Raw genomic sequence first — 134,586 nt, forward strand, 5'->3', positions numbered from 1 at the left:
GGTTCTGACAGCCCCACAGCAAATTGTTCTGAATCTGACAAAGAATCACCAAAACAGGTATAACACTCTTGGTCTACAATATTACAAAGACAAGGTAAAAATATATATATTGAAAACAAATATTGGTTGTAAACAATCTAATGATGCTACATTATCAGTTATATTCATAGTTATAGTTGATAATAAGAATGTAATTGAATTATGGGTGTCACAGATTCACTGACTTTATTATGTCTGTAAATTAATAAACTTAGAATTGAGACATACTGTGGTCTTTAATAACACATTTCTGTAACAAAATCACAGCCTTACTGATAATGTATTCCACTTAACACAATATAAGAATAGTTTGGGGATAAACTTGTTTTTTATTTACCATTGTCTTTTAGGTGGAAATATTCCCAGGCACTGGAGTTTACATTGACAAACTGTCCTGGATCCTTGCAGAGAGGTGCAGCACGAATACGTCATATGCAAGAACCCTGACGGTTGCTGTCTTTGACTTTCCAACATTACTAAAGAGCAATCTTCGTGGTGGTGGCAGCAAGAGAGATCCAACTTCGGAGACATTAAGATCCTCATTGATGTTATTGAGGATCATATACAGCTGCCTTCGGAAGGACACGACGTGTTTCAGTTGCGGGGCTTTGCAGCCCAGCGGGACCCTCTTAATGCCGGACATCAGCTGCCCGAGCCGGTGCGGATGAACGGAGGGACGTTAGACAGCGTTACCTTCCGGGCAGGAGCAGCGAGCGGCAACACCGGGGTGAAAGTGTCGTCTAACACTGTGCCATTAGCCACTAGCTGATTGAGCAGATCAGTGGTTTTTAAGAAGATAACAATGGCAGCAGACTTGATATTTTCACACCCTGCTACCTCCCCAACCGCTAACACACACTGCTCTAGGGGGCAGAACTGCACCGGAGCGATCTTGACTCCATGGCGTCGGGTCAGTTTTTCTTATCAAAGACGCATTCAGGGGGTCCGACCCCCCGACCCGGGAAGAACTACCGGTACTCCCCCCTCCCCTCCCCTGTTCCCCCACAATAAGAAAAGCACTGAAAACAGAAGACAAAATAATGTCAGTAAAACTTTATTTTAGCAATTATGGAGGGGAAGAACTGCAAATAGCGGGTCCCCACTAATTATCTAACTTACCAACAACGTTTAAAATTAGGTCTTGCGAAGCTGCCAAATAATGCTGTATAATCGTATGTGTCTTCATACACCGGCTGCTATAGTCTGATAGCTTTGATTATATATACATATTTTCTCGTGAACCACAAATGCTATTTGCTTGATTTTTACAGAGTATGTTATAAATACCATTGTTATGAAGCCTGACAAATTGTATGCTGTAATTATGAATATTTTCAAATCATTTGTTTGTTTTTCCTAACATGTTACAAATGTTCCCTATGTGAAAGATGCATTATATCTTAATAACGTCTAAACAATTAAAGATATACAGATTATTATTTTCGGTAAAGTTATAACACATTGCTATTAACTATGTGTGTCAGTAAAAGTTTAAAAAATCCTAATAATTTTTTATTGATCCTGCAAAATAGGTGTTTAGGGAACATTTGTAACATTAGGGTTACGATTTGCCATGGACGCGGAATGAGTTTGATTGCGATGTTAAATGGGGTTTAAAGACGCAGTCGCCTCGGTGCTGATTACTATTGCTGTGTTTCTCCACTTCTACTCCATGCTTGGGAACGCCCACATCCAGTGACGTCAAAACCGGTGGAAAAGCGGGCCGGTTCAAAAAAGATCAGCTGGATCCCAGGCCGAGCAGCAGCTCCGGCTCCAGCACCGGCACCATGTCGCTGGAAAAGCGCTAAGTGAGCTCACAGTGAGCTCAGTGTAATGTCTGCTCTGGTGAGCTCACAGTGTGACCTAGTCGTGAGTTCACGTCTTCACTGGGTAGTCCTTGACAACTTAATTGACTCAAATCTTGGGCTTAATTGGTCAAAATGACCATTGGTTGAAGGTACTCAGGGACTGATGTGTAGAGAGACTTATTAAACCTGCAGGATTGTGGTTTTCCCAGATCAGAATTAACCAGATCACCACAAAGGAACATGGTAGGTGCTATTGCAACACAGATTACACAAATACATTGAAATCCAAGTTTGCAGTGGTCCTTGGGCCATTGTGTGGTGATCCAGATCACTTCAGCAGGAATTTTGCAGTGGTCTGGACTACAACTCTCTCTCTCTCTCTCTCTCTCTCTCTCTCTCTCTCTCTCTCTCTCTCTCAATTCAGTGCATTTGAATTGTCAAAGCAATTGGACATGCATACATACATACATACATATACACTCACCTAAAGGATTATTAGGAACACCTGTTCAATTTCTCATTAATGCAATTATCTAACCAACCAATCACAGGGCAGTTGCTTCAATGCATTTAGGGTTGTGGTCCTGGTCAAGACAATCTCCTGAACTCCAAACTGAATGTCTGAATGGGAATGAAAGGTGATTTAAGCAATTTTGAGCGTGGCATGGTTGTTGGTGCCAGACGGGCCGGTCTGAGTATTTCACAATCTGCTCAGTTACTGGGATTTTCACGCACAACCATTTCTAGGGTTTACAAAGAATGGTGTGAAAAGGGAAAAACATCCAGTATGCGGCAGTCCTGTGGGCGAAAATGCCTTGTTGATGCTAGAGCTCAGAGGAGAATGGGCCGACTCGATTCAAGCTGATAGAAGAGCAACTTTGACTGAAATAACCACTCGCTACAACCGAGGTATGCAGCAAAGCATTTGTGATGCCACAACACGTACAACCTTGAGGCGGATGGGCTACAACAGCAGAAGACCCCACTGGGTACCACTCATCTCCACTACAAATAGGAAAAAGAGGCTACAATTTGCACAAGCTCACCAAAATTGGACAGTTGAAGACTGGAAAAATGTTGCCTGGTCTGATGAGTCTCGATTTCAGAGTCAGAATTTGGCGTAAACAGAATGAGAACATGGATCCATCATGCCTTGTTACCACTGTGCAGGCTGGTGGTGGTGGTGTAATGGTGTGGGGGATGTTTTCTTGGCACACTTTAGGCCCCTTAGTGCCAATTGGGCATCGTTTAAATGCCACGGCCCGTTGTTTCTGACCATGTCCATCCCTTTATGACCACCATGTACCCATCCTCTGATGGCTACTTCCAGCAGGATAATGCACCATGTCACAAAGGTCGAATCATTTCAAATTGGTTTCTTGAACATGACAATGAGTTCACTGTACTAAACTGGCCCCCACAGTCACCAGATCTCAACCCAATAGAGCATCTTTGGGATGTGGTGTGTAACGTTATGTTGGGTGTATTTGGATAAGAGTATTTGGGCTCTGAGCTGAAGCACGGATCTAAAGAAGACCTCTCCCCCCCAAAGTTATCAGATTTCCTTAGCTCATCAGCTTGGAACTGGTTTGCATCAAAGTGACAGTTTTGGGGAGGATGGCACCGAGAAGAGGCCAAATAGTTTGTTATTCTGCTATGAGATGTCTGGAGAAAGGGGCCTGTGGGTGATAAAAACTCTTTGAAGTGGATGAGAGCCGAAATCCCGACATAGAGCTTCGAACCCAGGCCAACCGGCATTTCCAAAAGATGGCATGGATTGACATCAGTCATAAATCAAGCCCCCCTCCAATAGGACACTGGGGGCTGAAACCGAAATCCAATCTCAAGAACTCAGGAACCAATCACCTATTGATCTGACAGACTATAAAGGACAAACACGGCCTTTCTTTCTCTCTCTCTCTCACCTGAACCAGTAACTCGCTGCCACAGCTCAACCTGTAGCTCTGTTGCCCGAACCGGAACCAGAAACCAACCAAGTCTTTGCCGGCAACAGAAGAGTTAAACTGGGAGAAGGAGATTGAGCCGTACAAAGAATTCTTTTAAAGGACTTTATTAAATAAAGAACTTTACAGACCCACCTGATCAGTGGAGTTTTACAGCTGGACAAATGACTAAGTCGACTGAATACGAAAGTGTCAGTCATTTAAATAGCTATTTGAGTCTTAAGAAACTTGACCCTTGGAACAAACAGGGCCCTGCTTTCCTCAAAGACTTTGTCTTCAAGTAACTACGGTGGAAACCTGCTTACAAAGAAGATTTTGTGCACAACCTTGGAGCCTTCAAACCAGTGGAAAATCTGTTTGGAAACGACTCTACTTTCGCGAAACCCCAACTTCCAGGTGCATCGACTGAGTGGAAGTTCTTGGACAAAGCCGAACCGGACTGCCTTTGTTCCAAACCACACGGACCTCGTGCCGTGTGCTGTTATCTGAGCCCGAAGCCAGAGAGGCCTCTCTGCGACGAAGTTCAGATAAGTTTAACAGTTTGGAGTTCATGATTCATGACATTTGAGAAATCAATTAGAAATGTTAATCTGTGATTCATAACTCTAGAATGTGTAATATCATTTAGTTTTCTTAAATATAAATGTGTGTTGCATTAAACTGTTTTGTTGATAATTTTAGAAATAAAATCTGTCAACGCCGAGAAATATCTTCTCATTCCTGTTTAACTGTTTAGTCTGAAATTGACACAAGTTAATAGACACCAGATTATAGGTGGCCCTGCCTATCCTTAATCATTGAATAATAATCAGTTAAGGGAAATTGTGGTAACAAGTAATGATAGGATCTTTCTCTCCACCTAAACGTTAATGAGACTGATATATATATAACGAGAAGTTACCTGACATAAATACTAACCTGCGTAGTTATTTAATGTCTGACTAATAATACTAACAAGAGACTCACCTTCATCTTACTAACTGGTATTGTAGTCAATGTGTTTATAACCTCTTTTGTTTAACGATTTGTGTTACCATATGCGATCCCATGGTCTTTGATTTGGTCACGGAAGTGATTTGTCTTTGATTTGTTGATCTAGAGTTGAATTTTAATTAGTTTTTCCCTTTTGTATAATTAGTGTAGTGCTACATTTAGTCTTTGTTTTTGAATAAATTTGACAATTTATATCTTTGGAATTGGTGTCTGCGTCCAATTATTCAAGAAATTGAGTTCTACAAGATTCCAGGATTCGTGATAAGGTGATACTATAAATTCACTTCTTTAATTGAATTTTATAAGTGTACCTTACGCTACACCTTTGACCACCACGTCTTCCTCCTCCCACTGCTTGACCTCTATTGTGACCTGGATCACCTGCCGGCTCCATGTTATCGCTGTGTTGTTGAGGTGGATAGCACGCATTTCACTCGATATTCGTACCACAATGTGAAATCAATCATCAATAACCAGTTGGCAGTATTGGAAAAGCAATTACAAGGGCCTGCATACATACAGTAATGTCAAATCTGATGTGGAAGAACAATTCCTTTATCCCTCTGTTCTCCACCAGGGTTGTGCTGATCGCCTCGATTGGCAAGTTTGCAGTGTGAGGAGTGGATCCATGTCGTCGTTCCTAGGCACTTCACAGCTGTGTGGGTGGTCAGGAGCACCTGGTAGGGCCCTGTCCACCTGGGCTGTTGGGAGGACTTTCTCTTGTGTGCTTTGATATACACAGTCACCTTGCTGGAAGGGGTGGTAAACCTGCTGGGATGGTTCAGTCTGGGCGGCTTTCATCTGTGAATGGACAGCTTCGAAAGCACGTGTTAGTCCCATACAAAAAGACAACATAGCATCATCCATCAAGTGGATGTCCATTTCCCTTACAGACAATGGAGGAGTGATGGAGAGTCTCATAAGTCATCCCATAATAATCTCACACGGAGAAAGACCTGTTTTTCTCAATTTGCTGACGATTTCATTGTCATTAGGACTATAGGAAGGGGATCTGGACGTTTGAGTCCTGTTTGTTTGCATATATTAGACAGCTTATTCTTTAATATCCCATTTTGTTTCTCTACTGCTCCAACTGACTGAGCCTGATGGGGCAGTGAAAATGTTGTTTACCTCGCAGGGCTTTGCATAGTTCCTGCACTATTGTCCCAGTGAAGTGAGTGTTCCTATCACTGGAAATTTCCCTGGAATGCGAAATCTACATATAACATCCCTTAACTGTATTTTTGCTACTTTTACTACTTCAGCCTTCCTACGGGATAGGCTTCAACCCATTTAGAACACCTATATATTATTACAAGTATATATTCATATCCACAACATTTAAGCTTTTGAACACAATCTATTTGCATATTGCAGGATTATGAGCTTGACAAATGTGGCAAGTTCTACAATATTGCTAAGCTGTTACTATAAAACCTGGGGCAAACCAATTTAAAAGACTGATGCACACATCCCCCCTTTGCCCGTGTGGCCAACACCATGCGCCACATGGGCAAACCAGGGAAAGAGTGCCTGTGAGGCAACCAATGCATTAGCAAATGTTTGAGCTCTCTTATGGAAGGTGCAGTGGCCAGTTGCAATTTCCTGGAGCTTTTACAGTGCATCTCAAATTAAATTTCATCCAGCCCCAGGTCATAAAAGTCAAACCCTAGTTACGACATACATAACACATACATTTTGTTGCTTCAAAGAGAATACAAAAGTCAGCAAAACATTCTTTTTTACAAATTCAGTTTGTAAACTGTATTGTACATATATTTGTTGCGTTTTGATTTATAAACATTATACATTGTACAAATCTTAAGTGAAGGGCAATGGACTGATTCTGACTTCATGGCTGTCATTCTATTCATTTGAATAATGTGACATCTCCACTAATAGTACATTATAAATTAAACTATCAATAGAAGAATATGTGCTACTGCGGACGTCATCTGAGCAGTTTCACAATATATTGTAGATTCCTATAATCTGGAAAACCTTTAATTATAGTATTTTAACTTATTTCTCCACTGAGTCAAGCATCACTTCAGCGTAGTGGACCTCAGCATTGGTCTGTTCAAGTTGCTGTGAGGCTGTCTTTAAAGCCGCGCCCTCGGCCTACTGTGTCTCAACAAGAACACCAGCATCTTCTCCATATGGGTCAGACATCGGTTCCTTCAGGACACGATTCATAATATGCATATCTGCCATGTGGAATAAATCAGTCTGAAGACACAATGTGTGGTTCACACAACATCAGAGATCGTCCTTATAAAAGGCATCTCTATCACATTAGTTGACATTCGCACAATCTATAAGGTTTCTAGTAAAGGGACAATTCAAAATAATAATAATCTTGATTCCAATTTATCTCATTTATCAAATTATTTCAGTACAGCACTCAGCTGTCGTCAGCAGCATCATATCTCCTGTGTTTATTGAATCAGCTTTACTTCCTAGTGTAGATACTCTTTTTGTGTGGAGTTGTCAAAGTTTCAAAACAATGTGCTTATCTTTGTCCTTTTATCTAACTTAAATACCTGAGAACATTACAATAACGATTACAGCAGCTCCTTCAACACCATAGTTAATAGTAGTTGGGTAAATGATGGCAGTTATTAATCTTTGTTTCTCAATTCATTTTTTACCAATAAACCATAATTTGAAATTATTTCCATACTCCTATTATTCCTATTTTCATTATTATTAGTTTTATGCGGTTGTCATCTAGTATGTGATGTATTCGTCTGTATCAACATCAATATTATTATCATTATTAATACAAGCAGTGTAAATTACCATTCATTACACTCTTGCTCTGTTTGTAATAAGTTATGAACCCTTACACATACTTACAGTCTCTGCCTTGTCTCTGACTTCTCTCTCTCTCTCTCTCTCTCATCTCAGGCTGCTTGTCTGCTCAGGCGAACAGGGGGAGCAGAGGAGCACATACGGCCCTTGCCCCCTGCCCCCCTCTTCCTAATTGATAGGGTATTTCTGTTTGTGACAGGACTATTTCCAAACAGTTTTATAACTTGCCATGACTATGTTTCATTAAATTAGTTATGTTACACCTTTAGTTATACCTGTAGTAACTTCATTATTTTCCCTCATATTCCAGTCAATCACCATCAGAGTCTCTCGTGGCAGTACATTTGTCTCACACAGAACAAACTCTCCTTTCTCAACCGCTTTCAATTTTGGATAACATCGCACTGCATCCCAACAGCTGTTCTTTCTCCTATTCCTAATTTCTTACAAGAAAATGCAAGTTATATTTGATCGATTTGTATTATTACTATTTATATACATTTCACTACATTATTGTAGTTAATGAATGTATTTAATCTTTGGAAAATAAGCCTTTTCATTGATCTCAATAATGATGTCCAGGTACTTCAGGAAAGCACATTTTCAAAAAATGTGTCCAGTCAATGATTTCCCCAACTAAGAACCTGCGTGGGCACTAAGACTGTCCTCCTGCGCGGCTCATGTCTTTATTGTGTCACTTCCTCCTATTGAAGTCCAATCTACACCAGTACAGGTTCAGAAGAGCTGTTCCCGAATCCAGATTGAACTGATCAATAGTTAATTTCTTACCTACACATTGTATTTAGGGATCTATTTCTAGGGATTTAAAAACTCTTCATTGTGGAACTCATAGCTTCCAAATGAGCACATCGTTAATTTCCTGGAGTATCTGGTTATCTATTTATCAATATGTAAGAAACCTTCACCGAATGTTTGTGGTTGCCTCGGATTCCTATTTCTAAATTTGGCTCTAATTCCATTTCTAACATGTTACTTTTAACTTCTGTATTCGTAAGACCTATTTAAATAACTTAATTTTGTATTATTATTTCTGTTTGCAATAGCATTCTGTGTACAGTTAAATGCTGACTTTCTTGTAGGTCTGTTATTACAACATATTTAACTGGCGTTTTTTAGCTATCATTCTGTAACTATTTGTGACTTATGACTCTCTTAGTCATATTCTGGACTATACAGTACATGAAAAAGTCAAAATATGGACATTTACCTTGCGCAAACTGAAAACGTACAAACATACAAAGAGACACATATTAATTTATATCCATAGTAAATTCAGATACCATGGTTTTGGTTGGCATGTTATATTGACCTGCAGTGTCTCAAACTACCCTTATCTAGTAATTTTCCTTCAGTATCTTGAGGACTGTCATTAATACTGAAAAACATATATATATATTTTTAATTTTTCTTCGGGGCATTCAGATTGAATTATGCCTGTTGTCTTTTCTTTCTTTTCTCTAACAAATGTTTTAAGATAGCTAGCTTTGGTTTCTCATTTCTTAATGCTTTGTATTCCTATTTTGCAAAACCGTTTTTAGGTGCTCAAGTCTATCTGAATCAAAAGTCCCATCTTCTGGAAACCTTAATTTTCTGTCACCTATTGTCCAGTCAAACGCACCGCTTCACTCCATAGTTATCATACATGTACCTTACATGTGTACCTTTAAGTGGCGGGTCGCCCGTCTTACTAGAGCTGTTCCCACACAGTAACACGTTTTCCCATTTTCTATGTATCGTTTTGTACACAACAACCAAGGCGTGCAAGCCCGCAAAATAACAATAAACGACAGGGGAGAAAACATAGCAAAAAACAAGAAAACACAAATAATACTAAATCCTATATAGGAATAACAACAAACATGCTTTTCAATGTTTGCATTTATAGAACTTGTATATAACTTAATGACTTTTCTTCATTTACCATAAACACTATAAACTTCTATAAACTATAAACACGTTATTTTATATTATCACCGGCGTATCAAATATTGAACAATTAATTAGCGCTCCTTTTTTTTTTTTTCTAATAGTAGGTCAAACCTACGCTGCAGTTTACAAACACACTTAAGCCTGCGGGAACCCAGACAGGAAAACACAGTCCTGTTCCTTCACAAACAAGAAGACACAGTCAAGTCTATGGTAACCCTAAGAAACCATGCTCCTCGGTTATTGGTGTCAATGGATCTCATTATCCTTCCGTGACCAAATCAAAGACCATGGGATCGCATATGGTAACACAAATCGTTAAACAAAAGAGGTTATAAACACATTGACTACAATACCAGTTAGTAAGATGAAGGTGAGTCTCTTGTTAGTATTATTAGTCAGACATTAAATAACTACGCAGGTTAGTATTTATGTCAGGTAACTTCTCGTTATATATATATCAGTCTCATTAACGTTTAGGTGGAGAGAAAGATCCTATCATTACTTGTTACCACAATTTCCCTTAACTGATTATTATTCAATGATTAAGGATAGGCAGGGCCACCTATAATCTGGTGTCTATTAACTTGTGTCAATTTCAGACTAAACAGTTAAACAGGAATGAGAAGATATTTCTCGGCGTTGACAGATTTTATTTCTAAAATTATCAACAAAACAGTTTAATGCAACACACATTTATATTTAAGAAAACTAAATGATATTACACATTCTAGAGTTATGAATCACAGATTAACATTTCTAATTGATTTCTCAAATGTCATGAATCATGAACTCCAAACTGTTAAACTTATCTGAACTTCATCGCAGAGAGGCCTCTCTGGCTTCGGGCTCAGATAACAGCACACGGCACGAGGTCTGTGTGGTTTGGAACAAAGGCAGTCCGTTTCGGCTTTGTCCAAGAACTTCCACTCAGTCGATGCACCTGGAAGTTGGGGTTTCGCGAAAGTAGAGTCGTTTCCAAACAGATTTTCCACTGGTTTGAAGGCTCCAAGGTTGTGCACAAAATCTTCTTTGTAAGCAGGTTTCCACCGTAGTTACTTGAAGACAAAGTCTTTGAGGAAAGCAGGGCCCTGTTTGTTCCAAGGGTCAAGTTTCTTAAGACTCAAATAGCTATTTAAATGACTGACACTTTCGTATTCAGTCGACTTAGTCATTTGTCCAGCTGTAAAACTCCACTGATCAGGTGGGCACAGGCGGGCAGCGCAGTCTGTAAAGTTCTTTATTTAATAAAGTCCTTTAAAAGAATTCTTTGTACGGCTCAATCTCCTTCTCCCAGTTTAACTCTTCTGTTGCCGGCAAAGACTTGGTTGGTTTCTGGTTCCGGTTCGGGCAACAGAGCTACAGGTTGAGCTGTGGCAGCGAGTTACTGGTTCAGGTGAGAGAGAGAGAGAAAGAAAGGCCGTGTTTGTCCTTTATAGTCTGTCAGATCAATAGGTGATTGGTTCCTGAGTTCTTGAGATTGGATTTCGGTTTCAGCCCCCAGTGTCCTATTGGAGGGGGGCTTGATTTATGACTGATGTCAATCCATGCCATCTTTTGGAAATGCCGGTTGGCCTGGGTTCGTAGCTCTATGTCGGGATTTCGGCTCTCATCCACTTCAAAGAGTTTTTATCACCCACAGGCCCCTTTCTCCAGACATCTCATAGCAGAATAACAAACTATTTGGCCTCTTCTCGGTGCCATCCTCCCCAAAACTGTCACTTTGATGCAAACCAGTTCCAAGCTGATGAGCTAAGGAAATCTGATAACTTTGGGGGGGAGAGGTCTTCTTTAGATCCGTGCTTCAGCTCAGAGCCCAAATACTCTTATCCAAATACACCCAACATAACGCTACACACCCCATCCCAAAGATGCTCTATTGGGTTGAGATCTGGTGACTGTGGGGGCCAGTTTAGTACAGTGAACTCATTGTCATGTTCAAGAAACCAATTTGAAATGATTCGACCTTTGTGACATGGTGCATTATCCTGCTGGAAGTAGCCATCAGAGGATGGGTACATGGTGGTCATAAAGGGATGGACATGGTCAGAAACAACGGGCCGTGGCATTTAAACGATGCCCAATTGGCACTAAGGGGCCTAAAGTGTGCCAAGAAAACATCCCCCACACCATTACACCACCACCACCAGCCTGCACAGTGGTAACAAGGCATGATGGATCCATGTTCTCATTCTGTTTACGCCAAATTCTGACTCTGAAATCGAGACTCATCAGACCAGGCAACATTTTTCCAGTCTTCAACTGTCCAATTTTGGTGAGCTTGTGCAAATTGTAGCCTCTTTTTCCTATTTGTAGTGGAGATGAGTGGTACCCAGTGGGGTCTTCTGCTGTTGTAGCCCATCCGCCTCAAGGTTATACGTGTTGTGGCATCACAAATGCTTTGCTGCATACCTCGGTTGTAGCGAGTGGTTATTTCAGTCAAAGTTGCTCTTCTATCAGCTTGAATCGAGTCGGCCCATTCTCCTCTGAGCTCTAGCATCAACAAGGCATTTTCGCCCACAGGACTGCCGCATACTGGATGTTTTTCCCTTTTCACACCATTCTTTGTAAACCCTAGAAATGGTTGTGCGTGAAAATCCCAGTAACTGAGCAGATTGTGAAATACTCAGACCGGCCCGTCTGGCACCAACAACCATGCCACGCTCAAAATTGCTTAAATCACCTTTCATTCCCATTCAGACATTCAGTTTGGAGTTCAGGAGATTGTCTTGACCAGGACCACACCCCTAAATGCATTGAAGCAACTGCCCTGTGATTGGTTGGTTAGATAATTGCATTAATGAGAAATTGAACAGGTGTTCCTAATAATCCTTTAGGTGAGTGTATATGTATGTATGTATGTATGCATGTCCAATTGCTTTGACAATTCAAATGCACTGAATTGAGAGAGAGAGAGAGAGAGAGAGAGAGAGAGAGAGAGAGAGAGAGAGAGAGAGAGAGAGAGAGTTGTAGTCCAGACCACTGCAAAATTCCTGCTGAAGTGATCTGGATCACCACACAATGGCCCAAGGACCACTGCAAACTTGGATTTCAATGTATTTGTGTAATCTGTGTTGCAATAGCACCTACCATGTTCCTTTGTGGTGATCTGGTTAATTCTGATCTGGGAAAACCACAATCCTGCAGGTTTAATAAGTCTCTCTACACATCAGTCCCTGAGTACCTTCAACCAATGGTCATTTTGACCAATTAAGCCCAAGATTTGAGTCAATTAAGTTGTCAAGGACTACCCAGTGAAGACGTGAACTCACGACTAGGTCACACTGTGAGCTCACCAGAGCAGACATTACACTGAGCTCACTGTGAGCTCACTTAGCGCTTTTCCAGCGACATGGTGCCGGTGCTGGAGCCGGAGCTGCTGCTCGGCCTGGGATCCAGCTGATCTTTTTTGAACCGGCCCGCTTTTCCACCGGTTTTGACGTCACTGGATGTGGGCGTTCCCAAGCATGGAGTAGAAGTGGAGAAACACAGCAATAGTAATCAGCACCGAGGCGACTGCGTCTTTAAACCCCATTTAACATCGCAATCAAACTCATTCCGCGTCCATGGCAAATCGTAACCCTAATGTTACAAATGTTCCCTAAACACCTATTTTGCAGGATCAATAAAAAATTATTAGGATTTTTTAAACTTTTACTGACACACATAGTTAATAGCAATGTGTTATAACTTTACCGAAAATAATAATCTGTATATCTTTAATTGTTTAGACGTTATTAAGATATAATGCATCTTTCACATAGGGAACATTTGTAACATGTTAGGAAAAACAAACAAATGATTTGAAAATATTCATAATTACAGCATACAATTTGTCAGGCTTCATAACAATGGTATTTATAACATACTCTGTAAAAATCAAGCAAATAGCATTTGTGGTTCACGAGAAAATATGTATATATAATCAAAGCTATCAGACTATAGCAGCCGGTGTATGAAGACACATACGATTATACAGCATTATTTGGCAGCTTCGCAAGACCTAATTTTAAACGTTGTTGGTAAGTTAGATAATTAGTGGGGACCCGCTATTTGCAGTTCTTCCCCTCCATAATTGCTAAAATAAAGTTTTACTGACATTTTATTGACCCTACCACTGCATAGGGCACATCTGTAACATGAACGCTACTGAATGGCACATACATTGAAAACTACGGAGAACTGAGACAAATCCACTTTACACTTCATAAATAATCTTAAAACGTTTCCAACCAAGGCAACACCCACTTGAAATACGTTCACTCTCATTTTTGGTAAACAAAAAGAGAGATTGTTACATATGTTCCCTATGATGCATCTACAGAGAGAGAGAGACAGACAGACACTAACTCTCTCTCTCTCTCTCTCTCTCTCTCTCTCAGCTGGGAGTGTGTGGGAGGGGTCTGCAGTGAGCGGGAGTGCTGCTGAGAGCTCTGTCCTTTGGCTGCGTTTTTTTGTTGCTTTACTTTTTTCAGTTTGTTTATTTTGTCTTCTGTTTTCAGTGCTTTTCTTATTGTGGGGGAACAGGGGAGGGGAGGGGGGAGTACCGGTAGTTCTTCCCGGGTCGGGGGGTCGGACCCCCTGAATGCGTCTTTTGAAAAACTGACCCGACGCCATGGAGTCAAGATCGCTCCGGTGCAGTTCTGCCCCCTAGAGCAGTGTGTGTTAGCGGTTGGGGAGGTAGCAGGGTGTGAAAATATCAAGTCTGCTGCCATTGTTATCTTCTTAAAAACCACTGATCTGCTCAATCAGCTAGTGGCTAATGGCACAGTGTTAGACGACACTTTCACCCCGGTGTTGCCGCTCGCTGCTCCTGCCCGGAAGGTAACGCTGTCTAACGTCCCTCCGTTCATCCGCACCGGCTCGGGCAGCTGATGTCCGGCATTAAGAGGGTCCCGCTGGGCTGCAAAGCCCCGCAACTGAAACACGTCGTGTCCTTCCGAAGGCAGCTGTATATGATCCTCAATAACATCAATGAGGATCTTAATGTCTCCGAAGTTGGATCTCTCTTGCTGCCACCACCACGAAGATTGCTCTTTAGTAATGTTGGAAAGTCAAAGACAGCAACCGTCAGGGTTCTTGCATATGACGTATTCGTGCTGCACCTCTCTGCAAGGATCCAGGACAGTTTGTCAATGTAAACTCCAGTGCCTGGGAATATTTCCACCTAAAAGACAATGGTAAATAAAAAACAAGTTTATCCCCAAACTATTCTTATATTGTGTTAAGTGGAATACATTATCAGTAAGGCTGTGATTTTGTTACAGAAATGTGTTATTAAAGACCACAGTATGTCTCAATTCTAAGTTTATTAATTTACAGACATAATAAAGTCAGTGAATCTGTGACACCCATAATTCAATTACATTCTTATTATCAACTATAACTATGAATATAACTGATAATGTAGCATCATTAGATTGTTTACAACCAATATTTGTTTTCAATATATATATTTTTACCTTGTCTTTGTAATATTGTAGACCAAGAGTGTTATACCTGTTTTGGTGATTCTTTGTCAGATTCAGAACAATTTGCTGTGGGGCTGTCAGAACCACTTGATGGTGACACACTTTTGTCTTCATTGCTGATAAATGTGGCTTTTGTTACAATTTTTTTCAGATTGTCCAAAAGGTCTGGAATCTCTGGAGAAAAAAACCTTAGTATTAAATGATAATCATTTCTAGTAATATATTTAATACAAAGTGAAAACAAAACCATCAATGCCTGCAATTATACTTGAGAGACTTGCTCTATGTTATTGGCAAACTGACCTTTTTGTGGGTCATTAACATTAGCTACAAAAAAATAAAAGAGATAAAATACAAGAATTACCAGGTCTAATGTAATGCATATAGTCATTAATGTAGGATTATGAAGTTATGTTGAAAAACTTTATTTAATAATCAGTATTATTAAACTATTAGACAGTGCACATTAAGAGTCTGTATTGTGGTTCTAGATTACTTCAGTATGATCAACTATAATACATTACTCTGGAATCTAAATTACTGAAGAATAACATTTATCAAGGTAAGGAATTATTTGCTATAAATAAAAAAACTTACCATCAACCATACGGTTTCGAAGACATTGGTTTTCATTTTTAAGTCTTGTGTTTTCCTTTTCGAGCTGCTTAACGTTTTGCTGTAGCTCAACTTCACTGGACTCTTTAAATGTCTGTAGAATATGACGGGATCTAATTCTTGAAGCTCCATCGGTTTTCTTTCTTATTTTGTGCTGTATTCAGAGAGGAAAAGAGTTTAAAATGAAAATATATATATATATGAATATGATTAAAAAAAAACAATCCTGCAATACATTTATTTAATATTTGCAGTAATTATCTCACCGGTAACTGTGGTTCATCAAGGTCACTATCATCTGAAATTTGAAGTTTTTTGTTTGGTTTAGGTACTCTCTTCATTTTAGGACAGGGCATTTTTGTTAGGTCATTAAGTTTTCTTCTTAGTTCGCCTTCTTTTCCTAAAATAAAAATAAAATAAATAAAACCCTGCATTATGTCCACAGATATTTGGGGATTATATTTATTTGTCATAAAAATACTGTGCTTTGACCATACAAATTAAGATGAACAGCCAACACTGAATCAAAACTGAAGTTAAATTATATCTGGTTTAATTTATTTTGTGATTTGGGGGATTTTATTGTAAAGCACAACACACAATAAATCGTTCTTACAAATGCCAGTCAAGTATGACGAGTTTTTAGCGCCCTCACCACCACCTACCATGTTATAAGAGTATGTTAGACGTACAACACATTAATAACTTAAACATTCATTTCAAATATACTGTGATTGTATATATCAAATAGCATGTAAAGACTTTAATGTTTTTTTTTTTTAAATAAACATTGTTACCAGTCATAATGATCTGCGCTTCATGGACAGGCCATCCACCTTTTGGAGGTTTGTTCGTGTCTCTCCACTCTGCTCTGAAGTTTCGAGTCGTCTCTTCGTCATCATCAGCAATGCTGAATAAATCAAAATTGCGAAAGCAAGCAGTGGGAATCACGCTGTAAGAGTCTTTGTCGACCCCGCTTTCCCACTTCACCAACGCGTGCATCACCGCCATACTACCTTCACCTTCTCGTCCGTTTTTTCTGCGCCTTTTTCCCCCGACAAGTCACGGCACAAAAAACAGTCCCGCTCTGCATTCTGGTACTTGGCGTTCTTAATAACACCAACAGGGTGTAATCGCATAGACCACTCGAGTATAAAGTACTACATATCCCATCTGTTACAGTTTTTTTTCTTCTGAAACTGCAAGCGCACTACATGAAGTTTGGCAAATGAAGAAATTTGGATGATGAGTTTACAATCTTATAAACAGTATTTAAGTAAACCTAGATATGCAATTCCAAAAAGAACAGCATCGAGATGGAGAAACAGGATACAAAAATAATAATACAATGTTTATACTTTTTGTATTTTAATTACAGTATGTAATTATTGCCTTTTGATTTACATTTACAGAAAAAGAACGGCGGCAAACGTGGACTACCCAACAAGAAGCAACAAAGTTACTAAAATATCAGATTCTCAGGTAAGCTTCATGCAGCCATACATGTATAATTATAAAATCAATCCAAAAAATAGACCTTGTTTACCCTACAACTGATTTGAGTGTTAATTCTATTTAAGATATAAAAAAATATTTTATTTTCTGAACTAATAATCTGTGAACATTCTATTATCTCTATAATTTTAATTAATACATTTACTTTATTATTGGTGGAACATTATATTTTTCAGCTCAGATGATTTCACGTACCATCAATTTTTCTGTTAATAAATGTGCAAAAACAAATCAGATGGATAGGCCCCTACATATGAACATTAAGTTAAAGGCCTAGAGTGAGTGTTCTTCACTTCCAGTCATGGCGGGCCACAATCCAGCTCTTTGTAACTCATCAACAACCAAAGACCTGGGAAAAGGGTTAAATGGCTTCAGTTAAGCCAATTAGGTAATTAAGAGCTCAACTGGAAAAAAAACAGCAGGCATAGGGGTACTTTAGGACCACAGTCACTGATATAACCTACAATGTTGTTGTAATGAAAATCAGCAGACAGTGGGCCTCCTCCAGGACTAAGGTTGAGAAGCACTGGTCTTGAAGATCACAATAACAATCGACCTCAAGGGCTAGGGATATTCGAGGTGATGCTAAACCAGTCCTGAATGTTTAAATATAATGTTATTTTCTTGTAGTGTGCCGTTGCTGTTAATGCAACCAGTTATATTGAGCCATCAAATACAGAAGCTGACGAAAGACATCAACATGTGAATTTAGTTGTAAATTTAAAGTGTGTGTGAAAAGTATTTTGTATATGGAGATTAACCCATAGTTTCACAGATAAATTGTGGACCAGTGATATTCAGGATCTTCAAAACAAGTCCTGAATGCTCAAACTTAACACTTCTTTTTTTAGAGTGTCGTTGCTGTCAATCCAGCCAGTGATGTGGAGCCATCAGATACAGAAGCTGATGAAAAACAACATATAAATTTCCTAAATTAATATGGTGCATCAAAATACTTATTTAGCACTTTCAACTGTTTCTTTGTGATTCCTAAAATTACTTTACAGGCTGGGGCTGGGGGAAGACACTGCGCCCGCCTGGAGAAGCCTGTACAAGCCCCCCTCAATAAGAGAGCTGGCAATCTGCAGTGGAGGGTGTTACACACCATTATTGCTGTCAATTCTTTTATTACTGTTCTTAACCCTGCTGTGTCCGACGCCTGCCCATTCTGTGCTCAGAGAGAGACCGTGTTTCACTGTTTCAGCACTTGCTCTCGGTTGTCACCCATTTTTAGTCTTTTAACTCGTCTTTTTACTGATCTTAACCTGATTTTTAACACAAAGGTTTTTATTTTAGGGGCGCGATACACCAGAAAGACCAAACATGTGGACCAGCTGGTAAACTTCTTGCTGGGCCAGGCTAAAATGGCCGTCTATAAGACTAGGAAGAACAGAGTGTGTGGGGAGGGCAGTGAGGATGCAGTGAGAGTGTTTGCCATGCTGGTCAATGCAGAGTCAGACTAGAGTTTAACTATTACAGGCTGATGAATGATTTGGAGAGTTTTGAACAGGTCTGGTGTATTAATGATGCCCTTTGTGAATTGTATGACGGGGAGTTGGTTTTTATTATGTAATTCATTTATAGGGTTTAGTATTTGATGGTTGTTTTGTTGTGTGTATTGGGTTGCTTTCTTTAAAAGTGTACAGATCAGTGGCGGAGTTAATGCTTGTTGGGGGGAGACAAACAAAGGGGAACACTATTTTTTATTTATTTATTTATTTTCTTTTGTATGAATTATTGCGTGTTGCAAACAGGCAATGATAAAAGTCAAAAAGTCTCTCTCTCTCTCACACACACACACACAGCCAGCAAGACACACAGAGCCAGCCAGCTCAGCGATGACATCACAAACATCTCTCTCAGGTGACTCCTATGACATCACAGAGCACGTACATTCCGTTGCTTGCCGTCTGTCAACCACTCAGTCACTGCCAGCCAGACTGGCTGGCTGACTGGATGGTGGGGCTGCTTGCTGCTGCTGCGTACCTTAGCAAGCTTATTTGCTTGACCGGCCTTCCTCCTCCGCCCACATGCCCACCTATGTCCGATCTGCTGTTCACCTGGATCACAGCTCCGCCCCAACAAGGCAGAGCCTCCCAAGAATGGTACAAACTCACCCACGATCCCCTCCACGGAAAGCTATAGCAAAAGGCAAAAGCATTATACGTAATGAAGAGGAACCCGAGTCCAAGACGCATCCGACCAGCCATACATATTTGTGTGTATTAAAGATCACATTTTATTACATTTAGATTTTCTGTACTTTATTACATCTTTTTGTGATTTTTAAATGTATTGTTTCTTTTCCTTATATATGTATGTATGTATGTATGTATGTGTGTGTGTGTCTGTGTGAAAGTGTATGTGTTTGTGTGTCTCTGTGTGAAAGTGAGTGTGTGTGTGTCTGTCTCTGTGTTTGTGTGTCTGTCTCTGTGTGAAAGTGAGTGTGTGTGCGTGTGTCTGTCTGTGAAAGTGTGTGTGTGTGTGTGGGTGTGACAGTGTGTATGAGTGTCTGTCTGTCATGTAACTCGCACATCTGTGAGGGCACCATTTTTGCAGAAAGAGATGTACACATTTTGGAGCAACATATGCTGCCAACCAGACATCGTCTTTTCCAGGGACATCCCTGCATTTTTCAGCAGGATAACGCCAAACCACATTCTGCCCAGATTACAAGCGCATGGTTGCGTAGGCAGAGAGTGCGGGTGCTAGCATGGCCTGCCTGCAGTCCTGACCTGTCTCCGAATTGAGAATGTGTGGCGCACTATGAAGTGCAAATTAAGACAACGAAGGCCCTGTGCAGTTGCGCAGCTGAGGAAATGCATAATGGATGAATGGGGGGAAATCCCACTTGCTAAACTTAACCAAGTGGTGTCTTCAGTGCCCAAGTGCTTAATAAGTGTTATTAAAAGAAAAGGTGATGTTACATAGTGGTAAACAGTCGACTGTCCCAACTTTCTTGGTTTCTTTTCACTGCTAATGAGATGCTGTAGAGTGAGTTAGTTATATTGCTTTCAGGAGCTCTAATCGTATTGATGAGTTCATGCAGCATTTGTAATTGAATTTCAAAAAGAAATCCTTGCTGTCTGGCCTGTGTGTATGAGATGTACTCTGTCAATCTTTGGCTAACAACTGAAACATTGGTAGAACAGAAATGGCAACATAAAAAAGAAAAGTACATTTTAAAAGAGCACATTAAATAGGATGAATATACAGTTTTTTACAATCACTTTGTCACTAATTTCAGAACCTTGATGTCATTTTTCAAAACTCTAGACACAAAACTCAAAACGGTCATCACTTGTAACACAGGCTGTCCAATGTTCAAAACATTGCATTGTGCATTCATATCTTTAAAGAAACCTTGCACTTGCAGACTTGTTGGTTCAAATAATTCATTTATCATGAAATACCATAGTAACATTTATTTAGATCACCCACACAGAAGATACCGATAGTTTCACTGTGTAGTTGTTCGTACAATCATTAAATATTGTAGTACAAAATATGTGATACATGTTTCATTATGGTACTACACATAAATACATCACTGTAAAAGGACTAGTAGAGAGAATACTACAGACACAGTGGAATCATTGAACAAAATCTGAAATGTATTGATGCAATACAATCAAATCACACCATAGGTTTCTTTGAAGCCATGCAACAATAATTAGCTACAAAAAAGAACAAAACTACAGTAAAATGTCAACTGCAGTGTTCCTCACCTGGCTTAGTGTAAAACAAAGGATTGATTACTGTACTTCTGAATTTCCATCAGCCCTGTGTTCAGGTTCAGGTTCTCACAACCATTTTTCACAAGAGGCATCTTGAAACTGAACATACCTGAACATACTCAGTCATCAGCTGCTTCACTCTGTCTGCATTTCTTTCAAAAGGCACACTATACTCTGTGCTACACATTGGTATGCAGTTTACAGTCATTTGACAATTGAGAGTAGCCTAATGTTTAGTGCATGCTGAAGACTTGCCGCTTCTCAGTACGGAAATTTCTGATGATTGAGGCCACAGTTGATCCTGAGTTGATTCTGAGGTTTGATTGAATCATTGTAGCTGCCTCAGTCATGGTCATGCCATGATTTACAACATGCTCTACAACTATTTCTCGGATTTCACTGGACACTATTTGCTGTTGCTGCCGCTGTCTGGTCCGTGGCCTTGTCCTCTACCACGTTCCCCCAACACCTCTCAAATGAGGCCCATGGCTGCCTCTCTGGTGAGGCCTAAGCCCTCCTCTATGACGAGGCCCACGACCACCTCCAGCAATTACAAGGGCCTGCATACATACAGTAATGTCAAATCTGATGTGGAAGAACAATCATCTTCAACCAGGTTGGAGCGTTAGTTGCAATGCCTTTAATACACGCAGCGTGGAGAGGAACAGTGACTCAAGTAGATCCCAAAGTCGCTCTGCCTTCATTTTAACAGTCAGAGCTTTTATACACAAAAATCAAAGAGCTGGTTATAATCAGAAAGTCATTACTATGTTATCTTAAAAGTTAGCTAAGCAGAATTTATATCATTATAGGACAGAGTTCATAGATCAACACATGGATTAGGGAGCAGGCACTTCAATCATACTGTTTGACATTGTCTCCAAGATTCTCATCGTAAGTAACAAACAGAAATCAAACTACCTTCTGGCCTGACCTTCTAGCTTGACCTTATCTTTCTTAAGTATACAAGAGAGAAAAACAGGTATTAGAGAAAAAATTTCTAACTTTCCTTCCACACTGCAAACATGGTGTGGAAAAGTGCTACATGATGATGAATGATGATGAAATATTACATCCATAGATAATGTAGTCCAACTGGTTCATGCTCCTCGTTTATTGATGTCAATGGATCTCATTATCCTGAAACTTTCATGATCGAAACATGGAATATTGTTTGTCAGTTTCCATAAAATTATGCATTAAGAGTAATGCAACAGTCACTTATCATTTTGAGCAGCTGTATCAATTGATAGTTAGATCTTTGTAATGAAATGAATAGACAGTGATCTCAGATGTAATGTGTGAATTGCATTTTGAAATGGTAATACTTTGATGTTAAGTTGTGTCATTTTAGTTCAATGAACAAATGATCTGAGGTTGATGTGTATTGTATCCAAGCAATTGTAAAAAAGTGTTAGAGTTTTGAAAAATGTGCATTTTGATCATCGGGTGTGAGTTTAGTGTCTAGAGTTTTGAAAAATGACATCAAGGTTCTGAAATGAGTGCCACAGTGATTGTAAAAAAGTGTAATATCAGGGGACAGTGGCTATTAGTGATCTGGCCTTCCGTGGCCTCTGTATTAATGTAACAGGTCACATTGTATGTGTACACTGATACTTGATAGTATAATATAGTACAAGTAAAAAAGATACATAGGTATCATAGAAGTATTTTGCAGAAATGATTATGGATAGTTATCAAAATGGAGAGGAAATGCTAAATCCAGTCTCCCCAGGCTGAGCTTCTATTGCTGCACCTGCTGGCCCCACTATATGGATAGAGCCACACCAAGTACAAGAGTCTCCCCATTGCTATTTATATCTCCCTATCCAGTCTTCTTTTAGTCAGGGTGGGGTGCCTATTCCCCTGCATGCTTTGAAACCTATAGCACCTGGGACGCACACTTGGGATCCGGTTCCTCTGCCCCTCACATACACATGAGGAATCCTAGGTGCTCAACACGTCATACTGTCTCTTTCATCTCATGTGTAAACTATGGACAAATACATGACTAAACGTGTTTAGTTGCTTTTCCCAGAATGCTTTGCGCCACGATATGCAAATAACGGGGACTATGATTGGCTCCCTGACATTACCCACACTGCGACTGATGCTACCCATTTCACTACCCAACAAAGACCCATAATATGCGTGTGTCTGTCTGTCTGTCTGTCAAAGTATGTGTGTGTGTGTCTGTGTGTGTCTGTGTCTGTCTGTCTGTGTGTGAAAGTGTGTGTGTGTCTGTCTGTCTGTCTGTCATGTAACTTGCACATCTGTGAGGGCACCACTAATGCAGAAAGAGATGTACACATATTGTTTATTTTCCATATATATGTATGTATGTATGTATGCATGTCCAATTGCTTTGACAATACAAATGAATTGAATTGAGAGGGAGAGAGAGAGAGTAAGAGAGAGAGAGAGAGAGACAGACAGACAGACAGACAGAGAGACACACACACACACACACACACACAGAGAGCCAGCCAGCCAGCTCAGCGATGACATGACGAGCCTCTCTCAGCTTACTGCTATGACATCACAGAGCACGTACATTCCGTTTAACAAATCGTTAAACAAAAAAGGTTATAAACACATTGACTACAATACCGGTTAGTAAGACGAAGGTGAGTCTCTCGTTAGTATTATTAGTCAGACATTAAATAACTACGCAGGTTAGTATTTATGTCAGGTAACTTCTCGTTATATATATATCAGTCTCATTTACGTTTAGGTGCCGAGAAAGATCCTATTTGTTACCACAATTTCCCTTAACTGATTATTATTCAATGATTAAGGATAGGCAGGGCCACCAATAATCTAATGTCTATTAACTTGTGTCAATTTCAGACTAAACAGTTAAACAGGAATGAGAAGATATTTCTCGGCGTTGACAGATTTTATTTCTAAAATTATCAACAAAACAGTTTAATGCAACTCACATTTATATTTAAGAAAACTAAATGATATTACACATTCTAGAGTTATGAATCACAGATTAACATTTCTAATTGATTTCTCAAATGTCATGAATCACAAACTCCAAACTGTTAAACTTATGTGAACTTCGTCGCAGAGAGGCCTCTCTGGCTTCGGGCTCAGATAACAGCACACGGCACGAGGTCCGTGTGGTTTGGAACAAAGGCAGTCCGGTTCGGCTTTGTCCAAGAACTTCCACTCAGTCGATGCACCTGGAAGTTGGGGTTTCGCGAATGTAGAGTCTTTTCCAAACAGATTTTCCATTGGTTTGAAGGCTCCAAGGTTGTGCACAAAATCTTCTTTGTAAGCATGGTTCCACCGTAGTTACTTGAAGACGAAGTCTTTGAGGAAAGCAGGGCCCTGTTTGTTCCAAGGGTCAAGTTTCTTAAGACTCAAATAGCTATTTAAGTGACTGACACTTTCGTATTCAGTCGACTTAGTCAATTGTCCAGCTGTAAAACTCCACTGATCAGGTGGGTCTGTGAAGTTATTTATTTAATAAAGTCCTTTAAAATAATTCTTCGCTCAATCTCCTTCTCCCAGTTTAACTCTTCTGTTGCCGGCAAAGACTTGGTTGGTTTCTGATTCCGGTTCTGGCAACAGAGCTACAGGTTGAGCTGTGGCAGCGAGTTTCTGGTTCAGGTGAGAGAGAGAGAGAGAGAAAGACTGTCCGCTGTTCCTTATAGTCTGTCAGATCAGTAGGTGATTGGTCCCTGAGTTCTTGAGATTGGATTTCGGTTTCAGCCCCCAGTGTCCTATTGGAGGGAGGCTTTATTTATGACTGATGTCAATCCATGCCATCTTTTGGAAATGCCGGTTGGCCTGGGTTCGTAGCTCTATGTCGGGATTTCGGCTCTCATCCACTTCAAAGAGTTTTTATCACCTACAGGCCCCTTTCTCCAGACATCTCATAGCAGAATTCCAAACTATTTGGCCTCTTCTCGGTGCCATCCTCCCCAAAACTGTCACTTTGATGCAAACCAGTTCCAAGCTGATGAGCTAAGGAAATCTGATAACTTTGGGGGGGGAGAGGTCTTCTTTAGATCAGTGCTTCAGCTCAGAGCCCAAATGCTCTTATCCAAATACACCCAACATAACGCTACATATGTATGTATGTATGTATGTATATATGTGTAGAAGGAAAATTAGAAATTATTTTCTTACACCTGTTTTTCTCTCTTGTATACTTAAGAAAGATACAGTCAAGCTAGAAGGTCAGCCCAGAAGATAGTTTGATTTCTGTTTGTTATTTACGATGAGAACCTTGGAGACATTGTCAAACGGTATGACCTACGTGCCTGTTCCCTAAAACCATGTGTTGACCTATGAACTCTGTTCTATAATGATATATGTTCTGCTTAGTTAGCCTTTAAGATAACATAGTAATGACTTTCTAGCATGTATGGATGTATGTATGTATGTATATATATATATATATATATATATGTATGTATGTATGTCCAATTGCTTTGACAATACAAATGAATTGAATTGAGAGGAAGAGAGAGAGAGAGAGAGAAAGAGAGAGAGAGAGACAGACAGACAGACAGACAGCTCAGCGATGACATCACGAGCCTCTCTCAGCTGACTGCTATGACATCACAGAGCACGTACATTCCGTTGCTTGTCGTCTGTCAACCACTCAGTCACTGCTAGCCAGACTGTCCCTAAGACAAAGTGTACAATACTTCTATTATATCTCCTCCAGACAGAAAGAGAGAATTAAGAGCTACGATAAAGTTACCCAGGAGACGTAAAAAGCTTGCAGCACCTGGTATTTCTAGGAGGTCTCCCATCCAAGTACTGACCAGGCCCTGCCCCGTTTAGCTTCCGAGATCTGACGAGATCTGGCGCATTCAGGACGGTGTGGCCACAAGCCGAGAGGCCTGGCTGCATGATGTCTCTTAAAGGCTGGCAGATATTGACGGAACTTCCAGAAAAAAAAAAAAAAAATGGAGGGAAAAATATCAGTGCAGCAAAGGATGTTGAAAGTAGCCGGGTACGTGTACAATTCTTCAATTATATCTCCTCCAGACTGAATGAGAGTATTAAGAGCTACAATGAAGTTACCCAGGAGACGTAAAAAGCTTGCAGCACCTGGTATTTCCAGGAGGTCACCCATCCAAGTACTGAACAGGCCCTGCTCCGTTTAGCTTCCGGGATCTGATGAGATCGGGCGCGTTCAGGACGGTGTGGCCGCAAGCCAAGAGGCCTGGCTGCATGATGTCTCTTAAAGGCTGGCGGGTATTGACTTAACTTCCAGCAAAAAAAAAAAAAAAAAAAAATAGAAAAATGGAGGGAAGAATATCAGTGCAGGAAAGGGTGTTGAAAGTAGCCGGGTACATGTACAATTCTTCAATTATATCTCCTCCAGACTGAAAGAGAGTATTAAGAGCTACAATGAAGATACCCAGGAGACGTAAAAAGCTTGCAGCACCTGGTATTTCCAGGAGGTCACCCATCCAAGTACTGACCAGGTCCTGCCCCGTTTAGCTTCCAAGATCTGTTGAGATCGGGCGCGTTCAAGACGGTGTGGCCGCAAACCAAGAGGCCTGGCTGCATGATGTATCTTAAAGGCTGGCGGGTATTGACGGAACTTCCAGCAAAAAAAAAAAAAAAAAAAAAATAGAAAAATGGAGGGAAAAATATCAGTGCAGCAACGGGTGTTGACAGTAGCTGGGTATGTGTACAATACTTCAATTATATCTCCTCCAGACAGATAGAGAGTATTAAGAGCTAAGATAAAGTTACCCAGGAGACGTAAAAGCTTGCCGCACCAGGTATTTCCAGGAGGTCTCACATTCAAGTACTGACCAGGTCCTGCCCCGTTTAGCTTCCGAGATCTGACGAGATCGGGCGCGTTCAGGATGGTGTGGCCGCAAACCGAGATGTCTGGCTGCATGATGTCTCTTAAAGGCTTGCGGGTATTGACGGAATTTCCAGCAAAAAAAAAAAAAAAAAAAAAAAGAAAAATAGAGGGAAAAATATCAGTGTAGGAAAGGGTGTTGAAAGTAGCCGGGTACGTGTACAATTCTTCAATTATATCTCCTGCAGACTGAAAGAGAGTATTAAGAGCTACGATGAAGTTACCCAGGAGACGTAAAAAGCTTGCAGCACCTGGTATTTCTAGGAGGTCTCCCATCCAAGTACTGACCAGGCCCTGCCCCGTTTAGTTTCCGAGATCTGACGAGATCGGGCGCGTTAAGGACGGTGTGGCCGCAAGCCAAGAGGCCTGGCTGCATGATGTCTCTTAAAGGTTGGCGGGTATTGACGGAACTTCCAGCAAAAAAAAAAAGAAAAAAGGAAAATGGTGGGAAACATATCAGTGCAGCAAAGTGTGTTGAAAGTAGCCGGGTACGTGTACAATTCTTCAATTATATCTCCTCCAGACTGAAAGAGAGTATTAAGAGCTACGATGAAGTTACCCAGGGGACGTAAAAAGCTTGCAGCACCTGGTATTTCCAGGAGGTCACCCATCCAAGTACTGACCAGGCCCTGCCCCGTTCAGCTTCCGAGATCTGACGAGATCGGGTGCGTTCAGGAATGTGTGTCCGCAAGCCGAGATGCCTGGTTGCATGATGTCTCTTAAAGGCTGGCAGATATTGACGGAACTTCCAGAAAAAAAAAAAAAAAAAAAATAGAAAAATGAAGGGAAAAATATCAGTTCAGGAAAGGGTGTTGAAAGTAGCTGGGTAAATGTACAATACTTCAATTATATCTCCTCCAGACTGAAAGAGAGTATTAAGAGCTACGTTAAAGTTACCCAGCAGACGTAAAAAGCTGGCAGCACCTGGTATTTCCAGGAGATCTCCCATCCAAGTACTGACCAGGTCCTGCCCCGTTTCGTTTCCGAGATCTGACGAGATCGGGCGAGTTCAGGACGGTGTGGCCGCAAGCCAAGAGGCCTGGCTGCATGATGTCTCTTAATGGCTGGCAGGTATTGACGGAACTTACAGCAAAAAAAAAAAAGAAAAAAGAAAAAGAAAAATGGAGGGAAAAATATCAGTACAGCAACGGGTGTTGAAAATAGTCGGGTACGTGTACAATTCTTCAATTATTTCTCCTCCAGACAGAAAGAGAGTATTAAGACCTACGACGAAGTTACCCAGGAGACTTAAAAAGCTTGCAGCACCTTCTAATTCCAGGAGGTCTCCCATCCAAGTACTGACCAGGCCCTGTCCCGTTTAGCTTCCGAGATCTGATGAGATCGGGCACGTTCAGGACTGTATGGCCGCAAACCGTGAAGCCTGGCTGCATGATGTCTCTTAAAGTGTGGCAGGTATTGACAGAACATACAAAAAAAAAAAAAAAAATGGAGGGAAAAATATCAGTGCAGGAAAGGGTGTAGAAAGTAGCCGGGTATGTGTACAATACTTCAATTATATCTCCTCCAGACAGAAAGAGAGTATTAAGAGCTACGATGAAGTTACCCAGGAGACGTAAAAAGCTTGCAGTACCTGGTTTTTTCAGGAGGTCACCAATCCAAATACTGACCAGGCCCTGCCACGTTTTCTTCCAAGATCTGACAAGATCGGGCGCGTTCAGGACGGTGTGGCCGCAAGCCAAAAAGCCTGGCTGCATGATGTCTCTTAAAGGCTGGCGGGTATTAAAGGAACTTCCAACAAAAAAAAAAAAAAAAATGAAGGGAGAAATACCAGTGCAGCAAAGGGTGTTGAAAGAAGCCGGGTATGTGTACAATTCTTCAATTATATCTCCTCCAGACAGAAAGAGAGTATGAAGAGCTACGATAAAGTTACCCAGGAGACGTAAAATGCTTGCAGCACCTGGTAATTCCAGGAGGTCACCCATCCAAGTGTTGACCAGGCCCTGCCCCTTTTAGCTTCCGAGATCTGATGAGATCGGGCGCGTTCAGGACGGTGTGGCCGTAAGCCAAGAGGCCTGGCTGCATGATGTCTCTTAAAGGCTGGCGGGTATTGACGGAACTTCCAGCAAAAAAAAAAAAAAAAAAATAGAAAAATGGAGGGAAAAATATCAGTGCAGCAAAGGGTGTTGAAAGTAGCCGGTTACGTGTACAATACTTCAATTATATGTCCTCCAGACAGAAAGAGAGTTTTAAGAGCTACGATGAAGTTTCCCAGGAGACGTAAAAAGCTTGCAGCACGTGGTATTTCCAGGAGGTCACCTATCCAAGTACTGACCAGGCCCTGCCCCGTTTAGCTTCCGAGATCTGACGAGATCGGGCGCGTTCAGGACGGTGTGGCCGCAAGCCAGTAAGATTTGCTGCATGATGTCTCTTAATGGCTGGCAGGTATTGACGGAACTTACAGCAAAAAAAAAAAAGAAAAAAAAAAATGAAAAATGGAGGGAAAAATATCAGTGCAGCAAAGGGTGTTGAAAAAAGCCGGGTTAGTGCACAATTCTTCAATCATATCTCCTCCAGCCAGAAAGAGAATATTAAGAGCTACGATGAAGTTACCCAGGAGACTTAAAAAGCTGGCAGCACCTGATATTTCCAGGAGATCTACCATCCAAGTACTGACCAGGCCCTGTCCCATTTAGCTTCCGAGATCAGATGAGATCGGACGCGTTCAGGACAATGTGTCCGCATGCCAAGAGGCCTGGCTGCATGATGTCTTTTAAAGGCTGGACGGTATTGACGGAACTTCCAGCAAAAAAAAAAAAAAAATATGGAGGGAAAAATATCAGTGCAGCAAAGGCTGTTGAAAGTAGCCAGGTACGTGTACAATTCTTCAATTATATCTCCTCCAGACTGAAAGAGAGTATTAAGAGCTACGATAAAGTTACCCAGGAGAAGTAAAAAGCTTGCAGCACCTGGTATTTCCAGGAGGTTCTCCCATCTAAGTACTGACCAGGCCCTGCCCCGTTTAGCTTCCGAGATCTGACGAGATCGGGCGCATTCAGGACGGTGTGGCCACAAGCCGAGACGCCTGGCTGCATGACGTCTCTTAAAGGCTGGAGGGTATTGACGGAACTTCCAGCAAAATAAAAAAGAAAAATGGAGGGAAAAATATCTGTGCAGTAAAGGGTGTTGAAAGTAGCCGGGTACGTGTACAATTCTTCAATTAAATCTCCTCCAGACAGAAAGAGAGTATTAAAAGCTACGACGAAGTACCCCAGGTGACGTAAAAAGCTTGCAGCACCTGGTACTTCCAGGAGGTCTCCCATCCAAGTACTGACCAGGTCCTGTCCCGTTTAGTTTCCGAGATCTGACGAGATCGGGCGCGTTCAGGTCTGTGTGTCCGCAAGCCGAGATGCCTGGTTGCATGATGTCTCTTAAAGGCTGGCGGATATTGATGGAACTTCCAGAAAAAATAAAAAAGAAAAAGAAAAATGGCGGGAAAAATATCAGTGCAGCAAAGGGTGTTGAAAGTAGCCGGGTACGTGTACAATTCTTCAATTATATCTCCTCCAGACAGAAAGAGAGTATTAAGAGCTACGATGAAGTTACCCAGGAGACGAAAAAGCTTGCAGCACCTGGTATTTCCAGGAGGTCACCCATCCAAGTACTGACGAGGCCCTGCACCATTTGGCTTCCGAGATCTGATGAGATCGACCGCGTTCAGGACGGTGTGGCCGCAAGCCAAGCAGCCTGGCTGCATGATGTCTCTTAAAGGCTGGAGGGTATTGACGGAACTTCCAGCAAAAAAAAAAAAGAAAAAAGAAAAATGGAGGGAAAAATATCAGTGCAGCAAAGGGTGTTGAAAGTTGCCGGGTACGTGTACAATACTACAATTATATCTCCTCCAGACAGAAAGAGAGTATTAAGAGCTACGATAAAGTTACCCAGGAGAAGTAAAAAGCTTGCAGCACCTGGTATTTCCAGGAGGTTCTCCCATCTAAGTACTGACCAGGCCCTGCCCCGTTTAGCTTCCGAGATCTGACGAGATCGGGCGCATTCAGGACGGTGTGGCCACAAGCCGAGACGCCTGGCTGCATGACGTCTCTTAAAGGCTGGAGGGTATTGACGGAACTTCCAGCAAAATAAAAAAGAAAAAAGAAAAATGGAGGGAAAAATATCTGTGCAGTAAAGGGTGTTGAAAGTAGCCGGGTACGTGTACAATTCTTCAATTAAATCTCCTCCAGACAGAAAGAGAGTATTAAAAGCTACGACGAAGTACCCCAGGTGACGTAAAAAGCTTGCAGCACCTGGTACTTCCAGGAGGTCTCCCATCCAAGTACTGACCAGGTCCTGCCCCGTTTAGTTTCCAAGATCTGACGAGATTGGGTGGCGTTTAGGACGGTGTGGCCGCAAGCCGAGAGGCCTGGCTGCATGATGTCTCTTAAAGGCTGGCGGGTATTGACGGAACTTCTAGCAAAAAAAAAAAAAAAAAAGAAAAAAGAAAAACGGAGGCAAAAATATCAGTGCAGCAAAGGGTGTTGAAAGTAGCCGGGTACGTGTACAATTCTTCAATTATATCTCCTCCAGACTGAAAGAGAGTATTAAGAGCTATGATGAAGTTACCCAGGAGACGTAAAAAGCTTGCAGCACCTGGTATTTCCAGGAGGTCAACAATCCAAGTACTGACCAGGCCCTGGCCCGTTTAGTTTCCCATTTCTGACGAGATCGGGCGCGTTCAGGACTTTGTGTCCGCAAGCCGAGACGCCTGGCTGCATGATGTCTCTTAAAGGTAGGCGGGTATTGACGGAACTTCCAGCAAAAAAAAAAAAAGAAAAATGGATGGAAAAATATCAGTGCAGCAAAGGGTGTTGAAAGTAGCCGGGTACGTGTACAACTCTTCAATTATATCTCCTCCAGACAGAAAGAGAGTATTAAGAGCTACGATAAAGTTACCCAGGAGACGTAAAAAGCTTGCAGCACCTGGTATTTCTAGGAGGTCTCCCATCCAAGTACTGACCAGGCCCTGCCCCGTTTAGCTTCCGAGATCTGACGAGATCTGGCGCATTCAGGACGGTGTGGCCACAAGCCGATAGGCCTGGCTGCATGATGTCTCTTAAAGGCTGGCAGATATTGACGGAACTTCCAGAAAAAAAAAAAAAAAAAAAAAAAATGGAGGGAAAAATATCAGTGCAGCAAATGGTGTTGAAAGTAGCCGGGTACGTGTACAATTCTTCAATTAAATCTCCTCCAGACAGAAAGAGAGTATTAAAAGCTACGACGAAGTACCCCAGGTGACGTAAAAAGCTTGCAGCACCTGGTACTTCCAGGAGGTCTCCCATCCAAGTACTGACCAGGTCCTGCCCCGTTTAGTTTCCGAGATCTGACGAGATTGGGGGCGTTTAGGACGGTGTGGCCGCAAGCCGAGAGGCCTGGCTGCATGATGTCTCTTAAAGGCTGGCGGGTATTGACGGAACTTCTAGCAAAAAAAAAAAAAAAAAAGAAAAAAGAAAAACGGAGGCAAAAATATCAGTGCAGCAAAGGGTGTTGAAAGTAGCCGGGTACGTGTACAATTCTTCAATTATATCTCCTCCAGACTGAAAGAGAGTATTAAGAGCTATGATGAAGTTACCCAAGAGACGTAAAAAGCTTGCAGCACCTGGTATTTCCAGGAGGTCAACAATCCAAGTACTGACCAGGCCCTGGCCCGTTTAGTTTCCCATTTCTGACGAGATCGGGCGCGTTCAGGACTTTGTGTCCGCAAGCCGAGACGCCTGGCTGCATGATGTCTCTTAAAGGTTGGCGGGTATTGACGGAACTTCCAGCAAAAAAAAAAAAAGAAAAATGGATGGAAAAATATCAGTGCAGCAAAGGGTGTTGAAAGTAGCCGGGTACGTGTACAACTCTTCAATTATATCTCCTCCAGACAGAAAGAGAGTATTAAGAGCTACGATAAAGTTACCCAGGAGACGTAAAAAGCTTGCAGCACCTGGTATTTCTAGGAGGTCTCCCATCCAAGTACTGACGAGGCCCTGCCCCGTTTAGCTTCCGAGATCTGACGAGATCGGGCGCGTTCAGGACGGTGTGGCCGCAAGCCAAGAGGCAGGGCTGCCTGATGTCTCTTAAAGGCTGGCGGGTATTGACGGAGCTTCCAGCAAAAAAAAAAAAAAAAAAAAAGAAAAATGGAGGGAAAAATATCTGTGCAGCAAACGTTGTTGAAAGTAGCCGGGTACGTGTACAATACTTCAATTATATCTCCTCCAGACAGAAAGAGAGTATTAAGAGCTACGAGGAAGTTACCCAGGAGACATGAAAACCTTGCAGCACCTGATATTTCCAGGAGGTCACCCATCCAAGTACTGACCAGGCCCTGCACTGTTTAGCTTCCTAGATCTGACGAGATCAGGCGCGTTCAGGACGGTGTGGCCGCAAGTCAAGAGGCCTGGCTGCATGATGTCTCTTAAAGGCTGGAGGGTATTGACGGAACTTCCAGAAAAAACAAAAGAAAAAAGAAAAATGGAGGGAAAAATATCAGTGCAGCAAACGTTGTTGAAAGTAGCCGGGTACGTGTACAATACTTCAATTATATCTCCTCCAGACAGAAAGAGAGTACTAAGAGCTACAATGAAGTTACCTTGGAGACGAAAAAGCTTGCAGCACCTGGTATTTCCAGGAGGTCACCTATCCAAGTACTGACCAGGTCTTGCTCTGTTTAGCTTCCGAGATCAGATGAGATCGGACGCGTTCAGGACAATGTGTCCGCATGCCAAGAGGCCTGGCTGCATGATGTCTTTTAAAGGCTGGACGGTATTGACGGAACTTCCAGCAAAAAAAAAAAAAAAAAAAATATGGAGGGAAAAATATCAGTGCAGCAAAGGCTGTTGACAGTAGCCGGGTACGTGCACAATACTTCAATTATATCTCCTCCAGACAGACAGAGAGTTTTAAGAGCTACGATGAAGTTACCCAGGAGACGAAAAAGCTTGCAGCACCTGGTATTTCCAGGAGATAATCCATCCAAGTAGTGACCAAGCCCTACCCAGTTTAGCTTCCGAGATCTGACGAGATCGGGTGCGTTCAGGACGGTGTGGCCGCATGCCGAGAGTCTTGGTTGCATGATGTCTCTTAAAGGCTGGAGGGGATTGACGGAACTTCCAGCAAAAAAAAAAAGATAAAAGGAAAATGGAGGGACAAATATCAGTGCAGCAAAGGGTGTTGATAGTAGCCGGGTACGTGTACAATTCTTCAATTATATCTCCTCCAGACAGAAAGAGAGAATTAAGAGCTACGATGTAGTTACCCAGGAGACGAAAAAGCTTGCAGCACCTGGTATATCCAGGAGGTCTTCCATCCAAGTACTGACCAGGTCCTGCCCCGTTTAGCTTCCGAGATCTGATGAGATCGGGCGCGTTCAGGACGGTGTGGCCGCAAGCCAGTAAGATTGGCTGCATGATGTCTCTTAATGGCTGGCAGGTATTGACGGAACTTACAGCAAAAAAAAAAAAGAAAAAAAAAAAATGAAAAATGGAGGGAAAAATATCAGTGCAGCAAAGGGTGTTGAAAAAAGCCGGGTAAGTGCACAATTCTTCAATCATATCTCCTCCAGCCAGAAAGAGAATATTAAGAGCTACGATGAAGTTACCCAGGAGACTTAAAAAGCTTGCAGCACCTGATATTTCCAGGAGATCTACCATCCAAGTAGTGACCAGGCCCTGCCCCGTTTAGCTTCCGAGATCTGACGAGATCGGGCGCGTTCAGGACGGTGTGGCCACAAGCCGAGAGTCCTGGCTGCATGATGTCTCTTAAAGTCTGGCGGGTATTGACAGAACATCCAAATTAAAAAATAAAAATAAAAAAAAAAATGGAGGGAAAAATATCACTGCAGCAAAGGGTGTTGAAAGAAGCCGGGTATGTGTACAATACTTCAATTATATATCCTCCAGACAGAAAGAGAGTATTAAGAGCTACGAGGAAGTTACCCAGGAGACATAAAAACCTTGCAGCACCTGATATTTCCTGGAGATCACCCATCCAAGTGGTGACAAGGCCCTGCCCCTTTTAGCTTCCGAGATCTGACGAGACTGGGCGCGTTCAGGACGGTGTGGCCGCAAGCCGAGAGGCCTGGCTGCATGATGTCTCTTAAAGGCTGGCGGGTATTGACGGAACTTCCAGCAAAAAAAAAGAAAAAAAAATAGAAAAATGGAGGGAAAAATATCAGTGCAGCAATAGGTGTTGAAAGTTGCCGGGTACGTGTACATTTCTTCAATTATATCTCCACCAGACAGAAAGAGAGTATTAAGAGCTACGATGAAGTTACCCAGGAGACGAAAAAGCTTGCAGCACCTGGTATTTCCAGGAGGTCACCCATCCAAGTACTGACCAGGCCCTGCCCCGTTTAGAATCCGAGATATGACGAGATCGGGCACATTCAGGACGGTGCGGCCGCAAGCCGAGAGGCCTGGCTGCATGATGTCTCTTAAAGGCTGGAGGGTATTGACGGAACTTTCAGCAAAATAAAAAAGAAAAAAGAAAAATGGAGGGAAAAATATCAGTGCAGCAAAGGTTGTTGAAAGTAGCCGGGTACCTGTACAATTCTTCAATTTTATCTCCTCCAGACAGAAAGAGAGTATTAAGAGCTACGAGGAAGTTACCCAGGAGACATAAAAACCTTGCTGCACCTGATATTTCCAGGAGGTCACCCATCCAAGTACTGACCAGGCCCTGCACCGTTTAGTTTCCGAGATCTGACGATATCGGGCGCGTTCAGGACGGTGTGGCCGCAAGCCAAGAGGCCTGCCTGCATGATGTCTCTTAAAGGCTGGCGGGTATTGACGGAACTTCCAGCAAAAAAAAAAAAAGATAAATGAAGGGAAAAATACCAGTGCAGCAAAGGGTGTTGAAAGAAGCCGGGTATGTTTACAATACTTCAATTATATCTCCTCCAGACAGAAAGAGAGTATTATGAGCTACGATGAATTTACCCAGGAGACGTAAGAAGCTTGCAGCACCTGGTATTTCCAGGAGGTCACCAATCCAAGTAATGACCAGGCCCTGTCCCGTTTAGTTTCCGAGATCTTACGAGATCGGGCGCTTTCAGGACGGAGTGGCCGCAAGCCGAGAGGCCTTACTGCATGTTGTCTCTTAAAGGCTGGTGGGTATTGACGGAACTTCCAGAAAAAAGAAAAAGAAAAAAGAAAAACGGAGGGAAAAATATCAGTGCAGCAAAGGGTTTTGAAAGTTGCCGGGTATGTGTACATTTCTTCAAATGTATCTCTTCCAGACAGAAAGAGAGTATTAAGAGCTACGATGAAGTTACCCAGGAGACGTAAAAAGCTTGCAGTACCTGGTTTTTCCAGGAGGTCACCAATCCAAATACTGACCAGGCCATGCCACGTTTAAATTCCGAGATCTGACGAGATCGGGCCCGTTCAGGACGGTATGGCTGCAAACCGTGAAGCCTGGCTGCATGATGTCTCTTAAAGTCTGGCGGGTATTGACAGAACATCCAAATAAAAAAATAAAAATAAAAAAAAAAATGGAGGGAAAAATATCACTGCAGCAAAGGGTGTTGAAAGAAGCCGGGTATGTGTACAATACTTCAATTATATATCCTCCAGACAGAAAGAGAGTATTAAGAGCTACGAGGAAGTTACCCAGGAGACATAAAAACCTTGCAGCACCTGGTATTTCCAGGAGGTCACCCATCCAAGTACTGACCAGGCCCTGCCCCGTTTAGCTTCCAAGATCTGACGAGATCGGGCGCGTTCAGGACGGTGTAGCCGCAAGCCAAGAGGCCTGGCTGCATGATGTCTCTTAAAGGCTGAAGGGTATTGACGGAACTTCCAACAAAAAAAAAAAGAAAAATGAAGGGAAAAATACCAGTGCAGCAAAGGGTGTTGAAAAAAGCCGGGTATGTGTACAATATTTCAATTATATCTCCTCCAGACAGAAAGAGAGTATTAAGAGCTACGATGATGTTACACAGGAGACGTGAAAAGCTTGCAGCACCTTCTAATTCCAGGAGGTCTCCCATCCAAGTACTGACCAGGCCCTGTCCCGTTTAGCTTCCAAAATCTGATGATATCGGGCGCGTTCAGGACGGTATGGCTGCAAACCGAGAAGCCTGGCTGCATGATGTCTCTAAAAGGCTGGCGGGTATTGACGGACCTTCCAGCAAAAAAAAAAGAAAAAAGAAAAATGGAGGGAAAAATATCAGTGCAGCAAAGGGTGTTGAAAGTAGCCGGGTACGTGTACAATTTTTCAATTATATCTCCTCCAGACAGAAAGACAGTATTAAGAGCTACAATGAAGTTACCCATGAGATGTAAAAAGCTTGCAGCACGTGGTATTTCCTGGAGGTCACCCATCCAAGTACTGACCAGGCCCTGACCCGTTTAGTTTCCGAGATCTGACGAGATCGGGGGCGTTCAGGACGGTGTGGCTGCAAGTCAGAAGGACTGGCTGCATGATGTCTCTTAATGGCTGGCGGGTATTTACGTAACTTCCAGCAAAAAACAAAAGAAAAAAGAAAAATGGAGGGAAAAATATCAGTGCAGCAAAGGGTGTTGAAAGTAGCCGGGTACTTGTACAATTCTTCAATTATATCTCCCCCAGACAGAAAGAGAGTATTAAGAGTTACGATGAACATACCCAGGAGACGTAAGAAGCTTGCAGCACCTGGTATTTCCAGGAGGTCACCTATCCAAGTACTGACCAGGCCCTGACCCGTTTAGCTTCCGAGATCTGACGAGATCGGGCGCGTTCAGGATGGTGTGGCCGCAAGCGAAGAGGCCTGGCTGCATGATGTCTCTTAAAGACTGGTGGGTATTGACGGAACTTCCAACAAAAAAAAAAAAAGAAAAATGATGGGAAAAATACCAGTGCAGCAAAGGGTGTTGAAAGAAGCCGGGTATGTGTACAATACTTCAATTATATCTCCTCCAGACAGAAAGAGATTATTAAGAGCTACGATGAAGTTACCCAGGAGACGTAAAAAGCTTGCAGCACCAGGTATTTCCAGGAGGTCTCCCATCCAAGTACTGACCAGGCCCTGCCCCATTTAGCTTCCGAGATCTGACGAGATCAGGCGCGTTCAGGACGGTGTGGCCGCAAGCAAAGATTCCTGGCTGCATGATGTCTCTTAAAGGGTGGAGGGTATTGACGGAACTTCCAGCAAAAAAAGAAAAAAAAAAAACAATGGAGGTAAAGATATCAGTGCAGCAAAGGTTGTTGAAAGTAGCCGGGTACGTGTACAATTCTTCAATTATATCTCCTCCAGACAGAAAGAGACTATTAAGAGCTTCGATTACGTTACCCAGGAGACGTAAAAAGCTTGCAGCACCAGGTATTTCCAGGAGGTCTCACATTCAAGTACTGACCAGGCCCTGCCCCGTTAAGTCTCCGAGATCTGACGATATCGGGTGCGATCAGGATGGTGTGGCCGCAAGCCAAGCGGCCTGGCTGCATGATGTCTCTTAAAGGCTGGAGGGTATTGACGGAACATCCAGCAAATAAAAATAGAAAAAAGAAAAATGGAGGGAAAAATATCAGTGCAGCAAACGGTGTTGAAAGTAGCCGGGTACGTGTACAATACTTCAATTATATCTCCTCCAGACAGAAAGAGAGTATTAAGAGCTACAAGGAAGTTACCCAGGAGACAAAAAAACCTTGCTGCACCTGATATTTCCAGGAGGTCACCCATCCAAGTACTGACCAGGCCCTGCACCGTTTAGTTTCCGAGATCTGACGATATCGGGCGCGTTAAGGACGGTGTGGCCGCAAGCCGAGAGGCCTGCCAGCATGATGTCTCTTAAAGGCTGGCGGGTATTGACGGAACTTCCAGCAAAAAAAAAAAAAAAAAAAGAAAAACGGAGGGAAAAATATCAGTGCAGCAAACGGTGTTGAAAGTAGCCGGGTACGTGTACAATACTTCAGTTATATCTCCTCCAGACAGAAAGAGAGTATTAAGAGCTACGAGGAAGTTACCCAGGAGACGTAAAAAGCTTGCAGCACCTGGTATTTCCAGGAAGTCATCAATCCAAGTACTGACCAGGCCCTGCCCCGTTTAGCTTCTGAGATCTGACGAGATCGGGCGCGTTCAGGACGGTGTGGCTGCAAGCCAAGAGGCCTGGCTGCATGATGTCTCTTAAAGGCTGGAGGGTATTGACGGTACTTCCAGCAAAATAAAAAAGAAAAAAGAAAAATGGAGGGAAAAATATCAGTGCAGCAAAAGGTTGTTGAAAGTAGCCGGGTACTTGTACAATTCTTCAATTATATCTCCTCCAGACAGAAAGAGAGTATTAAGAGCTACGAGGAAGTTACCCAGGAGACATAAAAACCTTGCTGCACCTGATATTTCCAGGAGGTCACCCATCCAAGTACTGACCAGGCCCTGCACCGTTTAGTTTCCGAGATCTGACGATATCGGGCGTGTTCAGGACGGTGTGGCCGCAAGCCAAGAGGCCTGCCTGCATGATGTCTCTTAAAGGCTGGCGGGTATTGACGGAACTTCCAGCAAAAAAAAAAAAAAAAAAAGAAAAACGGAGGGAAAAATATCAGTGCAGCAAAGGGTGTTGAAAGTAGCCGGGTACGTGTACAATACTTCAATTATATCTCCTCCAGACAGAAAGAGGGTATTAAGAGCTACGATGAAGTTACCCAGGAGACGAAAAAGCTTCCAGCACCTGGTATTTCCAGGAGATCACTCATCCAAGTAGTGACCAGGCCCTGCCCCGTTTAGCTTCCGAGATCTGACGAGGTTGGGCGCGTTCAGGACGGTGTGGCCGCAAGCCGAGAGTCCTGGCTGCATGATGTCTCTTAAAGGCTGGAGGGTATTGACGGAACTTCCAGCAAAAAACAAAAGAAAAAAGAAAAATGGAGGGATAAATATCAGTGCAGCAAAGGTTGTTGAAAGTAGCCAGGTACGTGTACAATTCTTCAATTATATCTCCTCCAGACAGAAAGAGAGTATTAAGAGCTACGAGGAAGTTACCCAGGAGACATAAAAACCTTGCTGCACCTGATATTTCCAGGAGGTCACCCATCCAAGTACTGACCAGGCCCTGCCCCGTTTAGCTTCTGATATCTGACGAGAATTGGGCGCGTTCAGGATGGTGTGGCCGCAAGCCGAGAGTCCTGGCTGCATGATGTCTCTTAAAGGCTGGAGGGTATTGACGGAACTTCCAGCAAAAAACAAAAGAAAAAAGAAAAATGGAGGGATAAATATCAGTGCAGCAAAGGGTGTTGAAAGTAGCCAGGTACGTGTACAATTCTTCAATAATATCTCCTCCAGACTGAAAGAGAGTATTAAGAGCTACGATGAAGTGACCCAGGAGACGAAAAAGCTTGCAGCACCTGGTATTTCCAAGAGCTCACCCATCCAAGTACTGACCAGGCCCTGCTCCGTTTGGCTTCCGAGATCCCACGAGATCGGGCGCGTTCAGGACGGTATGGCCGCAAGCCAAGAGGCCTGGTGCATGATGTCTCTTAAAGGCTGGAGGGTATTGACGGAACTTCCAGCAAAATAAAAAAGAAAAAAGAAAAATGGAGGGAAAAATATCAGTGCAGCAAAGGTTGTTGAAAGTAGCCGGGTACGTGTACAATACTTCTATTATATCTCTTCCAGACAGAAAGAGAGTATTAAGAGCTATGAGAAAGTTACCCAGGAGATATAATAACCTTGCAGCACCTGATATTTCCAGGAGGTCACCCATCCAAGTACTGACCAGGCCCTGCTCCGTTTAGCTTCCAAGATCTGACGAGATAAGGAGCGTTCAGGACGGTGCGGCCGCAAGCCAAGAGGCCTGGCTGCATGATGTCTCTTAAAGGCTGGCGGGTATTGACGGAACTTCCAGCAAAAAACAAAAGAAAAAAGAAAAATGGAGGGAAAAATATCAGTGCAGCAAACGGTGTTGAAAGTAGCCGGGTACGTGTACAATACTTCAATTATATCTCCTCCAGACAGAAAGAGAGTATTAAGAACTACAATGAAGTTACCCAGGAGACGTAAAAAGCTTGCAGCACCTGGTAATTCCAGGAGGTCACCCATCCAAGTGTTGACCAGGCCCTGCCCCGTTTAGTTTCCGAGATCTGATGAGATCGGGCACGTTCAGGACGGTGTGGCCGCAAACCAAGAGGCCTGCCTGCATAATGTCTCTTAAAGGCTGGCGGGTATTGACGGACCTTCCAGCAAAAAAAAAAAGAAAAAAGAAAAATGGTGTGAAAAATATCAGTGCAGCAATGGGTGTTGAAAGTTGCCGGGTACATGTACATTTCTTCAATTGTATCTCCTCCAGAAAGAAAGAGAGTATTAAGAGCTACGATGAAGTTACCCAGGAGACGTAAAAAGCTAGCTGTACCTGGTTTTTCCAGGAGGTCACCAATCCAAATACTGACCAGGCCCTGCCACGTTTTGCATCCAAGATCTGACAAGATCGGGCACGTTCAGAACGGTGTGGCCGCAAGCCAAAAAGCGTGGCTGCATGATGTCTCTTAAAGGCTGGCGGGTATTGACGGAACTTCCAACAAAAAAAAAAAAAGAAAAATGAAGGGAAAAATACCAGTGCAGCAAAGGGTGTTGAAAGTTGCCGGGTACGTGTAAAATTCTTCAATTATATCTCCTCCAGACAGAAAGAGAGTATTAAGAGCTACGATGAAGTTTCCCAGGAGACGTAAAAAGCTTGCTGCACCTGGTATTTCCAGGAGGTCACCTATCCAAGTACTGACCAGGCCCTGCCCCGTTTAGCTTCCGAGATCTGACGAGATCGGGCGCGTTCAGGACGGTGTGGCCGCAAGCCAATAAGATTGGCTGCATGATGTCTCTTAATGGCTGGCGGGTATTGACGGAACTTCCAACATAAAAAAAAAAGAAATATGATGGGAAAAATACCAGTGCAGTAAAGGGTGTTGAAAGAAGCCATGTATGTGTACAATACTTCAATTATATCTCCTCCAGACAGAAAGAGAGTATTAAGAGCTACGATGAAGTTACCCTGGAGATGTAAAAAGCTTGCAGCACCTGGTATTTCCAGGAGGTCACCCATCCAAGTACTGACCAGGCCCTGCCCCGTTTAGCTTCCGAGATCTGACGAGATTGGGCGCGTTCAGGGCGGTGTGGCCGCAAACCAAGAGGCCTGCCTGCATGATGTCTCTTAAAGGCTGGCGGGTATTGACGGAACTTCCAGTATAAAAAAAAAAAAAAAAAGAAAAACGGAGGGAACAATTTCAGTGCAGCAAAGGGTGTTGAAAGTAGCCGGGTACGTGTTCAATACTTCAATTATATCTCCTCCAGACAGAAAGAGAGTATTAAGAGCTACGATGAAGTTACCCAGGAGACGAAAGAGCTTGCAGCACCTGGTATTTCCAGGAGATCACCCATCCAAGTAGTAACCAGGCCCTGCCCCATTCAGCTTCCGAGATCTGACGAGATCGGGCGCGTTCAGGACGGTGTGGCCGCAAGCCGAGAGTCCTGCCTGCATGATGTCTCTTAAAGGCTGAAGGGTATTGACGGAACTTCCAGCAAAAAACAAAAGAAAAAAGAAAGAAAAATGGAGGGATAAATATCAGTGCAGCAAACGGTGTTGAAAGTAGCCGGGTACGTGTACAATACTTCATTTATATCTCCTCCAGACAGAAAGAGAGTATTAAGAGCTACGAGGAAGTTACCCAGGAGACGAAAAAGCTTGCAGCACCTGGTATTTCCAGGAGGTCTTCCATCCAAGTACTGAACAGGGCCTGCCCCGTTCGGCTTCCGAAATCTGATGAGATCGGGCGCGTTCAGGACAATGTGTCGGCATGCCAAGAGGCCTGGCTGCATGATGTCTCTTAAAGGCTGGCGGGTATTGACGGAATTTCTAGCAAAAAAAAATAAATTAAAAAAAATAGAAAAATGAAGGGAAAAATATTAGTTCTGGAAAGGGTGTTGAAAGTAGCCGGGTACGTGTACAATACTTCAATTATATCTTCTCCAGACAGAAAGAGAGTATTAAGAGCTACGATGAAGTTACCCAGGAGACGTAAAAAGCTTGCAGTACCTGGTTTTTCCAGGAGGTCACCAATCTAAATTCTGACCAGGCTCTGCCACTTTTTGCTTCCAAGATCTGACAAGATCGGGCGTGTTCAGGACGGTGTGGCCGCAAGCCAAAAAGCCTGGCTGCATGATGTCTCTTAAAGGCTGGCGGGTATTGACGGAAATTCCAACAAAAAAAAAAAAAGAAAAATGAAGGGAAAAATACCAGTGCAGCAAAGGGTGTTGAAAGAAGCCGGGTATGTGTACAATTCTTCAATTATATCTCCTGCAGACAGAAAGAGAGTATTAAGAGCTACGAGTAAGTTACTCAGGAGACGAAAAAGCTTGCAGCACCTGGTATTTCCAGGAGGTCACCCATCCAAGTACTGACCAGGCCCTGCTCCGTTTAGCTTCTGAGATTTGGTGCATTCAGGACGTTGTGGCTGCAAGCCAAGAGGCCTGGCTGCATGATGTTAATTAAAGGCTGGAGGGTATTGACTGAACTGCCTGCAAAAAAAAAAAGAAAAATGGAGGAAAAAATACCAGTGCAGCAAAGGGTGTTGAAAGTAGCCGGGTACGTGTACAATTCTTCAATTATATCTCCTCCAGACAGAAAGAGAGTATTTAGAGCTACGATAAAGTTACCCAGGAGACGAAAAAGCTTGCAGCACCTGGTATTTCCTGGAGGTCACCCATCCAAGTACTGACAAGGCCCTGCTCCGTTTAGCTTCTGAGATTTGGTGCATTCAGGACGTTGTGGCTGCAAGCCAAGAGGCCTGGCTGCATGATGTTAATTAAAGGCTGGAGGGTATTGACTGAACTGCCTGCAAAAAAAAAAAAGAAAAATGGAGGAAAAAATACCAGTGCAGCAAAGGGTGTTGAAAGTAGCCGGGTACGTGTACAATTCTTCAATTATATCTCCTCCAGACAGAAAGAGAGTATTTAGAGCTACGATAAAGTTACCCAGGAGACGAAAAAGCTTGCAGCACCTGGTATTTCCTGGAGGTCACCCATCCAAGTACTGACAAGGCCCTGCCCCGTATAGCTTCCGAGATCTGACGAGATCGGGTACATTCACGACGGTGTGGCCGCAAGCCGAGAAACCTGTCTGCATGATGTCTCTTAAAGGCTGGAGGGTATTGACGGAACTTCCAGCAAAAAAAAAAAGAAAAAAGAAAAATGGAGGGAGAAATATCAGTGCAGCAAAGGGTGTTGAAAGTAGCCGGGTACGAGTATATTTCTCCAATTATATCTCCTCCAGACAGAAGGAGAGTATTAGGACCTACGATGAAGTTACCCAGGAGACGAAAAAGCTTGCAGCACCTGGTATTTCCTGGAGGTCACCCATCCAAGTACTGACCAGGCCCTGCTCCGTTTAGCTTCTGAGATTTGGTGCATTCAGGACGTTGTGGCTGCAAGCCAAGAGGCCTGGCTGCATGATGTTAATTAAAGGCTGGAGGGTATTGACTGAACTGCCTGCAAAAAAAAAAAGAAAAATGGAGGAAAAAATACCAGTGCAGCAAAGGGTGTTGAAAGTAGCCGGGTACGTGTACAATTCTTCAATTATATCTCCTCCAGACAGAAAGAGAGTATTTAGAGCTACGATAAAGTTACCCAGGAGACGAAAAAGCTTGCAGCACCTGGTATTTCCTGGAGGTCACCCATCCAAGTACTGACAAGGCCCTGCCCCGTATAGCTTCCGAGATCTGACGAGATCGGGTACATTCACGACGGTGTGGCCGCAAGCCGAGAAACCTGTCTGCATGATGTCTCTTAAAGGCTGGAGGGTATTGACGGAACTTCCAGCAAAAAAAAAAAGAAAAAAGAAAAATGGAGGGAGAAATATCAGTGCAGCAAAGGGTGTTGAAAGTAGCCGGGTACGAGTATATTTCTCCAATTATATCTCCTCCAGACAGAAGGAGAGTATTAGGACCTACGATGAAGTTACCCAGGAGACGAAAAAGCTTGCAGCACCTGGTATTTCCTGGAGGTCACCCATCCAAGTAATGACCAGGCCCTGTCCCGTTTAGCTTCCGAGATCTGACGAGATCGGGTACGTTCAGGACGGTGAGGCCGCAAGCCAAGAGGCCTGTCTGCATCATGTCTCTTAAAGGTTGGAGGGTATTGACGGAACTTCCAGCAAAAAATTAAAGAAAAAAGAAAAATAGAGGGAAAAATATCAGTGCAGCAAAGGGTGTTGAAAGTAGCCGGTTACGTGTACAATACTTCAATTATATCTCCTCCAGACAGAAAGAGAGTATTAAGAGCTACGATAAGGTTACCCAGGAGACGAAAAACGCTTGCAGCACCTGGTATTACCAGGAGGTCACCCGTCCAAGTACTAACCAGGCCCTGCCCCATTTAGCTTCCGAGATCTGGCGAGAGTTGGCGCGTTCAGGACGGTGTGGCCGGAAACCAAGAGGCCTGCCTGCTTGATGTCTCTTAAAGGCTGGCGGGTATTGACGGAACTTCCAGCAAAGAAAAAAAAAAAAAAAAGAAAAACGGAGGGAAAAATTTCAGTGCAGCAAAAGGTGTTGAAAGTAGCCGGGTACGTGTTCAATAGTTCAATTATATCTCCTCCAGACAGAAAGAGAGTATTAAGAGCTACGATGAAGTTACCCAGGAGACGAAAAAGCTTGCAGCACCTGGTATTTCCAGGAGATCACCCATCCAAGTAGTAACCAGGCCCTGCCCCGTTTAGCTTCCGAGATCTGACGAGATCAGGCGCGTTCAGGATGGTGTGGCCGCAAGCTGAGAGCCCTGGCTGCATGATGTCTCTTAAAGGCTGGAGGGTATTGACGGAACTTCCAGCTAAAAACAAAAGAAAAAAGAAAAATGGAGGGAAAAATATCAGTGCAGCAAAGGGTGTTAAAAGTAGCCAGGTATGTGTACAATTCTTCAATAAAATCTCCTCCAGACAGAAGGAGAGTACTAAGAGCTACGAGGAAGTTGCCCAGGAGACGAAAAAGCTTGCAGCACCTGGTATTTCCAGGAGGTCAACCATCCAAATACTGACCAGGCCCTACCCCGTTTAGCTTCCGAGATCTGACGAGATCGGGCGCGTTCAGGACGGTGTGGCCGCAAGCCAAAAGGCCTGGCTGCATGATGTCTCTTAAAGGCTGGCGGGTATTGACGGAACTTCCAGCAAAAATAAAAAAAAATAAAAAAAGGAAAATGGAGGGAAAAATATCAGTGCAGCAAACGGTGTTGAAAGTAGCCGGGTACGTGTACAATATTTCAATTATATCTCCTCCAGACAGAAAGAGAGTATTAAGAGCTACGAGGAAGTTACCCAGGAGACATAAAAACCTTGCAGCACCTGATATTTCCAGGAGGTCACCCATCCAAGTACTGACCAGGCCCTGCACCGTTTCGCTTCCGAGATCTGACGAGATCGGGCACGTTCAGGACGGTGTGGCCGCAAACCAAGAGGCCTGCCTGCATGATGTCTCTTAAAGGCTGGCGGGTATTGACGGAACTTCCAGCAAAAAAAAAAAAAGAAAAATGAAGGGAAAAATATCAGTGCAGCAAAGGGTGTTGAAAGTAGCCGGGTACGTGCACAATACTTCAATTATATCTCCTCCAGACAGAAAGAGAGTATTAAGAGCAACGATGAAGTTACCCAGGAGACGAAAAAGCTTGCAGCACCTGGTATTTCTAGGAGGTCACCCATCCAAGTAGTGACCAGGCGCTGCCCTTTTTAGCTTCCGAGATCTGACGAGATCGGGTGCGTTCAGGACGGTGTGGCCACAAGCCGAGAGGCCTGCCTGCATGATGTCTCTTAAAGGCTGGCAGGTTTTGACGGAACTTCCAGCAAAAAAAAAAAAAAAAGAAAAGAAAAACGGAGGGAAAAATATCAGTGCAGCAAAGGGTGTTGAAAGTAGCCGGGTACGTGCACAATACTTCAATTATATCTGCTCCAGACAGAAAGAGAGTATTAAGAGCTACGATGAAGTTACCCAGGAGACAAAAAAGCTTGCAGCACCTGGTATTTCCAGGAGATCACACATGCAAGTACTGACAAGGCCCTGCCGCGTTTAGCTTCCGAGATCTGATGAGATGGGGCGCGTTCAGGACGGTGTGGCCGCAAGCCAAGAGGCCTGGCTGTATGATGTCTCTAAAAGGTTGGAGGGTATTGACGGAACTTCCAGCAAAAAACAAAAGAAAAAAGAAAAATAGAGGGAAAAATTCCAGTGCAGCAAAGGGTGTTGAAAGTAGCCGGGTACGTGTACAATTCTTCAATTATATCTTCTCAGACAGAAAGATAGTATTAAGAGCTACGATGAAGTTCCCCAGGAGACGTAAAAAGCTGGCAGCACCTGGTATTTCCAGGAGGTCACCCATCCAAGTACTGACCAGGCCCTGCCCCATTTAGCTTTCGAGATCTGATGAGATCGGGCGCGTTCAGGACGGTGTGGCGGAAAGCCAAGAGGCCTGGCTGCATGATGTCTCTTAAAGGCTGGCGGGTATTGACGGAACTTCCAGCAAAAAAAGAAAGAAAAAAAAATAGAAAAATGCAGGGAAAAATATCAGTGCAGCAAAGGGTGTTGAAAGTAGCCGGGTACGTGTACAATTCTTCAATTTTATCTCCTCCAGACAGAAAGAGAGAAATAAGAGCTACGATGAAGTTACCGAGGAGACGAAAAAGCTTGCAGCACCTGGTATTTCCAGGAGGTCACCCAACCAAGTACTGACCAGGCCCTGCCCCGTTTAGCTTTCGAGATCTGATGAGATTGGGCGCGTTCAGGACGGTGTGGCCGTAAGCCAATAAGCCTGGCTGCATGATGTCTCTTAAAGGCTGGTGGGTATTGACGGAACTTCCAAAAAAATAAAAAAATAAAAAATAGAAAAATGGAGGGAAAAATATCAGTGCAGGAAAGAGTGTTGAAAGTAGCCGGCTACGTGTACAATTCTTCAATTATATCTTCTCCATACAGAAAGAGAGTATTAAGAGCTACGATGAAGTTTCCCAGGAGATGTAAAAAGCTTGCAGCACCTGGTATTTCCAGGAGGTCACCTATCCAAGTACTGACCAGGCCCTGCCCCGTTTAGCTTCCGAGATCTGACGAGATCGGGCGCGTTCAGGGCGGTGTGGCGCAAGCCAAGAGGCCTGGATGCATGATGTCTCTTAAAGGCTGGAGGGTATTGACGGAACTTCCAGCAAAATAAAAAAGAAATAAGAAAAATGGAGGAAAAAATATCACTGCTGCAAAGTGTGTTGAAAGTAGCCGGGTACGTGTACAATACTTCAATTATATCTCCTCCAGACAGAAAGAGAGTATTAAGAGCTATGATGAAGTTACCCAGGAGACGAAAAAGCTTGCAGCACCTGGTATTTCCAGGAGATCACCCATCCAAGTAGTGACCAGGCCTTGCCCCGTTCAGCTTCCGAGATCTGATGAGATCGGGCGCGTTCAGGACAATGTGTCCGCATGCCGAGAGGCCTGGCTGCATGATGTCTCTTAAAAGCTGGCGGGTATTGACGGAATTTCAAGCAAAAAAAAATAAAATTAAAAAAATTGAAAAATGAAGGGAAAAATATTAGATCAGGAAAGGGTGTTGAAAGTAGGCGGGTACGTGTACAATACTTCAATTATATCTTCTCCAGACAGAAAGAGAGTATTAAGAGCTATGATGAAGTTACCCAGGAGACGAAAAAGCTTGCAGCACCTGGTATTTCCAGGAGATCACCCATCCAAGTAGTGACCAGGCCTTGCCCCGTTCAGCTTCCGAGATCTGACGAGATCGAGCGCGTTCAGGACGGTGTGGCCGCAAGCCAAGAGGCCTGGCTGCATGGTGTCTCTTAAAGGCTGGCGGGTATTGACGGAACTTCTAGCAAAAAAAAAAAAAAAAAAGAAAAAAGAAAAACGGAGGCAAAAATATCAGTGCAGCAAAGGGTGTTGAAAGTAGCCGGGTACGTGTACAATTCTTCAATTATATCTCCTCCAGACTGAAAGAGAGTATTAAGAGCTATGATGAAGTTACCCAAGAGACGTAAAAAGCTTGCAGCACCTGGTATTTCCAGGAGGTCAACAATCCAAGTACTGACCAGGCCCTGGCCCGTTTAGTTTCCCATTTCTGACGAGATCGGGCGCGTTCAGGACTTTGTGTCCGCAAGCCGAGACGCCTGGCTGCATGATGTCTCTTAAAGGTTGGCGGGTATTGAAGGAACTTCCAGCAAAAAAAAAAAAAGAAAAATGGATGGAAAAATATCAGTGCAGCAAAGGGTGTTGAAAGTAGCCGGGTACGTGTACAACTCTTCAATTATATCTCCTCCAGACAGAAAGAGAGTATTAAGAGCTACGATAAAGTTACCCAGGAGACGTAAAAAGCTTGCAGCACCTGGTATTTCTAGGAGGTCTCCCATCCAAGTACTGACCAGGCCCTGCCCCGTTTAGCTTCCGAGATCTGACGAGATCGGGCGCGTTCAGGACGGTGTGGCCGCAAGCCAAGAGGCAGGGCTGCCTGATGTCTCTTAAAGGCTGGCGGGTATTGACGGAGCTTCCAGCAAAAAAAAAAAAAAAAAAAAAGAAAAATGGAGGGAAAAATATCTGTGCAGCAAACGTTGTTGAAAGTAGCCGGGTACGTGTACAATACTTCAATTATATCTCCTCCAGACAGAAAGAGAGTATTAAGAGCTACGAGGAAGTTACCCAGGAGACATGAAAACCTTGCAGCACCTGATATTTCCAGGAGGTCACCCATCCAAGTACTGACCACGCCCTGCACTGTTTAGCTTCCTAGATCTGACGAGATCAGGCGCGTTCAGGACGGTGTGGCCGCAAGTCAAGAGGCCTGGCTGCATGATGTCTCTTAAAGGCTGGAGGGTATTGACGGAACTTCCAGAAAAAACAAAAGAAAAAAGAAAAATGGAGGGAAAAATATCAGTGCAGCAAACGTTGTTGAAAGTAGCCGGGTACGTGTACAATACTTCAATTATATCTCCTCCAGACAGAAAGAGAGTACTAAGAGCTACAATGAAGTTACCTTGGAGACGAAAAAGCTTGCAGCACCTGGTATTTCCAGGAGGTCACCTATCCAAGTACTGACCAGGTCTTGCTCCGTTTAGCTTCCGACATCAGATGAGATCGGACGCGTTCAGGACAATGTGTCCGCATGCCAAGAGGCCTGGCTGCATGATGTCTTTTAAAGGCTGGACGGTATTGACGGAACTTCCAGCAAAAAAAAAAAAAAAAAAAATATGGAGGGAAAAATATCAGTGCAGCAAAGGCTGTTGACAGTAGCCGGGTACGTGTACAATTCTTCAATTATATCTCCTCCAGACAGAAAGAGAGAATGAAGAGCTACGATAAAGTTACCCAGGAGACGTAAAACGCTTGCAGCACCAGGAATTTCCAGGAGGTCTCCCATCCAAGTACTGACCAGGTCCTGCCCCGTATAGCTTCCGAGATCTGACGAGATCGAGCGCGTTCAGGACGGTGTGGCCGCAAGCCGAGAGGCAGGGCTGCATGATATCTCTTAAAGGCTGGCGGGTATTGACGGAACTGCCAGCAAAAAAAAAAAAAAAAAAAGAAAAACAGAGGGAAAAATATCAGTGCAGCAAAGGGTGTTGAAAGTAGCCGGGTACGTGCACAATACTTCAATTATATCTCCTCCAGACAGACAGAGAGTTTTAAGAGCTACGATGAAGTTACCCAGGAGACGAAAAAGCTTGCAGCACCTGGTATTTCCAGGAGATAATCCATCCAAGTAGTGACCAAGCCCTACCCAGTTTAGCTTCCGAGATCTGACGAGATCGGGCGCGTTCAGGACGGTGTGGCCGCAAGCCAGTAAGATTGGCTGCATGATGTCTCTTAATGGCTGGCAGGTATTGACGGAACTTACAGCAAAAAAAAAAAGAAAAAAAAAAAACGAAAAATGGAGGGAAAAATATCAGTGCAGCAAAGGGTGTTGAAAAAAGCCGGGTAAGTGCACAATTCTTCAATCATATCTCCTCCAGCCAGAAAGAGAATATTAAGAGCTACGATGAAGTTACCCAGGAGACTTAAAAAGCTTGCAGCACCTGATATTTCCAGGAGATCTACCATCCAAGTAGTGACCAGGCCCTGCCCCGTTTAGCTTCCGAGATCTGACGAGATCGGACGCGTTCAGGTCAATGTGTCCGCATGCCAAGAGGCCTGCCTGCATGATGTCTTTTAAAGGCTGGACGGTATTGACGGAACTTCCAGCAAAAAAAAAAAAAAAAAAAAAATATAGAGGGAAAAATATCAGTGCAGCAAAGGCTGTTGAAAGTAGCCGGGTACGTGTACAATTCTTCAATTATATCTCCTCCAGACAGAAAGAGAGAATGAAGAGCTACGATAAAGTTACCCAGGAGACGTAAAACGCTTGCAGCACCAGGAATTTCCAGGAGGTCTCCAATCCAAGCACTGACCAGGCCCTGCCCCGTTTAAATTCCGAGATCTGATGAGATCAGGGGCGTTCAGGACGGTGTGGCCGCAAGCCGAGAGGCCTGGCTGCATGATGTCTCTTAAAGGCTGGCGGGTATTGACGGAACTTCCAGCAAAAAAAAAGAAAAAAAAATAGAAAAATGGAGGGAAAAATATCAGTGCAGCAATAGGTGTTGAAAGTTGCCGGGTACGTGTACATTTCTTCAATTATATCTCCACCAGACAGAAAGAGAGTATTAAGAGCTACGATGAAGTTACCCAGGAGACGAAAAAGCTTGCAGCACCTGGTATTTCCAGGAGGTCACCCATCCAAGTACTGACCAGGCCCTGCCCCGTTTAGAATCCGAGATATGACGAGATCGGGCACATTCAGGACGGTGCGGCCGCAAGCCGAGAGGCCTGGCTGCATGATGTCTCTTAAAGGCTGGAGGGTATTGACGGAACTTTCAGCAAAATAAAAAAGAAAAAAGAAAAATGGAGGGAAAAATATCAGTGCATCAAAGGTTGTTGAAAGTAGCCGGGTACCTGTACAATTCTTCAATTTTATCTCCTCCAGACAGAAAGAGAGTATTAAGAGCTACGAGGAAGTTACCCAGGAGACATAAAAACCTTGCTGCACCTGATATTTCCAGGAGGTCACCCATCCAAGTACTGACCAGGCCCTGCACCGTTTAGTTTCCGAGATCTGACGATATCGGGCGCGTTCAGGACGGTGTGGCCGCAAGCCAAGAGGCCTGCCTGCATGATGTCTCTTAAAGGCTGGCGGGTATTGACGGAACTTCCAGCAAAAAAAAAAAAAGATAAATGAAGGGAAAAATACCAGTGCAGCAAAGGGTGTTGAAAGAAGCCGGGTATGTTTACAATACTTCAATTATATCTCCTCCAGACAGAAAGAGAGTATTATGAGCTACGATGAAGTTACCCAGGAGACGTAAGAAGCTTGCAGCACCTGGTATTTCCAGGAGGTCACCAATCCAAGTAATGACCAGGCCCTGTCCCGTTTAGTTTCCGAGATCTTACGAGATCGGGCGCTTTCAGGACGGAGTGGCCGCAAGCCGAGAGGCCTTACTGCATGTTGTCTCTTAAAGGCTGGTGGGTATTGACGGAACTTCCAGAAAAAAGAAAAAGAAAAAAGAAAAACGGAGGGAAAAATATCAGTGCAGCAAAGGGTTTTGAAAGTTGCCGGGTATGTGTACATTTCTTCAAATGTAGCTCTTCCAGACAGAAAGAGAGTATTAAGAGCTACGATGAAGTTACCCAGGAGACGTAAAAAGCTTGCAGTACCTGGTTTTTCCAGGAGGTCACCAATCCAAATACTGACCAGGCCATGCCACGTTTAAATTCCGAGATCTGACGAGATCGGGCACGTTCAGGACGGTATGGCTGCAAACCGTGAAGCCTGGCTGCATGATGTCTCTTAAAGTCTGGCGGGTATTGACAGAACATCCAAATAAAAAAATAAAAATAAAAAAAAAAATGGAGGGAAAAATATCACTGCAGCAAAGGGTGTTGAAAGAAGCCGGGTATGTGTACAATACTTCAATTATATATCCTCCAGACAGAAAGAGAGTATTAAGAGCTACGAGGAAGTTACCCAGGAGACATAAAAACCTTGCAGCACCTGGTATTTCCAGGAGGTCACCCATCCAAGTACTGACCAGGCCCTGCCCCGTTTAGCTTCCAAGATCTGACGAGATCGGGCGCGTTCAGGACGGTGTAGCCGCAAGCCAAGAGGCCTGGCTGCATGATGTCTCTTAAAGGCTGAAGGGTATTGACGGAACTTCCAACAAAAAAAAAAAGAAAAATGAAGGGAAAAATACCAGTGCAGCAAAGGGTGTTGAAAAAAGCCGGGTATGTGTACAATATTTCAATTATATCTCCTCCAGACAGAAAGAGAGTATTAAGAGCTACGATGATGTTACACAGGAGACGTGAAAAGCTTGCAGCACCTTCTAATTCCAGGAGGTCTCCCATCCAAGTACTGACCAGGCCCTGTCCCTTTTAGCTTCCAAAATCTGATGAGATCGGGCGCGTTCAGGACGGTATGGCTGCAAACCGAGAAGCCTGGCTGCATGATGTCTCTAAAAGGCTGGCGGGTATTGACGGACCTTCCAGCAAAAAAAAAAGAAAAAAGAAAAATGGAGGGAAAAATATCTGTGCAGCAAAGGGTGTTGAAAGTAGCCGGGTACGTGTACAATTTTTCAATTATATCTCCTCCAGACAGAAAGACAGTATTAAGAGCTACAATGAAGTTACCCATGAGATGTAAAAAGCTTGCAGCACGTGGTATTTCCTGGAGGTCACCCATCCAAGTACTGACCAGGCCCTGACCCGTTTAGTTTCCGAGATCTGACGAGATCGGGGGCGTTCAGGACGGTGTGGCTGCAAGTCGGAAGGACTCGCTGCATGATGTCTCTTAATGGCTGGCGGGTATTTACGTAACTTCCAGCAAAAAACAAAAGAAAAAAGAAAAATGGAGGGAAAAATATCAGTGCAGCAAAGGGTGTTGAAAGTAGCCGGGTACTTGTACAATTCTTCAATTATATCTCCCCCAGACAGAAAGAGAGTATTAAGAGTTACGATGAACATACCCAGGAGACGTAAGAAGCTTGCAGCACCTGGTATTTCCAGGAGGTCTCACATTCAAGTAATGACCAGGCCCTGACCCGTTTAGTTTCCGAGATCTGACGAGATCGGGGGCGTTCAGGACGGTGTGGCTGCAAGTCGAAAGGCCTGGCTGCATGATGTCTCTTAATGGCAGGCGGGTATTGACGGAACTTCCTGCAAAAAAAAAAAATAAAGAAAAATGGAGGGAAACATAACAGTGCAGCAAAGGGTATTGAAAGTAGCCGGGTACGTGTAAAATTCTTCAATTATATCTCCTCCAAACTGAAAGAGAGTATTAAGAGCTACGAGGAAGTTTCCCAGGAGACGTGAAAAGCTTGCAGCACCTGGTATTTCCAGGAGGTCACCTATCCAAGTACTGACCAGGCCCTGCCCCGTTTAGCTTCCGAGATCTGACGAGATCGGGCGCGTTCAGGATGGTGTGGCCGCAAGCGAAGAGGCCTGGCTGCATGATGTCTCTTAAAGACTGGTGGGTATTGACGGAACTTCCAACAAAAAAAAAAAAAGAAAAATGATGGGAAAAATACCAGTGCAGCAAAGGGTGTTGAAAGAAGCCGGGTATGTGTACAATACTTCAATTATATCTCCTCCAGACAGAAAGAGATTATTAAGAGCTACGATGAAGTTACCCAGGAGACGTAAAAAGCTTGCAGCACCAGGTATTTCCAGGAGGTCTCCCATCCAAGTACTGACCAGGCCCTGCCCCATTTAGCTTCCGAGATCTGACGAGATCAGGCCCGTTCAGGACGGTGTGGCCGCAAGCAAAGATTCCTGGCTGCATGATGTCTCTTAAAGGGTGGAGGGTATTGACGGAACTTCCAGCAAAAAAAGAAAAAAAAAAAACAATGGAGGTAAAGATATCAGTGCAGCAAAGGTTGTTGAAAGTAGCCGGGTACGTGTACAATTCTTCAATTATATCTCCTCCAGACAGAAAGAGACTATTAAGAGCTTCGATTACGTTACCCAGGAGACGTAAAAAGCTTGCAGCACCAGGTATTTCCAGGAGGTCTCACATTCAAGTACTGACCAGGCCCTGCCCCGTTAAGTCTCCGAGATCTGACGATATCGGGTGCGATCAGGATGGTGTGGCCGCAAGCCAAGCGGCCTGGCTGCATGATGTCTCTTAAAGGCTGGAGGGTATTGACGGAACATCCAGCAAATAAAAATAGAAAAAAGAAAAATGGAGGGAAAAATATCAGTGCAGCAAACGGTGTTGAAAGTAGCCGGGTACGTGTACAATACTTCAGTTATATCTCCTCCAGACAGAAAGAGAGTATTAAGAGCTACGAGGAAGTTACCCAGGAGACGTAAAAAGCTTGCAGCACCTGGTATTTCCAGGAAGTCATCAATCCAAGTACTGACCAGGCCCTGCCCCGTTTAGCTTCTGAGATCTGACGAGATCGGGCGCGTTCAGGACGGTGTGGCTGCAAGCCAAGAGGCCTGGCTGCATGATGTCTCTTAAAGGCTGGAGGGTATTGACGGTACTTCCAGCAAAATAAAAAAGAAAAAAGAAAAATGGAGGGAAAAATATCAGTGCAGCAAAAGGTTGTTGAAAGTAGCCGGGTACTTGTACAATTCTTCAATTATATCTCCTCCAGACAGAAAGAGAGTATTAAGAGCTACGAGGAAGTTACCCAGGAGACATAAAAACCTTGCTGCACCTGATATTTCCAGGAGGTCACCCATCCAAGTACTGACCAGGCCCTGCACCGTTTAGTTTCCGAGATCTGACGATATCGGGCGTGTTCAGGACGGTGTGGCCGCAAGCCAAGAGGCCTGCCTGCATGATGTCTCTTAAAGGCTGGCGGGTATTGACGGAACTTCCAGCAAAAAAAAAAAAAAAAAAAGAAAAACGGAGGGAAAAATATCAGTGCAGCAAAGGGTGTTGAAAGTAGCCGGGTACGTGTACAATACTTCAATTATATCTCCTCCAGACAGAAAGAGGGTATTAAGAGCTACGATGAAGTTACCCAGGAGACGAAAAAGCTTCCAGCACCTGGTATTTCCAGGAGATCACTCATCCAAGTAGTGACCAGGCCCTGCCCCGTTTAGCTTCCGAGATCTGACGAGGTTGGGCGCGTTCAGGACGGTGTGGCCGCAAGCCGAGAGTCCTGGCTGCATGATGTCTCTTAAAGGCTGGAGGGTATTGATGGAACTTCCAGCAAAAAACAAAAGAAAAAAGAAAAATGGAGGGATAAATATCAGTGCAGCAGAGGGTGTTGAAAGTAGCCAGGTACGTGTACAATTCTTCAATAATATCTCCTCCAGACTGAAAGAGAGTATTAAGAGCTACGATGAAGTGACCCAGGAGACGAAAAAGCTTGCAGCACCTGGTATTTCCAAGAGCTCACCCATCCAAGTACTGACCAGGCCCTGCTCCGTTTGGCTTCCGAGATCCCACGAGATCGGGCGCGTTCAGGACGGTATGGCCGCAAGCCAAGAGGCCTGGTGCATGATGTCTCTTAAAGGCTGGAGGGTATTGACGGAACTTCCAGCAAAATAAAAAAGAAAAAAGAAAAATGGAGGGAAAAATATCAGTGCAGCAAAGGTTGTTGAAAGTAGGCGGGTACGTGTACAATACTTCTATTATATCTCTTCCAGACAGAAAGAGAGTATTAAGAGCTATGAGAAAGTTACCCAGGAGATATAATAACCTTGCAGCACCTGATATTTCCAGGAGGTCACCCATCCAAGTACTGACCAGGCCCTGCTCTGTTTAGCTTCCAAGATCTGACGAGATAAGGAGCGTTCAGGACGGTGCGGCCGCAAGCCAAGAGGCCTGGCTGCATGATGTCTCTTAAAGGCTGGCGGGTATTGACGGAACTTCCAGCAAAAAACAAAAGAAAAAAGAAAAATGGAGGGAAAAATATCAGTGCAGCAAACGGTGTTGAAAGTAGCCGGGTACGTGTACAATACTTCAATTATATCTCCTCCAGACAGAAAGAGAGTATTAAGAACTACAATGAAGTTACCCAGGAGACGTAAAAAGCTTGCAGCACCTGGTAATTCCAGGAGGTCACCCATCCAAGTGTTGACCAGGCCCTGCCCCGTTTAGTTTCCGAGATCTGATGAGATCGGGCACGTTCAGGACGGTGTGGCCGCAAACCAAGAGGCCTGCCTGCATAATGTCTCTTAAAGGCTGGCGGGTATTGACGGAACTTCCAACAAAAAAAAAAAAAGAAAAATGAAGGGAAAAATACCAGTGCAGCAAAGGGTGTTGAAAGTTGCCGGGTACGTGTAAAATTCTTCAATTATATCTCCTCCAGACAGAAAGAGAGTATTAAGAGCTACGATGAAGTTTCCCAGGAGACGTAAAAAGCTTGCTGCACCTGGTATTTCCAGGAGGTCACCTATCCAAGTACTGACCAGGCCCTGCCCCGTTTAGCTTCCGAGATCTGACGAGATCGGGCGCGTTCAGGACGGTGTGGCCGCAAGCCAATAAGATTGGCTGCATGATGTCTCTTAATGGCTGGCGGGTATTGACGGAACTTCCAACATAAAAAAAAAAGAAATATGATGGGAAAAATACCAGTGCAGTAAAGGGTGTTGAAAGAAGCCATGTATGTGTACAATACTTCAATTATATCTCCTCCAGACAGAAAGAGAGTATTAAGAGCTACGATGAAGTTACCCTGGAGATGTAAAAAGCTTGCAGCACCTGGTATTTCCAGGAGGTCACCCATCCAAGTACTGACCAGGCCCTGCCCCGTTTAGCTGCCGAGATCTGACGAGATTGGGCGCGTTCAGGGCGGTGTGGCCGCAAACCAAGAGGCCTGCCTGCATGATGTCTCTTAAAGGCTGGCGGGTATTGACGGAACTTCCAGTATAAAAAAAAAAAAAAAAAGAAAAACGGAGGGAACAATTTCAGTGCAGCAAAGGGTGTTGAAAGTAGCCGGGTACGTGTTCAATACTTCAATTATATCTCCTCCAGACAGAAAGAGAGTATTAAGAGCTACGATGAAGTTACCCAGGAGACGAAAGAGCTTGCAGCACCTGGTATTTCCAGGAGATCACCCATCCAAGTAGTAACCAGGCCCTGCCCCATTCAGCTTCCGAGATCTGACGAGATCGGGCGCGTTCAGGACGGTGTGGCCGCAAGCCGAGAGTCCTGCCTGCATGATGTCTCTTAAAGGCTGAAGGGTATTGACGGAACTTCCAGCAAAAAACAAAAGAAAAAAGAAAGAAAAATGGAGGGATAAATATCAGTGCAGCAAACGGTGTTGAAAGTAGCCGGGTACGTGTACAATACTTCATTTATATCTCCTCCAGACAGAAAGAGAGTATTAAGAGCTACGAGGAAGTTACCCAGGAGACGAAAAAGCTTGCAGCACCTGGTATTTCCAGGAGGTCTTCCATCCAAGTACTGAACAGGGCCTGCCCCGTTCGGCTTCCGAAATCTGATGAGATCGGGCGCGTTCAGGACAATGTGTCGGCATGCCAAGAGGCCTGGCTGCATGATGTCTCTTAAAGGCTGGCGGGTATTGACGGAATTTCTAGCAAAAAAAAATAAATTAAAAAAAATAGAAAAATGAAGGGAAAAATATTAGTTCTGGAAAGGGTGTTGAAAGTAGCCGGGTACGTGTACAATACTTCAATTATATCTTCTCCAGACAGAAAGAGAGTATTAAGAGCTACGATGAAGTTACCCAGGAGACGTAAAAAGCTTGCAGTACCTGGTTTTTCCAGGAGGTCACCAATCTAAATTCTGACCAGGCTCTGCCACTTTTTGCTTCCAAGATCTGACAAGATCGGGCGTGTTCAGGACGGTGTGGCCGCAAGCCAAAAAGCCTGGCTGCATGATGTCTCTTAAAGGCTGGCGGGTATTGACGGAAATTCCAACAAAAAAAAAAAAAGAAAAATGAAGGGAAAAATACCAGTGCAGCAAAGGGTGTTGAAAGAAGCCGGGTATGTGTACAATTCTTCAATTATATCTCCTGCAGACAGAAAGAGAGTATTAAGAGCTACGAGTAAGTTACTCAGGAGACGAAAAAGCTTGCAGCACCTGGTATTTCCAGGAGGTCACCCATCCAAGTACTGACCAGGCCCTGCTCCGTTTAGCTTCTGAGATTTGGTGCATTCAGGACGTTGTGGCTGCAAGCCAAGAGGCCTGGCTGCATGATGTTAATTAAAGGCTGGAGGGTATTGACTGAACTGCCTGCAAAAAAAAAAAAGAAAAATGGAGGAAAAAATACCAGTGCAGCAAAGGGTGTTGAAAGTAGCCGGGTACGTGTACAATTCTTCAATTATATCTCCTCCAGACAGAAAGAGAGTATTTAGAGCTACGATAAAGTTACCCAGGAGACGAAAAAGCTTGCAGCACCTGGTATTTCCTGGAGGTCACCCATCCAAGTACTGACAAGGCCCTGCTCCGTTTAGCTTCTGAGATTTGGTGCATTCAGGACGTTGTGGCTGCAAGCCAAGAGGCCTGGCTGCATGATGTTAATTAAAGGCTGGAGGGTATTGACTGAACTGCCTGCAAAAAAAAAAAAGAAAAATGGAGGAAAAAATACCAGTGCAGCAAAGGGTGTTGAAAGTAGCCGGGTACGTGTACAATTCTTCAATTATATCTCCTCCAGACAGAAAGAGAGTATTTAGAGCTACGATAAAGTTACCCAGGAGACGAAAAAGCTTGCAGCACCTGGTATTTCCTGGAGGTCACCCATCCAAGTACTGACAAGGCCCTGCCCCGTATAGCTTCCGAGATCTGACGAGATCGGGTACATTCACGACGGTGTGGCCGCAAGCCGAGAAACCTCTCTGCATGATGTCTCTTAAAGGCTGGAGGGTATTGACGGAACTTCCAGCAAAAAAAAAAAGAAAAAAGAAAAATGGAGGGAAAAATATCAGTGCAGCAAAGGGTGTTGAAAGTAGCCGGGTACGAATATATTTCTCCAATTATATCTCCTCCAGACAGAAGGAGAGTATTAGGACCTACGATGAAGTTACCCAGGAGACGAAAAAGCTTGCAGCACCTGGTATTTCCTGGAGGTCACCCATCCAAGTAATGACCAGGCCCTGTCCCGTTTAGCTTCCGAGATCTGACGAGATCGGGTACGTTCAGGACGGTGAGGCCGCAAGCCAAGAGGCCTGTCTGCATCATGTCTCTTAAAGGTTGGAGGGTATTGACGGAACTTCCAGCAAAAAATTAAAGAAAAAAGAAAAATAGAGGGAAAAATATCAGTGCAGCAAAGGGTGTTGAAAGTAGCCGGTTACGTGTACAATACTTCAATTATATCTCCTCCAGACAGAAAGAGAGTATTAAGAGCTACGATAAGGTTACCCAGGAGACGAAAAACGCTTGCAGCACCTGGTATTACCAGGAGGTCACCCGTCCAAGTACTAACCAGGCCCTGCCCCATTTAGCTTCCGAGATCTGGCGAGAGTTGGCGCGTTCAGGACGGTGTGGCCGGAAACCAAGAGGCCTGGCTGCTTGATGTCTCTTAAAGGCTGGCGGGTATTGACGGAACTTCCAGCAAAGAAAAAAAAAAAAAAAAAAGAAAAACGGAGGGAAAAATTTCAGTGCAGCAAAAGGTGTTGAAAGTAGCCGGGTACGTGTTCAATAGTTCAATTATATCTCCTCCAGACAGAAAGAGAGTATTAAGAGCTACGATGAAGTTACCCAGGAGACGAAAAAGCTTGCAGCACCTGGTATTTCCAGGAGATCACCCATCCAAGTAGTAACCAGGCCCTGCACCGTTTAGCTTCCGAGATCTGACGAGATCAGGCGCGTTCAGGATGGTGTGGCCGCAAGCTGAGAGCCCTGGCTGCATGATGTCTCTTAAAGGCTGGAGGGTATTGACGGAACTTCCAGCTAAAAACAAAAGAAAAAAGAGAAATGGAGGGAAAAATATCAGTGCAGCAAAGGGTGTTAAAAGTAGCCAGGTATGTGTACAATTCTTCAATAAAATCTCCTCCAGACAGAAGGAGAGTACTAAGAGCTACGAGGAAGTTGCCCAGGAGACGAAAAAGCTTGCAGCACCTGGTATTTCCAGGAGGTCAACCATCCAAGTACTGACCAGGCCCTGCCCCGTTTAGCTTCCGAGATCTGACGAGATCGGGCGCGTTCAGGACGGTGTGGCCGCAAGCCGAAAGGCCTGGCTGCATGATGTCTCTTAAAGGCTGGCGGGTATTGACGGAACTTCCAGCAAAAATAAAAAAAAATAAAAAAAGGAAAATGGAGGGAAAAATATCAGTGCAGCAAACGGTGTTGAAAGTAGCCGGGTACGTGTACAATATTTCAATTATATCTCCTCCAGACAGAAAGAGAGTATTAAGAGCTACGAGGAAGTTACCCAGGAGACATAAAAACCTTGCAGCACCTGATATTTCCAGGAGGTCACCCATCCAAGTACTGACCAGGCCCTGCACCGTTTCGCTTCCGAGATCTGACGAGATCGGGCACGTTCAGGACGGTGTGGCCGCAAACCAAGAGGCCTGCCTGCTTGATGTCTCTTAAAGGCTGGCGGGTATTGACGGAACTTCCAGCAAAAAAAAAAAAAAAAAAAAAAGAAAAACGGAGGGAAAAATTTCAGTGTAGCAAAAGGTGTTGAAAGTAGCCGGGTACGTGTTCAATACTTCAATTATATCTCCTCCAGACAGAAAGAGAGTATTAAGAGCTACGATGAAGTTACCCAGGAGACGAAAAAGCTTGCAGCACCTGGTATTTCCAGGAAATCACCCATCCAAGTAGTAACCAGGCCCTGCCCCGTTTAGCTTCCGAGATCTGACGAGATCAGGCGCGTTCAGGATGGTGTGGCCGCAAGCCGATAGTCCTGCCTGCATGATGTCTCTTAAAGGCTGAAGGGTATTGACGGAACTTCCAGCAAAAAACAAAAGAAAAAAGAAAGAAAAATGGAGGGATAAATATCAGTGCAGCAATGGTTGTTGAAGATAGCCGGGTACGTGTACAATACTTCAATTATATCTCCTCCAGACAGAAAGAGAGTATTAAGAGCTACGAGGAAGTTACCCAGGAGACGAAAAAGCTTGCAGCACCTGGTATTTCCAGGAGGTCTTCCATCCAAGTACTGAACAGGCCCTGCCCCGTTCGGCTTCCGAGATCTGATGAGATCGGGCGCGTTCAGGACAATGTGTCGGGATGCCAAGAGACCTGGCTGCATGATGTCTTTTAAAGGCTGGCGGGTATTGACGGAATTTCTAGCAAAAAAAAATAAAATAAAAAAAATAGAAAAATGAAGGGAAAAATATTAGTTCTGGAAAGGGTGTTGAAAGTAGCCGGGTACGTGTACAATACTTCAATTATATCTTCTCCAGACAGAAAGAGAGTACTAAGAGCTACGATGAAGTTACCCAGGAGACGAAAAAGCTTGCAGCACCTGGTATTTCCAGGAGGTCACCCGTCCAAGTACTGACCAGGCCCTGCTCCGTTTAGCTTCCGAGATTTGGCGCGTTCAGGACGTTGTGGCCGCAAGCCAAGAGGCCTGGCTGCATGATGTTAATTAAAGGCTGGAGGGTATTGACGGAACTTCCAGCAAAAGAAAAAATAAAAAAGAAAAATGGAGGGAAAAATATCAGTGCAGCAAAGGGTGTTGAAAGTAGCCGGGTACGTGAACAATACTTCAATTATATATCCTCCAGACAGAAAGAGAGTATTAAGAGCTACGATGAAGTTACCCAGGAGACGAAAAAGCTTGCAGCACCTGGTATTTCCAGGAGATCACCCATCCATGTAGTGACCAGGCCTTACTCCGTTTAGCTTCCGAGATCTGACGAGATCGGGCGCGTTCAGGACGGTGTGGCGGAAAGCCGAGTGTACTGGCTGCATGATGTCTCTTAAAGGCTGGCGGGTATTGACGGAACTTCCAGCAAAAAAAAAAAAAAGAAAAATGAAGGGAAAAATATCAGTGCAGCAAAGGGTGTTGAAAGTAGCCGGGTACGTGCACAATACTTCAATTATATCTCCTCCAGACAGAAAGAGAGTATTAAGAGCAACGATGAAGTTACCCAGGAGACGAAAAAGCTTGCAGCACCTGGTATTTCTAGGAGGTCACCCATCCAAGTAGTGACCAGGCCCTGCCCTTTTTAGCTTCCGAGATCTGACGAGATCGGGTGCGTTCAGGACGGTGTGGCCACAAGCCGAGAGGCCTGCCTGCATGATGTCTCTTAAAGGCTGGCAGGTTTTGACGGAACTTCCAGCAAAAAAAAAAAAAAAAAAAAGAAAAACGGAGGGAAAAATATCAGTGCAGCAAAGGGTGTTGAAAGTAGCCGGGTACGTGCACAATACTTCAATTATATCTGCTCCAGACAGAAAGAGAGTATTAAGAGCTACGATGAAGTTACCCAGGAGACAAAAAAGCTTGCAGCACCTGGTATTTCCAGGAGATCACACATGCAAGTACTGACAAGGCCCTGCCGCGTTTAGCTTCCGAGATCTGATGAGATGGGGCGCGTTCAGGACGGTGTGGCCGCAAGCCAAGAGGCCTGGCTGTATGATGTCTCTAAAAGGCTGGAGGGTATTGACGGAACTTCCAGCAAAAAACAAAAGAAAATAGAAAAATAGAGGGAAAAATTCCAGTGCAGCAAAGGGTGTTGAAAGTAGCCGGGTACGTGTACAATTCTTCAATTATATCTTCTCAGACAGAAAGATAGTATTAAGAGCTACGATGAAGTTCCCCAGGAGACGTAAAAAGCTGGCAGCACCTGGTATTTCCAGGAGGTCACCCATCCAAGTACTGACCAGGCCCTGCCCCATTTAGCTTTCGAGATCTGATGAGATCGGGCACGTTCAGGACGGTGTGGCGGAAAACCAAGAGGCCTGGCTGCATGATGTCTCTTAAAGGCTGGCGGGTATTGACGGAATTTCCAGCAAAAAAAGAAAGAAAAAAAAATAGAAAAATGCAGGGAAAAATATCAGTGCAGCAAAGGGTGTTGAAAGTAGCCGGGTACGTGTACAATTCTTCAATTTTATCTCCTCCAGACAGAAAGAGAGAAATAAGAGCTACGATGAAGTTACCGAGGAGACAAAAAAGCTTGCAGCACCTGGTATTTCCAGGAGGTCACCCAACCAAGTACTGACCAGGCCCTGCCCCGTTTAGCTTTCGAGATCTGATGAGATCGGGCGCGTTCAGGACGGTGTGGCCGAAAGCCAAAAGGCCTGGCTGCATGATGTTAATTAAAGGCTGGAGGGTATTGACTGAACTGCCTGCAAAAAAAAAAAAGAAAAATGGAGGAAAAAATACCAGTGCAGCAAAGGGTGTTGAAAGTAGCCGGGTACGTGTACAATTCTTCAATTATATCTCCTCCAGACAGAAAGAGAGTATTTAGAGCTACGATAAAGTTACCCAGGAGACGAAAAAGCTTGCAGCACCTGGTATTTCCTTGAGGTCACCCATCCAAGTACTGACAAGGCCCTGCCCTGTATAGCTTCCGAGATCTGACGAGATCGGGTACATTCACGACGGTGTGGCCGCAAGCCGAGAAACCTGTCTGCATGATGTCTCTTAAAGGCTGGAGGGTATTGACGGAACTTCCAGCAAAATAAAAAAGAAATAAGAAAAATGGAGGGAAAAATATCACTGCTGCAAAGTGTGTTGAAAGTAGCCGGGTACGTGTACAATACTTCAATTATATCTCCTCCAGACAGAAAGAGAGTATTAAGAGCTATGATGAAGTTACCCAGGAGACGAAAAAGCTTGCAGCACCTGGTATTTCCAGGAGATCACCCATCCAAGTAGTGACCAGGCCTTGCCCCGTTCAGCTTCCGAGATCTGACGAGATCGAGCGCGTTCAGGACGGTGTGGCCGCAAGCCAAGAGGTCTGGCTGCATGATGTCTCTTAAAGGCTGGAGGGTATTGACGGAACTTCCAGCAAAATAAAAAAGAAAAAAGAAAAATGGAGGGAAAAATATCAGTGCAGCAAAGGTTGTTGAAAGTAGCCGGGTACGTGTACAATTCTTCAATTATATCTCCTCCGGACAGAAAGAGAGTATTAAGAGCTTCGATGAAGTTACCCAGGAGACGATAAAGCTTGCAGCACCAGGTATTTCCAGGAGGTCTCACATTCAAGTACTGACCAGGTCCTGCCCCGATAGCTTCCGAGATCTGACGAGATCGGGCGCGTTCAAGACGGTGTGGCCGCAAGCCGAGAGGCCTTGCTGCATGATGTCTCTTAAAGGCTGGTGGGTATTGACGGAACTTCCAGAAAGAATAAAAAGAAAAAAGAAAAATGGAGGGAAAAATACCAGTGCAGGAAAGAGTGTTGAAAGAAGCCGGGTATGTGTACAATACTTCAATTATATCTCCTCCAGACAGAAAGAGAGTATTAAGAGCTACGATAAACTTACCCAGAAGACGTAAAAGCTTGCAGCACCAGGTATTTCCAGGAGGTCTCCCATCCAACCACTGACCAGGCCCTGGCCCGTCTAGCTTCCGAGATCTGATGAGATCGGACGCGTTCAGGACGGTATGGCCGCAAGACAAGAGGGCTGGCTGCATGATATCTCTAAAAGGCTGGCGGGTATTGACGGAACTTCCAACAAAACAAAAAAAAACAAAAATTAAGGGAAAAATACCAGTGCAGCAAAGGGTGTTGAATGAAGCCGGGTATGTGTACAATACTTCAATTATATCTCCTCCAGACAGAAAGAGAGATCGGGCGCGTTCAGGACGGTGTGGCCGCAAGCCAAGAGGCCTGGCTGCATGCTGTCTCTTAAAGGCTGGAGGGTATTGACGGAACTTCCAGCAAAAAAAAAAAAGAAAAAAGAAAAATGATGGGAAAAATATCAGTGCAGCAAAGGGTGTTGAAAGTAGCCGGGTAAGTGTACAATTCTTCAATTATATCTCCTCCAGACAGAAAGAGAGTATTAAGAGCTACGATGAAGTTACCCAAGAGACGAAAAAGCCTGCAGCACCAGGTAATTCTAGGAGGTCTCCCATCCAAGTACAGACTAGACCCTGCCCCGTTTAGTTTCCGAGATCTGACGAGATCGGACGCTTTCATGACAGTGTGTCCGCAAACCGAGAGGCCTGGCTGCATGATGTCTCTTAAAGGCTGGCGGGTATTGACGGAACTTCCAGCAAAAAAAAAAAAAAATATATATATAAAAATGGAGGGAAAAATATCAGTGCAGCAAAGGGTGTTGAATGTAGCCGGGTACGTGTACAATACTTCAATTATATCTTCTCCAGACAGAAAGAGAGTATTAAGAGCTACGATAAAGTTACCCAGGAGACGAAAAAAGCTTGCAGCACCTGGTATTTCCAGGAGGTCACACATGCAAGTACTGACAAGACCCTGCCGCGTTTCGCTTCCGAGATCTGATGAGATGGGGCGCATTCAGGACGGTGTGGCCGCAAGCCACGAGGCCTGGCTGTATGATGTCTCTTAAAGGCTGGAGGGTATTGACGGAACTTCCAGCAAAAAACAAAAGAAAAGAGAAGAATGGAGGGAAAAATATCAGTGCAGCAATGGGTGTTGAAAGTAGCCGGGTACGTGTACAATTCTTCAATTATATCTCCTCCAGACAGAAAGAGAGTATTAAGAGCTACGATGAAGTTACCCAAGTGACGTTAAAAGCTTGCAGCACCTGGTATTTCCAGGAGGTCAACCATCCAAGTACTGACCAGGCCCTGCCCCGTTTAAATTCCGAGATCTCACGAGATTGGGCGCGTTCAGGACGGTGTGGCCGCAAGCCAAGAGGCCTGGCAGCATGATGTCTCTTAAAGGCTGGCGGGTATTGACGGAACTTCCAGCAAATAAAAAAAAAAAAATTAAAAAAAGAAAAACGGAGGGAAAAATATCAGTGCTGCAAAGGGTGTTGAAAGTAGCCGGGTACGTGTACAATACTTCAATTATATCTCCACCAGACAGAAAGAGAGTATTAAAAGCTACGATGAAGTTACCCAGGAGACGTAAAAACCTTACAGCACCTGATATTTCCACGAGATCTCCCATCCAAGTACTGACTAGGCCCTGCCCCGTTTAGCTTCCGAGATCTGACGAGATCGGGCGCGTTCAGGGCGGTGTGGCCGCAAGCCAAGAGGCCTGGCTGCATGATGTCTCTTAAAGGCTGGCGGGTATTGACGGAACTTCCAGCTAAAAACAAAAGAAAAAAGAAAAGTGAAGGGAAAAATATCAGTGCAGCAAAGGGTGTTGAAAGTAGCTGGGTACTTGTACAATTCTTCAATTATATCTCCTCTAGACAGAAAGAGAGTATTAAGAGCTACGATGAAGATTCCCAGGAGACGTAAGAAGCTTGCAGCACCTGGTATTTCCAGGAGGTCTTCCACCCAAGTACTGAACAGGCCCTGCCCCGTTCAGCTTCCGAAATCTGATGAGATCGGGCACGTTCAGGACAATGTGTCCGCATGCCAAGAGGCCTGGCTGCATGATGTCTCTTAAAGGCTGGCGGGTATTGATGGAACTTCCAGCAAAAAAAAAAAAAATAGAAAAATGAAGGGAAAAATATTAGTTTAGGAAAGGGTGTTGAAAGTAGCCGGGTACGTGTACAATACTTCAATTATATCTTCTCCAGGCAGAAAGAGCGTATTAAGAGCTACGATGAAGTTACCCAAGAGACGAAAAAGCTTGCAGCACCTGGTATTTCCAGGAGGTCACCCATCCAAGTACTGACCAGGCCCTGCTCCGTTTAGTATCCGAGATCTGACGAGATCAGGCGCGTTCAGGACGGTGTGGCAGCAAGCCAAGAGGCCTGGCTGCATGATGTCTCTTAAAGGCTGGAGGGTATTGACGGAACTTCCAGCAAAATAAAAATGAAAAAAGAAAATTGGAGGGAAAAATATCAGTGCAGCAAAGGTTGTTTAAAGTAGCCGGGTACGTGTACAATTCTTCAATTATATCTCCTCCAGACAGAAAGAGACTATTAAGAGCTTCGATGACGTTACCCAGGAGACGATAAAGCTTGCAGCACCAGGTATTTCCACGAGATCTCCCATCCAAGTACTGACTAGGCCCTGCCCCATTTAGCTTCCGAGATCTGACGAGATCGGGCGCGTTCAGGGCGGTGTGGCCGCAAGCCAAGAGGCCTGGCTGCATGATGTCTCTTAAAGGCTGGCGGGTATTGACGGAACTTCCAGCTAAAAACAAAAGAAAAAAGAAAAGTGAAGGGAAAAATATCAGTGCAGCAAAGGGTGTTGAAAGTAGCTGGGTACTTGTACAATTCTTCAATTATATCTCCTCTAGACAGAAAGAGAGTATTAAGAGCTACGATGAAGATTCCCAGGAGACGTAAGAAGCTTGCAGCACCTGGTATTTCCAGGAGGTCTTCCACCCAAGTACTGAACAGGCCCTGCCCCGTTCAGCTTCCGAAATCTGATGAGATCGGGCGCGTTCAGGACAATGTGTCCGCATGCCAAGAGGCCTGGCTGCATGATGTCTCTTAAAGGCTGGCGGGTATTGATGGAACTTCCAGCAAAAAAAAAAAAAAAAAAAAATAGAAAAATGAAGGGAAAAATATTAGTTTAGGAAAGGGTGTTGAAAGTAGCCGGGTACGTGTACAATACTTCAATTATATCTTCTCCAGGCAGAAAGAGCGTATTAAGAGCTACGATGAAGTTACCCAAGAGACGAAAAAGCTTGCAGCACCTGGTATTTCCAGGAGGTCACCCATCCAAGTACTGACCAGGCCCTGCTCCGTTTAGTATCCGAGATCTGACGAGATCAGGCGCGTTCAGGACGGTGTGGCAGCAAGCCAAGAGGCCTGGCTGCATGATGTCTCTTAAAGGCTGGAGGGTATTGACGGAACTTCCAGCAAAATAAAAATGAAAAAAGAAAATTGGAGGGAAAAATATCAGTGCAGCAAAGGTTGTTTAAAGTAGCCGGGTACGTGTACAATTCTTCAATTATATCTCCTCCAGACAGAAAGAGACTATTAAGAGCTTTGATGACGTTACCCAGGAGACGATAAAGCTTGCAGCGCCAGGTATTTCCAGGAGGTCTCACATTCAAGTACTGACCAGGTCCTGCTCCGTTTAGCTTCCGAGATCTGACGAGATCGGGCGCGTTCAGGACGGTGTGGATGCAAGTCGAAAGGCCTGGCTGCATGATGTCTCTTAAAGGCTGGCGGATATTGACGGAACTTCCAGAAAAAATAAAAAAGAAAAAGAATAATGGAGGGAAACATATCAGTGCAGCAAAGGGTGTTGAAAGTTGCCGGGTACGTGTACATTTCTTCAATTGTATCTCCTCCAGACAGAAAGAGAGTAGTAAGAGCTATGATGAAGTTACCCAGGAGACGTAAAAAGCTTGCAGTACCTGGTTTTTCCAGGAGGTCACCAATCTAAATTCTGACCAGGCTCTGCCACGTTTTGCTTCCAAGATCTGACAAGATCGGGCGTGTTCAGGACGGTGTGGCCGCAAGCCAAAAAGCCTGGCTGCATGATGTCTCTTAAAGGCTGGCGGGTATTGACGGAAATTCCAACAAAAAAAAAAAAAGAAAAATGAAGGGAAAAATACCAGTGCAGCAAAGGGTGTTGAAAGAAGCCGGGTATGTGTACAATACTTCAATAATATCTCCTCCAGACAGAAAGAGAGTGTTAAGAGCAACGATGAAGTTACCCAGGAGATGAAAAAGCTTGCAGCACCTGGTATTTCAGGAGATCACCCACCCAAGTAGCGACCAGGTCCTGCCCCGTTTAGTTTCCGAGATCTGACGAGATCGGGCGCGTTCAGGACGGTGTGGCCGCAAGCCGAGAGGCCTGCCTGCATGATGTCTCTTAAAGGCTGGCGGGTATTGACGGAACTTCCAGCAAAAAACAAAAGAAAAAAGAAAAATGGAGGGAAAAATATCAGTGCAGCAAAGGGTGTTGAAAGTTGCCAGGTACGTTTACAATTCTTCAATAATATCTCCTCCAGACTGAAAGAGAGTACTAAGAGCTACGATGAAGTTACCCAGGAGACGAAAAAGCTTGCAGCTCCTGGTATATCCAGGAGGCCACCCATTCAAGTACTAACCAGGCCCTGCCACGTTTTGCTTCCGAGATCTGACGAGACCGGGAACGTTCAGGACAGTGTGGCCGCAAGCCAAGAGGCCTGGCTGCATGATGTCTCTTAAAGGCTGGAGGGTATTGATGGAACTTCCAGCAAAAAAAGAAAGAAAAAAGAAAAATGGAAGGACAAATATAAGTGCAGGAAAGGGTGTTGAATGTAGCCGGGTACGTGTACAATTCTTCAATTATATCTCCTCCAGACTGAATGAGAGTATTAAGAGCTACGATTAAGTTACCCAGGAGACGTAAAAAGCTTGCAGCACCTGGTATTTCCAGGAGGTCTCCCATAAAAGCACTGACCAGGCCCTGCCCCGTTTAAATTCTGAGATCTGACGAGATCGAGGGCGTTCAGGACGGTGCAGCTGCAAGTCCAAAGGCCTGGCTGCATGATGTCTCTTAGTGGCTGGCGGGTATTGACGGAACTTCCTGCAAAAAAAAAAAAAAAAAAGAAAAATTGAGGGAAACATATCAGTGCAGCAAATGGTGTTGAAAGTTTCCGGGTACGTGTATATTTCTTCAATTGTATCTCCTCCAGACAGAAAGAGAGTAGTAAGAGCTACGAAGAAGTTACCCAGGAGACGTAAAAAGCTGGCAGCACCTGGTATTTTCAGGAGGTCACCCATCCAAGTACTGACCAGGCCCTGCCCCATTTCGCTTTCGAGATCTGACGAGATCGGGCGCGTTCAGGACGGTGTGGCGGAAAGCCAAGAGGCCTGGCTGCATGATGTCTCTTAAAGGCTGGTGGGTATTGACGGAACTTCCAAAAAAATAAAAAAATAAAAAATAGAAAAATGGAGGGAAAAATATCAGTGCAGGAAAGAGTGTTGAAAGTAGCCGGGTACGTGTACAATACTTCAATTATATCTCCTCCAGACAGAAAGAGAGTATTAAGAGCTATGATGAAGTAACCCAAGTGACGAAAAAGGCTCGCAGCACCTGGTATTTCCAGGAGGTCACCCATCCAAGTACTGACTAGGCCCTGCCCCGTTTAGCTTCACGAGATCTGACGAGATCGGGCACGTTCAGGAGGGTGTGGCCGCAAGCCAAGAGGCCTGGCAGCATGATGTCTCTTAAAGGCTGGAGGGTATTGATGGAACTTCCAGCAAAAAAAAAAAGAAATAAGAAAAATGGAGGGAAAAATATCACTGCAGCAAAGTGTGTTGAAAGTAGCCGGGTACGTGTACAATTCATCAATTATATCTTCTCCAGACAGAAAGAGAGTATTAAGAGCTACGATGAAGTTTCCCAGGAGACGTAAAAAGCTTGCAGCACCTGGTATTTCCAGGAGGTCACCTATCCAAGTACTGACCAGGCCCTGCCCCGTTTAGCTTCCGAGATCTGACGAGATCGGGCGCGTTCAGGGCGGTGTGGCCGCAAGCCAAGAGGCCTGGCTGCATGATGTCTCTTAAAGGCTGGAGGGTATTGACGGAACTTCCAGCAAAAAAAAAAAAAAAAAAAAAAAAGAAAAACGGAGGGAATAATATCAATGCAGCATAGGGTGTTGAAAGTAGCCGGGTACGTGTACAATACTTCAATTATATCTCCTCCAGACAGAGAGAGAGTATTAAGAGCTATGATGAAGTTACCCAGGAGACGAAAAAGCTTGCAGCACCTGGTATTTCCAGGAGATCACCCATCCAAGTAGTGACCAGGCCTTACCCCGTTCAGCTTCCGAGATCTGATGAGATCGGGCGCGTTCAGGACAATGTGTCCGCATGCCGAGAGGCCTGGCTGCATGATGTCTTTTAAAGGCTGGCGGGTATTGACGGAATTTCAAGCAAAAAATAAAAAAATAAAAAAAAATGAAAAATGAAGGGAAAAATATCAGTGCAGCAAAAGTTGTTGAAAGTAGCCGGGTACGTGTACAATTCTTCAATTATATCTCCTGGAGACAGAAAGAGAGTATTAAGAGCTACGATGAAGTTACCCAGGAGACGTAAAAAGCTTGCAGCACCTGGTATTTCTAGGAGGTCTCCCATCCAAGTACTGACCAGGCCCTGCCCCGTTTAGCTTCCGAGATCTGACGAGATCGGGCGCATTCAGGACGGTGTGGCCGCAAGCCGAGAGGCCTGGCTGCATGATGTCTCTTAAAGGTTGGCGGGTATTGACGGAACTTCCAGCAAAAAAAAAAAAAAAAAAGAAAAATGGATGGAAAAATATCAGTGCAGCAAATGGTGTTGACAGTAGCTGGGTACGTGTACAATACTTCAATTATATCTCCTCCAGACAGATAGAGAGTATTAAGAGCTACGATAAAGTTACCCAGGAGACGTAAAAGCTTGCAGCACTAGGTATTTCCAGGAGGTCTCACATTCAAGTACTGACCAGGTCCTGCCCCGTTTAGCTTCCGAGATCTGACGATATCATGCGCGTTCAGGACGGTGTGGCCGAAAGCCAAGAGGCCCGGCTGCATGATGTCTCTTTAAGGCTGGCGGGTATTGACGGAACTTCCAGCAAAATAAAAAAGAAAAAAGAAAAATGGAGGGAAAAATATCAGTGCAGCAAAAGTTGTTGAAAGTAGCCGGGTACGTGTACAATTCTTCAATTATATCTCCTGGAGACAGAAAGAGAGTATTAAGAGCTACGATGAAGTTACCCAGGAGACGTAAAAAGCTTGCAGCACCTGGTATTTCTAGGAGGTCTCCCATCCAAGTACTGACCGGGCCCTGCACCGTTTAGTTTCCGAGATCTGACGAGATCGGGCGCATTCAGGACGGTGTGGCCGCAAGCCGAGAGGCCTGGCTTCATGATGTCTCTTAAAGGTTGGCGGGTATTGACGGAACTTCCAGCAAAAAAAAAAAAAAAAAAGAAAAATGGATGGAAAAATATCAGTGCAGCAAATGGTGTTGACAGTAGCTGGGTACGTGTACAATACTTCAATTATATCTCCTCCAGACAGATAGAGAGTATTAAGAGCTACGATAAAGTTACCCAGGAGACGTAAAAGCTTGCAGCACTAGGTATTTCCAGGAGGTCTCACATTCAAGTACTGACCAGGTCCTGCCCCGTTTAGCTTCCGAGATCTGACGATATCATGCGCGTTCAGGACGGTGTGGCCGAAAGCCGAGAGGCCTGGCTGCATGATGTCTCTTAAAGGCTGGCGGGTATTGACGGAACTTCCAGCAAAAAAAAAAAAAAAAAAAATGGAAAATGGAGAGAAAAATATCAGCGCAGCAAAGGCTGTTGAAAGTAGCCGGGTACGTGTACAATACTTCACTTATATCTCCTCCAGACAGATAGAGAGTATTAAGAGCTACGATTAAGTTTCCCAGGAGACCTAAATAGCTTGCAGCACCAGGTATTTCCAGGAGGTCTCCCATCCAAGTACTGACCAGGCCCTGCCCCGTTTAGCTTCCGAGATCTGACGAGATCGGGCGTATTCAGGACGGTGTGGCCGCAAGCCAAGAGGCTTGGCTGCATGATGTCTCTTAAAGGCTGGCGGGTATTGACGGAACTTCCAACAAAAAATAAAAAATAAATAAATAGAAAAATGGAGGGAAAAATATCAGTGCAGGACAGGGTGTTGAAAGTAGCCGGGTACATGTACAATTCTTCAATTATATCTCCTCCAGACTGAATGAGAGTATTAAGAGCTACGCTAAAGTTACCCAGGAGATGTAAAAGGCTTGCAGCACCTGGTATTTCCAGGAGGTCACCCATCCAATTACTGACCAGGCCCTGCCCAGTTTTTCTTCCGAGATCTGACGAGATCTTGCGTCTTCAGGACGGTGTGGCCTCAAGCCAAGGGCCTGGCTGCATGATGTCTCTTAAAGGCTGGTGGGTATTGATGGAACTTCCAGCAAAAAACAAAAGAAAAAAGACAAATGGAGGGAAAAATATCAGTGCAGCAAAGCGTGTTGAAGGTAGCCGGGTACGTGTACAATCCTTCAATTATATCTCCTCCAGACAGATAGAGAGTATTAAGAGCTACGATAAAGTTACCCAGGAGACGTAAAAGCTTGCAGCACCAGGTATTTCCAGGAGGTCTCACATTCAAGTACTGACCAGGTCCTGCCCCGTTTAGCTTCCGAGATCTGACGAGATCGGGCGCGTTCAGGATGGTGGGGCCGCAAGCCGAGATGTCTGGCTGCATGATGTCTCTTAAAGGCTGGCGGGTATTGACGGAATTTCCAGCAAAAAAAAAAAAAAAAAAAAATAGAAAAATGGAGGGAAAAATATCAGTGCAGGAAAGGGTGTTGAAAGTAGCCGGGTACGTGTACAATTCTTCAATTATGTCTTCTCCAGACAGAAAGAGAGTATTAAGAGCTACGATGAAGTTACCCAGGAGACGTAAAAAGCTTGCAGCACCTGGTATTTCTAGGAGGTCTCCCATCAAAGTACTGACCAGGCCCTGCCCCGTTTAGCTTCCGAGATCAGACGAGATCGGGCGCATTCAGGACAGTGTGGCCACAAGCCGAGAGGCCTGGCTGCATGATGTCTCTTAAAGGTTGGCGGGTATTGACGGTAATTCCAGCAAAAAAAAAAAAAAAAAAAAAAAAAAAAAAGAAAAATGGATGGAATAATATCAGTGCAGCAAAGGGTGTTGACAGTAGCTGGGTACGTGTACAATACTTCAATTATATCTCCTCCAGACAGAAAGAGAGTATTAAGAGCTACGATGAAGTTACCCAGGAGACGAAAAAGCTAGCAGCACCTGGTATTTCCAGGAGGTCACCCATCCAAGTACTGACCTGGACCTGCCCCGTTTTGCTTTCGAGATCTGACGAGATCGGGCGCGTTCAGGCCGGTGTGGCCTCAAGCCAAGAGGCCTGGCTGCATGATGTCTCTTAAAGGCTGGAGGGTATTGACGGAACTTCCAGCAAAATAAAAAAGAAAAAAGAAAAATGGAGGGAAAAATATCAGTGCAGCAAAGGGTGTTGAAAGTAGCCGGGTACGTGTAGAATTCTTCAATAATATCTCCTCCAGACTGAAAGAGAGTACTAAGAGCTACGATGAAGTTACCCAGGAGACGAAAAAGCTTGCTGCACCTGGTATTTCCAGGAGGTCACCCATCCAAGTACTGACCAGGCCCTGCCCCGTTTAGCTTTTGAGATCTGACGAGATCGGGCGCGTTCAGGACGGTGTGGCTGCAAGCCAAAAAGCCTGGCTGCATGATGTCTCTTAAAGGCTGGTGTGTATTGACGGAACTTCCAGCAAAAAAAAAAAAAAAAGAAAAAAAAATGGAGGGAAAAATATCAGTGCAGCAAAGGGTGTTGAAAGTAGCCGGGTACGTGTAGAATTCTTCAATAATATCTCCTCCAGACTGAAAGAGAGTACTAAGAGCTACGATGAAGTTACCCAGGAGACGAAATAACTTGCAGCACTTGATATCTCCAGGAGGTCAGCCATCCAAGTACTGACGAACCCTTGCCCCGTTTAGCTTCCGAGATCTGATGAGATTGGGCGCGTTCAGGACGGTGTGGCCGCAAGCCAAGAGGCCTGGCTGCATGATGTCTCTTAAAGGCTGACGGGTATTGACGGAACTGCCAGCAAAAAAAAAAAGAAAAATAGAGGGAAATATACCAGTGCAGCAAAGGGTGTTGAAAGTAGCCGGGTACGTGTACAATTCTTCAATTATATCTCCTGGAGACAGAAAGAGAGTATTAAGAGCTACGATGAAGTTACCCAGGAGACGTAAAAAGCTTACTGCACCTGGTATTTCCAGGAGGTCACCCATCCAAGTACTGACCAGGCCCTGCCCCGTTTAGCCTTCGAGATCTGACGAGATCGGGCGCGTTCAGGACGGTGTGGCTGCAAGCCAAAAAGCCTGGCTGCATGATGTCTCTTAAAGGCTGGTGTGTATTGACGGAACTTCCAGCAAAAAAAAAAAAAAAAGAAAAAAAAATGGAGGGAAAAATATCAGTGCAGCAAAGGGTGTTGAAAGTAGCCGGGTACGAGTAGAATTCTTCAATAATATCTCCTCCAGACTGAAAGAGAGTACTAAGAGCTACGATGAAGTTACCCAGGAGACGAAATAACTTGCAGCACTTGATATCTCCAGGAGGTCAGCCATCCAAGTACTGACGAACCCTTGCCCCGTTTAGCTTCCGAGATCTGATGAGATTGGGCGCGTTCAGGACGGTGTGGCCGCAAGCCAAGAGGCCTGGCTGCATGATGTCTCTTAAAGGCTGACGGGTATTGACGGAACTTCCAGCAAAAAAAGAATGGATAAAGAAAAATGGAGGGAAAAATATCAGTGCAGCAATGGGTGTTGAAAGTAGCCGGGTACGTGTACAATACTTCAATTATATCTCCTCCAGACAGAAAGAGAGTATTAAGAGCTACGATGAACTCACCTAAAGGATTATTAGGAACACCATACTAATACTGTGTTTGACCCCCTTTCGCCTTCAGAACTGCTTTATTTCTACGTGGCATTGATTCAACAAGGTGCTGAAAGCATTCTTTAGAAATGTTGGCCCATATTGATAGGATAGCATCTTCCAGTTGATGGAGATTTGTGTGATGCACATCCAGGGCACGAAGCTCCCGTTCCACCACATCCCAAAGATGCTCTATTGGGTTGAGATCTGGTGACTGTGGGGGCCAGTTTAGTACAGTGAACTCATTGTCATGTTCAAGAAACCAATTTGAAATGATTCGACCTTTGTGACATGGTGCATCATCCTGCTGGAAGTAGCCATCAGAGGATGGGTACATGGTGGTCAAAAAGGGATGGACATGGTCAGAAACAATGCTCAGGTAGGCCGTAGCATTTAAACGATGCCCAATTGGCACTAAGGGGCCTAAAGTGTGCCAAGAAGACATCCCCCACACCATTACACCACCACCACCAGCCTGCACAGTGGTAACAAGACATGATGGATCCATGTTCTCATTCTGTTTACGCCAAATTCTGACTCTACCATCTGAATGTCTCACCTCTTTTTCCTATTTGTAGTGGAGATGAGTGGTACCCGGTGGGGTCTTCTGCTGTTGTAGCCCATCCGCCTCAAGGTTGTACGTGTTGTGGCTTCACAAATGCTTTGCTGCATACCTCGTTTGTAACGAGTGGTTATTTCAGTCAAAGTTGCTCTTCTATCAGCTTGAATCAGTCGGCCCATTCTCCTCTGACCTCTAGCATCAACAAGGCATTTTCGCCCACAGGACTGCCGCATACTGGATGTTTTTCCCTTTTCACACCATTCTTTGTAAACCCTAGAAATGGTTGTGTGTGAAAATCCCAGTAACTGAGCAGATTGTGAAATACTCAGACCGGCCCGTCTGGCACCAACAACCATGCCACGCTCAAAATTGCTTAAATCACCTTTCATTCCCATTCAGACATTCAGTTTGGAGTTCAGGAGATTGTCTTGACCAGGACCACACCCCTAAATGCATTGAAGCAACTGCCATGTGATTGGTTGATTAGATAATTGCATTAATGAGAAATTGAACAGGTGTTCCTAATAATCCTTTAGGTGAGTGTATATGTATGTATGTGTATGTATGTCCAATTGCTTTGACAATACAAATGAAATGAATTGAGAGAGAGAGAGAGAGAGAGAGAGAGAGAGGAATATGAGCTCCTAAAAAACATTTGTTTTTATACATAAGCGGATTTAATTTGTGATTTACAAATGAATATATAGCACTATAAACATACACAGAAGACATGGAATAGAAATTCAGAAGAAAAAGTATTCAAAAAATAATAATTTTAAGAGAAACACAAAAAGAAGAAAGCAGAGAGACAGTTCAGGAAGAAAAGTCAGAAAAGAAAAGCTGAAGACAAGAATTGGAGGTAAGAGCAAATAATTAAACAAAAAAATATGTATTAATAAAATAAATAAGCATTCTCAGTAGTTGACTCAGCCAATGAAAATGCAGAGCTCCGATTTGAATAGAGTGACAGTAGGAGAGAGCCCAACTGCCACTGAGACTGATAGAAATCTATCGAACAGCAGTCTGACTGCAGAGCTGCCTTTTGAAATCCGATACCCTGAAGACATTCGCTCTGCACAGGCTAAGAAGGACTACAAACAAGCTGTGATGAGAGCATCTCCTGAGACCCTCATCCTAGACTACACCGGTAAAGGAGAAAACAGGGTCAAGAACAATCTACTGTTCTACACCGCCTTTCACAAAACCCTGTGCCAGACATACCCCAATAACAACAAGAGGGGCATTAGCAGAGGCAGGCAGATCTCAGTGCTGGTAGAGAAAGACACAGACAGTGTGATGCTCACTTTTAATGTATACCACAACGGGACCATCATGGTGCAGGGCAGCGAGAGCAGCCTGGACCAATTAGCTCTCGGCTTCCACACCTCAAAGCAGCAGACTGAGGTAGAGAAACAAGAGCCAGAGCCGGCTACCCTGCAGTCTGCCCCCAGCCACACGGAGCCAGACAGTGCCCCATCTCCCACAGACTGCCCCCCTGTCTCCCCAAAACTCTCCAGCAACATTAAAACACTAAAGGAATGCCTATCAGTGCTGGAGCTGGAGTTTGCGGAGTTCAGGGAGCAGACCTTGAGCACCCTGGCCCAGACCTCCTTGTGCGATCAGCTCCGGGATGAGATGCACAGACTAAAGATGCAGCACAAGGCTGAGATCCATGAGCTGAGAGCAGCAGTGAGAGACCTGGAGGAGCAGAGCCAAACCCTGAGGACGGAGCTGCGCAGAGCGAGGGAGGAGCTGACCTGGACACCCCAGCACAGCTAGCTGAGGAGCCTGCAGAGCCAGCTGGAGGAGCTAAGAGAGGAGCTACACATCACTGGAGCACAGAGACTGCACTGCACTGACCCCACAACACCTCCAACCCCTGACGCACCCACTGATCCACCCACACTCCCCACCACTCCTGACACACCCACTATCACCAGACCTGCCACTAATACACAACCCCCTGAAACGCCACTCCCCCAAAACACACCCGCTGCCCCCACCACTCCCGACGCAAACCCGGAGTGGCAGGTCAACGCAGAGGTGGTCATTCTGAGCGAATCCAATGGGAAGTTCCTGGTTGAGAGGCGCCTCTTCCCTGGGCGAAAAGTGAAAAAGCTTTGGTGCTCCACAGCACAGAGAGCCCTGGAGCTGCTCTCCAAGAGGAGGCTTTGCCAAGTCAAACACATCCTCATCCACACCGGCACTAACGACCTGAGTGCCCGCAGGGGCGATGTGGCCTCAGCCCTGAGACAGGTAGCAACGAAAGCCACAGAGGAATTCCCAACTGCCAAAATTTCCATCTCCACACTGCTGCCCCGCACAGACGTGCCCCTGCACATCATCCAGGCCATCAACGCAGAAGTGTCCCGAAGATGTGCCCTCCTCCCCAACGTCCACCTGGCACACCACTGAGACATCCAGCCACATCACCTGTATGACCACGTCCACCTCAACAAGACGGGTGTGAGGATCATCTCAAAGGTCCTCAAGGACACAACCCTGGGCCGAAACCCCACACACCCCCACCTCGAGACCAGGAGCAAACCCCCCAGCCCCCGGCCACATCCCCAGCCACCGGCTCCACCCCAGCCCCAGCCCCTGAGACCCCGCGGCCCCATTCCCCACCCCCCCATCCCCAGAGGGCCCGTCCAGCACAGCAGAGCGGACAGCCGGGAACCAGCACAGCCACACAGCCACGCAGCAGCGGCTTCCAGAGCCTGGAGGCCCGATGCTGCCCAGCTGGCCCAGATAAGGCAACTCCTCAGTGTCATCTGTACCACACTGCTGAGTTAACTGAGCCTCAACACACATATATATGGTTGTGGAGATGGAGAGTAAGAAAAAATGTGATTTAATTATTCTGATATTTTGATGCAAAGATAAAATCTGTGAGTGATTATTATGTATATCCATATATAATTATGAATAGTAATATAATATCAGTTGTAGACCACAAATTAAACTTTCTTATGTAGAAGAGACAAGTATAATAAAATATATTAACATGTCCTTTAAAATAAGCAGTTGGAATATGCAGGGTTTACGCTCCTCAACTTTTGGAATGAAGAGCACAGGCCCTGAACTGATCAACACTGTAAATAGTTCAGATGTTTTCATTCTTGTAGAGACTTGGTGCTGTGCAGATATGTCTATACACTGGATGGATACAATGGATACAGGGAGCTGATTGTGCCCTCCTATAAAAAACCCAAAGTCAGGTGTGGCAGGGCCTCGTGGGGGATTATCGTGTGGTACAGGGAGGAGCTCCGAGCAGCCCTATGCCCAGTACAGAGAGGAGACACACACCTGTGGATGAAAATCAGAAAAGACACCCTACAAAATAACACAGATATATACCTATGTGCAATTTATATGCCACCCGCAGACTCCCCCTACTATAATGAGGAAGGCTTTCATGAGCTTCAAAACGAAATCTGCCACTTCCAGACCCTGGGCTCTGTACTGCTGTGTGGCGATCTCAATGCCAGGACTGGCAGAGAGATGGACTACATCAATACAGAGGGGAACACACACCTGTTCGGAGACTCCCCGCTGTGCCACACACACACCTCCACACTGACACAGCCACGACAGCGTGGTAAACAAGAGCAGGAAGCAGGTAGTGCGCCTATGTAAAAGCCTGGGTCTATATATCATCAATGGCAGGACCAGGGGGTACTCTCTGGGGAGATTCACATACTGCTCGGCTCTGGGCAGCAGTGTGGTGGACTACGCCATAACTGACCTGGACCCACAAGCCAACAATGCGTTTATAGTCAGACAACAATCTCCACTATCAGACCACAGCCAAATAACACTTTACCTAAAAAGATCAGCGCAGCCACAAGTCAGAGCCAAACTTCCCACAAAACTGGTCTCCCTGCCACCCAGTTAGAGATGGTCAGAGCCCAGCACAGAGAACTACACAAGAGCCCTGAATAGTGATGAGATTGAAAACATGTTAGACAGATATCAATCCTCACACTATCAAATAAACCAAAACGGAATAAACTCAGCCACCAAAACACTGAATGAAATATTTGAGAGACTGGCTTTAAAATCAAACATTAAAACAATTAAAAACCAAAATATGAAATCGTCTAAAAGAAAAAAAGAACAGTGGTGTGACCAGGAGTGTGAAACTTCTAGGAAACACCTGAGACATCTCTCCAACACTAAACACAGAGAGCCCGACAACCAGGAGGCTCGCCTCAGCTACTGCCAGGCCCTGCGGCACTACAAGCAACTCCTCAGTAAGAAAAAAGACCACTATATGGGCAGAATAAATACCCCAAAAACAAAAAATGAAATACCAATTCAAAATGGAGAAATCTGGAAAACACACTTTGAAAAACTTTACCAAAATGTTGAAAACAATCCAAAGCCAGAACAGGTTAAAATATTAAAAAACCTAAATAAATTGGAAGAAATCATTAAGAATAACCAAAATCCCTTAGATAACCCATTTACAATACAGGAACTAAAACATCAACTCAAAATCCTCAAACCCAGGAAAGCCAGCGGCCCCGACAGCATCAGCCCTGAGATGCTGAAGCACAGCAGCCCGCAGCTGCAGGAGGCTCTGCTCAAACTCTTTAACCTGGTGCTAAGAGCCAGGTGTTTCCCTGAGGTCGGGAATCAAGGATTGATCACCCCGATTTTTAAAAGTGGAGACAAATTAGACCCCAATAACTACTGGGGCAGCTGTGTGAGCAGTAACCTGGGGAAGGTGTTCTGCAGTATCATCAACGCCCAGATACTGGCCTTCCTTACCAAGCACAGTGTCCTGAATAAGAGTCAGATTGGCTTCCTACCAAAACACAGCACAACCGATCATATTTACACTCTACACACCCTCATAAATAAATATACCCAAAACAATAAAGGAAAAATATTTGCCTGTTTTGTAGACTTTAGAAAGGCATTTGACTCAATCTGGCACAAGGGATTATTTTATAAACTTCTACAGAGTGGTGTAGGGGGTAAAGTTTATGACATCATTAAATCAATGTATTCTGAAAACAAATGCGGAGTTCAAATTGGCAACTCAAGAACAGAGTTCTTCACTCAGGGGCGGGGAGTGAGACAGGGCTGCAGTCTGAGTCCAACACTGTTCAACATCTACATCATCGAGTTGGCCACAGTGTTGGAGCAGTCTGACGCCCGCAGCCTAACTCTCCATGACACAGAGATCAAGTTCCTGTTCTATGCAGACGACCTGGTGCTGCTGTCGCCCACAGAGCAGGGGCTTCAGCAGAACCTGGCGCTGCTAGAGCAGTACTGTCAGAAATGGGCCCTGGCAGTCAATCTGGACAAGACCAGAGTTATGGTTTTCCAGAAAAAAGCCCCATCTCAGGGAAACAGGTACCGCTTCACTCTGGGCAGCACTGGATTAGAGCACTGCACCAGATACAACTACCTTGGCCTGACCATCAGTGCATCAGGGAGCTTCAGCCTGGCTATAAACGCATTAAAAGACAAGGCACGCCGGGCATTTTATGCCATAAAGACACAATTTGGGAAAACAACAATACCAATAACTATTTGGATTAAAATATTAAACTCCATCATCCAACCAATCCTGCTATATGGGAGCGAAGTGTGGGGTCCCCTCATGAACCTCAATAACAACAATTGGGACAAAAGCCCCATGGAAATATTCCACCTAGAATTTAATAAAAACATCTTACACGTACACAGAAACGCCCCCACGGCTCTGAGGCTCACAGAGCCCGAACACACAATGACCAAAACAACAACAATTGGGAAAATTGACATGTACCTGAAAAGCAAATACACAAAAGATTAGAGACACGAATTAGAATTACAAAACAAATTGGAATGCTACCGGGCCCTGAATAGAAACATTACATTGGCTGAATACTTAAAAATCCAAAATATAAAAGAGAGACAAAATCTAACTAAATACAGGCTCAGTGACCACAGCCTCGCCATTGAAAAAGGCCGCTACAGAAAATTCTGGGTTGCCAGAGAAGAGCGGCTGTGCAGCCAGTGTGACCTAGGGGAGGTCGAAACACAGGCGCATTTCCTGCTGTCCTGCCCTAAATACACAAAAATCAGGGAGACATACTTTAAAATATTAAAAATGCATATCCCTGAGTTCAGCATGATCCCCGATTGCTGCAAACTCCCCGTCCTGCTGGGAGAGGAGGAGCGCACTGCCTTCTTAGCAGCGCAATATGTATCCACCTGCCACAGCCTGCGAGACAGTGTGTAGACACCAGCCTGTGGCACTCCATTTGCAAAACAAAATAAAAACAGTGATTTTTCTGATGTCATGACACAAATTTTGATACAAACAACAAATATGGTTTATATCCTACTTAATTTTATTTCAATGTGTACTATATTTGTTCCACTGAATCTTGTATTGCAATGTTTTGTCTTGATTGATAGAACATTTGTATCTGCTTTGGCAATATTGTGATAGATCATGCCAATAAAGCACCTTTGAATTGAATTGAAATGAATTGACAGACAGACAGACACACGCACACACACACACACACAGAGCCAGCCAGCCAGACAGCCAGCCAGCTCAGCCATGACATCACGAGCCTCTCTCAGCTGACTGCTATGACATCACAGAGCACGTACATTCCGTTGCTTGCCGTCTGTCAACCACTCAGTCACTGCCAGCCAGACTGGCTGGCTGGCTGGATGGGGGGGCTGCTTGCTGCTGCTGCGTACCTTAGCAAGCTTATTTGCTTGACCGGCCTTCCTACTCCTCTGCCCACATGCCCACCTATGCCCGATCTGCTGTTCACCTGGATCACAGCTCCGCCCCAACAAGGCAGAGCCCCCCAAGAATGGTACAAACTCACCCACGTTCCCCTCCACAGAAAGCTTTAGCCCAAAATAAGGGACACATTCTGCCCAATATGTCAGCGCCAACCACAGCCTGAGGGACACAGTGACACACGAGCACCGGCTGTAAATATAATGTAAATACTCGTTTGTAATGCATGTCATTGTATTTCAAAAAAGGAATCTGGAAATGGTATACCTATTTTCTTTATTTGTATGTATTAAAGATCACATTTTATTACATTTTCTTTTTCTGTACTTCATTACATCTTATTGTGATTCATAATTCTATTATTTATTTTCCGTGTATATGTATGTATGTATGTATTGTGACAAACCAAGGGGCAGGGTCATACATGGCAGATATGTCAGGCCAGGTCTGCTGCAAGGTGTGTACTCTAGGGTAGAATACCGACCCTAGGCAACTACACTCCCCAGAAACCCTCAGGCAGCCATTCTAGCACCTAATGTGGTCACTTGGTGTTACTTCCTCAATTATTCACCAGGTATATAAGGCGGGCCTGAGAGAGAGAGAAGTGAGAGACAATAGGGTGAGTTATCTGGAAAACAGAGGTAGCTCATAAGGAGAAAGCCAAGACTTATTTATTCCAGACTTTGTTTAAAATAGAATGATTATGTAAGATTAGTTACAACTCCAGTGTGAGTTAGGTTTTGTTTTCAGATTTGTTTTGTTTGAAGTAAACATACAGGCACAGCCCTGTATTTGCAACCTCCTCCCTGGGTCATGACTGGTTTTTACTCCTAAGAAGATCACAGAGAAGACCCGCACATGTGTACAGCCAAGGCGTTTTGTCACATTTGGTGTAGAATGCGGGCAGCACCTCATGAAACCCAGACTGGCTGAGTGAATTTTTTTATCCAAAAAAAAAAAAACTACAGGCTGTAATAGCCCAACAGGAAGCGACCAGGGTGCAGCAGGTGGCTCACCAGGATGCTATGCGGATGCATCAGGAAGCACTGCAGGTCCAGCATGATACAAATAAAATGTTTAGAGAAGAGCAGGAAAAGGTGACTAAAGAGCTGAAAGAGAGTGTTGAACCACTTGCAACCAGGATTGGGCCACAGGGGGCTGCAACCCATTCCACTCCCCGCACCAATCACTTTCTGCAGAAAATGACAAAACAGGACGATGTTGAGGCCTTCCTTATGACCTTTGAGAGGACAGCAGAGGGAGGGATGGCCAAAAGATTCCTGGGCAGGGCTTGTGGCACCTTATCTGGCAGGGGATGCACAGAAAGCGTACTTTGATCTGGAGCTGAAGGACGCCCAGGACTATGATAAATTGAAAGCGGAGATAATGACCCGATTGGGCGTGACCACCGCAGTGAGGGCACATCGGTTTCAGCAGTGGGCCTACCAACCAGGACAACCAATCCGAACGCAGATGTTTGATCTGATCCATCTGGCCAGGAAATGGCTACAGCCAGAGGTCCATTCATCAGCCGAGGTGGTGGAGGCCATAGTCCTTGACAACTACCAACGCTGTTTGCCCAAGGACGTTCGACGCTGGGTTGACCAGAATGAGGTGCTGTCCGCTGACACCTTGGTGGCCATTGTAGAGCGGTTCTATACAGCCGGAGCAGCAGAGCATGTACCGGAGGTTAAAAACTCGTTCCCCAGGCCATGACGAACCAGCGGACCGGGTAAGATGGTTCCAAAGTACTCTGGGAAACATGACGCGCTGGATTGGAAGAAAAGAGCAAGACTGAGGGGGGCAAAGGTGGGGCCTAAAGCCGAGACTAAGGGTTATAGGGGGTCACCATCACAACCAATTGTCTGCTACAATTGTGACAAAGTAGGACATATTGCGGCCCACTGCCCAGGTAGAGAGGAACCAATGCAATGTAATGTGTGTGATATGGGGAAAGAGAAACCAGTATTTTATGCCTGCCCTGTTGGGACGGATGTTTTCATAGGCGGAGTACCTAATCCAAAACACATGTGTACAGTGATAGTCGATGAGAAAGAAGTGGCTGCTCTACTCGACTCTGGCAGTATGGTTACACTGGTCACAGAAAAATTAGTAGCGACCAACAAGCTGGATAGACATCAGGAGCTCAGTATCACATGCACACATGGTGACACACGCCCCTATCCCACAGCCCTTGTAAACATACAGACAGAGGCCGGGAAACTAGATTACGAAGTCGGTGTGGTACCCAACATGCCATATGATGTGATACTGGGACGATATTTTCCTAATTTTGGAAAACTAGATAGAAAACATAGTAAATTGGAAATGCACACTGAAAACTGTAAGCCAGAAGTTGCCTCGATCCCACAACTAGAGCTAAAAGTAGACCTGGTTCCAGTTGAGTCGACAGTGAAGGTTTTGGTTGGGGAAAATTAAACTGAAAACATAGGGGTGGAATGTAGTGACGTAGATGACCCTATGGAGGGTGAGGAACCCAGCACTAGCAGGGTGGGTGAGAATCCATTCATAGAGACCCCTGAAGCTGACAATGTAGAAGTGTCAATGTTAGAGGGACTCCCCACTGATTTTGGCAGCGCACAGGTGCGAGATCTCACTCTACACTATGCTAAAGAAAATGTGAAGGTAGTAAATGGGACCCCTATGACTACTGCAGACCCGCCAACAGCTTATCCTTATTTTATGGTAAAAAATGACCTATTGTACCGTGTAAATAAGATAGGGGTGGACATTGTGGAGCAATTGCTAGTTCCCACCCCATTCAGACGAACAGTTCTCAATCTGGCACATGGGCATATCCTGGGGGGACATCTGGGGATGGACAAAACCAAGGATAGACTCCTGAGGAGGTTTTACTGGCCAGGCGTACATGCTGACGTGACAGAACATTGTAGCTCATGTCCTGAATGTCAACTACATGCTCCTAAACCAGCCTTCAGAAGCCCACTGGTCCCTTTGCCCATCATAGAGACCCCCTTTGCTAGGATAGCTATGGATGTGGTGGGACCTCTCCCGAAATCAGCCAGAGGGCATCAGTATATACTGGTTATTTTGGATTATGCCACCAGGTACCCAGAAGCCATTCCACTGCGGACCATGGCTTCAAAAGGTATTGCAAAAGAGCTAATGTTGATGTGTAGTAGGGTGGGGATACCGAGGGAGATATTAACAGATCAGGGCACACCCTTTATGTCTAAGGTTATGACCGATCTGTGTAAATTGTTGCAGGTTAAGCAGTTGAGAACATCAGTCTACCACCCACAAACAGATGGGTTGGTTGAGAGATTTAATAGGACCCTGAAGTCCATGCTAAGAAAGGTAATCGATAAGGATGGGAAAAATTGGGAATTCATGCTGCCCTACTTGATGTCTGCCATTAGGGAAGTCCCACAGGCTTCCCTGGGCTTTTCGCCTTTTGAACTGTTATATGGGAGGCACCCCAGGGGGATATTAGACATAGCCCGTGAAACGTGGGAACACGAGTCCACTCCTTTCCGGAGTGTAGTCGAGCACATCAATGCTATGCAAGAGAGAATAGCCACAGTCACTCCCATTGTGAGAGAGCACCTAAGGCAGGCACAGGAACACCAACAATTCGCCTATAATCGTCAGGCTACACTGAGGGTGTTCCAGCCTGGTGATAGGGTGTTGGTGTTGGTTCCCACTGTAGAATGTAAATTTCTGGCTACGTGGATGGGACCTTATGAGATTATAGAGCGAATACGGGAAGTGAACTATAAGGTTCAGCAACCCGGCCGCCGACCCCCAGAACAAATATATCATGTCAACTTAATAAAAGCCTGGAAGGACAGGGAAGTGTTGATGTTGACTTACCCCCCTCAGCCACTAGGGACACCGAAGGTGAATATTGCAGCTGCCTTGTCACCTGACCAGTTGAAGGAGGTGAACGACTTGATAATACGTAATAGGGAAGTTTTCTCAGGCATACCGGGGCGTACCCATTTAGTCTCTCACAACATTGTGTCTCTCCCAGGAAAGAAGGTAAATATGAGGCCTTACAGGGTACCAGAAGCTCGCAGGAACACTATTAGAAATGAGGTTAAGGAAATGCTGGAGGCAGGGGTTATTGAAGAATCCCACAGTGAGTGGTCCAGCCCTATAGTCATGGTTTCCAAACCTGATGGCTCCTGGAGATTCTGTAATGATTTTAGAAAGGTTAATGAAATTTCAAAGTTTGATGCATACCCAATGCCCCGAGTAGATGAATTGTTAGAGAATATTGGGAATGCTCGCTATATTTCAACTATTGACTTAGCCAAGGGCTACTGGCAGATTCCCTTGACCCCGGGTGCCAAAGAAAAAACAGCCTTTGCAACCCCAGATGGTCTGTTTCACTACACAGTGATGCCCTTTGGCCTGCATGGTGCTCCTGCCACCTTTCAAAGGTTGATGGACCACATACTTAGACCACACAGGACGTATGCGGCAGCATATTTAGATGATGTGGTCATTCACAGTCCAGATTGGGAATCACATTTGTCTCAGCTCCAAGCGGTATTGGATTCAATACATGCAGCAGGCCTGATGGCTAATCCAACCAAATGCAATTTGGGGTTGGAAGAGGCCAAATACTTGGGCTATACAGTAGGGAGGGGTATGGTGAAACCCCAAATATCCAAGGTTGAAGCCATAAACTCTTGGCCTAGGCCTGTCAATAAAAAGCAGGTTAGGGCATTTTTAGGGTTAACTGGGTATTACCGGAGGTTTATTCCCAACTATGCTACCTTAGCGGCCCCTCTGACTGATATGACTAAGGCTACAGAACCCAATATGGTTAGATGGGGTGATACAGCAAACCGGGCTTTCCGGAGCCTACAGGAGGCGCTCTGCCGCAACCCCGTTTTAATGGTACCTGACTTTCAGAAAGAATTTATAGTCCAGACGGACGCCTCTGAGGTGGGGATCGGAGTGGTTTTGTCCCAAAGAATGGGTGATCACGAACACCCGGTGTTGTTCCTTAGCAGAAAGTTGGAATCCAATGAAATAAATTATTTGGTAGTTGAAGAAGAATGTTTGGCAGTGAAGTGGGCTTTGGACAGTCTTCGATACTATTTGTTGGGCAGGCACTTCACCCTGATCACTGACCATGCCCCCCTCACTTGGATGCATCGTTCGAAAGACAGGAATGCCCGTGTGATGAGGTGGTTTTTGAGTCTCCAACATTTTCATTTCACCCTGCAGCACAGGCCAGGGAAGGCCATGGGGAATGTTGATGGGCTGTCCCGGGGGCATGCTTTTTTGCGGCTGTCGCTCGACCTATGGGGTCGCAGCTGGGGGGGAGGATGTGGGACAAACCAAGGGGCAGGGTCATACATGGCAGACATGTCATGCTTGCCGTCTGACAACCACTCATTTACTGCCAGCCAGACTGGCTGGCTGGCTGGATGTGGGGGATGCTTGCTGCTGCTGCGTACCTTAGCAAGCTTATTTGCTTGACCGGCCTTCCAACTCCTCTGCCCACATGCCCACCTATGCCCGATCTGCTGTTCACCTGGTCACAGCTCCGCCCCAACAAGGCAGATTCTCCCAAAAATGGTACAAACTGATCCACGTTCCCCTCCACGGAAAGCTTTAGCCCAAAATAAGGGACAAATTCTGTAACAACATAATGGATGCCCACCCAACCTGTTACAAAACTGAGAAAAAAGAAAAACGCCAGTCCTCCTGGGGGAGGGACACACAGCCACCCTGGCTGCCCAATATGTCAGCGCCTACCACAGCCTGAGGGACACAGTGACACATGAGCACCGGCTGTAAATATAATGTAAATACTTGTTTGTTATGCATGTCATTGTATTTCAAAAAAGGAATCTGGAAATAGTAAACCTATTTTCTTTATTTGTATGTATTAAAGATCACATTTTTTTACATTTTCATTTTCTGTACTTCATTACATCTTATTGTGATTCATAATTCTATTATTTATTTTCCGTGTAGATGTATGTATGTATGTATGTATGTATGTATGTATGTATGTATGTATGTATATGTATGTATGTCCAATTGCTTTGACAATACAAATGAATTGAATTGAGAGGGAGAGAGAGAAAGAGAGAGAGAGAGAGAGAGAGAGAGGGAGAGAGAGAGAGAGAGAGAGAGGAATATGAGCTCCTAAAAAACATTTGTTTTTATACATAAGCGGATTTAATTTGTCATTTACAAATGAATATATAGCACTATAAACATACACAGAAGACATGGAATAGAAATTCAGAAGAAAAAGTATTCAAAAAATAATAATTTTAAGAGAAACACAAAAAGAAGAAAGCAGAGAGACAGTTCAGGAAGAAAAGTCAGAAAAGAAAAGCTGAAGACAAGAATTGGAGGTAAGACCTTCCACCTATAGAGACAAATAATTAAACAAAAAAATATGTATTAATAAAATAAATAAGCATTCTCAGTAGTTGACTCAGCCAATGAAAATGCAGAGCTCCAATTTGAATAGAGTGACAGTAGGAGAGAGCCCAACTGCCACTGAGACTGATACAAATCTATCGAACAGCAGTCTGACTGCAGAGCTGCCTTTTGAAATCCGATACCCTGAAGACATTCGCTCTGCACAGGCTATAAGGACTACAAACAAGCTGTGATGAGAGCATCTCCTGAGACCCTCATCCTAGACTACACCGGTAAAGGAGAAAACAGGGTCAAGAACAATCTACTGTTCTACACTCAGTACCCCACCGCCTTTCACAAAACCCTGTGCCAGACATACCCCAATAACAAGAAGAGGGGCATTAGCAGAGGCAGGCAGATCTCAGTGCTGGTAGAGAAAGACACAGACAGTGTGATGCTCACTTTTAATGTATACCACAACGGGACCATCATGGTGCAGGACAGCGAGAGCAGCCTGGACCAATTATCTCTCGGCTTCCACACCTCAAAGCAGCAGACTGAGGTAGAGAAACACGAGCCAGAGCCGGCCACCCTGCAGTCTGCCCCCAGCCACACGGAGCCAGACAGTGCCCCATCTCCCACAGACTGCCCCCCTGTCTCCCCAAAACTCTCCAGCAACATTAAAACACTAAAGGAATGCCTATCAGTGCTGGAGCTGAAGTTTGCGGAGTTCAGGGACTAAAGATGCACCACAAGGCTGAGATCCATAAGCTGAGAGCAGCAGTGAGAGACCAGGAGGAGCAGAGCCAAACCCTGAGGACGGAGCTGCACAGAGCGAGGGAGGAGCTGACCAGGACACCCCAGCACAGCCAGCTGAGGAGCCTGCAGAGCCAGCTGGAGAAGCTAAGAGAGGAGCACAGAGACTGCACTGCACTGACCCCACAACACCTACAACCCCTGACGCACCCACTGACGCACCCACTGATCCACCCACACTCCCCACCACTCCTGACACCCCCACTATCACCAGACCTGCCACTAATACACAAACCCCTGAAACGCCACTCCCCTAAAACACACCCGCTGCCCCCACCACTCCCGACGCAAAACCCGGAGTGGCAGGTCAACACAGAGGTGGTCATTCTGAGCGACTCCAATGGGAAGTTCCTGGATGAGAGGCGCCTCTTCCCTGGGCGAAAAGTGAAAAAGCTTTGGTGCCCGACAGCACAGAGAGCCCTGGAGCTGCTCTCCAAGAGGAGGCTGTGCCAGGTCAAACACATCCTCATCCACACCGGCACTAACGACCTGAGTGCCCGCAGGGGCGATGTGGCCTCAGCCCTGAGACAGGTGGCAAAGAAAGCCACAGAGGAATTCCAAACTGCCAAAATCACCATCTCCACACTGCTGCCCCGCACAGACGTGCCCCTGCACATCATCCAGGCCATCAACGCAGAAGTATCCCGAAGATGTGCCCTCCTCCCCAACGTCCACCTGGCACACCACTGAGACATCCAGCCACATCACCTGTATGACCACGTCCACCTCAACAAGACGGGTGTGAGGAAGGTCCGTTTTTAGTGTTTCTCTGAACACATCCAAGCTTACCTAGGCGCTACATATTATTTTCAATTACCCGTAATTCTGATCTGTATTTTGGCTTGTTAATAGAAGTTATTGAAGTTGGACTCCTAATTCAAAATAACCAATATGTATCTCAACGTAATTTACTGACAGACATCACTCTTTATCACTTTCACTTTTGAAGGAACTGCTTTGTATTCTGTGTATTGTTTTATTGTAGTGCTGCTTCCTTTCTTGGCCAGGTTTTACTTGCAAAAGTGATTTTATTCTCAATGTAAGCTCAAAGTCAAATAGTTTAAATAAGAAAACAATGTATTGAAATGAGAACATCATGAACCTGTGTAATTGTGCTGAAGGACAAGCACTGAAAGCAGAGAGAATTTTGTGTTTGGCATTGAATAGCCTTAAAGAAAACTATGCCGTTTTTGGAAACTTTCATATTTAAGTTGAATGTAGGCAAAAACATTCCAGTCACTCTGAAGAGAGAATACAGTTTACTGTTCGAATAAGTAGCCCCTGAATTGAAGATAAAAATCAAAAGTGCTGTTCGTAATTAGTTTACACTTTTACATCAGATGTCTTGTTTTTGCGTTCCAAATTGAGGAGTTGTGGCATATAATGTAAATGAAGTTACTTCACTAGTAGTGCGATTTTTACGTTGTGTATGTGTGTTTGTATATATGAACTCATACATTTTTTAAAGATTGTATTTGGAAAACAAATTCAGGTATAGCACGTGTCCCCCTTTTGAATGGGTTCTATATATAACATTTTAAAACGAATGGTTCTGTGTAGAACGCTATGTTTGGGGGTTCTTCATGTAACCCCTTTGAAGGGGTTCTACATAGAACCATAAAGGGATCCACCAGAGCGATTACTCGAGGAACCCTTTATGGTTCTGTGCAGAACAATTTCTTCTAAGAGTGTGGAGTGTCGCCACACAATTTCTCTCAGAGGGCTTTTGACCAATGGCAATCCAATCCTGAATGACGTCACCACTATCCTGTTGTACTTTATGGGAGAGATGTATTAAGTAGTTTATAATGAGAAGAATAACAATAATCACCTGTTTTTCATAGGTTTTGTATCCATGGTCTCCTTCATATTAGGAAAGGAAGTTGATCCATAGCCTACTCAGAGACAACTGAGAGTTGGTCTCTGAGCAGCAGCACAAAGGGGTCGAGTCTCTCAATGTCCGTGTGTTGGAGATATTCCACCATATTGGTCCCAGCCTTTAAAACAATGTTAAAGAAGATGTTAAAGATATTGTAGAAATATATTGCAGAAGAGCAGAACTACAATCACACTTTTTCAATGCTATTGCTGTTTTCTACCTCCCTGGTGAGGTACCAATGCGGGAAGTTTGAGAGAGTATTTCTAAAATGTGTATGATCCAATACACACAGTTATTTAAAAAGCTGACGTCTTGTACATGCTCACCAGAACCAAGCCTAATTAAATAACACATTTAATATTAAATAAGTACATGTGCAGTAGCCACTTGGACAATTACAGATCCCCAGGTCAAAACACAACAGAAAGACATGGAAGATCGTATTTTCAAATCACACCTGTGGCCCCCCTAACTGTAATTTGGTATTAGTGGGTCAAAGGATTTATTTGGTTCAAGTGATAATAAGATCATATTTTGAAAACAAACACTACAGGATGTCATATTTAAAATGACTGTGAGTACCTTTCTTTAGTGACGGTTCTGAGGGGGGCAGGGATTAGTTGAGTGTGCTAATTGGAGCTGTGAAGTGTGCAGAGAAAATACAAATGTTTTCTTTTAATATGAAAACAAAGAACTTTTTTTAACACCGACCTGGGATTGTGTTTCTTTCCAAGTTTCCTTATTGTTTCTGAGAAGAGACTGTTCACTTGCAAAGTGAACTGGACCCGTGTGACTCGCAGGTAAGGAGAGCCCGTGTTGAATTAAGATGGCTACAGTGAGTTTTCCTGGACAAAGCTCGGGCAAAGGATAGCGCAGAGTGCACCTGCACCTGAGATTGTGTTGAGAAGCTTTGTGATAAGAGCAGGTAAAGAGGGAAAAGAAACACAAGTATTTTCTTTGTTTGAAGAACACATTTTGTTTTAACTGAAACGGGACTACAACTTTTGAAAGGGAAATAGTTGCTAGTGCACTGTATTTTTATTGAGTTTATTAGAAGAAAAAAGCTTATATTTTGGACAGAACGAACTCGTTTGGCATGCAACTAGCAGCAAACGATGTGAAGCAAACAAAACAGTTAGCAAGTTAGCAAGTTACAGTCTGTCCTAGGTCCAGGGGTGCTTATGGTTGTTTATGGGTTCCCTTACCTTAGCCAGTGTCATGTACGGATGTCCGTACCTTACTGGAGTGTTTGTTTTTATTATAATATATATATACATAATATAATATATAATAATGTAATATTTCAGATAAATCGTCACAGTGAGTGACACCAGCATTATTGGTTTTTTGAGAAATAAAAAAACAGAATGTAGAGAAGAAAATGTTGGAAGGAAGTTGGGAGAAAGACTGGTCTCCGAAGGAGCACCGGGACTGGTGGAAGCAACAACAACCAGATAAGACAGAGAAAGGAATTGTGATATTGTGTCAGGTTGGTGAGAATCAAGAAAAGAAAATAACAGAAATGGAAGATCATCATAAACAGTAATGTGAATTGAGAGCAGAAGTTGTGAAAAATACGATAGAATTAATAGAACTACAAGGCAAATTAGAAGGGCAAGAAAAGTGGTCAGAAAAGGTGAAGGTGTAGGTGCGCGATGTGCTGCCGTGTTAGGAGCGCGTCGCGACACAGATCACTCCGAGGACGACAGGCCCGATTGGGATGATTTAGATCGCAAAGCATGGGAATATGAAAAAGGAGGTTTTGCTAGCGCTCCTCCCCCATATAATCCGGAATATAAATCAATCACTGATTTTGGTTATAATAATACATTGTATCCAGATCTGACCGCTCTGAAAACGGTCCCAGCTGCACCCATGCAAGTCAAAACTAGACAGAGTAAAGAGGAAGGTCAATCAATAGTCTATACGACTAAAACCCATGTCCCCTTCTCCCCAGGAGAAAAAGAAATGATATGGGCGTCCCTCCCAAAATTAAAACCAAACCAGGGTAACACAACTTTTTGGGATATTCTAGATGAAAAGATGGTTATTCACCTCCTTCACCCGCACGATGTACACATCATCGTGAAGGCTAAATGTCCGCCCAACATTTGGATACAGTTACTACGAGAATATCAGACCGGGGAGTGGGCTAATGTAGCCTCTACAGATGAGGAGGAAATAACAGAACTTTTTCACAATGGATCAAGAAAACTGAGATAGTGAAATAATGAAATAATCGAGTGGGATTATTTGACATTTTATTCTAAATAATCATAAGCTTAAATAATAAGTTATAAGGGCTGTTTGAGACACTGCAGGGTCAATAAAACATGCCACAGATCGGATATCTGAATTATCTTTAGATATCAATGTGTATGTGCTTTGTGTGTTTATGAATATGTATAGTTTGAAGGTGATATAAGGTAAATGTCTATGTTTTGGCAATCATTTTAGAATTATATTTAAAAATGTAACAACAGATTTATCATATTCATGAGGATCTTTGGCTCTATACAGAGTGCCTCAAGCATCAGAAATCAGAAAGAAAGACTATTATAAGAAAAGTAATCCAAAATATACATTGAATAAACAGATGGATAATAATAGTAATACATAAATAGTCATGGTGTCTCCACAAGAAGAACCAGAATTTGTTTGTTAAACATCATGTTATGGACAAGCTCTGTCAAAAGTCAAATTCAAGGAAACAAAAGGCTAGAAGAGAGCCTGGTGCAGCCCTGACAGCCTGTGAAAGCAGGAGAATGTAAACAGTCTGGTGACATGTTACAGTCTTTCAGAAAATGTTTGGTTATTGGTGCCTAGCATATAATACCTGAAATGAAAGTCAAAGTAGACCATGGTTTTAAGATGAGTGATGTAGGAAAAGGGTAAGATACCGCAGAAGTATAAGATTACAACTATAGAATAAGTAAGCTCAAGTAATATAAAATGCTTTACAGGAGAAAAGTAAGAATGGAAAGGAAGAGTAAAAGAGAAGGTGTCCTAGGATTATGGGAATCATTATTGAGATCAATGGCCTATTGGCTAATATTTTGTTAGGTACATATATGACTTCAATAAACGAATAATGGAGTGACATCTGTATAAATATAAATAAAACATATTGATAAAAAAACCTGAATACATTTCTTGTAAGAAATTAAGAATAGGAGAAAGAATAGCTGTTAGAATGCAGAGCAATGTTAACCAAAGTTGAAGAGGGTTTGAGTAAGTTGACGAGGGTCTGAGTAAGTTGATAAGGCTTGGGAAGCAGGAAAAGGCGAGTTTGATGTGTGTGAGACAAATGTGCTGCCACTTTTAGCACAGAGAGCTTCTGATGGTGATTGAATGAAACGTGGGAAAATAAATAAACTTGATGTAGGATAAATGAATAAATAATTGAATGAAATATGAGCAGCAGAGACCTCCCACATTGGAAAGTGGACTACAGCAGATAATCCTCTCCTCTCCCAGGGCAGGGTGATTAAGTGGGGACGCGTGTGAAGAGTGCAGGTGGACCCAGGTGAGTTGTGAAAGAAAGAAGAAACAAAAATAATAAGGCACGCGTGCAAACAATCAAAATAATACTAAGTGAATAACAAATTAAACAATAAAGTGAAAGATAATCAACACACAAAATAATGGCAATATAGAACCAAACAAAATACACAAGCCATATTGCATAAAGTGAAGTGAAATATAAATATAATAAGTAATGGTGATTAAGGAGCTAATTAACACCGTCCGTGACATTTACATTGGTTGGGTGTGTGGATACCAGTAATAATTTTTGTTTTATTGAAATACAAAATAATTCTATTTTTCCGAAGTGCTGAACTTTAATACAGTCTAGAAAGATTAATATTTTTTGTCTTGGGCTATATTATTATTACCATAGTTTTTCTATTGTATAAGTATCTTGGAGTAGAGGCATAGGTGGGCATGTGGGCAGAGGAGTAGGAAGGCCGGTCAAGCAAATAAGCTTGCTAAGGTACGCAGCAGCAGCAAGCAGCCCCCCCATCCAGCCAGCCAGCCAGTCTGGCTGGCAGTGACTGAGTGGTTGACAGACGGCAAGCAACGGAATGTACGTGCTCTGTGATGTCATAGCAGTCAGCTGAGAGAGGCTCGTGATGTCATCGCTGAGCTGGCTGGCTGGCTGGCTCTGTGTGTGTGTGTGTCTGTGTCTGTCTGTTTTTCTGTTTGTCAGTCTGTCTGTCTGTCTCTCTCTCTCTCTCTCTCTCTCTCTCTCTCCCTCTCAATTCAATTCATTTGTATTGTCAAAGCAATTGGACATACATACATACATACATACATATATGTAGCGTAAGGTACACTTATACATTTCAATTAAAGAAGTGAATTCATAGTATCACCTTATCACGAATCCTGGAGTCTTGTAGAACTCAATTTCTGTAATAATTGGACGCAGACACCAATTCCAAAGATATAAATTGTCAAATTTATTTAAAAACAAAGACTAAATGTAGCACTACACTAATTATACAAAAGGGAAAAACTAATTAAAATTCAACTCTAGATCAACAAATCAAAGACAAATCACTTCCGTGACCAAATCAAAGACCATGGGATCCCATAGGATAACACACAAATCGTTAAACAAAAAAGGTTATAAACACATTGACTACAATACCGGTTAGTAATTCTAGGAATCACTAAGAAACAGTTGAAAGTGCTAAATTGCCGTTTCAGAAGATGAAAAAAAACTGTAACTGATGGGATATGTAGTACTTTATACTCGAGTGGTCTATGCGATTACACCCTGTTGGTGTTATTAAGAACGCCAAGTACCAGAATGCAGAGCGGGACTGTTTTTTGTGCCGTGACTTGTCGGGGGAAAAAGGCGCAGAAAAAACGGACGAGAAGGTGAAGGTAGTATGGCGGTGATGCACGCGTTGGTGAAGTGGGAAAGCGGGGTCGACAAAGACTCTTACAGCGTGATTCCCACTGCTTGCTTTCGCAATTTTGATTTATTCAGCATTGCTGATGATGACGAAGAGACGACTCGAAACTTCAGAGCAGAGTGGAGAGACACGAACAAACCTCCAAAAGGTGGATGGCCTGTCCATGAAGCGCAGATCATTATGACTGGTAACAATGTTTATTTAAAAAAAAAACATTAAAGTCTTTACATGCTATTTGATATATACAATCACAGTATATTTGAAATGAATGTTTAAGTTATTAATGTGTTGTACTTCTAACATACTCTTATAACATGGTAGGTGGTGGTCAGGGCGCTAAAAACTCGTCATACTTGACTGGCATTTGTAAGAACGATTTATTGTGTGTTGTGCTTTACAATAAAATCCCCCAAATCACAAAATAAATTAAACCAGATATAATTTAACTTCAGTTTTGATTCAGTGTTGGCTGTTCATCTTAATTTGTATGGTCAAAGCACAGTATTTTTATGACAAATAAATATAATCCCCAAATATCTGTGGACATAATGCAGGGTTTTATTTATTTTATTTTTATTTTAGGAAAAGAAGGCGAACTAAGAAGAAAACTTAATGACCTAACAAAAATGCCCTGTCCTAAAATGAAGAGAGTACCTAAACCAAACAAAAAACTTCAAATTTCAGATGATAGTGACCTTGATGAACCACAGTTACCGGTGAGATAATTACTGCAAATATTAAATAAATGTATTGCAGGATTGTTTTTTTTTAATCATATTCATATATATATATATTTTCATTTTAAACTCTTTTCCTCTCTGAATACAGCACAAAATAAGAAAGAAAACCGATGGAGCTTCAAGAATTAGATCCCGTCATATTCTACAGACATTTAAAGAGTCCAGTGAAGTTGAGCTACAGCAAAAAGTTAAGCAGCTCGAAAAGGAAAACACAAGACTTAAAAATGAAAACCAATGTCTTCGAAACCGTATGGTTGATGGTAAGTTTTTTTATTTATAGCAAATAATTCCTTACCTTGATAAATGTTATTCTTCAGTAATTTAGATTCCAGAGTAATGTATTATAGTTGATCATACTGAAGTAATCTAGAACCACAATACAGACTCTTAATGTGCACTGTCTAATAGTTTAATAATACTGATTATTAAATAAAGTTTTTCAACATAACTTCATAATCCTACATTAATGACTATATGCATTACATTAGACCTGGTAATTGTTGTATTTTATCTCTTTTATTTTTTTCGTAGCTAATGTTAATGACCCACAAAAAGGTCAGTTTGCCAATAACATAGAGCAAGTCTCTCAAGTATAATTGCAGGCATTGATGGTTTTGTTTTCACTTTGTATTAAATATATTACTAGAAATGATTATCATTTAATACTAAGGTTTTTTTCTCCAGAGATTCCAGACCTTTTGGACAATCTGAAAAAAATTGTAACAAAAGCCACATTTATCAGCAATGAAGACAAAAGTGTGTCACCATCAAGTGGTTCTGACCGCCCCACAGCAAATTGTTCTGAATCTGACAAAGAATCACCAAAACAGGTATAACACTCTTGGTCTACAATATTACAAAGACAAGGTAAAAATATATATATTGAAAACAAATATTGGTTGTAAACAATCTAATGATGCTACATTATCAGTTATATTCATAGTTATAGTTGATAATAAGAATGTAATTGAATTATGGGTGTCACAGATTCACTGACTTTATTATGTCTGTAAATTAATAAACTTAGAATTGAGACATACTGTGGTCTTTAATAACACATTTCTGTAACAAAATCACAGCCTTACTGATAATGTATTCCACTTAACATAATATAAGAATAGTTTGGGGATAAACTTGTTTTTTATTTACCATTGTCTTTTAGGTGGAAATATTCCCAGGCACTGGAGTTTACATTGACAAACTGTCCTGGATCCTTGCAGAGAGGTGCAGCACGAATACGTCATATGCAAGAACCCTGACGGTTGCTGTCTTTGACTTTCCAACATTATTAAAGAGCAATCTTCGTGGTGGTGGCAGCAAGAGAGATCCAACTTCGGAGAAAAAGACACCTCTGGATCGCTTAAAGGTGGAAGCCATATATGGTATGTAAATGCTGTTGTACAAAATTTCTAACTCTCCTTTTTAACTGTATAGAACACAAAGGGTTAGCATTTGAAATGTTCCTTTGGCCTTTGTTTTAGTTTCAGAGACTAGAGTTAATTTATTAATAAATAATAATACCTTACATGTAGCAGCTGGAAAGATCCCAAAGTGCTCTACAGACTCACTTCACCCACCACCCTCTGGGGTGCAGCCATTTTGTACCAGCAGATTACTACACAGCAGTAAAGGTGGAGTCATAACAAATTTGTTAGACCTGATTGAGGGAAGCCTGACTTAGAATTCAGCCACGTCACTCTTTCAACAACACCTTGTAAATCACCTTGGATTAATGCTTCAGACATATTAATACATAATAATAATGAATAGTGCCATGGGATCCTTGACAATATAAACTTTCATGTCTCATTTAAATTTGACTTTTGAGCAAATACTTCACATTTCAGTCCAGTTGTGCCACATCAATGTAATGCTTAAGCAAGGTATTAATGGAGAAAAGACTGCCTTTGCATAGCTGCTTCGCCAAGTACAGATTTTACTATGAACTAGTGTAAGACAAGTTTAAGAGCATACACCAAAACGTTTAAATACACCCACACACAAAAATGTTGATTTACTGTGGCAATATGTAACTAATGAACCCTTCTCAAAGATATGTGGTATGTTTATTAAAAGATTTTTATATATCTATGTGCAAGTCATTAAATCTATGTGATACATGTTTTTTAGGGGCTACCTTGAAAAAATTGCCCAGTACCCCAAAGAGTGTAATTGGTGGTGCAATTAACAGCAAGATAAATGAACTACGACACAGAATGAAACCAGAGTGAAGATTTGAAGAACCAGATCTGTATTTTTTGTTTTGTTTTCAACAGGGTTGGGGTCAATTCCAATTCAATTTTTAATTCCCTTTTCAATTCAATTCCAATAAAGAATATTCTGTGAATGCAAAAAGTAATTGCAATTTTGAATTGATTTGTAGGAGGAATTGGAATTGAAAAACAGGAATTGACCCCAACCATGGTTTTCAGTGAGTGTTGTACAAATTGATAGGTCAGGGTTTCTGTAAAAACTTAATAGAGGCCAGCAGGCGTGCACGATCTGGGAAAAACTGCTCCACTACAACAGACCTCTTTCCCTTCGTTTTCTCTAAAAACCTCCTGATATCCTTCACTGCAGCTCTGACTCACCGAGGACGAGGAGGCGAGAGAGGAATCCGTGAAGCCGCCCTCACTGTCACTCCGAGCCGCGATGCTCCAGCGTGTAGCCGGACCTTTCCCCACCAAGCCGCTCGCCACCCCAGCTTCACTACTGTGCCACCACTTCTTTTACTGCCACTATTTACCAACACCGTCCGTGCTCCCTCCCAGCACCTTCTTAGTGCGTTTTTTCCACCCGGCGCCTCGGCTTGTACCGCCGAGCCTGGCCCTGCCTCCTCCTCGGCTACACCCTGTGTGTCTGTCCGCCCGTCTGCTGGCTGCTGAGGTTGTTCCTCGTCACTAACCAGCGCCCCGTGCACCGCCTCAACACCATCTCCCCCCGGCGTCTCGGTCGTCACTATCCCCCGCTGCCTCGACCCCGTCCCCCAGCTGTGCGTCATCGCCTCCGGGCAGCTCTTCCCCCGTCACGGCATCAGTGGTACCATCGGTCCGACCGGCGACTGTCTCCTCCGCCGGGGCTCGATCTCTGTCTGCCCGCTGCATCTGTGGCTGCGGGCCGGTGTCTCTATTCCTCCCCGCGTCGCCCCGCTCCTCCTCCCGCTCCCTGTCCTGCTCGGGACAGTTCCTCACGACATGCCCCTCGCTCCCACACCTGAAACACTTCATGGACTCCGAAGTAGCGAACACGACGTAGTCGGTATTGTCGATCTTAAATTTAAAAATGACATTAAGATCCTCATTGATGTTATTGAGGATCATATACAGCTGCCTTCGGAAGGACACGACGTGTTTCAGTTGCGGGGCTTTGCAGCCCAGCGGGACCCTCTTAATGCCGGACATCAGCTGCCCGAGCCGGTGCGGATGAACGGAGGGACGTTAGACAGCGTTACCTTCCGGGCAGGAGCAGCGAGCGGCAACACCGGGGTGAAAGTGTCGTCTAACACTGTGCCATTAGCCACTAGCTGATTGAGCAGATCAGTGGTTTTTAAGAAGATAACAATGGCAGCAGACTTGATATTTTCACACCCTGCTACCTCCCCAACCGCTAACACACACTGCTCTAGGGGGCAGAACTGCACCGGAGCGATCTTGACTCCATGGCGTCGGGTCAGTTTTTCAAAAGACGCATTCAGGGGGTCCGACCCCCCGACCCGGGAAGAACTACCGGTACTCCCCCCTCCCCTCCCCTGTTCCCCCACAATAAGAAAAGCACTGAAAACAGAAGACAAAATAAACAAACTGAAAAAAGTAAAGCAACAAAAAAACGCAGCCAAAGGACAGAGCTCTCAGCAGCACTCCCGCTCACTGCAGACCCCTCCCACACACTCCCAGCTGAGAGAGAGAGAGAGAGAGAGAGAGAGAGAGAGAGAGAGTGTTAGTGTCTGTCTGTCTCTCTCTCTCTGTAGATGCATCATAGGGAACATATGTAACAATCTCTCTTTTTGTTTACCAAAAATGAGAATGAACGTATTTCAAGTGGGTGTTGCCTTGGTTGGAAACGTTTTAAGATTATTTATGAAGTGTAAAGTGGATTTGTCTCAGTTCTCCGTAGTTTTCAATGTATGTGCCATTCAGTAGCGTTCATGTTACAGATGTGCCCTATGCAGTGGTAGGGTCAATAAAATGTCAGTAAAACTTTATTTTAGCAATTATGGAGGGGAAGAACTGCAAATAGAGGGTCCCCACTAATTATCTAACTTACCAACAACGTTTCAAATTAGGTCTTGCGAAGCTGCCAAATAATGCTGTATAATCGTATGTGTCTTCATACACCGGCTGCTATAGTCTGATAGCTTTGATTATATATATATATTTTCTCGTGAACCACAAATGCTATTTGCTTGATTTTTACAGAGTATGTTATAAATACCATTCTTATGAAGCCTGACAAATTGTATGATTATGAATATTTTCAAATCATTTGTTTGTTTTTCCTAACATGTTACAAATGTTCCCTATGTGAAAGATGCATATCTTAATAACGTCTAAACAATTAAAGATATACAGATTATTATTTTCGGTAAAGTTATAACACATTGCTATTAACTATGTGTGTCAGTAAAAGTTTAAAAAATCCTAACAATTTTTTATTGATCCTGCAAAATAAGTGTTTAGGGAACATTTGTAACATAGTTAGGGTTAGCCACTGGGTAAGGGTTACATCTTCAGCAGTAAGTTTATTCATGTTAATTATTCTCATCAATGTTAAAGAACAATAAGTTCTATCATGTGTGTCGATAAAATGCTGATATTCCATAACGTTTGCTTGTGTATTCTGCAAAACACATATTTAGGGAACATTTGTAACATTAGGGTTACGATTTGCCATAGACGCGGAATGAGTTTGATTGTGATGTTAAATGGGGTTTAAAGACGCAGTCGCCTCGGTGCTGATTACTATTGCTGTGTTTCTCCACTTCTACTCCATGCTTGGGAACGCCCACATCCAGTGACGTCAAAACCGGTGGAAAAGCGGGCCGGTTCAAAAAAGATCAGCTGGATCCCAGGCCGAGCAGCAGCTCCGGCTCCAGCACCGGCACCATGTCGCTGGAAAAGCGCTAAGTGAGCTCACAGTGAGCTCAGTGTAATGTCTGCTCTGGTGAGCTCACAGTGTGACCTAGTCGTGAGTTCACGTCTTCACTGGGTAGTCCTTGACAACTTAATTGACTCAATTCTTGGGCTTAATTGGTCAAAATGACCATTGGTTGAAGGTACTCAGGGACTGATGTGTAGAGAGACTTATTAAACCTGCAGGATTGTGGTTTTCCCAGAACAGAATTAACCAGTGTAGCGTTATGTTGGGTGTATTCTGATAAGAGCATTTTAGCTCTGAGCTGAAGCACTGATCTAAAGAAGACCTCTCCCCCCCAAATTTATCAGATTTCCTTAACTCATCAGCATGTGAACTGGTTTACATCAAAGTGACAGTCTTGGGAGGATGGCACCGAGAATGGGCCAAATAGCTTGGAATCCCTGCTGTGAGATGTCTGGGGAAGGGGGCCTGTAGGAAATAAAAACTCTTTGAAATGGACGAGAGCCGAAATCCCGACACAGAGCTACGAACCCGTGCCAACCGGCATTTCCAAAAGATGGCATGGATTGACATCAGTCATAAATCAAGCCCCCCTCCAATAGGACACTGGGGGCTGAAACCGAAATCCAATCTCACAAACTAAAGAACCAATCACCTATTGATCTGACAGGCCTATAAAGGATAACGCACGGCATCTCTATCTCTCTCTCACCTAAACCAGTAACTCGCTGCCACAGCTGAACTTGTATCTCTGTTGCCAGAACCGGAACCAGAAACCAACTAAGTCTTTGCCAGCAACAGAAGGGTTAAACTGGGAGAAGGAGATTGAGCCGTAGGAAGAATTCTTTTAAAGGACTTTATTAAATAAAGAACTTTACAGACTGCACATGCCCACCTGTGCCCAGCCATCCAGCTGGACAATTGACTAAGTCGACTGAATACGAAAGTCATTTAAATAGCTATTTGAGTCTTAAGAAACTTGACCCTTGGAACGAACAGGGCCCTGCTTTCCTCAAAGACTTTGTCTTCAAGTTTGTGGTTAAAATACTTAATTTAATCCCTGTATTGTATGGAATAATAATAACAACTGTAAAACATAAGAGAAGGGCCTAATAATAAACACAATACACAATAGACTAGAACCCTTAGAATATAATAATACGAACATCTTCATGATTAGTATGATTGTACTTTGGATAATATATTAATGCAAGTTGATAACATATTTTACAGAAAATGGGTTTTAGGAATTGTGACCAAAAAACTAAAATAATTGCTTCAGGGACCACTGCTCCTTTTATCAAGACCAATGTATAGCCCACTTTTCTTTTAAATTATGTTTAAAACAAAATTGAAGAAGCAGTGGTTAGTTCTGAATCAAACATATTGACCCCCTCACTCAATCTGTAAGTCCTGCAGCAAACATTGGAATATGCATAGATATTTGCACAGACTGGTATAAATGTCCCTTATAACTAACCAAATGCCATTTTTGTTGTTTGAAAAGTGCCCAACATCTTACCAGTATGTCCTTTTAGTATGTCACAAAGGTTCCCTAAGGCACAGAAACTTAGAATACAGAGCAAACACAAGTTTCAACCATTGAAATACTTAATAATTTGATTGTTTCACGGACATCAATATCTGGACAATCATAAATATCAAGACTGGCCGTTTCTGGTGCACCTCCAAGCAGCACATGGATCATTGCAGGACTTCCGATATGGAGGGAATTAAGTGGTCAGGTTCTCCTTCAAATAACAATGTTTTATCATTGATTCCTGAGGAGGGAGGAAATCAAATAAGAATACACATCAAATCACATATATATATATATACAGTGAGGGAAAAAAGTATTTGATCCCCTGCTGATTTAGTATGTTTGCCCACTCACAAAGAAATGATCAGTCTATAATTGTAATGGTAGGTGTATTTTAACAGTGAGAGACAGAATAACAACAAAAAAATCAAGAAAAACGCATTTCAAAAAAGTTATACATTGATTTGCATGTTAATGAGGGAAATAAGTATTTGACCCCTTCGACTTAGTACTTGGTGGCAAAACCCTTGTTGGCAATCACAGAGGTCAGACGTTTCTTGTAGTTGGCCACCAGGTTTGCACACATCTCAGGAGGGATTTTGTCCCACTCCTCTTTGCACATCCTCTCCAAGTCATTAAGGTTTCGAGGCTGACGTTTGGCAACTCGAACCTTCAGCTCCCTCCACAGATTTTCTATGGGATTAAGGTCTGGAGACTGGCTAGACCACTCCAGGACCTTAATGTGCTTCTTCTTGAGCCACTCCTTTGTTGCCTTGGTTGTGTGTTTTGGGTCATTGTCATGCTGGAATACCCATCCATGACCCATTTTCAATGCCCTGGCTGAGGGAAGGAGGTTCTCACCCAAGATTTGACGCTACATGGCCCCGTCAATCGTCCCTTTGATGTGGTGCAGTTGTCCTGTCCCCTTAGCAGAAAAACACCCCCAAAGCATAATGTTTCCACCTCCATGTTTGACGGTGGGGATGGTGTTCTTGGGGTCATAGGCAGCATTCCTCCTCCTCCAAACACGGCGAGTTGAGTTGATGCCAAAGAGCTCGATTTTGATCTCATCTGACCACAACACTTTCACCCAGTTCTCCTCTGAATCATTCAGATCTTCATTGGCAAACTTCAGACGGGCCTCTACATGTGCTTTCTTGAGCAGGGGGACCTTGCAGGCGCTGCAGGATTTCAGTCCTTCACTGCATAGTGTTACTAATTGTTTTCTTGGTGACTATGGTCCCAGCTGCCTTGAGATCATTAACAAGATCCTCCCGTGTAGTTCTGGGCTGATTCCTCACCGTTCTCATGATCACTGAAACTCCACGAGGTGAGATCTTGCATGGAGCTCCAGACCGAGGGAGACTGACAGTTATTTTGTGTTTCTTCCATTTGCGAATAATCGCACCAACTGTTGTCACCTTCTCACCAAGCTGCTTGGTGATGGTCTTGTAGCCCATTCCAGCCTTGTGTAGGTCTACAATCTTGTCCCTGACATCCTTGGACAGCTCTTTGGCCATGGTGGAGAGTTTGGAATCTGATTGATTGATTGCTTCTGTGGACAGGTGTCTTTTATACAGGTAATGAGCTGAGATTAGGAGCACTCTCTTAAAGGGAGTGCTCCTAATCTCAGCTCGTTACCTGTATAAAAGGGGACAATATTAGGTATAGATATCCTTAGAGAAGCCGGCGCACTAGTGGATGCTAATAATAATTGCATAATATGGACCAATACACACGGGAATAAAAAGAATACACAAAGATACGCAACAAATTGTGCTAGTATCTCACTCACACCGTCAACACCTCATATATGGCCAGACACACCACTTGGACACGTATGTCAGGAATTTCCTGATGTTTGGGCAACACATAAACTAGATTGTGGTCTGGCACAAATTGAACCTATAGTAATCCCAGGTCCAGTACACAAAGCACATAAACAGTATCCTATTAAACCAGAAGCTTTTACAGCAGTTCAGACAATTATTCAAACATTGCAAAATGAAGGAATAATACGCGAAACGCATTCAACCACTAATTCTCCAATCTGGCCAGTGGCAAAACCAGACGGCTCATGGTGACTCACAATTGATTACACACAATTGAATAAAGTTACACCCCGGTTACACCCGATTGTAGCCAATCCCAACACTATATTAAATGATTTGAAACCTGAACACTCTATTTTTACCATCCTGGATATTAGCAATGGATTTTGGAGCCTGCCACTCCACTCTGATTCCCAAGATAAATTTGCGTTTACTGTATGTGACAAACAGTACACATGGACTAGAGTGCCACAGGGATTTCACAACAGTCCGACACTCTTTCACCAGGCAATGGCCAAGACCTTAGAAGGAATGGATCTGACACCCTGGAATAGTTTAATCATCCAGTACGTGGATGATCTTTTGATTGCGTCTCCTGATGAGTCCTCGGTGTCTTACAAAAGGCAGGATTTAAAGCAAGCCCTAAGAAAGCACAAATAGGCTTAACTAAGGTTCAATATCTCGGACACAACATTTCACAAGGACAAAAATCTATGACGCATAATAGGCAAGAAGCCATTCTAAATATGCCAAAACCACATAATGTTAGGGCTGTGCGTAAAGTTATGGGGCTCCTTAATGATTGCCGCACTTTCATCCCTAATTTCACACAAGCCACAGGTCCGATACAGGCGTTAATCAAAGGGAGCCCGGCTCCCTTGGACCCCATAGACTGGGGACATGAACAGGAAATAGCCTATCGTGTAATAAAACAGGCTCTCAGCAATGCCCCCGCCCTCGGGTTACCAGATCATACTAAACCATTTCACCTCTACTGTTCCCAAGATGGGATCTATTATACAGCAGTTCCGACACGTCCCGTCGCCTATTACTCCACAAAGCAACCTACGGTAGCAGCAGGCATGCATCGCTGTATGGCAGCAGTAGACTGCGCCTCTTGGGCAGTGCAGGCATGCGATTCGATTGTAATGAACACACAGTTGATTCTGCACACAGGACACACGTTAGTTGAATTATTACACACCGGCAAATTGCGTTCAGTCTCCGATAGTAGACGAGCTAGATGGGAAGCTGTTTTGCTCCCCAGAGATAAATCCATACAAATAATAAAAGACACACGAGTAAACCCAGCAGATGGGATGTTAGGGGAGGGAGAAGAGCATACATGCTCTGAGCTGGTTCTCCAGGAGGACCACAGTCGCTTCCTAGAAAACCCCCTCACAGACCCTGACTTGGAACTATATGTTGATGGATCCAGGAAAATAAAAGATGGAATTCCCCACACTGGGTGGGCGGTGGTATTGGATGATAGCACCGTCGTAAAAACAGGATCCCTGCCAGGACACTGTTCAGCCCAAGTGGCAGAACTCGTGGCGCTGACTGAGTCATTAAAAATAGCGAAAGACATTAAAGTTAACATTTTCACTGACAGTCACTATGCATTTGGAGTAGTACACGACTATATGGCAACCTGGGAACGTAGAGGGTTTATAACAACAGCAGGAGAAGTAATCAAAAATTATGAGTATGTCCTTAGTTGAATCATGGACAGATAACAAATGTATCCAAATGACACGCACCTATGCAAATGCCCTTAATAAAACAAAATGTTGGGTTTGTTCCCACATTCCACACGACACTAAGAAAGGGGTTCCAATGATCCCCATTCCAATTCCAGGATTTTCTGATTATTCACAACTTAGAGTTGCCTCTAATGTACGGTATGCATATGATTATGCCTTAGGCATCACAGGAGAATGGTACTTTAGACCGAAGATGGATCAGAATAATCAAAGCAACTACAAAGATACACCAGTCCTCCGGAGAAAAAACCCTCTGGGGATGGCTTGCTGATACCTTTGGTAATCTGGGTATGATTGTGTTACATGGATTGATATCGGTAGTTACTATTCTGCTATGTCTGTATGTTTCTTTTTTATGTCTTAAATACACTGTTCAAAGAGCATCTCAACAACTTTGTAAACCTCATAATGTATCTACTATGGTTACAGCTGCAATTAAAACACCCTCGTTGGCAGACGTTCTCTAAATTTCTACTAAACGACACCGTCCCTCACTCGGGAGGAGCAAAACTCACACACCCATTGACACAAATCTTATTCTATCCCCTTGGTTCTGGAGGCTCCATGTGACTGAGGACAAATGGATTTAGTATCAAAGGCAATAAACCTCATGACTCAAGGAAAACCAAAGGATGCATTGGAAAGATACTATTACAAAGGTCACTCTGCTCCATGAGACACCTTCAGGACATTCTGTACATTCACATTTAGGGACACACACTTATCGCTCTCCCAGACAGCAGGGACACCCTTACACTCGCCGTACACACATATACACCCCACGGGGAAGGGTTGGGATGAAGGAGCTGAAAACGCAGCGTCAAATCTTCCTAACCCCTAAGGGGATTTGCTTGTAACTGACAAACATAACTTTTTGGCTTCTTTCTGCTTTGCTCTATTGCCAAACAGCAGAGAATGAAGACTCTGTATAGGAAGTTGAAGAAAGTGTTTTGTGATAACTATATAATGTTTTATATTAATACTAGCATTAGAAGTAGTTTGTATACAGACTGAGCAGATTAGATTTAGCAGCACAAGTAAAGGGTCAACAAGGTTGGTTTGTTAGAAACTCCTGTCAGTAATGAAAGATCACACAGTGCCGAAATAGCCTACAGATGTCTGCTGAGAATTTGTTTATGACTTAATCGTTTCTCCAGATAGGCAGGAATTGTTTCTGTTAACGAGCGATTGACACTAGGTAAATGACGACCGTGGGATCGCATCTTCCTAGTGCACATCAAAGACGGACATCTGCTTTGGATCCATCACCTCTTCATGGGAGGACAGATCATAAAACGGACCCGGACCTGTATCTTCTGATTGGATGAACGGCCATAAGATGTTACGTCATTTTCCTATAAAGCTGCACTCATGTTGGTAAACATTAAGTTCTCACTGAAGGAATTATTCCTGACATGGGGCTTCCGAGCGGCTCGATTAAAGTTCTATTTGCTTTATCTCCACGATTTCTCCACTTATTTCCCACACGGTTCTACACCATATAATCACAGTTTAAACGATATTAAATCAAATCGCAGCCAATCAGCTTTTCTTCATTTTGAAATCATTTAATGAGAGCATTACATTTATTTTGGTAAGACTAAATTAGAATGCATATTTCCTGTAACCAACTAAACACATTTATACATTTTGCTACAAGTAAGACTTTAAAAATAGATCATGTAGTACTGTATACCCGCTGCTACAGCCATCACTGTGATTCTCTCTCCGTCACAAAAGAGGCACGTCATCAGGGGCCCAGTTGATAAGGACAGTACAGGAACCTAAAACATGCACTGCAGCAGTCACATGATTCACAGCAAAAAAAATGTTACAATACAGCTTCATGTGAAACCCTCAAAACCCAGCACAGAAGACTGGAGAATAATCATGTACTGGCACTAGGAAACACATGAAAACAAAAAACAATGAGCTCGTACCTTATCCATATTAAGATCTCTTTGTAGTGGCCTTACATAGATCATGGCAGAGCCAATGTGGATTTCTGGGTCCCTTCAATATTTCATGAGTACCCCTCATCAGGGCAAGGAATAACATCCAAGATCCTGAAATCTTCATGAGTTCAAATCCAGCCCCTCACTCAGTTTAGGATACGATTCCAAGAACTGATTTCTGAATCCTTCACAACTGCGCTCACATCCTGACATGAAATACAACTCAAATGTGAATCTAATGAACATCTTACTCACTAATAGACAACCTTGGATTCACAATAGGTTTCTATTATTTTCATTTGTATAGCATGTGCACGTAGAACAAGCGAATGGATCACAAACGGGCAAATATTCCCGATCTGAATTCCACACATTTCATTAGGAGAGGCATCTGAAAGGATTTGGGGAGCTTTCAAATTGTAATAGTTGATGATATTTCAGTAGCACAGGACAGTGCTTTAATAAAACGTCTAAAATATCCAAGGTACATATAACATTACATGTCACTCATATAGCTGTCTTGTTTTCCCAATGTTTCTTGTGCTGTGCAGTATATGTACAACTAAATAACACTTTATAAGATCTGTCTTCTAGTTGTTTTACGGTGCTGCTCCGGTGGCGCTGCGGGTTAAACGCCCAGAGCATCAGAGCGGCGGCGTCGGAGCAGCACTGGGCCCCCAAACAGCGCGGCTAGAAACCTACATAGAGCCAAACATTTTAACCTTTTGACTTGTCCATTATAACCCCAATTAAATCATTAATATCATATAGAACTCTTTTAATAATCATTATTGTAATCATCGCTTCACTGCACCGGCTCTTTTCATGCTGTATTACAGCAGTGCTCTGTTCACACAATCTCTCTCTCTCTCTCTCTCAATTCCATTCAATTCAATTCAAGGGTGCTTTATTAGCATGACAAACAGTTTCGTAGTGTTGCCAAAGCAGTTAATATTATATACATAAATTGAAAAATAATAAAAGGTAAGAAAAATAATGTATAAATAAAATCTTAATAGACATGTACATTTACTTTATTTATACTTAACAAGTTTACAGCTGGTGCTCCTGTATGTTTTCACAGTGAGCCCCTCAGGCTGTGGCAGGCGGCTACATATTGGGCGGCCAGGGGGGCAGTGTGTCCCTCCCCCAGGAGGATAGCTATTTGTTTTTCATGTATCAATTCAGAAAATGATTTTACAATATTTATGAATTTATTAAAGAATGTGTCCCTTATTTTGGCATATTTATTGCAGTGGAGGAGGAAGTGCATCTCTGTCTGGACCTCTCCTGTCTCGCAGTGACCACAGCGCCGCTCCTCTCTGGGCAGCCAGCTCTGCCTGTGTCGGCCTGTCTCTATGGCCAGGCTGTGGTCACTGAGCCTGTACTTGGTCAGGATGCGTCTCTGCTTCGTATCTCTGACAGTGAAGAGATACTCTGTCAGGGTGTTTTCTCTGTTTAGGGCCCGATAGCAATCCAGTTTACTTTGGGAATTTGGTTTCATTGTTCCAATGTTCCAGATAGGAGGTTTTGATTATCTTTATGATTTGGTTGACTCTAATTGGGGGCAGGTAAGCAGTGCTGACCTGAAGCTGGTCTCTGTTCGCAGTATTAGCGGGGGTCAGTGCCGTGAGCTTCAGGGCCAGCTGACTCAGGGGACTCTTTTCAGGGCTGAACTCTTGGGTTTGGAGGACCTTGTACTGCAGTGAGTCTGACTCACTTTTCTTCAGGTGCACCAGAATTGCAGTGCTCTTTTCTTTATATTAATGAGAGTTGGGTAGCGGCCTTATTCTGCCCTGCATGCGTGGTTTGGTGTGTTCTTCTTCTGATTGTGTAGAAAGCTCTTCTTGTTTTGTCTTTGAGTGCCTTCACTGCCAGGTTAAAGTCAGGGGTGCTGAGGACCATGTTGAACAATTTAAGCTCAGCCTCCTGCAGTTGTGCGCTGCTGTGTTTGAGCATCTCAGTGCTGATGCTGTCCGGGATGCAGGCTTTTCTGGGTGGAAGTGCCTGGAGCTTTTTAGATATTTCCTGTAGGGTGATTGGAGCATCAGTTGGGTTTTGATTATTTTTAATTGATTGTTCGAGTAATTTCAGTTTTTCCCTGGGTTCAATTTGTTTGTGTGTCAGATCATTTTGTTGGCTATCTTTATAAAGCTTTTCAAAGTATTTTTTCCAAATGGTTCCATTTTGTATTGCCAATTCTTGTTGTTTTGTTGAATTTAAATTGTTCCACATTTCCCAGAACTGGATGTTTTTGATTGGATAGGTGCCTTAAATTTGTTCGTATTGATTTACACTCATCATCAAACCATGTCTGTGTGTGTGTGTGATTCTGGTTTATCTTTTTCTTTGTCTTTTTAAGATTTGCCATTGTGGCTGCAATTTGAAATATTTGATTGATATCATTTATGGCCAGATTTAGTCCTGAGATGTCAGGCTGATACTGTGAGCTGAGGAAAGAGTTGATGATGTTGGTTATTTCTGTAGAACTGATTGCTTTGTTAAATTCCTCTGTGCTGGTTGGAGCCCATCTGTATGTTTAATTAAGGTTGTACAGCTTACCGGGCTGTGTCTGTGTGTTGCTGGCCTGACTTCTGCTTTTCAGAATCGATTTGCAATGGTCATTTTGACCAATTAAGCCCAAGAATTGAGTCAATTAAGTTGTCAAGGACTACCCAGTGAAGACGTGAACTCACGACTAGGTCACACTGTGAGCTCACCAGAGCAGACATTACACTGAGCTCACTGTGAGCTCACTTAGCGCTTTTCCAGCGACATGGTGCCGGTGCTGGAGCCGAAGCTGCTGCTCGGCCTGGGATCCAGCTGATCTTTTTTGAACCGGCCCGCTTTTCCACCGGTTTTGACGTCACTGGATGTGGGCGTTCCCAAGCATGGAGTAGAAGTGGAGAAACACAGCAATAGTAATCAGCACTGAGGCGACTGCGTCTTTAAACCCCATTTAACATCACAATCAAACTCATTCCGCGTCTATGGCAAATCGTAACCCTAATGTTACAAATGTTCCCTAAATATGTGTTTTGCAGAATACACAAGCAAACGTTATGGAATATCAGCATTTTATCGACACACATGATAGAACTTATTGTTCTTTAACATTGATGAGAATAATTAACATGAATAAACTTACTGCTGAAGATGTAACCCTTACCCAGTGGCTAACCCTAACTATGTTACAAATGTTCCCTAAACACTTATTTTGCAGCATCAATAAAAAATTGTTAGGATTTTTTAAACTTTTACTGACACACATAGTTAATAGCAATGTGTTATAACTTTACCGAAAATAATAATCTGTATATCTTTAATTGTTTAGACGTTATTAAGATATAATGCATCTTTCACATAGGGAACATTTGTAACATGTTAGGAAAAACAAACAAATGATTTGAAAATATTCATAATCATACAATTTGTCAGGCTTCATAAGAATGGTATTTATAACATACTCTGTAAAAATCAAGCAAATAGCATTTGTGGTTCACGAGAAAATATATATATATAATCAAAGCTATCAGACTATAGCAGCCGGTGTATGAAGACACATACGATTATACAGCATTATTTGGCAGCTTCGCAAGACCTAATTTGAAACGTTGTTGGTAAGTTAGATAATTAGTGGGGACCCTCTATTTGCAGTTCTTCCCCTCCATAATTGCTAAAATAAAGTTTTACTGACATTTTATTGACCCTACCACTGCATAGGGCACATCTGTAACATGAACGCTACTGAATGGCACATACATTGAAAACTACGGAGAACTGAGACAAATCCACTTTACACTTCGTAAATAATCTTAAAACGTTTCCAACCAAGGCAACACCCACTTGAAATACGTTCACTCTCATTTTTGGTAAACAAAAAGAGAGACTGTTACATATGTTCCCTATGATGCATCTACAGAGAGAGAGAGAGAGAGAGAGAGAGAGAGAGAGAGGTGCTAAGGCACATTTGTAACATAAATTAGGGAACATTTGAAACATGCTTAGGGAACATTCATAAGAACATAAGAACATAAGAACATAAGAACATAAGAACATAAGAAAGTTTACAAACGAGAGGAGGCCATTCGACCCATCATGCTCGTTTGGTGTCCATTAATATCTAAGTGATCCATGGATCCTATCCAGTCTATTTTTAAATGTTCCCAAACTTTCAGCTTCTACCACTTTCCATCTTGAATGCCTTGAAGCCCAATTTCCATTTGTGTCCCCTGGTTTGTGTGTCCCTGCTGATCTGGAAAAGCTCCTCTGGTTTGAGGAACCTTTCATGATTTTGAAGACTTGGATCAAGTCCCCACGTAAACTCCTCTGTTCCAGGGTGAAAAGGTTCAGTTCCCTCAGTCTCTCCGAGTAGGACTTTCCCTTCAGACCTGGAATAAGTCTGGTTGCTCTCCTCTGAACTGCCTCTAAAGCAGCAATATCCTTCTTGAAGTGTGGTGCCCAGAACTGTACACAGTATTCCAGATGAGGTCTAGCGCATTGTACAGTCTTAACATTACTTCCCTTGTTTTAAATTCTACACTTTTGACGATATACCCTAGCATTCTGTATGCCTTTTGTATTGCTTCCCCACATTGTTTGGATGGAGAAAGTGAATCCACATAGATTCCTAGGTCTTTCTCATGCATTACTTCATCTAGATCTGTACCTCCCATAGTGTAATTATAGTGGACATTTTTGTTTCCTGCATGTATTACCTTGCACTTGTCCACATTGAATTTCATTTGCCAGGTGTCAGCCCACAACTGAATTTATCTAAGTTCCTCTGAATAGCATGTGCTGCCAAGATTGTATCTGCTAAACCACCTATTTTAGTATCATCTGCAAATTTGACAAGGTTGCTAAGTATCCCAGAGTCCAGATCATTAATATAGATTAGAAAAAGCAAAGGCCCTAGTACTGATCCCTGTGGAACTCCACTAACAACCTCACTCCAGTTAGAAGTGACTCCTCTAATCTGTTTCCTATACATCAACCAGTTCATAATCCATCTACTTACATGACCCTGAATGCCTACAGCTTCCAATTTGAGGATCAGTCTTTGGTGTGGAACCTTATCAAAAGCTTTTTGGAAATCTAAGTATATCATATCATATGCTTTCACGTGATCTACAGCTGCAGTTGCATGTTCAAAAAAATTTATTAAGTTAGTAAGACATGATCTGCCTCGTCTAAACCCATGTTGACTATCTCCAAGAATATGGTTTTCATTGAGATGCTCCTCTATTTTCTCCACTTTCTTGTGGATTGGTATGAAATTTGCTGTCTTCCAGTCAGTGGGAACATCCCCTGTTCTAAGTGTCATTTGGAATAATCGAGTTAGCGGCCTATACATAATTTCCCTCATTTCTTTAAGTACTGTTGGAAATATCCCATCTGGCCCAGGTGATTTGTTTGATTTTAATTCTGCTAGTCCCTTTAGTACCTCCTCCTTATTTATCCTCATCTCTCTTAGGGTTTGACTGGACTGATTGTCAACCTGTGGCATGTCATCTGTTTTTTCTTTTGTAAAAACCTCTGTGAAATACTCATTTAGAATATTTGCCACATCTTGTTCGTTTTCCAAGATACCTCCATTTTTGCCCTTTATCTGTTTCACCTCCTCCTTAATTGACCGCTTGCTGTTGTAATTTTGAAAAAAGCTCATTGCATTGGTTGTAGCTCCAAGAGCTATGTTTCTTTCTATTTCCCTCTTTGCTTTCCTGATCCCTTTCTTAAGATCTCTTTGCAGCTCAACATATTCTATGTATTTTGTTTCATCACCATCCCTTTTGTATGTGCTATACAACATTTTCTTCCTCTTTATATTTTTTTGCATGCCTCTGGTTTGTATGTATGTATGTATGTATGTATGTATGTATGTATGTATGTATGTGTGGAAGGAAAGTTAGAAATTCTTTTCTCACAACTGTTTTTCTTTCTTGTATACTTAAGAAAGATAAGGTCAAGCTAGAAGGTCAGGACAATGTCAAACAGAATGACCTATGTGCCTGTTCCCTAATACCATGTGTAGACCTATGAACTCTGTTCTATAATGATATATGTTCTGCTTAGTTAGCCTTTAAGATAACATAGTAATGACTTTCTAGCATGTATGTATGTATGTATATATATATATATATATACACTCACCTAAAGGATTATTAGGAACACCTGTTCAATTTCTCATTAATGCAATTATCTAACCAACCAATCACATGGCAGTTGCTTCAATGCATTTAGGGGTGTGGTCCTGGTCAAGACAATCTCCTGAACGCCAAACTGAATGTCTGAATGGGAAAGAAAGGTGATTTAAGCAATTTTGAGCGTGGCATGGTTGTTGGTGCCAGACGGGCCGGTCTGAGTATTTCACAATCTGCTCAGTTACTGGGATTTTCACGCACAACCATTTCTAGGGTTTACAAAGAATGGTGTGAAAAGGGAAAAACATCCAGTTTGCGGCATACCTGTGGGCGAAAATGCCTTGTTGATGCTAGAGGTCAGAGGAGAATGGGCCGACTGATTCAAGCTGATAGAAGAGCAACTTTGACTGAAATAACCACTCGTTACAACCGAGGTATGCAGCAAAGCATCTGTGAAGCCACAACACGTACAACCTTGAGGTGGATGGGCTACAACAGCAGAAGACCCCACCGGGTACCACTCATCTCCACTACAAATAGGAAAAAGAGGCTACAATTTGCACAAGCTCACCAAAATTGGACAGTTGAAGACTGGAAAAATGTTGCCTGGTCTGATGAGTCTCGATTTCTGTTGAGACATTCAGATGGTAGAGTCAGAATTTGGCGTAAACAGAATGAGAACATGGATCCATCATGCCTTGTTACCACTGTGCAGGCTGGTGGTGGTGGTGTAATGGTGTGGGGGATGTCTTCTTGGCACACTTTAGGCCCCTTAGTGCCAATTGGGCATCGTTTAAATGCCACGGCCTACCTGAGCATTGTTTCTGACCATGTCCATCCCTTTATGACCACCATGTACCCATCCTCTGATGGCTACTTCCAGCAGGATAATGCACCATGTCACAAAGGTCCAATCATTTCAAATTGGTTTCTTGAACATGACAATGAGTTCACTGTACTAAACTGGCCCCCACAGTCACCAGATCTCAACCCAATAGAGCATCTTTGGGATGTGGTGGAACGGGAGCTTCGTGCCCTGGATGTGCATCCCACAAATCTCCATCAACTGCAAGATGCTATCCTATCAATATGGGCCAACATTTCTAAAGAATGCTTTCAGCACCTTGTTGAATCAATGCCACATAGAATTAAGGCAGTTCTGAAGGCGAAAGGGGGTCAAACACAGTATTAGTATGGTGTTCCTAATAATCCTTTAGGTGAGTGTATATATATATGTATGAATGTATGTATGTCCAATTGCTTTGACAATACAAATGAATTGAGAGGGATAGAGAAAGAGAGAGAGACAGACAGACAGACTGACAAACAGAAAAACAGACACACACACAAACACACACACACACAGAGCCAGCCAGCCCGCCAGCCAGCCAGCCAGCCAGCTCAGCCATGACATCACGAGCCTCTCTCAGCTGACTGCTATGACATCACAGAGCACGTACATTCCGTTGCTTGCCGTCTGTCAACCACTCAGTCACTGCCAGCCAGACTGGCTGGCTGTCTGGATGGGGGGGCTGCTTGCTGCTGCTGCGTACCTTAGCTAGCTTATTTGCTTGACCGGCCTTCCTACTCCTCTGCCCACATGCCCACCTATGCCCGATCTGCTGTTCACCTGGATCACAGCTCCGCCCCAACAAGGCAGATCCTCCCAAAAATGGTACAAACTGATCCACGTTCCCCTCCACGGAAAACTTTAGCCCAAAATAAGGGACACATTCTGTAACAACATAATGGATGCCCACCCAACCTGTGACAAAACTGAGAAAAAAGAAAAACGCCAGTCCTCCTGGGGGAGGGACACACAGCCACCCTGGCTGCCCAATATGTCAGCGCCAACCACAGCCTGAGGGACACAGTGACACACGAGCACCGGCTGTAAATATAATGTAAATACTCGTTTGTTATGCATGTCGTTGTATTTCAAAAAAGGAATCTGGAAATAGTAAACCTATTTTCTTTATTTGTATGTATTAAAGATATTAAAGAATAAAGATTAAAGATCACATTTTATTACATTTTCTTTTTCTGTACTTGATTACATGATTCATAATTCTATTATTCATTTTCCGTGTATATGTATATATGTATGTATGTGTGTGTATATATATATATATATATATATATATATATATATATATATATATGTATATGTATGTATGTCCAATTGCTTTGACAATACAAATGAATTGAATTGAGAGGGAGAGAGAGAAATAGAGAGAGAGAGAGAGAGAGAGGAATATGAGCTCCTAAAAACATTTGTTTTTATACATAAGCAGATTTAATTTGTCATTTACAAATGAATATATAGCACTATAAACATACACAGAAGACATGGAATAGAAATTCAGAAGAAAAAGTATTCAAAAAATAATAATTTTAAGAAAAACACAAAAAGAAGAAAGCAGAGAGACAGTTCTGGAAGAAAAGTGAGAAAAGAAAAGCTGAAGACAAGAATTGGAGGTAAGACCTTTCACCTATAGAGACAAATTATTAAACAAAACAATATATATTAATAAAATAAATAAGCATTCTCAGTAGTTGACTCAGCCAATGAAAATGCAGAGCTCCGATTTGAATAGAGTGACAGTAGGAGAGAGCCCAACTGCCACTGAGACTGATAGAAATCTATCGAACAGCAGTCTGACTGCAGAGCTGCCTTTTGAAATCCAATACCCTGAAGACATTCGCTCTGCACAGGCTAAGAAGGACTACAAACAAGCTGTGATGAGAGCATCTCCTGAGACCCTCATCCTAGACTACACCGGTAATGGAGAAAACAGGGTCAAGAACAATCTACTGTTCTACAGCGCCTTTCACAAAACCCTGTGCCAGACATACCCCAATAACAACAAGAGGGGCATTAGCAGAGGCAGGCAGATCTCAGTGCTGGTAGAGAAAGACACAGACAGTGTGATGCTCACTTTTAATGTATACCACAACGGGACCATCATGGTGCAGGGCAGCGAGAGTAGCCTGAACCAATTATCTCTCGGCTTCCACACCTCAAAGCAGCAGACTGAGGTAGAGAAACGTGCCAGAGCCAGCCACCCTGCAGTCTGCCCCCAGCCACACGGAGCCAGACAGTGCCCCATCTCCCACAGACTGCCCCCCTGTCTACCCAAACTCTCCAGCAACATTAAAACACTAAAGGAATGCCTATCAGTGCTGGAGCTGGAGTTTGCGGAGTTCAGGGAGCAGACCCTGAGCACCCTGGCCCAGACCTCCTTGTGCGATCAGCTCCGGGATGAGATGCACAGACTAAAGATGCAGCACAAGGCTGAGATCCATGAGCTGAGAGCAGCAGTGAGAGACCTGGAGGAGCAGAGACAAACCCTGAGGACGGAGCTGCGCAGAGCGAGGGAGGAGCTGACCAGGACACCCCAGCACAGCCAGCTAAGGAGCCTGCAGAGCCAGCTGGAGGAGCTAAGAGAGGAGCTACACATCACTGGAGCACAGAGACTGCACTGCACTGAACCCACAACACCTCCAACCCCTGACACCTCCAACACTGATGCACCCACTGATCCACCCACACTCCCCACCACTCCTGACACCCCCACTATCACCAGACCTGCCACTAATACACAAACCCCTGAAACGCCACTCCCCCAAAACACACCCGCTGCCCCCACCACTCCCGACGCAAACCCGGAGTGGCAGGTCAACACAGAGGTGGTCATTCTGAGCGACTCCAATGGGAAGTTCCTGGATGAGAGGCGCCTCTTCCCTGGGTGAAAAGTGAAAAAGCTTTGGTGCCCGACAGCACAGAGAGCCCTGGAGCTGCTCTCCAAGAGGAGGCTGTGCCAGGTCAAACACATCCTCATCCACACCGGCACTAACGACCTGAGTGCCCGCAGGGGCGATGTGGCCTCAGCCCTGAGACAGGTGGCAACGAAAGCCACAGAGGAATTCCCAACTGCCAAAATCACCATCTCCACACTGCTGCCCCGCACAGACGTGCCCCTGCACATCATCCAGGCCATCAACGCAGAAGTGTCCCGAAGATGTGCCCTCCTCCCCAACGTACACCTGGCACACCACTGAGACATCCAGCCACATCACCTGTATGACCACATCCACCTCAACAAGACGGGTGTGAGGATCTTCGCAAAGGTCCTCAAGGACACAACCCCGGGCCGAAACCCCACACACCCCCACCCCATATCTTGTTCATTTTCCAAAATACTTCAATTTTTGCCCTCTATCTGTTTCACTTCATCCTTTATTGACCTCTTGCTGTTGTAGTATTGAAAAAAGCTCTTTGCATTCGTTATAGAGCTATGTTTCTTTCTATTTCCCTCTTTGCTTTCCTGATCCCTTTCTTAAGATCTATTTGCAGTTCACCATATTCTTTGTATTTTGTTTAGTCTCTATCCCTTTTGTATGCGCTATACCACATTTTCTCTCTCTTCAAATTTTTTTGCATACTTCCATTAAACCATTTTGGCCAATGCTTTTTGGTCCTCAATTTGCTAAGTTTTGGTATAAATTTCTCCTGAGCCTCAAGTAGTATATTCTTAAATATACCCATCCATTTTCAACTGAATCTGATCCAGTGTGCTCCAGTCTACCTCTTCCAAGTGTCGCCTCATACCTTCAAGGTTTGCTTTTCTAAAATTGTAGACCATTGCTTTAGACTTGGGCCTTGTTTCTAGAAAGAATGCCTCAAAGATGACCATATTGTGATCACAGTTTGCTATTGATTCTATAACTAATGTCCCTCTGACTCTATCTAACATCTCGGTTATTTGAAGGGAAATCTGTCAAGGTCACTGTTAAGGTACAACGCTTCAGTTGAAGCAGCCCTTCGGATCCCAGTGAATCGGGCAGTCAGGCCAGTCAGCGTTTCAGCTACAGGGGAGACTTTTCAGCAGGAGACGAGCGCTCGGGAAGAAAAATGCACAGACACAGAAGAAGTCCGTTCGTTTATCTTCAGTTTATTTAAAGTTTCACACAGCCTTTATACAGTCTAACAAACATCTTCAGTGATAGTTACGGGGCAGTCCCGATATGTAGTTACACACCATAATAGTACTGATTTTGCAGTGTTCCCACAAGCAGGTACACATGTCATGCCTCGTGGGAATGTTATTGTCCGAGGATGTGTGTAACCCATAATATATTTGTGTTTCGGGAAGGGGAAAATGTAGCACATACTGTACGAACAACATGTTTTGTGTCTGCCACAGCTGCTTGGATTACAAGCAGTTCTGCAAGCTATTTCAGCAGTGTGCATAAGACATAGATAATAAGTAAAGTTATGAATAACTCACAGTTCCTAACTAGTAACTTACTGGAAAGTTTCCTATATTTTCTAACAGTTATACAGTGGGTATATACAATACATAGGAGGCAATTTTACCCCAACAGTCACCGTTGACAATTGGAAACAGCTCCTCAGTGGAATATGCCAGTAATGAGGACATAAGTGTACAAACATAAAGAAAGTCCTGCTATTACAAACTGCCAGCAAATGCATGTAATGCATTACTCATCTATTCAAAATACCTAGTTTACTGCATTACTATGATTATTATTATCCAATATAGAAATATATTAACACATTAGTCTCAGTAACGTGCATTTTTCACCTTTAATTGTGTGTAATTTCCAGGAAAATAGTGTTGATACATTTTGAATAGTCAGTGAAACATATCAATTTTCAAAGACTTCATGTCCCTCTTAACAGCCCTAGCAAACAATGCATTTACAGCATATTAATAAATAAAGAATACTTTAAGGGGGATGGTGTAAAACATCCATAGGAACAGCAGAGAAACTGTAAGTTAAACATGAACCTGAGATATTTCCACAATGTTTCTGGGTTAAAAAATAGGATCACCAAATAAATAAGCAAGTAAATCTTAAAGTACAGCTATAGATAATTCATTTTTGTAAGGATATTATACATTATTGACAATGTTTTCTGTATCAGTTGTTAAAACCCCTAAAAAGAGCACATTATAAATGGTCAATGTGATATATTTCCAGCACACAATCCCCAAAGAAATGACAGGAATTTAGGACTGTGTTGTGGAAATACCATTTTAACTTGTATAAAAGGAAAGCTTTAAAGTTAATCTCTACTTTCTTTGGGTCTCAAATATTTAATTCTTAATTCCCCTAACTGGTCTTGGTTTGTATCGTTGAAATGCAATTTGATCACAGAATTTATCTATTTAACATGTCAAACAGTAGGTGGCAGAGTTTACATTACATTATTTGTCATTTAGCAGACGCTCTTATCCAGGGCGACTTACATTTGTACCCATTTATTATTATTATTATTATTATTATTATTATTATTATTATTATTATTAATATTTGTATTTCTTGGCAGACGCCCTTATCCAGGGCGACTTACAACATAACTGCAAAAATACAGTGAAGTACAATCAATCAATCAATCCATTTTTATTTGTATAGCGCCCTTCGCAGGGTAGCCACAGAGTGCTTTACAGACTGGTAAACATACAACAAACGTACAGCAAAATAAAAAAACATAAATACAATAAAATCAAATATAGACCTGTAAACATTTTACATGATCTAGAATAAAGTGAGTGAACATTTAAGTAAATAAAGCATTTAGGAACGGAGGAGAGAAAAACAAGAAAACTCCTAAGGATGGCATGTAGGAGAAAATGAATCTCTGGGGGTCCACGGCCTAGGGCCTAGGCCTAATGGTTGCCTCCCCTCCAGGCAGTATACTTATTACAGCAGCAAGGAGATCAGAAAGTTCTTTATCGGTGCTGCTGGCTGTGGTCTTCCCTGTGGAGGAGGCCTCTCGCTGGCCATCGGGGGTGGAGGGTTTGGACCATCAATAGGCTTTGGGTTGCGATGGCTCATCAAACCTTGGGTGTGGATGCCCCGTTGACCCTCCATTGTGAGGTGCTTCTGGGATGGGTTGTGCCTCATCAGACGGGTAGGGAGGTGCCAGTCCCTTTAGTGCTTTAAATGTTAATAAGAGCACTTTAAAGTCTATCCTGTAGTGCACGGGCAGCCAGTGAAGAGAAGACAATACTGGAGTGATGTGTTCATGTTTTTATGTTTTTGTTAGGATTCTTGCAGCAGCATTTTGGACTGAAGTGCACAAATAGCTCTGTTTGTGCTGCCTGACAGAATGGCATTACAGTAGTCCAATCTAGATGTAACAAATGCGTGTATCAATTTCTCAGTGTCCTGTAACGAGAGGAATTGTCTTAGTCTAGCAATGTTTCTAAGCTGGAGGAAGGAAGATCTCGACACATTCTGAATGTGTGATTCAAAAGATAGATTATGATCACAGATGACACCCAGGTTTCATGCCATCCCCTTAGGGGAGAAATTAAAGTTATCATTACTCAGTTTTGTTAGTGAATGATGAACAGTTCGATTTTTGTCTCCTAAAATTATGACTTCTGTTTTGTCAGAATTAAGCATAAGAATTTTTTTTCTCATCCATGTTTTAATCTCAGACAGACAGCAGATTCGTTTTTCTAGGTCTATGGTGTTGTTAGGATTTACTGACAGATATAATTGTGTGTCGTCTGCGTAACTGTGAAAGTTAATATTATGTCGTCGAATGATATCACCTAAAGGGAGCATGTACAATGAAAAAAGTATAGGTCCGAGGACTGAGCCCTGTGGGACTCCGTACTTAACCTCAGTTAAATTTGAGTGGTTCTCGTTAATCTGTGCATATTGGAGTCTGTTTGACAGATATGATTTAAACCATGAAAGCACATTGCGAGATAGGCCAATACGGTTTTCTAAGCGGTGTATCAAGATTTTGTGGTCGATTGTGTCAAAAGCCGCACTTAAGTCTAATAAAATAATAACACTGGTGTGCCCTACATTGGAGGACTGAAACACGTCATTCAATACTTTTAACAGGGCCGTTTCTGTACTAAGGCCGGAACGGAAGCCTGATTGAAATTCTTCATAAAGATGATTATCGGTTAAAAAAGCTTGCAGTTGGTTTTCAACTACTTTCTCTAGAACCTTAGAAAGGAAGGGAAGGTTTGAGATAGGTCGATAGTGTTTAAGTTGGTTAGGGTCGACACTGGGTTTCTTAAGAAGTGGTTTAATTACAGCTATTTTAAATGATTCAGGAACAGATCCTGAGAATAAAGAGACATTGATAATATTGTGTATTCTGTGAATAATTCATGGCAGAGATTGTTTTAGCAGTTTAGTGCGTATAGGGTCTAGTGCGCAGGTTGTTGTTTTCATTTTAGTAATTAAGGAGACCAATTCCTGGTGATTTACTACGTTAAATGAGTCCAAGGTAGGCAGGGGCTGTGAAGGACTGCATGTGTCAGCTATAGTATCTGTGTATGTTTCCTGTTCTATCTGTTTTCTAATGCTGTTAACTTTGCTATTGAAATGATCCATGAAGTCACTACAGGTGAAATTGGGGGGGATGACCTCTGAAGGCTTTACCTTCTGGTTAGTAAGTGTCGCTATTGTATTAGAAAGAAAACGCGGGTTATTCTTATGCATCTCTATTAAATTGGAGTAGTAGGCAGACCTAGCAGAGGACAGGGCCTGCTTGTATCTTATTATACTGTCATTCCATGCCATGTGAAGACCTCTAGTTTTGATTCTCTCCATTTACGCTCACATCTACGGCATTCTGTTTTAAGTGAGCGAGTGTGTTCGTCAAACCACGGTGAGTGTTTTGTTGGTTTTTATTTGTCGTGTCCTTAATGGGGCTACTAAAGCAGTGCTTAGTGTATTGTTGAAATTATTTAATAATTCATCTGCAGATCCTTCTTTTGATAAAGCTAGCATTTGGCAACAGGGTAGTGAATTTATGAATAGCAGTGGGATTTAGGCAGCGAGTTTCTATGTTCCTTTCCGTGTGTCTAATTCTACTCCTCCTACAAGGCAATCAATCATTACAAATTAAATTTAGCTAAAACAGCAATTCAAAATAATACATTTTACAATTTTCAATTTACAATTTACACAAGTACAGTAAGTGACATCCTACATCCTTGACAGTGAAAGCTAAGTGCTGTCAAGATGTAGGGTCACAGTCAAGGGCTACGGGAAAGGGAGCAAGGAGGAAAACAATCAAGAACGCGAGAAGCATAATACAACTGTGAAGTGCTATCTAGCAGGGATAGAGGACTAATATTACAAGTGCTGTCGGAAGAGATGCGTCTTGAGTAAGTGCCGGAATGAGGTCAAGGACTCTGCTGTTTTGACTTCGGTGGGCAGGTCGTTCCACCATTTAGGTGCCAGGGATGAGAAGGAGCGGTTCTGGAGGAGGCAGAGTTGGTCTATACAACTGGGTATTTTACTGGAGCAATCTAAGTGAAGTACCTTGCTCAAGGGTACAACAGCACTGCCCCACCTGGGATTTGAACCCAAAACCCACAATATGAGTCCAGAGCCCTAAGCACTACTCCACAGTGTTGCATTAATCACAGACTGTACCAAGGCTCCATGTGATTCTTTATTGCACTTATACTGTTATTATTGTTTATTTGATTTAATTTTAATTATTCACTGATTGAGTCGTGTTCTCAAATTGTTTGTTTTCATTGATTGTATTCACTGATTGATTGACTTTAATTGATATTCACTATTATTGAACAGGCAGAAGCTTTGATCCCCGATGCGGCGCACCTGTATCACTGAGCAGCGGCCGCCTTCCCTCATGGCCACTACACCTGTGGACACTCAGCTGGAGATAAAGGCTGCCCTGCCAGAACAAAGGGGCACGGCGGAGCACCAGCAGGGACAGTGACTGCGGGACGGGTTACAGAGGAGAGGATATCGGCTGTGAGGGTGCCAGCCGGTAGGCACTAACTCCTCGCAGGGTCGGAGCGGGTCCCTGCAGATCGGGAGCTGCCTGGAGAAACATTAGCCGCTGGACGCAGTGACTCGACAGCGACAAGAGGATCTAAGGGACTATTACTGGCCAGAGACATTGACTTGGCTTCTACAAGACTGTATTCCTGGACTTGCCTTCTTGGCTCTGCGGTTTCCAGCTTCTCGGCGATAGACGGCACTTTGGGGCTCCGGACCAGCAGCCGGAGGGAGAAGCACATAGCGGACGGGTGAGAGGGACGCGCTCAATATCCCTGTGAGCTTGTGATCGCAGCACTTGCCAGTGAGCGAGCGTGTCCTCCTCCTGAGACTGCTCTTTGTCCTGGATTGGGGCTGCTTGTGCGGACGAGCTGCTCGTTTGTGAGGATCTCTAGCCTGGGACGGAACCGGAGGCCGAGCCGGGTTGGGACTGTGTAATTGAGACCATTCTCTCGCCATTCTCCATCGTTTCATACATACGTTTTTTGATTGTGAATATAGGGGGTATTGTCTGGGCTTAGTTTTATTTGGGAATTTAGTATAGTTTATTATATTTTCAGCTTTTGTATAGGTTTCTGTATTTTTATTTTTGCCCAGGTGATTAAAGGCAATTTTAATTGTAAAAAAAACATTGAGAGAACGGTCAGATTTCGTGCCCTGCTAGTTGCCCCTGTTGTATTGTACATGGTGAATTTTATTTAATGGACTAGAATAAGACCTTTCTTATTTACTGGTGACGTCTGTCCTGGGACCTTACCTGCAGGGGGAAATAAGTGAGTGGGAGCGAGTCCCCACCTCGCGTAACTCAGTTGGGATGGCGTAGCGAGACTTCATGCGACCCAGTCAGAGGTGATTCTAGGGTATGTGGGGGCCCCAGGCAAAATAAATCCTGATGGTGAAGCCAGGGAGAGCATGGTGTGGGGTTTCCCATTTGCGACACCCCTGGACCCACTGTTCACTGCCACTCGTGACAATTTTCAGGTTTTTCTGAATGCTTAAACACTAACAGTGATTCTTGAAGTACTATCTCTGAAATAATTAACACTTTTAGGCAATGTATTTAACAAGTGAGCAATGGGTTCAATCAAATATGAGCTGTTATACTGTTGCAGGTATAATTGGGATATTTTGAGATGGAAACCGGTAAGTGCTGTAGTCTTACTGGTACAGTAATATGTACTGTACTTTCATAATGAGAAGGATCTCTCACTACAGTTTCTCAGTCGTTTATACACTGTGACCGAAAGCATGCACAGAGTGATCCGAGGTTCAAGCTAACATCCCAGAACCACTTCTGCAGGACTATGCACACCTTCACCTTGCTTCAACTCAATTGGTGAGTCCAGTTCACTCATGTTGCAAAACATTACTCGCAACTCTCAATGTGTTGGCACAATTGTCATTGAGAAAACACCTGTACCTTTTGTGCAATACATGAGTCATCAGACAAAACTCAAAGTGCTAATGTACTACAACACACTTCACGTCTGCAAACCCATCCATCCATTTTCAAAACACACAATTCCTGTGAGGGTCGCGGGGCAGCCAGAGCCGATCCCGGCAGTGATAGGGCACAAGGCAGGAATACAACCAGGACAGGATGCCAGGCCATCGCTGGGCAACATATACACAGCAATTTAACATAACCTAAACTGCATGTCTTTGGACAGTGGGAGGAAACTGCAGAGCCTGGAGAAAACCCACACGGCACATGGCAAATAATGCGATTAGACTCAGAGAAATCCAAACGTGTATAATAGAGGATAATGGGATGTTTCAGAACATAGACCATGTTTCAATATCCACTATTGATCGTTTGCTGAGAAGGCACAGGATGAGCATGAAGCAAATATATCGTGTACCATTTGAGAGGAACTCTGATCGTGTGAAAGAGATGTGCTACTTTTACATGCAAGTGAGTATGAAACTGTTTCCAGTACTATTGTGCACTTAGAAGAGACAGAGGTCCAGGAAGTGCAGTAAGGCACCATGTTCTAATCACTGTTCCTACATGGTCAGAGAATACTCAAGCTTGATGCCAGCGATGACCACATTGAGTTCATCTATGTGGACGAGGTAGGATTCAAGAGGCGGTGCTGGGGAAGGAACATCATTGGCCAGCGAGCAGGTCCCTGGCCAAAGGGGTGGAAACATAACCATGTGGGCTGCTATCAGTCATTGCATTTTGTTGCTTGTTATATATAAATACATTGATAATTTTTGGGTAGGCAGGATCATCCATGCATCCATCCATTTTCAAAACCACTTAGGGTCGCAGGGAAGCTGCAGCTGATCCTAGCACGCATAGGGTGCAAGGCAGGAACACACCCAGGGCAGGATGCCAGGCCAGCACTGGGCAACACACACACACATACAGGGCAATTTAGTATGGCCAATTAAGCTAACCCACATGTCGTTGGACGGTGGGAGGAAACCCACATGTACACGGGGAAAACATGCAAACTCCATACAGACAGGCAACCCAAGCTGGGTCTTGAACCTGGGACCCCTAGAGCTGTAAGGCAACACACCACTGTGCCACGACTGGCCAGGATCAAACATTGTATAATATAAAGTTCTTTACTGTCTGTGTTGATGGATTCTTTTTGTTTTCCTACATGAATCTTCCATTTTGAGGAGAGAGTTTTATTTTTCTAAACACAGTGTATTCTTAATGCTCAGTGTGAGAAACAGATATGATGTATGTGTGTGTGATTCTGACCCAATTCTTTGATTTTGAGGGCTGTGTATATAGTTTTTAGGCCAGAATTTTCCCCTGTGTGTGTTTAGCAGATGTGACTTTTTATTATGGGCATTGTGTTAACAGTTTAGGAGTATTGTGGTATAATAGTGTGTATGCAATTGGGAAAAACTATAAAACCATTCAAATGTTTTTAGAGAACTGCAAGAAAACCAGTATCTGGTCGACTGTTCACCCCAGAGCAGGAAACGCACATTGTAAATATAAAATAACTGCATCACACTCAGAGAACTGCAGGACCACATAATGGCAGATAACACACATTCCACAACATCAACAGAGTGAGTCTCTCGGCACTCTCTCGTCTACTGAAACTTAATAGAATTGGGATGAAGCAGCTATACAGAGTTCCTTTCGAACAAAACTCAGACCGTGTAAAACAACTGAGATATGAATATCTGCACGTAAGCTATACTATCCTATCATTGGTACTGGATCTGGAAGTGCACGGTGCTACATCATATTGACTGATCCCTGTCTTTTCATACTGTGCTACATTGTTTTGTCATGGAGCTAGAAGCAGATTCAGTGCATCGTGAGCTAATATATGTGGACGAGGCAGGTTTCAATCTTGCAAAAACAAGCGGCCACGGCAGAAATATCATCGGACACCGTGCAATCATCAACATCCCAGGACAACGTGGTGGCAACGTAACAATGTGTGCGGTCCTTCACCATCATGCAATCCTTGGCCCATACAACACTGCACACATCATCACATTTCTGGACACCCTCCACAAACAGACTAATCCCTAATGACTGGGTGCCAGAAAAGCCCAGGTACGTTATCATCTGGGACAATGTTAGTTTCCACCGGGCTGCTGTGGTCCGCAATTGGTTCACAGGTCACCCACTTTTCATCAAACTCAATCGCCCCCATAATCTGCGTTCTTGAATCCTATTGAAGAATTCTTCTCTGTATGACGTTGGAAGGTGTATGATCGCCAGCCCCACCAACGCATACCCCTTCTACAGGCAATGGAGGAGGCTTGTGGAGACATCGATCAGGGGTCATGCCAGGCCTGGATATGGCACTCCAAGCGATACTTTCCATGCTGCCTGGCTCAAGACAACATCGCATGTGATGTGGATGAAGTCTTATGGCCAGACCCACAAAGAAGGTGAGATGTAGCCTAATTTTTTCTGTTCTTTTTCCTAGCACAAATGTCTTTTCTTCTACTGCATTTTTGTTGTTTGAGGAGTGTTAGAACATTGAGAGAAAGAAAAAAAAACATTCCCCTTATTTGTATTGATAATGGGTTACAGTGAGGGAAAAAAGTATTTGATTCCCTGCTGATTTTGTACGTTTAAGAGAGTGCTCCCTTTAAGAGAGTGCTCCTAACCTCAGCTCATTACCTGTATTAAAGACACCTGGGAGCCAGAAATCTTGCTGATTGATAGGGGATCAAATACTTATTTCCCTCATTAACATGCAAATCAATTTATAACTTTTTTGAAATGCGTTTTTCTGGATTTTTTTGTTGTTATTCTGTCTCTCACTGTTAAAATACACCTACCATTAAAATTATAGACTGATCATTTTTTTGTCAGTGGGCAAACGTACAAAATCAGCAGGGGATCAAATACTTTTTTCCCCTCACTGTATGTTCGGGAATACACATTATTAGTATTATTTTTATTTCTTGGCAGACGCTCTTATCCAGGGCGACTTACAAAATAGAAGCGCAATACAAAGTGCAAGAATACAATTCAGTACAAGGCATCAAACATTACAAATTCAAATTTACATTATACAAGGCAATTCAAAACATAATACATTTTACAACTTCCAATTTACACAAGTAAATACAATAAGTAAAGTCATACATCCTGGAAAGTGAAAGCTAAGTGCTGTCAAGATGTTAGGTCCCAGTCAAGGGCTACGGGAAAGGGAGCAAGGGGGAAATCAATAATACAAGTATTAGTAATACAAGGCAAGAAGCATGGTAAAATGTTGTGAAGTGCTACCTTACAGGAGAGTAAAGGGACTAATATTACAACTAATATATCCTTCCTGCGCTAACTCAAGACATCTTTTCAGACAGTACTTGTAATATTAGTCCCTTTAATCCCCGTTAGATAGCACTTCATAGCATTTTGTCATGCTTCTTGGATTATTGATTGATTTTCCTCCTTGCTCCCTTTCCTGTAACCCTTGACTGTACCTTACATCTTGACAGCACTTAGCTTTACTTTCCAGGATGTATGTCCGCACTTACTGCACTTAACTGTATAAATTGGAAGTTGTAAAATGTATTATATCTTGAATTGCTTTGTTTAATGTAAATTTGAATCTGTAATGTTTGATGCCTTGTATTTAACTGTATTCTTGCACTTTGTATTGCACTTATTTTATAAGTCGCCCTGGATAAGGGCGTCTGCCAAGAAATAAAAAAAATAATAATAATATTGTGTCGGTATCGGGAGCCAGTGGCGGGAGCGGAGCAGTGGAGTAGTGTGTGCGAGGGAAAGAGATTACCAGGCGAGCCGCAGAGTTCTGGATGAGCTGGAGCGGTGGGTAGTAGTTGCAGGCAGGCCGGCCAGGAGGGAGTTGCAGTAGTCCAGGCGGGAGAGGACCAGTGACTGGACGAGCAGCTGAGTCAAGAAGTTGGTGCGGAAGGGACGGATTCGGCGTATGTTGCTCAGGAAGAATCTGCAGGTGCCTGTCAGTGTGGTGATGTGCTGGGTGTAGGAGAGCGCAGGATCAAGAATGACTCCTAGATTTTTAGCGGAAGAAGCAGGAGAAAGTGTGGTGGATTCCAAGGGGATTGAGATGGGGAGATCAGCAGAAGGTGAGGAAGAGTGGGGGAAAAAGAGGAGATCCGATTTAGAGAGGTTGAGCTTGAGGTGGTGTGACTGCATCCAGGCGGAGATAGCAGACAAACAGGAAGAGATGCGAGAAGGGATGAGAGGGTCAGAAGAGGGAAAAGACAGGAAGATCTGGGCATCATCTGCATAGAAGTGGTAGGAGAAACCATGGGATGCGATGAGGGGGCCCAGGGAGCGAGTGTAGAGAGAGAACAGGAGCGGGCCCAGGATGGAGCCTTGGGGTACGTCTATGAGGAGAGGTTGGGGGGTGGATGAGGAACCTTGCCATGTCACTTGGTAGGTCCAGTCGTTGAGGTAGGAGGAGATCCAGGTGAGAGCAGTTCCAGAGATACCGAGGTCAGCGAGGTAGGAGAGGAGGATGGAGTGATCGACAGTGTCAAATGCTGCAGAGAGATCAAGGAGGATGAGGACTGAGGAGAGGGAGGCCGCCCGAGCACACCGGGGGGAGTCAGTGACTGCCAGGAGAGCCGTCTCGGTGGTGATTCTGAGTCTGAGATGTCCAGGGGTGTCACGAAGAGTTGCGAAGGGGAACAGCCTCTAGACAAGATGAGGTCTAACTGGCAGCCTGCTCTGTGAGTGGGTGGAGACGGAGAGAGAGAAGTTAAAGGAGTAAAAGAGAGGAAGAAATCCGGCAGAGTGGGAGGGTTTGGAGAGGATGGTAGGTGAGGACAGCGAGGGGAGGGAGGAGAGAAGAAAGTCGAGTTCATCCAGGAAGGTGGTGAGTGGACCAGGAGGACAGTAGAGAACTAGAAGAAAGAGGTGAGAGGGAATTCAAAGCTGTTGGAGGCGATAGAGGAGAGAGAGGGGGGTGGCACAGAGAATAGCAGAGAAGGGGAGAGCAGGAGCCCTATTCCCCCCCCACCCAGTAAGACAGGGGGAGTGGGACAGGACAAACACAGAGGATAAGGCAGCAGGGGTGGATGAGTTCTCCGGGGAGATCCATGTCTCAGTGAGAGCGAGGAAATCCAGAGAGTGGTGGGAGGCGAAGGCGGAGATGAAGTCGGCCTTGTTGGAAGCATACTTTACACATTTGGATGCCTGTGTGTATGTGTGTTTACTACATGTATGAATAAACTTTATTGCAAACTGCTATGCCCTGTACATGAAAAAGCAAAAGCCACAAGTGTTTTTCATTTATACTATCATTCATGCTTAGTTGGCGCTTTGTGTGCCTATTCAAATAATGGTTTGTGTGTACTGTATTGCATACGCAACCTATCGTTATCTTTCAAGTCGGAAGCACTGCCCAAGGGGGAGGGGTTGCTGTATAACAAAGCCGTCGCAGGGGCGGAGGCAGCGAGCTGATAAGGGAGCCTGCCACGAGGTGCACCGCAAGGGTGCCTAGGCAACACAACTCCAGACAGTTACCTCAGGGATCCCGTAGGGCCGCACCTGAGCCGTCCAGGAGCGAGGACCATAGTCACGCTCTACCGGGAGCTGTCTGCTATCAGCATATACAAAGCGGGGCTACAGAGGTTAACTCTTATGCCCTCCACTTACAAGAACAAGGCCGGCTGCTCTACTAGTGCAGCTAGGAGCGAGGCCGTAATCTACTTGCACAATGTCTGGTGTAGGCAATCAAGCACTTGTGCGGCCTCCGCGCAATATCATGGCAGTGGACCCCTGATCCAATAGGAGCGGGTCACAGACCCAATGAGAAAAATACAATATAATACATAGCTGGCTAATCAGAAAGAGTAGCCGAGCTGAACAATATACAATATAAACATATCGCATGACAGGAAGACAGGACAGGAAAACTTCGGAGGTTTCAGGAGAAGCATGCAATCTGCCTTAATGTTTCAAAATAGCCCTATTGTAAATATAAACCAAAGATATTAAATGTTGTAATTTCCAAAACAGGGCAGTTGCCATAATATCAGGTACTGTCAAATGTTCTCTAGCCGAAAACTGTTTTTTTCAGTTTGTTACGCCATGGCGTCCAACTCGTAACACCTTTTTTCACTATGTCACCATAGAGACATTTCAAGCCAGGCAGTTTATTAGGTTTACAAATAATAATAAATAATCTAACTGCTGTTTGACGTCTCCCATGTCAGCTTCTCCTTGTACTGCTTCGAGACAGGACAGAAGATTGCTTTAGTTTCTATGTCGCCACAGTTTCAATGAAGGCACTGTTCCTCGAAAGATGTCACAGAAAATATACAGTATCCTCTTGGACTGGGGCTGGTATTGCGAGACCATGACCGTGCAGGCCCCACACCCCCATCTCCACAGCCATACTTCGTCCCAGTCAGCCTCACTGCGGAGACAAAGGAGTCAAGGAAAAACATCCTTGGCAAGAATTCATGAGCTCGGCAGGATGACGCAAAGAAGGAAATACTACAGAGTAACGAAACAATCACCAATCTAGATGTACACGTAATGTCACTTAAGGAAATATTGAAAGTTTAAAGTTTTTAAATACTGATTATCCCCCAGTCCATTATACTGTGGGTGCAAATATTATATTTCCTCATAGTTTACATTTGCTTACAATAGTATGTTTTTCCAAGGTTTTGCATGTAAACAATACATTAGCTGGTCTTCTCTTATAATATTATTATTGTTATACTGTTTAAAGTTATTGGATCCTATAGGGTATAAAGTTAAAAGTCACACATAAAAGAAAACAACAACATGCCAAAAAATGCAACGAAGTATCCCATAACCACAATATGTAATCTTTACATGCAAAAGTTAATAGAAACAAGAATATCGAAGTTGCCATGGTAAGAATACATAATGTCTCCGTAT

The 134,586-nt window shown here is 43.6% G+C and overlaps 24 non-coding genes and 105 pseudogenes across 24 annotated transcripts; all 129 read right to left on the reverse strand.

Moving 5' to 3' along the window:
• Positions 1-19,240: 19,240 nt before the first annotated feature.
• LOC136726887 (U5 spliceosomal RNA) lies at positions 19,241-19,355 on the reverse strand. The gene has a single exon (XR_010808266.1). It is a non-coding gene; the product is annotated as a U5 spliceosomal RNA (small nuclear RNA).
• Positions 19,356-25,641: 6,286 nt separating this feature from the next.
• LOC136727005 (5S ribosomal RNA) lies at positions 25,642-25,760 on the reverse strand. The gene has a single exon (XR_010808374.1). It is a non-coding gene; the product is annotated as a 5S ribosomal RNA (ribosomal RNA).
• Positions 25,761-25,967: 207 nt separating this feature from the next.
• Positions 25,968-26,086, reverse strand: LOC136727061 (uncharacterized; annotated as a pseudogene).
• Positions 26,087-26,307: 221 nt separating this feature from the next.
• LOC136727104 (uncharacterized) lies at positions 26,308-26,426 on the reverse strand (annotated as a pseudogene).
• A 221-nt stretch (positions 26,427-26,647) lies between these two features.
• On the reverse strand, positions 26,648-26,766 carry LOC136727297 (uncharacterized; annotated as a pseudogene).
• Positions 26,767-26,987: 221 nt separating this feature from the next.
• LOC136727046 (uncharacterized) lies at positions 26,988-27,106 on the reverse strand (annotated as a pseudogene).
• A 216-nt stretch (positions 27,107-27,322) lies between these two features.
• Positions 27,323-27,441, reverse strand: LOC136727193 (uncharacterized; annotated as a pseudogene).
• A 219-nt stretch (positions 27,442-27,660) lies between these two features.
• LOC136726469 (uncharacterized) lies at positions 27,661-27,779 on the reverse strand (annotated as a pseudogene).
• A 223-nt stretch (positions 27,780-28,002) lies between these two features.
• LOC136726496 (uncharacterized) lies at positions 28,003-28,121 on the reverse strand (annotated as a pseudogene).
• A 206-nt stretch (positions 28,122-28,327) lies between these two features.
• Positions 28,328-28,445, reverse strand: LOC136726803 (uncharacterized; annotated as a pseudogene).
• A 209-nt stretch (positions 28,446-28,654) lies between these two features.
• LOC136726533 (uncharacterized) lies at positions 28,655-28,773 on the reverse strand (annotated as a pseudogene).
• Positions 28,774-28,992: 219 nt separating this feature from the next.
• LOC136727033 (uncharacterized) lies at positions 28,993-29,111 on the reverse strand (annotated as a pseudogene).
• A 223-nt stretch (positions 29,112-29,334) lies between these two features.
• LOC136726785 (uncharacterized) lies at positions 29,335-29,453 on the reverse strand (annotated as a pseudogene).
• Positions 29,454-29,663: 210 nt separating this feature from the next.
• Positions 29,664-29,783, reverse strand: LOC136727070 (uncharacterized; annotated as a pseudogene).
• A 209-nt stretch (positions 29,784-29,992) lies between these two features.
• LOC136726581 (uncharacterized) lies at positions 29,993-30,111 on the reverse strand (annotated as a pseudogene).
• A 215-nt stretch (positions 30,112-30,326) lies between these two features.
• Positions 30,327-30,445, reverse strand: LOC136726583 (uncharacterized; annotated as a pseudogene).
• Positions 30,446-30,662: 217 nt separating this feature from the next.
• On the reverse strand, positions 30,663-30,782 carry LOC136727071 (uncharacterized; annotated as a pseudogene).
• Positions 30,783-30,998: 216 nt separating this feature from the next.
• Positions 30,999-31,118, reverse strand: LOC136726531 (uncharacterized; annotated as a pseudogene).
• Positions 31,119-31,671: 553 nt separating this feature from the next.
• LOC136727006 (5S ribosomal RNA) lies at positions 31,672-31,790 on the reverse strand. The gene has a single exon (XR_010808375.1). It is a non-coding gene; the product is annotated as a 5S ribosomal RNA (ribosomal RNA).
• Positions 31,791-32,005: 215 nt separating this feature from the next.
• LOC136726517 (uncharacterized) lies at positions 32,006-32,124 on the reverse strand (annotated as a pseudogene).
• A 553-nt stretch (positions 32,125-32,677) lies between these two features.
• LOC136727052 (uncharacterized) lies at positions 32,678-32,796 on the reverse strand (annotated as a pseudogene).
• Positions 32,797-33,015: 219 nt separating this feature from the next.
• Positions 33,016-33,134, reverse strand: LOC136727376 (uncharacterized; annotated as a pseudogene).
• A 214-nt stretch (positions 33,135-33,348) lies between these two features.
• Positions 33,349-33,467, reverse strand: LOC136726646 (uncharacterized; annotated as a pseudogene).
• A 213-nt stretch (positions 33,468-33,680) lies between these two features.
• LOC136727362 (uncharacterized) lies at positions 33,681-33,799 on the reverse strand (annotated as a pseudogene).
• Positions 33,800-34,014: 215 nt separating this feature from the next.
• LOC136727011 (5S ribosomal RNA) lies at positions 34,015-34,133 on the reverse strand. Its single transcript, XR_010808379.1, has one exon. It is a non-coding gene; the product is annotated as a 5S ribosomal RNA (ribosomal RNA).
• Positions 34,134-34,357: 224 nt separating this feature from the next.
• LOC136727203 (uncharacterized) lies at positions 34,358-34,476 on the reverse strand (annotated as a pseudogene).
• A 555-nt stretch (positions 34,477-35,031) lies between these two features.
• LOC136727398 (uncharacterized) lies at positions 35,032-35,150 on the reverse strand (annotated as a pseudogene).
• Positions 35,151-35,366: 216 nt separating this feature from the next.
• On the reverse strand, positions 35,367-35,485 carry LOC136726717 (uncharacterized; annotated as a pseudogene).
• A 211-nt stretch (positions 35,486-35,696) lies between these two features.
• Positions 35,697-35,815, reverse strand: LOC136727352 (uncharacterized; annotated as a pseudogene).
• Positions 35,816-36,031: 216 nt separating this feature from the next.
• LOC136726470 (uncharacterized) lies at positions 36,032-36,150 on the reverse strand (annotated as a pseudogene).
• A 218-nt stretch (positions 36,151-36,368) lies between these two features.
• Positions 36,369-36,487, reverse strand: LOC136727009 (5S ribosomal RNA). Its single transcript, XR_010808377.1, has one exon. It is a non-coding gene; the product is annotated as a 5S ribosomal RNA (ribosomal RNA).
• A 209-nt stretch (positions 36,488-36,696) lies between these two features.
• On the reverse strand, positions 36,697-36,815 carry LOC136726723 (uncharacterized; annotated as a pseudogene).
• A 215-nt stretch (positions 36,816-37,030) lies between these two features.
• Positions 37,031-37,149, reverse strand: LOC136727395 (uncharacterized; annotated as a pseudogene).
• A 216-nt stretch (positions 37,150-37,365) lies between these two features.
• LOC136726899 (5S ribosomal RNA) lies at positions 37,366-37,484 on the reverse strand. Its single transcript, XR_010808277.1, has one exon. It is a non-coding gene; the product is annotated as a 5S ribosomal RNA (ribosomal RNA).
• A 211-nt stretch (positions 37,485-37,695) lies between these two features.
• On the reverse strand, positions 37,696-37,814 carry LOC136726929 (5S ribosomal RNA). The gene has a single exon (XR_010808305.1). It is a non-coding gene; the product is annotated as a 5S ribosomal RNA (ribosomal RNA).
• Positions 37,815-38,029: 215 nt separating this feature from the next.
• On the reverse strand, positions 38,030-38,148 carry LOC136726767 (uncharacterized; annotated as a pseudogene).
• Positions 38,149-38,364: 216 nt separating this feature from the next.
• LOC136726756 (uncharacterized) lies at positions 38,365-38,483 on the reverse strand (annotated as a pseudogene).
• Positions 38,484-38,700: 217 nt separating this feature from the next.
• On the reverse strand, positions 38,701-38,819 carry LOC136727153 (uncharacterized; annotated as a pseudogene).
• A 217-nt stretch (positions 38,820-39,036) lies between these two features.
• LOC136726730 (uncharacterized) lies at positions 39,037-39,155 on the reverse strand (annotated as a pseudogene).
• Positions 39,156-39,371: 216 nt separating this feature from the next.
• Positions 39,372-39,490, reverse strand: LOC136726600 (uncharacterized; annotated as a pseudogene).
• A 216-nt stretch (positions 39,491-39,706) lies between these two features.
• Positions 39,707-39,826, reverse strand: LOC136726813 (uncharacterized; annotated as a pseudogene).
• A 215-nt stretch (positions 39,827-40,041) lies between these two features.
• LOC136727241 (uncharacterized) lies at positions 40,042-40,160 on the reverse strand (annotated as a pseudogene).
• A 215-nt stretch (positions 40,161-40,375) lies between these two features.
• On the reverse strand, positions 40,376-40,494 carry LOC136726569 (uncharacterized; annotated as a pseudogene).
• A 216-nt stretch (positions 40,495-40,710) lies between these two features.
• LOC136727138 (uncharacterized) lies at positions 40,711-40,829 on the reverse strand (annotated as a pseudogene).
• Positions 40,830-41,375: 546 nt separating this feature from the next.
• Positions 41,376-41,494, reverse strand: LOC136726980 (5S ribosomal RNA). The gene has a single exon (XR_010808351.1). It is a non-coding gene; the product is annotated as a 5S ribosomal RNA (ribosomal RNA).
• A 210-nt stretch (positions 41,495-41,704) lies between these two features.
• Positions 41,705-41,823, reverse strand: LOC136726884 (5S ribosomal RNA). The gene has a single exon (XR_010808264.1). It is a non-coding gene; the product is annotated as a 5S ribosomal RNA (ribosomal RNA).
• A 216-nt stretch (positions 41,824-42,039) lies between these two features.
• On the reverse strand, positions 42,040-42,158 carry LOC136727148 (uncharacterized; annotated as a pseudogene).
• A 1,525-nt stretch (positions 42,159-43,683) lies between these two features.
• LOC136727366 (uncharacterized) lies at positions 43,684-43,802 on the reverse strand (annotated as a pseudogene).
• Positions 43,803-44,334: 532 nt separating this feature from the next.
• On the reverse strand, positions 44,335-44,453 carry LOC136727367 (uncharacterized; annotated as a pseudogene).
• Positions 44,454-44,668: 215 nt separating this feature from the next.
• Positions 44,669-44,787, reverse strand: LOC136726994 (5S ribosomal RNA). Its single transcript, XR_010808364.1, has one exon. It is a non-coding gene; the product is annotated as a 5S ribosomal RNA (ribosomal RNA).
• Positions 44,788-45,339: 552 nt separating this feature from the next.
• On the reverse strand, positions 45,340-45,458 carry LOC136726967 (5S ribosomal RNA). Its single transcript, XR_010808339.1, has one exon. It is a non-coding gene; the product is annotated as a 5S ribosomal RNA (ribosomal RNA).
• A 215-nt stretch (positions 45,459-45,673) lies between these two features.
• LOC136726969 (5S ribosomal RNA) lies at positions 45,674-45,792 on the reverse strand. Its single transcript, XR_010808341.1, has one exon. It is a non-coding gene; the product is annotated as a 5S ribosomal RNA (ribosomal RNA).
• A 221-nt stretch (positions 45,793-46,013) lies between these two features.
• On the reverse strand, positions 46,014-46,132 carry LOC136727266 (uncharacterized; annotated as a pseudogene).
• Positions 46,133-46,342: 210 nt separating this feature from the next.
• On the reverse strand, positions 46,343-46,461 carry LOC136727277 (uncharacterized; annotated as a pseudogene).
• A 218-nt stretch (positions 46,462-46,679) lies between these two features.
• Positions 46,680-46,798, reverse strand: LOC136726639 (uncharacterized; annotated as a pseudogene).
• A 215-nt stretch (positions 46,799-47,013) lies between these two features.
• Positions 47,014-47,132, reverse strand: LOC136726478 (uncharacterized; annotated as a pseudogene).
• A 220-nt stretch (positions 47,133-47,352) lies between these two features.
• LOC136727190 (uncharacterized) lies at positions 47,353-47,471 on the reverse strand (annotated as a pseudogene).
• A 219-nt stretch (positions 47,472-47,690) lies between these two features.
• On the reverse strand, positions 47,691-47,808 carry LOC136727100 (uncharacterized; annotated as a pseudogene).
• A 215-nt stretch (positions 47,809-48,023) lies between these two features.
• Positions 48,024-48,142, reverse strand: LOC136726637 (uncharacterized; annotated as a pseudogene).
• A 222-nt stretch (positions 48,143-48,364) lies between these two features.
• LOC136726479 (uncharacterized) lies at positions 48,365-48,483 on the reverse strand (annotated as a pseudogene).
• A 553-nt stretch (positions 48,484-49,036) lies between these two features.
• Positions 49,037-49,155, reverse strand: LOC136726512 (5S ribosomal RNA). The gene has a single exon (XR_010808208.1). It is a non-coding gene; the product is annotated as a 5S ribosomal RNA (ribosomal RNA).
• A 219-nt stretch (positions 49,156-49,374) lies between these two features.
• Positions 49,375-49,493, reverse strand: LOC136726614 (uncharacterized; annotated as a pseudogene).
• Positions 49,494-49,707: 214 nt separating this feature from the next.
• Positions 49,708-49,826, reverse strand: LOC136726817 (uncharacterized; annotated as a pseudogene).
• A 214-nt stretch (positions 49,827-50,040) lies between these two features.
• Positions 50,041-50,159, reverse strand: LOC136727127 (uncharacterized; annotated as a pseudogene).
• A 216-nt stretch (positions 50,160-50,375) lies between these two features.
• On the reverse strand, positions 50,376-50,494 carry LOC136727268 (uncharacterized; annotated as a pseudogene).
• Positions 50,495-50,717: 223 nt separating this feature from the next.
• LOC136726840 (uncharacterized) lies at positions 50,718-50,836 on the reverse strand (annotated as a pseudogene).
• Positions 50,837-51,052: 216 nt separating this feature from the next.
• Positions 51,053-51,171, reverse strand: LOC136726553 (uncharacterized; annotated as a pseudogene).
• Positions 51,172-51,389: 218 nt separating this feature from the next.
• Positions 51,390-51,508, reverse strand: LOC136726458 (uncharacterized; annotated as a pseudogene).
• Positions 51,509-51,724: 216 nt separating this feature from the next.
• LOC136726718 (uncharacterized) lies at positions 51,725-51,843 on the reverse strand (annotated as a pseudogene).
• A 211-nt stretch (positions 51,844-52,054) lies between these two features.
• Positions 52,055-52,173, reverse strand: LOC136727353 (uncharacterized; annotated as a pseudogene).
• A 216-nt stretch (positions 52,174-52,389) lies between these two features.
• LOC136726520 (uncharacterized) lies at positions 52,390-52,508 on the reverse strand (annotated as a pseudogene).
• A 218-nt stretch (positions 52,509-52,726) lies between these two features.
• Positions 52,727-52,845, reverse strand: LOC136727010 (5S ribosomal RNA). Its single transcript, XR_010808378.1, has one exon. It is a non-coding gene; the product is annotated as a 5S ribosomal RNA (ribosomal RNA).
• A 209-nt stretch (positions 52,846-53,054) lies between these two features.
• On the reverse strand, positions 53,055-53,173 carry LOC136726628 (uncharacterized; annotated as a pseudogene).
• A 215-nt stretch (positions 53,174-53,388) lies between these two features.
• LOC136727396 (uncharacterized) lies at positions 53,389-53,507 on the reverse strand (annotated as a pseudogene).
• Positions 53,508-53,723: 216 nt separating this feature from the next.
• On the reverse strand, positions 53,724-53,842 carry LOC136726627 (uncharacterized; annotated as a pseudogene).
• A 214-nt stretch (positions 53,843-54,056) lies between these two features.
• LOC136726561 (5S ribosomal RNA) lies at positions 54,057-54,175 on the reverse strand. Its single transcript, XR_010808213.1, has one exon. It is a non-coding gene; the product is annotated as a 5S ribosomal RNA (ribosomal RNA).
• A 211-nt stretch (positions 54,176-54,386) lies between these two features.
• On the reverse strand, positions 54,387-54,505 carry LOC136727107 (uncharacterized; annotated as a pseudogene).
• A 215-nt stretch (positions 54,506-54,720) lies between these two features.
• LOC136726768 (uncharacterized) lies at positions 54,721-54,839 on the reverse strand (annotated as a pseudogene).
• Positions 54,840-55,055: 216 nt separating this feature from the next.
• LOC136727154 (uncharacterized) lies at positions 55,056-55,174 on the reverse strand (annotated as a pseudogene).
• A 217-nt stretch (positions 55,175-55,391) lies between these two features.
• On the reverse strand, positions 55,392-55,510 carry LOC136726732 (uncharacterized; annotated as a pseudogene).
• Positions 55,511-55,726: 216 nt separating this feature from the next.
• LOC136726601 (uncharacterized) lies at positions 55,727-55,845 on the reverse strand (annotated as a pseudogene).
• Positions 55,846-56,060: 215 nt separating this feature from the next.
• Positions 56,061-56,179, reverse strand: LOC136727242 (uncharacterized; annotated as a pseudogene).
• A 215-nt stretch (positions 56,180-56,394) lies between these two features.
• LOC136726527 (uncharacterized) lies at positions 56,395-56,513 on the reverse strand (annotated as a pseudogene).
• A 216-nt stretch (positions 56,514-56,729) lies between these two features.
• Positions 56,730-56,848, reverse strand: LOC136727140 (uncharacterized; annotated as a pseudogene).
• Positions 56,849-57,059: 211 nt separating this feature from the next.
• LOC136726981 (5S ribosomal RNA) lies at positions 57,060-57,178 on the reverse strand. Its single transcript, XR_010808352.1, has one exon. It is a non-coding gene; the product is annotated as a 5S ribosomal RNA (ribosomal RNA).
• Positions 57,179-57,388: 210 nt separating this feature from the next.
• Positions 57,389-57,507, reverse strand: LOC136726931 (5S ribosomal RNA). The gene has a single exon (XR_010808306.1). It is a non-coding gene; the product is annotated as a 5S ribosomal RNA (ribosomal RNA).
• A 216-nt stretch (positions 57,508-57,723) lies between these two features.
• LOC136727149 (uncharacterized) lies at positions 57,724-57,842 on the reverse strand (annotated as a pseudogene).
• A 1,526-nt stretch (positions 57,843-59,368) lies between these two features.
• LOC136727369 (uncharacterized) lies at positions 59,369-59,487 on the reverse strand (annotated as a pseudogene).
• Positions 59,488-59,702: 215 nt separating this feature from the next.
• LOC136726995 (5S ribosomal RNA) lies at positions 59,703-59,821 on the reverse strand. Its single transcript, XR_010808365.1, has one exon. It is a non-coding gene; the product is annotated as a 5S ribosomal RNA (ribosomal RNA).
• Positions 59,822-60,375: 554 nt separating this feature from the next.
• On the reverse strand, positions 60,376-60,494 carry LOC136727116 (uncharacterized; annotated as a pseudogene).
• A 215-nt stretch (positions 60,495-60,709) lies between these two features.
• On the reverse strand, positions 60,710-60,828 carry LOC136726463 (5S ribosomal RNA). Its single transcript, XR_010808204.1, has one exon. It is a non-coding gene; the product is annotated as a 5S ribosomal RNA (ribosomal RNA).
• Positions 60,829-61,049: 221 nt separating this feature from the next.
• On the reverse strand, positions 61,050-61,168 carry LOC136727267 (uncharacterized; annotated as a pseudogene).
• Positions 61,169-61,387: 219 nt separating this feature from the next.
• LOC136727074 (uncharacterized) lies at positions 61,388-61,506 on the reverse strand (annotated as a pseudogene).
• Positions 61,507-62,390: 884 nt separating this feature from the next.
• On the reverse strand, positions 62,391-62,509 carry LOC136726814 (uncharacterized; annotated as a pseudogene).
• A 211-nt stretch (positions 62,510-62,720) lies between these two features.
• Positions 62,721-62,839, reverse strand: LOC136727035 (uncharacterized; annotated as a pseudogene).
• Positions 62,840-63,056: 217 nt separating this feature from the next.
• LOC136726640 (uncharacterized) lies at positions 63,057-63,175 on the reverse strand (annotated as a pseudogene).
• Positions 63,176-63,390: 215 nt separating this feature from the next.
• Positions 63,391-63,509, reverse strand: LOC136726618 (uncharacterized; annotated as a pseudogene).
• A 220-nt stretch (positions 63,510-63,729) lies between these two features.
• Positions 63,730-63,848, reverse strand: LOC136727032 (uncharacterized; annotated as a pseudogene).
• Positions 63,849-64,057: 209 nt separating this feature from the next.
• On the reverse strand, positions 64,058-64,176 carry LOC136727326 (uncharacterized; annotated as a pseudogene).
• Positions 64,177-64,391: 215 nt separating this feature from the next.
• Positions 64,392-64,510, reverse strand: LOC136726480 (uncharacterized; annotated as a pseudogene).
• Positions 64,511-64,725: 215 nt separating this feature from the next.
• On the reverse strand, positions 64,726-64,843 carry LOC136726625 (uncharacterized; annotated as a pseudogene).
• A 215-nt stretch (positions 64,844-65,058) lies between these two features.
• On the reverse strand, positions 65,059-65,177 carry LOC136727282 (uncharacterized; annotated as a pseudogene).
• Positions 65,178-65,939: 762 nt separating this feature from the next.
• LOC136726799 (uncharacterized) lies at positions 65,940-66,058 on the reverse strand (annotated as a pseudogene).
• A 216-nt stretch (positions 66,059-66,274) lies between these two features.
• LOC136727259 (uncharacterized) lies at positions 66,275-66,393 on the reverse strand (annotated as a pseudogene).
• A 224-nt stretch (positions 66,394-66,617) lies between these two features.
• Positions 66,618-66,736, reverse strand: LOC136727253 (uncharacterized; annotated as a pseudogene).
• Positions 66,737-66,952: 216 nt separating this feature from the next.
• Positions 66,953-67,071, reverse strand: LOC136726812 (uncharacterized; annotated as a pseudogene).
• A 213-nt stretch (positions 67,072-67,284) lies between these two features.
• On the reverse strand, positions 67,285-67,403 carry LOC136727386 (uncharacterized; annotated as a pseudogene).
• Positions 67,404-67,618: 215 nt separating this feature from the next.
• On the reverse strand, positions 67,619-67,737 carry LOC136727019 (5S ribosomal RNA). Its single transcript, XR_010808386.1, has one exon. It is a non-coding gene; the product is annotated as a 5S ribosomal RNA (ribosomal RNA).
• A 216-nt stretch (positions 67,738-67,953) lies between these two features.
• LOC136726766 (uncharacterized) lies at positions 67,954-68,072 on the reverse strand (annotated as a pseudogene).
• Positions 68,073-68,292: 220 nt separating this feature from the next.
• LOC136727387 (uncharacterized) lies at positions 68,293-68,411 on the reverse strand (annotated as a pseudogene).
• Positions 68,412-68,626: 215 nt separating this feature from the next.
• LOC136726591 (uncharacterized) lies at positions 68,627-68,745 on the reverse strand (annotated as a pseudogene).
• A 545-nt stretch (positions 68,746-69,290) lies between these two features.
• Positions 69,291-69,408, reverse strand: LOC136726681 (uncharacterized; annotated as a pseudogene).
• Positions 69,409-69,623: 215 nt separating this feature from the next.
• Positions 69,624-69,742, reverse strand: LOC136726674 (uncharacterized; annotated as a pseudogene).
• A 216-nt stretch (positions 69,743-69,958) lies between these two features.
• On the reverse strand, positions 69,959-70,077 carry LOC136726796 (uncharacterized; annotated as a pseudogene).
• A 216-nt stretch (positions 70,078-70,293) lies between these two features.
• LOC136726633 (uncharacterized) lies at positions 70,294-70,412 on the reverse strand (annotated as a pseudogene).
• Positions 70,413-70,631: 219 nt separating this feature from the next.
• Positions 70,632-70,751, reverse strand: LOC136727270 (uncharacterized; annotated as a pseudogene).
• A 216-nt stretch (positions 70,752-70,967) lies between these two features.
• On the reverse strand, positions 70,968-71,086 carry LOC136726518 (5S ribosomal RNA). Its single transcript, XR_010808209.1, has one exon. It is a non-coding gene; the product is annotated as a 5S ribosomal RNA (ribosomal RNA).
• A 221-nt stretch (positions 71,087-71,307) lies between these two features.
• On the reverse strand, positions 71,308-71,426 carry LOC136726612 (uncharacterized; annotated as a pseudogene).
• A 223-nt stretch (positions 71,427-71,649) lies between these two features.
• Positions 71,650-71,768, reverse strand: LOC136727072 (5S ribosomal RNA). The gene has a single exon (XR_010808400.1). It is a non-coding gene; the product is annotated as a 5S ribosomal RNA (ribosomal RNA).
• A 550-nt stretch (positions 71,769-72,318) lies between these two features.
• Positions 72,319-72,437, reverse strand: LOC136727132 (uncharacterized; annotated as a pseudogene).
• Positions 72,438-72,990: 553 nt separating this feature from the next.
• On the reverse strand, positions 72,991-73,109 carry LOC136727214 (5S ribosomal RNA). Its single transcript, XR_010808413.1, has one exon. It is a non-coding gene; the product is annotated as a 5S ribosomal RNA (ribosomal RNA).
• A 221-nt stretch (positions 73,110-73,330) lies between these two features.
• Positions 73,331-73,449, reverse strand: LOC136726611 (uncharacterized; annotated as a pseudogene).
• Positions 73,450-73,663: 214 nt separating this feature from the next.
• LOC136727191 (uncharacterized) lies at positions 73,664-73,782 on the reverse strand (annotated as a pseudogene).
• Positions 73,783-74,003: 221 nt separating this feature from the next.
• LOC136726984 (5S ribosomal RNA) lies at positions 74,004-74,122 on the reverse strand. Its single transcript, XR_010808355.1, has one exon. It is a non-coding gene; the product is annotated as a 5S ribosomal RNA (ribosomal RNA).
• A 227-nt stretch (positions 74,123-74,349) lies between these two features.
• On the reverse strand, positions 74,350-74,468 carry LOC136726540 (uncharacterized; annotated as a pseudogene).
• Positions 74,469-74,683: 215 nt separating this feature from the next.
• On the reverse strand, positions 74,684-74,802 carry LOC136727115 (uncharacterized; annotated as a pseudogene).
• A 217-nt stretch (positions 74,803-75,019) lies between these two features.
• Positions 75,020-75,138, reverse strand: LOC136726838 (uncharacterized; annotated as a pseudogene).
• Positions 75,139-75,347: 209 nt separating this feature from the next.
• LOC136727199 (uncharacterized) lies at positions 75,348-75,466 on the reverse strand (annotated as a pseudogene).
• A 217-nt stretch (positions 75,467-75,683) lies between these two features.
• On the reverse strand, positions 75,684-75,802 carry LOC136726839 (uncharacterized; annotated as a pseudogene).
• Between the last annotated feature and the right edge of the window lie 58,784 nt (positions 75,803-134,586).

This window comes from Amia ocellicauda, unplaced genomic scaffold, assembly GCF_036373705.1.
Source record: "Amia ocellicauda isolate fAmiCal2 unplaced genomic scaffold, fAmiCal2.hap1 HAP1_SCAFFOLD_26, whole genome shotgun sequence".
Classification (NCBI taxonomy): Eukaryota; Metazoa; Chordata; class Actinopteri; order Amiiformes; family Amiidae; genus Amia; species Amia ocellicauda.